Source organism: Pezoporus occidentalis, unplaced genomic scaffold, assembly GCF_034315485.1.
Source record: "Pezoporus occidentalis ecotype Australia unplaced genomic scaffold, CSIRO_AGI_Poc_V1 ctg121, whole genome shotgun sequence".
Lineage (NCBI taxonomy): Eukaryota > Metazoa > Chordata > Aves > Psittaciformes > Psittacidae > Pezoporus > Pezoporus occidentalis.
Genome location: NW_026913006.1, coordinates 2,713,773 through 2,857,951, shown reverse-complemented (window position 1 = coordinate 2,857,951; position 144,179 = coordinate 2,713,773). Strand labels below are relative to the sequence as shown.

General features: G+C 42.7%; 1 protein-coding gene and 1 long non-coding RNA gene across 6 annotated transcripts; one reads left to right on the top strand and one right to left on the bottom strand.

Annotated features, from left to right (window-relative positions):
- Positions 1 to 40,748: 40,748 nt before the first annotated feature.
- ANO1 (anoctamin 1) lies at positions 40,749 to 123,623 on the bottom strand. Of its 5 annotated transcripts, XM_062607271.1 has the most exons (28): positions 123,055 to 123,623; positions 90,759 to 90,937; positions 87,016 to 87,339; positions 84,328 to 84,426; positions 82,549 to 82,700; positions 80,927 to 80,981; positions 78,966 to 79,017; positions 76,080 to 76,145; positions 75,539 to 75,594; positions 74,051 to 74,092; positions 70,513 to 70,577; positions 69,813 to 69,947; positions 68,437 to 68,597; positions 64,676 to 64,758; positions 62,678 to 62,689; positions 61,822 to 61,893; positions 59,858 to 59,935; positions 58,514 to 58,588; positions 56,560 to 56,761; positions 53,759 to 53,870; positions 52,602 to 52,659; positions 52,392 to 52,492; positions 52,018 to 52,163; positions 49,605 to 49,757; positions 47,470 to 47,522; positions 45,984 to 46,168; positions 44,096 to 44,201; positions 40,749 to 43,321 (listed from the first exon to the last, which is right to left on the bottom strand). In XM_062607271.1, exons 1-28 carry the CDS (start codon positions 123,095 to 123,097, stop codon positions 43,061 to 43,063), a joined length of 3,126 nt encoding a protein of 1,041 aa, XP_062463255.1. In that variant the 5' UTR covers positions 123,098 to 123,623; the 3' UTR covers positions 40,749 to 43,060. The 5 variants fall into 5 exon arrangements, with proteins under 5 accessions (XP_062463255.1, XP_062463250.1, XP_062463252.1 ...); XM_062607266.1 differs by lacking the exon at positions 59,858 to 59,935 and having other exon boundaries at positions 123,055 to 123,621; XM_062607268.1 differs by lacking the exons at positions 59,858 to 59,935; positions 76,080 to 76,145 and having other exon boundaries at positions 123,055 to 123,621.
- Positions 123,624 to 123,705: 82 nt separating this feature from the next.
- LOC134157839 (uncharacterized) lies at positions 123,706 to 131,450 on the top strand. The gene is made up of 3 exons (XR_009962487.1): positions 123,706 to 123,860; positions 129,865 to 129,976; positions 131,157 to 131,450. It is a non-coding gene; the product is annotated as an uncharacterized LOC134157839 (long non-coding RNA).
- The last annotated feature ends 12,729 nt before the right edge of the window (positions 131,451 to 144,179 follow it).

Genomic DNA, 144,179 nt, shown 5'->3' with positions numbered 1-144,179 from the left:
CTTGTCCACGCACCAGTCAGAGGGGCTGCCCTTTCTTGGGGTGGGAGGAGCAGAGAGAAAAAGGCAGGCAGCCTTGCCAGGGAGAATCAGTGCATGCCTGAAAACAGTAGTTAGATGCTTATAACCACGCTAGATATTTTTCATGTATGCCAGGAAAAGGCTGTACATCTCTGAATGTTTGTATGTGTTCACTGTAGCCCCTAGTGATATCTGTAGACCTTTTCCTGGAAGACACTAAGAAATTTTTAAGGTGGATGCAGGATAATTTCTATATTCCTTCATTCGTATGACCTAAGATCTATTAGTGACTCTACAGAGTGAGAAACTGAATTAGAATTGGAATTCAGGATCAGTTGCTCCTCTGGCATAAACCAACAAGTGGACTCAATTTCAGACACTTATTTTTCCACTGGCCCACAGAAACCTTCCAGGTTTGGTACCTGAGGATTAAACCACTCTTACAGTGTGAAATTTTCATTATGCGTGGCTTCTCCTTCTGTCATGGTCATGATGGAGTCTTTGACTGCCCCTGACTGTGGCTTTGTCTGAAGTCTGTCTTCCACCAAAGACCAGGGCAGTTGTGGGTCAAGAATAGTAATTTATTCTTTTTTTCTCCTCTGAGGAAAAAAAAGCAATTTTAATTGACTCTACAAGTAAATTATTTTTCCGCAGGACAACCTTCTGAACATTGTGCAGAGATCTGGAATGATTAGTGGGCAATGTGCAGGAATGGAAGTCAGATGTATAAAGATAACACCTGGTTATCAAATGAGTTTGTAATTTACCAAGGGGTTATCTCCACATGCATTAGTGTGAGGAGATTAAGAAAAAAAGAGAGGAAAAGCATGACTGATGGCCAAATTGTATTTCATGAAAAGAGAAGACTTGCACTGCAGAGTCTGAAAAAACTGCGTGGAGGCACCATCCCTGGAAGCGTTCACACGCTGTGTAGACGAGGCCCTTAGTGCCATGGTTTAGTGGCGGCCTTGGCAGTGCTGGAGGAACTCACAACTTAATTATAAGAAAATACACAATGGTATGATAGTATTTATAATCCCAACCCACCCATTAATCTCCCTGTAGTGTGACCAAAGTCCAACCTTCTTTTCCCTTCACTCTCCAGTACCTCAAGTGCCTGTTCTGCTTCACCACAGAGTGCCAGTCTTTCTCAGAAGGCATGCAGCCCCTCTCACACCCGTTTTAATCCATGCTTACTTCTTCTCGGGTTTTTTTGCCTTTTTTCTCCACAGCACACAGACGCACACACACAATAATGTATAAAAGCTACATATTTACCTGATAGTGTTTACTATAGAACGTAATCACAGTCTAATAGAGTGCTGTTGAGGAAACAAGCAGGAGGAGGAGATAAGAGGCACCTCCATCTATGTAAACACTCCGGGGGGATTAAAAAGCAATTAAATGGAAGGTTTGTCTTTCCTCCTTTCTGGCCACAGAAATGTAAAAGCTTGCCATGGCAGTGCTAATAAAAAGAACTATAAAGAGTTTCAAATCTGCATTCAGATGCGATGCTGCCTGGAAGATGTTAAAGGGCAAGGGATTGACATCTGTTAGTATCAACCAGTCTGCTTGAGGGTGCTGTCCCTTCCTAGAAAATGCAAAGTTCAGGTAACGTAACTCTTCTGATACATTAAAAATACTTTTTCTCTCATGTTACATTGTGTTGCCACTACCGAGATTAACCAGTGTATTCTTTTAATAAGATTACTTTGGATAAATGGTCACAAGCACAGCACGGGCCAGGCCATGGTTAGTGTTCTCCTGGATCTGACCACAGCAGCATCTTCCTCTTCCCACCCTGCCGGCAGATCTTCTTTTAAATGTGGCATCACAGATATTAACTAGTTGCTAGCTAGAGTAAGACTTTGTTCTTCAGGGTTGTTGGAGGAAGGTGAAGTCTGTTACGGTTTGGTAACTGCCTGTAGCCCCTTTGGGGTTTTATCCCTTAAGGCAAGAATGGAAGGTTGATCTTCACAGCTAAAGGAGATTCTTACCTGTAGATCCTGGTGAGATCTGCCAGACTTTTTTACTGTTACTGAATTACATATATATATATTAAAAAAAAAAAGATGATATCATATATTAACAATATAAAAAGTTATGGCTAGTTTAAACTCAGTTTTTAATTGCATTACATGTTTATTTTACTGAATGGCTACCTGAGAAAGCAGCAGATACTTTTTTGTTCATAATATATGTAAGTAGGAAAGTAGCTTTGCATATATCTAGCAGTAGATTTTAAACTAGATACTACTGTGCAAGGTCATTTGGAAAGTTCTTCAGGAGAACAAACAATAAGGTGGGTGGTTGGATATTGGTTTTGGGGGTTCTTTTAGAGTTTGTTTTTGTTTGTTTTTTTTTTTCTAATGCAAGTCCATTCACTTTGCTTGTATAATTATGCCCTAGTGAAACAAAGCACCCTTGCAGACAGTCCATCAAAACCATCAACAAAAAAAATTGACCTAAAATGTTGAAAACTATGGGGAGAGATGCAGAATAGAACAGATGATATTACTGTGCAGGTGTATAAACATGTAGTCCATCATATTTATTTTGACATCATTTTGACAGTTGTGGGTACCTTTTATAAGGCAGGAATTTTAGATAACTCCAGCATAGTTAAGAAATGCAGCCTTTGACAGGGTAGCAGATGTGTAATGGCCTCCAAGGGCAAGTATAGAATGATGATTCCTGATACACCTTCCCAACTTTGCCTTTCTCCAGCTTGTGGGCTTCCAGAGCCAGAGATAGTGTCTTTGTAATTAATGTATCTTGCTAGATTGTTCTTCAGCAAACTGTTCTGATGCTCTTTTGTTAAACTGATTATATTTCTGGCATATGAATATTCTGTGGCAAAATGTTCCATTACTTCATTAACCTTTGTGAAGAAGTTACTTTCTTTGAACTTGTCATTTTGTGATCTTATTTATGTCTCCAATTTCTGCATTCTGAGAAGCCATGAGTAGTTGGTTCTTATTCATCAGTTTTATCCCACTTATTACTTTATTATATCTTAACAACTTCATGAACACGATCTCTCATTACAAAAACTCATAGTCACCCTGCCTCAAAAAAAGAAATCCTTTGAAAATGGTGAGAAGAGCAAGGGGACTAACAGAAGTATGATGTTAAGAGGAGTAATTTAAAAGACTGGAAGTACTGAACTTGGAAAAGAGTGTTTCAGTTTAGAAAGGGGCTCAGTCTACCCAAGGTAGATGAGTCAGGTGTGATTAGTCTACCTCATGAGTGGAATAAAGGTGAGAACTTGAAAAAAAAATCTATTAGGAAACAGACTTAAAGAGTATGACAAACTTTTCTCCATAACACGTGGTGAAACTTGTTACTGGACATTATAGAGTCTGAATTGGTTCAAGAATTAATCGAGAAAGATTAATGGTGAATTGAGAGTTATTAATAAGGGTCTGGACACTGTCTCTGGCTTAGGGTATTCCCATGTTACACACTGGGAGGAAACATGGAAAACTGAAGGATCACACTGCTTCTGCAGTTGCCTGCTTTTTTCTTGAGCATTCAACAGTGCTGGGTGCAGTGTAAAACAAACTCCTGCCTGAACTTACTTTGCCTAAGTAATAGGAGTAGTTACCATGCAGTAATACACATTCATAAAACACAAGCTGCTCTATTTCATTGCTACATGACTGCTTTTTTAATATGTATTGAGTAATTTGTTCCACAGAAAAGTTGTTCTTAATGTGCAGTCTGAGAACCTGTGACTATAATAATGTGTATTTTACCTTTAGTTTGTGAATCAGCTGAAAATTAATCAGGTTTGGTATTTTGGTGTTTTGTTTTGTTTTTTTTTTTTCCTTCCAGATTAATGTCTCAGTCCAGTTCAGAATCTGGCAACATGGAGACCTATCAGGAAGGTGTAGGGAGTGTTTAAGGAGCACTGGTGTTGCACAATGACTCTAAGAGCAGCACCATAGAGTTCTGGAGGACTGGGCAAGCAAGGCAGGGGGTGGCCCCCACAGGTGGCCGGAGACCGGACCTGAGAGGAGAATGTGGAGGAAGCTGTGGGGGCTAACCAATACTGTTATGCCAAGAAGGAGTGGCTGAATACCACTCCCATATATGTGTGAACTGCGTCACAAATAAACTAGAAGTTGCCTATCACCCATATTGGGTTGGCCTGTCTGCTTCTCCTCCCCGCTTACAAATGGCGCCCAAACAGGGACGCGGACTACAGGGCCCTGGTCGCTGGGGACCCGGATTACAGGGCCCCGACTAGCGGGGACCCGGATTACAGGGCCCCAACTAGCAGGGACCCGGGATACAGGGCCCCGGGCGACGGGGACCCGGATACAGGGCCCCGACTAGCGGGGACCCGGATTACAGGGCACCGACTAGCGGGGACCCGGATACAGGGCCCCAGCCGACGGGGACCCGGGATACAGGGCCCCGGCTGACGGGGACCCCGGATACAGGGCCCCAGCCGACGGAGACCCGGGATACAGGGCCCCGGCTGACGGGGACCCGGGATACAGGGCCCCAACTAGCGGGGACCCAGAATACAGGGCCCCGGTTTAACGGGGACCCGGATACAGGGCCCCGGTCAACGGGGACCCGGGATACAGGGCCCCGGTTAGCGGGGACCCGGATACAGGGCCCCGACTAGCGGGAACGCAGAATACAGGGCCCTGACTAGCGGGGACCTGGGATACAGGGCCCTGGTCAACGGGGACCCAGAACGGCGAGTGAGCGGCGCCGGCGGCAGAGGCCGGGAAGCGCGGGCAATGCTGCTGCGGTGGCGTGACAGACCCGGGTGCTTGGACTAACCGAAAGAATCTGCCGCTGGGGCGAACCAGACACTGCTGCGTCGGGAGGCCGATCCGGAGACCGAGGTTACAGGACGACCCAGAAGAAGACGATCCGGAAAAGGCTGGCCATGAAAATGGACCGAGAGGTAGCCCTGGACTTATCACAGTGCTTTTTATAAAAGCAGGGAATTGAGCCTGAGACTCTAAAGCAGCTAGCAGGTCTAGTGGCTGTAGGGAAGGCTAAGAGATTTTTTTTGCAGATCCTAATACAATATTTGAGGAGAGTGAGTGGCGAAAGTTTGGTGATGAACTATTTGACTCAGTGCTTAATGATTATAAAAAGGCAAAGAAACTCGGTAAACCACGGAGGCAAGTAATGAACTGTATAAAAAGATACAAGGCAGAAAAGAAAACTGCCGCGGTAGCAACGGAGAAACTAGGAACAGACGTCCCCGGTCGGTTGAAACCGGGGGAAGATTACAACTCGTTCCCCCCCCCCCCCCAGCTCGTGGGAGCACAGGGTTTCCCACCCCCCCCTTCCTTTTCTCCCCCTCCATCAGAAGGTGCCGCGGAGGAGGTGTAACCCCCTGCTCCCTCACGACCCCAGTTCCGAAAGTAGGGACTTTGAAAATCACAGAGAAAGTATATTAGAAGGCATACGCATGATAAAAGTCGAGGAATCCGAAAGAAAGAGGGCGGTGCCTCGGCGCCGGATCGATTGCGGCGCCACTGTGAAGCACGCAGTAGAAAATAGGGATCATGCACTAGCGGGAGATTTAAAGGAACCGCGAGCCTCTCCAACCCACTATGCCCTAGAGTGAAAAAAAAAAATTTTTAACTCAGTCACGGAGGAGCCAGGTCTGCAGATGGCCACATACCGAACGAGATACATCTGATAAGAAAGACACAGCTGCAAGCAACGGAGACCCCGAGTTCGGCGCAGGATCAGCCCCCGAATCCCCTGAATCCGAGCCAGATTTATATCCTCTGCTTCCAGACCCTGACTCTTCGTCTCCCGGGTCGGTCTGCTCAGACTTACTGGCCCTGGAGACACTCAGTTGTAACAATGGGTAACCAAATATGTGATCATTACTGGGGAATTTTCTGCAATGGGCATCTTTGCATATCCTGTGTTTACTACACAGCAGGGGACTAAAGAGTGGGAAGCTCTTGATCTCAAAATAGTTAAGGAGGCCTGACAAACAGTGACCACGTATGCGTTAAAATCCTCTTACACTCAAGCTGTATATGTTATGATTTTTTCTTGCAATTGACAGGGGGAGCCCATACAGTTTCTCTGTGATACTCATGTACTAGAAGTTGGTAAATATAAGTATGTCCAGGTTTCTATCAACCCTTGGAGACCTCTGTAGATACTGCTGGCCGCTTCTTCCAGCACAGGCTGGCCACCTGTTCGGAATGAGTGTGCATTTTGGTCAGTATAAAAGCTCAAGCCTCATGCGATGTGGGGGAGGCAGAGCCTCTGCGGGGACGCCCGCTAAGGTTGAGCCTGCCACCTCGCATTGCAATGATGCTTCTCGGAGCTGGTTTGCTGTTAGTCTCCACAGGGTCCTTGTGCCACGTTCTGTACGTGGGACTGTAGTGAGAGTAATGATGGCCATGGCGACTGTCTGCAAAGTTTGTGAAGCCCTGCCATGAGCTGGACAGACGAATGGATAAACCTGATGCCTCAGCTACAGGAGCTGACCTTGATTACCCCAAGCAGAATGAGATGGAGGAAGAGAAAGAACAAATAACTGCAAAACACCATTTGGGGACAACTGAAAAGTAACATCCTGAATATGTGTGCTTGTAAAGTAGCTATTATTAGAGGTTGTGATTTTGTGTATAAAACCACCTGTATTTAGTAGCTAGTTGCTAATAAGAAACTGCGCCTTGTATTGTATAGATTTGTCACTTGTAAAAGAGATGTTAGAGTATGGAAATTTGCAGTAGCTGCTAGAAAATGCTAAGGCAAAAGCTAGAAAAATTTTAATACAATGGTAGTGTTATAAAGCAGGTGATGGAACAAATTAAGAGGGGGGGAGAATTCCACTGGTAAGAAATTTCTTTGGCGAGTCCTTCACTGCCATCAGCATCTTCAACATGCTGCTGCAGTCTGTAATAGTTACTCTGCTAATGTAAATGTGTGTGTGCCTTGCTGTAGTAGCGACTTGTTACTGGATAAAACAAAAGGGGGGAGATGTGGAGACAGTGTTCTCACAGGAGAATGCATAATTGGCACATAAACTTTGAATAGTCCTGAAAGATACAGCAAGGCCATGAGAGGCCCGAAGAAGCTTAAGCAAGCAAGATAAGAGGCTGGAATTCACCAAGTTAATGAGAACTGTGGACTGTTGGCAAGCTTTCAAGGTTGAGTTCTCACACCTGTGTGTAACCAATTATATCTTAGTCACTAAGGGTCTTCAAAACATGTATCCAATCATAATATGCCAAATCACTGTAAGTGCTTCAGCTGGGGCCTTGGCTCAACTAAGCAGACTGGGTTGCTGAGTTGCTAAGCAGACAATTCTACATCGAAGGCAATTCCTGATTTGTTTTAATGTTGACTCTGTAAGACATGCAACACTGCAGAAGCTTTTGTTGTTGGAACAGGGACATGTATGTGAAGAGTTTGATGGAATGTCTTGTATGAGTCTCTCTGATTATGCTAATTCGATGCACGCACAGCTGAGAACCCTGGCTCAGCTTACCCAGCAATAGTAAATGAGCAATATCCTAAGAATAACTAGATGGTTGTCTTCACGGGGCATTACAGGTTGAGTCAAACACTGTTGTTTGAAGTATTGCACTTATGTATCATTGTTAGGTTAATCATCGTAGCTATTAGACTTGCTTATAGTTGTGTGATAAAACAGGTGAACAGAATAACCCATAATGCCTTGCTTGCACAAAGAAAAAGGGGGGAATTGTTGCAGAATGACTCTAAGAGCAGAACCATAGAGTTCTGGAGGACTGTGCAAGCAAGGCAGGGGTTGGCCCCCACAGGTGGACAGAGACCGGACCTGGGAGGAGAATGTGGAGGAAGCTGTGGGGGCTAACCAATACTGTTATGCCAAGAAGGAGTGGCTGAATACCACTCCCATATATGTGTGAACTGCGTCACAAATAAACTAGAAGTTGCTTATCACCCATATTGGGTTGGCCTGTCTGCTTCTCCTCGCCGCTTACACATTGGTACTTGTCATGGTTTAAACCCTAGCCAGACAGCTTGTTCACTCACTCGCAGTGAGTGGTGCCGGGCTGAGAGCAATCGAGCCCCCCCCGGGGCTCTCCCCTTCCCCATGTGCAACTCCCACGGGTTGAGACAAGAACAGTCCAGCAACCAATGTACAACACAAATCACCACTGCTACTACCAACGACAACACCATAAGGGAAAAGAACAAGGGAAGAGAATACAATACCACCGGCCAAGAAACGAGTCCCACCCGGAAGCCCGTGTCCTTCCAGGTAACTCCCAGTTACCCCCCACCCTGGGCATGATGTGCTGTAGTATGGAATACCTCTTTGGCTAGCCTGGGTCAGGCGCCCTGTCTCTGCTTCCTCCGGGCTTCCCCTCCTCCCTGGCAGAGCATGAGCCTCACAAAGTCCTTGGTCAGGGTAAACATCACTTAGCAACAACCGAAAACATCAGTTTCACCACTGTTCCCAGGCTGGAAGTCAAAACACAGCCCTGCACCAGCTACCACAAAGGAGAAAAATGACTGCTACTGCTGAACCCAGGACAGTACTGAATATTAAAATACAGCTTCTTTAGAGAGAATTAATGCAGTGTGCTGCAAACACACCAAAGACTTCCATTTATTCTGAAGTTTCCATCCTGTAGGCACAAAGTCAGAAATGTCTGTGTGATTCTAGTTGGAGCACGTTCTGCTTCGACGTCATAACTGGAGCTTTTTTTTTCATTATTTAGTCTCTGTTGAACAGATCTTTTAAGAACTGCGTTTTATCTCAGATGATGTAGGTAGTTAGGGCCTGGCAGCCGGAAGATATCGCGCTGTATGGAAAGATAGGGCCCCCTGTTTAATAGCCAATAGTATGTAGCTTGTGATGTAAGCAGACGGAAGTGACGCTGTAAACCCAGAGTATATAACGCTGTGTTGCGAACTAATAAACGCCATTTGCCGTCCACCACACTGGTGTCTGTGAGCTGATGGCCCGAGCGGCCTGGGGTTGGTCGCCGTGCCATTCCTGAACCAGGTCGCCACGCCTTGCGAAGGCAACAAGTGGTGCCGAAACCCGGGAAACTCGCTTGGACGGGTGAACAGCGGCCGGAGCGGCAGGACCAGCCCGGCGGGGAGGACGCTCCCGGACCAACAAGGAGGATGGAAGCCCTTGTGAAGGTTGTATCACAATTACATAAACAGTGGGGTATTGATTGCAAGTCTAAAGATTTTTCTCTCGCTGTTGCGAGACTCTTGCAAATCGGGGTCATTGACCAGCCGGTGGATATACTCCACCCTGAAGTGTGGGATAAATGTACTAAAGCGCTAGCTGAGGAGACGAAGTCCTCGGGTTGTGGGAAAAACCTTAAGTCATGGGGAAAAGTCGAACGGGCCCTGCAGAAGGCAATACAAGCGCAGGAGACCTGGAAGGCGGCAAAGAACTGCTTATTGGCCACCCCGAAATTGGGAGTCGGGGCGGCCACACAGACTTTGCACTTCCCAGACGTCGATGATTCTGCTGAGCCCTGAACTTTTTACAGTGCTTTTTATAAAAGCGGGGAATTGAGCCTGAGACTCTAAAGCAGCTAGCAGGTCTAGTGGCTGTAGGGAAGGCTAAGGGATTTTTTGCAGATCCTAATACAATATTTGAGGAGAGTGAGTGGCGAAAGTTTGGTGATGAACTATTTGACTCAGTGCTTAATGATTATAAAACGGCAAAGAAACTCGGTAAACCACGGAGGGAAGTAATGAACTGTATAAAAAGATACAAGGCAGAAAAGAAAACTGCCGCGGTAGCAACGGAGAAACTAGGAACAGGCGTCCCCGGTCGGTTGAAACCGGGGGAAGATTACAACTCATTTCCCCCAACTCGCGGGAGCACAGGGTTCCCCCCCCCCTTCCTTTTCTCCCCCTCCATCAGAAGGTGCCGCGGAGTAGGTGTAACCCCCTGCTCCCCCACCACCCCAGTTCCGAAAGTAGGGACTTTGAAAAGGACAGAGAAAGTATATTAGAAGGGATACACATGATAAATGTCGAGGAATCCGAAAGAAAGAGGGCGGTGCCTCGGCGCCGGATCGATTGCGGCGCCACTGTGAAGCACGCAGTAGAAAATAGGGATCATGCGCTAGCGGGAGATTTAAAGGAACCGCGAGCCTCTCCAACCCACTATGCCCTAGAGTGAAAAAATTTTTAACTCAGTCACGGAGGAGCCAGGTCTGCAGATGGCTACATACCGAACGAGATACATCTGATCAGAAAGACACAGCTGCGAGCAACGGAGACCCCGAGTTCGGCGCAGGATCAGCCCCCGAATCCCCTGAATCCGATGCGATCATTACTGGGGAATTTTCTGCAATGGGCATCTCTGCATATCCTGTGTTTACTACACAGCAGGGGGCTAAAGAGTGGGAAGCTCTTGATCTCAAAATAGTTAAGGAGGCCTGACAAACAGTGACCACGTATGCGTTAAAATCCTCTTATACTCAAGCTGTATATGTTATGATTTTTTCTTGCAGTTGACAGTGGGAGCCCATACAGTTTCTCTGTGATACTCATGTACTAGAAGTTGGTATATATAAGTATGTCCAGGTTTCTGTCAACCCTTGGAGACCTCTGTAGATGCTGCTGGCCACTTCTTCCAGCACAGGCTGGCCACCTGTGTCGGAATGAGTGTGCATTTTGGTCAGTATAAAAGCCCAAGCCTCATACGATGTGGGGGAGGCAGAGCCTCTGCGGGGACGCCCGCTAAGGTTGAGCCTGCCACCTCACACTGCAATGATGCTTCTCGGAGCTGGTTTCCTGTTAGTCTCCACAGGGTCCTTGTGCCACGTTCTGTACGTGGGACTGTGTAGTGGGAATAATAATTGTCTTTTTGTGTTTCAAATATTGAACTTGTGTGGAGGTTGCTTGTGGGATCCCACACGTGTGTGTGTGTGTGTGTTGAGGGCAATCGGTGTTTTGTGTATGGTTGGGTTTATTGTAAAAGTTTTTAAGGGGTAGCTGTTTAACATTTTGGGCATGAAAGAGTTAATGTAAAAGTGTGGCTGCCGGCAGGTATTTATGGTTGCTGCTGAAGCGGGCAGGCGGCTGTAGCTGCTGCCCAGCAGGCCGATGCAGCAAACTCCACGACAGTTCACAATGTGCAGTTTAACCTGTCTGCTTCTCAAGAACTGATAACGTGGGGGAGGGGGTACATTTGTGTCCTCCTGCCTACAGGTCCATGGCGACTGCCTGCAAAGTTTGTCAAGCCTTGCCAAGAGCTGGACAGACGAATGGAGGAACCTGATGCCTCAGCTACAGGAGCTGACCGTGAATACCCCAAGCAGAATGAGATAGAGGAAGAGGACAACGAATGACTGCAAAGCATCACTTGGGGGCAACTGAAAAGTAACATCCTAAATATGTGTGCTTGTAAAGTAGCTATTATTAGAGGCTGTGATTTTGTGTATAAAACCACCTGTATTTACTAGCCAGTTGCTAATAAGAAACTACACCTTGTATTGTATAGATTTGTCACTTGTAAAAGAGATGTTAGCGTATGGGAATTTGCAGTAGCTGCTAGAAAATGCTAAGGCAAAAGCTAGAAAGATTTTAATGCAATGGTAGTGTTATAAAGCAGGTGATGGAACAAATTAAGAGGGTGGGAGAATTCCAGTGGTAAGAAATTTCTTTGGCTAGTCCTTCACTGCCATCAGCATCTTCAACATGCTGCTGCACCCTGTAATAGTTACTCTGCTAATGTAAATTTGTGTGTGCCTTGCTGTAGTAGCGACTTGTTACTGGATGAAGCAGGTGAAACTGTGCATTGACAACAAGGTGCAAGGACTGAGGCTGACCAAATGCCTGCTACCACAATCAAGGGCAAGACTGGGTTGGCTTCTGTGTTTGCCACCAAGAAGAACCTTTAGCTCCGCTGTTGGCTGCAACCCAGCAGGCGTGGAGCGGTGGGGACACATGCCATGCCAGACCTTGATGTGAAGGATCAGAGAGCTATACAGCCTGTTATCAGAGAGCCATACAGCAGAAAAAAGGGGCAGGCCCAGGCAGCCTCCAGTTGGCATATGTTGGGGATATAATCTAGCCCAGATCCCCTGCTCAAGTAGGGTCACCCAAACCATATATAAAACATAAAGGGGGAGTATGCGCAGCTCTGAAGGAAGAATGTTGTCTGTATGCCGATCACACTGGCATAGTGAGAGATACTATGGCCAAACTACGGGAGAGACTAGAAAAACAAAAAAGGGAACGGGAGGCGGAACAGAATTGGTTCACATCCTGGTTCACCAATTCACCGTGGCTTACCCCCTTAAAATCTACCCTGATAGGGCCGGTTATAACAATCCTGATAGCATTGATTTTTGGACCCTGTATATTGAATAAGCTGATGTCATTTGTCAAAAGCCGTTTGGGAAAGGTTAACATCATGTTAATAGAACGCCAACAGTTGCTTTAGGAATGCTCTTGTTCAGAATTTTTGGTCTATCCCCAGTTATACCCTGTCATTCTCTGCTATCACTTGTTTCACGTGCCTTGCCCGATGCGCTCGGCATCCCTATTTCAAGCATATATTGCGTTTGCAGAAACTGTTTTCAATGTTGTGTGAAAGCATCAACCATATCCTGTTGTTATACCCAGCTAGTTTTATTAAGCATAGGGAGGGGGGAAATGTAGGTAGTTAGGGCCTGGCGGCTGGAAGATATCGCGCTGTACGGAAAGATAGAGCCCCCTGTTTAATAGCCAATAGTATGTAGCTTGTGATGTAAGCAGACGGAAGTGATGCTGTAAACCCAGAGTATATAACGCTGTGTTGCGAACTAATAAACGTCATTTGCCGTCCACCACACTGGTGTCTGTGAGCTGATGGGCCATTCCTGAACCAGGTCGCCACGCCTTGCGAAGGCAACAGGTGAGAGCCACCAAGGGAGCCTCAAGTCCTACCCAGGCCTTGCCCAGGAGCCGGCAGCTCAGCTGATGCGAGCAGGGGGCGGAGCCAGCTCTGACTGGTTAAAAACCTGCCTTAGTGCGAGAGGATGGGAGTGCGAAGACCAGGGCGGATCGGGGCAGTTTGCGCTGCAGCTCGCGCGGGCAGGCGAGCCGGGTGTTGAGCACTCGCCTTATTGACAGGGCCTGGCCTGGGAGCTCTGCTCTGGCTGCCCCGGTGGTGGCCAGCATAGGCACCCAGACAGAGCCGATGAGAGGGGAGGCTGCAATGCAGAGCTTGGAGCGTAGAGAGTGCCTGCACTTGCCTCCTGAGGCGAGGTTGCACAGTGGGCAGGGCTGTACTCAGTGCTCCTGGTGGAAGTCCTCTTGCAGCAGGGGCTGAGCTGCAGGACGCTGCCTGCTTGCTCCAGGCCCAAACTGTGCAGGGGCCTCAAGCGTCCACTGTAGCTCATGCAGGAAAGAAGGAGGCCGCTAACCCAGGAAGCTGGGAAATAGTAACAAAAAAAAAACACAACAAAAAAAGGAGGAAGAGGACAATTAAAAGCAAGAAGCTTCTTCCTAAATCTGTTGTCCCCACCCACAACCCCTTTGCAGTTCTGCAGGGGTCTAACGAGGAAACATACACCTCACCACATGAACCATTGGCTGGTGTACCAGTGAAGAAGATCACTACTAGTGCTGCCAGGAAAAAGTGGCGGGTCATAGTGTTAGGGGACTTTAATTTAAAAGGCACAGAGGCACCCATCTGTTGGCCTGACCCATTCTCAAGGGAGAGGTGTGTTGCCTAGCAGGGGCACGGTTCAGGGATGTTGCAGGGAGGCTGCCTGCTCTAGTAAGTCCCACTGACTATTACCAACTTCTAGTGGTCCATGTGGGTGCTAGTGATATAGACAGCAGTAGCCCAGAGAACATAAAAGAAGGACTACAGAGCCCTGGGAGAGGTGGTTAGGGGCTCTGGAGCTCAGGCTGTCTTTTCATCAGTTCTCCAGGATAAAGGGGAGTACCTTAAAAAGGGTAGGAGTATTGCCCAGGTTAATAAATGGTTAGAGCAGTGGTGCCATAGTCAGGGGTTTGGGTATCTAGAACATGGGACTCAGTAGGCTGTGGAGACAGTGTTCTCATGGGAGAATGCATAAGTAGTACATAAACTCTGAATAATCCTGAAAGATACAGCAAGGCCATGAGAGGCCCAAAGAAGCTTAAGCAAGCAAGAAGAAGCTGGAATTCACTGAGTTAATGAGAACTGTGGACTGTTGGCAAGCTTTCGAGGTCAAGTTCTCACACCTGTGCTTAACCAATTATATGTTAGTCACTAAGGGTCTTCAAGACATGTATCCAATCATAATATGCCAAATCACTGTAAGTGCATGTAAGAAATAGTATATAAGGAGTTAAGGTTTTGTAATAAATTTGGCAGTCGCTTGATCACATTGATCGTCTCTGCGTTGTCTGTGACTCCCGCGTCAACAAGTGGCGCCCGAACAGGGACCCTCCGATCAGTAACTCAACAAAGATGAGTTTGAAGGTCCGATGAAAAGGAGGGGGCAGAGAGCCGGCCGAAATTCAGCACTGCCCCGGCGCTGGGAAGTCAGACGTCTGCAAAACTTTGGGAATCTCGCCCTGATCAGGTGAGTGGCCGGGGAGGAGATGGGGCACTTGCTGTCCAAAGAGGAACAGGCGGTGGTGAAGCTCCTCCAACACATTCTCTCTAAGAGAGGACTGCAATACGATAGTGCTGCCTTACAGAGGCTGTTAAAGTGGTCCCGTGATCGCAAGGTTAGTAAAGGGACCAAAGGTGCACAGAAACACTCTACACAAAGGAGACTGGTGTTTGAGACTTTGAAAGAGATGAAATTGGAAAGGGCGGCGGTAGCATCTGTATTTGCCACCACAGCTCCAGAAGGGGCTGTCTCCCCTAACCCACATCATAGTGCTGTGGCTATGACTTTTGCACCTCCTGTGGTACCTGGAATGGCGCCGAAAAAATCAACGCCCCGAGCCGATGAAAGCAAGAGCCAGGTCTGCAGATGGCCACATACCAAACGAGAGACACCTGACAAGAAAGACATAGCTGCAAACAACAGAGACCCTGAGTTCAAACCAGGATCAGACTCCGAGTCCCCTGAATCCGAGCCAGATTTATATCCTCTGCTTCCAGACTCTGACTCTTCGTCTCCCAGGTTGATCTGCTCAGCTCATCAGCAACTGCTCACTTTCCTTGGAGACGCACAGCTGCAACAATTGCTGAAAAAGCTTGAAGCCCTGGGGACTCGGATTGACACATCTCCATCGGCGCCTCTACCTTATCCTCCTCAAAACCCCTTCCTTAAAGAAGGCAAACAGGGGGAGGGGGTGGGAGAGGTATCGGGGGGCCCAAATCCTGCGCACCGTTGGCATGGGTTAATCAAAGATGCAATTATTACAGGTGAATTTTCTGCAATGGGCCTCTCTGCATATCCTGTGTTTACTACACAGCAGGGGGTAAAGAGTGGGAAGCTTTTGATCTCAAAATAGTTAAGGAGGCCCAACAAGCGGTGACCACAAATGGGTTAAAATCCTCTTATACTCAAGCTGTATATGTTATGATTTTTTTTGCGATTAACAGGAACTAAAACTCTTGGGTATTCTGGTCCAGTACAAGGATTTGGAAACTGGCATTTGGAAAGGTCCTGCGGAAGTAAAACTAACTGGTTGAGGTTATATGTATGTAAATTACAGATTCCGGTTTGCAGTGGGTGCCAGCTCGATGGGTGAAACCCTGGAAAGAGTCAGCACCGCTCCAGGACACCCCCCTTGTCAGTGATTGAATGAATTCAAATTTGAGCTCAGGGCATCCGTTTTATGGATGTTTTCAGTCCCTCTTAAGGTGAAGGGCGCAACCTTTTTTACGTTAAAAAAAAAACACACAAAAAAAACCAAAAAAAAACAAAAAAAAACACACAAAAAACCCAAACAACAAAACCACCACACACACAACCCCCCACGCCCCCCCCCCCAAACCTCCAGGGAAGCGAGATCAGCGCGGGATACAGATGTATTGTGTGCTTTTCTGGTGGTGGGAAGGTCTCTCTTATGCTCTTATCAGGGGTATTGGGCATACTGTGATGGACCGTGGACTTGGGACCCCATATACAACTCATTTGATACAGTTTCTCTGCTATACTCATGTACTAGAAGTTGGTAAATATAAGTATGTCCAGGTTTCTGTCGACCTTTGGAGACCTTTATAAATATTGCTGGCCACTTCTTCCAACATAGGCAGGTCACCTGTGTCGGAATGAGTGTGCATTTTGGTCAGTATAAAAGCCCAAGCCTCATGCGATGTGGGGGAGGCAGAGCCTCTGTGGGGACGCCCGCTAAGGATGAGCCTGCCACCTCGCACTGCAATGATGCTTCTCGGAGCTGGTTTGCTATTAGTCTCCACAGGGTCCTTGTGCCACGTTCTGTACACGGGACTGTAGTGGGAGTAATGATCGTCTGGATTTTGTGCTTCAAATATTGTAGTTGTGTGGCATGTGCTTGTGGGATCCCATATGTGTATGTGTGTGTGTGTGTGTGTAGGGCAGACGGTGTTCTGTGTATTTTTTGTTGTTGGGTTCATGTAAAAGTTTTTAACCGGTAGCAGTTTAACATTTCGGGCAAGAAAGGGTTAATGCAAAAGTGCGGTTGCCAGCAGGTATTTATGGTTGCTGCTGAAGCAGGCAGGCAGCTGTATTTGCTGCGGAGCAGGCAGGCTTTTATAGCTGCTGCCGAGCAGGCAGGCATTTGTAGCTGTGCAAAGCAGGGTGAGCAACTTTTTGAAAACAAACAAACAAACAAACAAAAAAAAAAAAACAACAAAAAAACCTGACCTCCAATTCAGCTCCTGGTGCTCCACTGGCGGAACGGCCAGGATGGACGCCAGAGCCAAGGAGTGAAGAAAAAAAAACCCAGACCCAACAAAACAAACAAACCAACAAAAAACAAAACCAAACCCAACCTCTCAATCTATTGAGGTATTGAGGCAGTTTGTAGAGACACCACAGACAAAGGTTAAAGAGCACCTGCAACACAGTGGGTGCATGGTAGGAGCCTTGCTTAGTATGGTTAAGGTAACCTGGGGGGGAATCCAAGACTTGGAGGAATAAATAGATCAGTTGAAATAAGAACTGCTAACTAAAAAAGCGGGAGGGGTAGTGCAACCACAAGCTTTATGAGCCGTCACATCAGCAGCATCAGGGTGGCAGAAAAAAAAAAAAAAAAAGAGGCAATGATGCAGCAAACTCCGTCACTGTTAACAATGTGCAGTTTAACCAGTCTGCTTCTCAAGAACTGATAACCTGGAGGAGGGGCTATATTTGTGTCCTCCTGCCTACAGGTCCATGGCGACTGCCTGCAAAGTTTGTCAAGCCTTGCCATGAGCTGGACAGACAAATGGAAAAACCTGATGCCTCAGCTACAGGAGCTGACCGTGAATACCCCAAGCAGAATGAGATGGAGGAAGAGAAAGAATGATTAACTGCAAAACATCACTTGGGGACAACTGAAAAGTAACATCCTGAATATGTGTGCTTGTAAAGTAGCTATTATTAGAGGTTGTGATTTTGTGTATAAAACCACCTGTATTTACTAGCCAGTTGCTAATGAGGAACTACACCTTGTATTGTATAGATTTGTCACTTGTAAAAGAGATGTTAGAGTATGGAAATTTGCAGTAGCTGCTAGAAAATGCTAAGGCGAAAGCTAGAAAGATTTTAATACAATGGTAGTGTTATAAAGCTGGTGATGGAACAAATTAAGAGGGTGGGAGAATTCCACTGGTAAGAAATTTCTTTGGCTAGTCCCTCGCTGCCATCAGCATCTTCAACATGCTGCTGCACCCTGTAATAGTTACTCTGCTAATGTAAATGTGTGTGTGCCTTGCTGTAGTAGCCACTTTGAAGAGGCACTTGGAGCAACCTGGTCTAGTGGAAGGTGTCCCTGCCTGTGGCAGGGGATTGGAACTGTATGAGTTTTAAGGTCCTTTCCAACCCAAACCACTCTGTGATTCTATGGTTCTATACTGCCACATTTGCAGAAAGCTCACTAATTATCCTAATCTAAACTGAAAATCTTTCTTTTAAATTTACAGGTTTTTTTCATTCAAGTTCTCTGAAAGCACAGGTAGAGAAAGGGGAAGGGGGGCGGGGGGGGGCAACATAAACTCTTCCAGTTATGGACTGCAGCAAATTCCCTTCTGAAAACAGGTTATTTCACAGTATCACAGTATGCTAGAGATTGGAAGGGACCTCAAAAGATCATCTAGTCCAATCCCCCTGCCGGAGCAGGAACACCTAGATAATGTTACACAGGAATGTGTCCAGGCGGGTTTTGAATGTCTCCAGGGAAGGAGACTCCACAACCTCCCTGGGCAGCCTGTTCCAGTGTTCCGTCACCCTCACTGAGAAGAAGTTTCTTCTCAAGTTTAAGTGGAACCTCTTGTGTTCCAGTTTGTACCCATTACCCCTTGTCCTATCATTGTTTGCCACTGAGTAGAGCCTGGCTCCATCCTCGTGACACTCCCCCTTTATATATTTATAGACACTAATAAGGTCACCCCTCAGTCTCCTCTTCTCCAAACTATAGAGACCCAGCTCCCTCAGTCTTTCCTCATAAGGGAGATGCTCCACTCCCTTAATCATCTTAGTTGCCCTGCGCTGGACTCTCTCCAGCAGCTCCCTGTCCTTCTTGAACTGAGGGGCCCAGAACTGGACACAATATTCCAGATGGGGTCTCACCAGGGCAGAGTAGAGGGGAAGGAGGACCTCTCTCGACCTACTAACCACCCCCCTTCTAATACACCCCAGGATGCCATTGGCCTTCTTAGCCACAAGGGCACAGTGTTGGCTCATGGTCATCGTGTCGTCCACTAGGACCCCCAGGTCCCTCTCCCCTACACTGCTCTCTAACAGGTCGTTTCCCAACCTATACTGGAACCTGGGGTTGTTCCTGCCCAGATGCAGGACTCTACACTTTCCCTTGTTATATTTCATCCAGTTATTCCCTGCCCAACTCTCCAGCCTGTCCAGGTCTCGCTGGATGGCAGCACAGCCTTCTGGCGTGTCAGCCACTCCTCCCAGCTTAGTGTCATCAGCAAACTTGCTGATAGTACACTCAATTCCCTCATCTAAATCATTGATGAATATATTAAATAATACCGGTCCCAGTACTGATCCTTGAGGCACTCCACTAGTTACAGGCCTCCAACTAGACTCCGCCCCATAGACTACAACTCTCTGGCTTCTCTCCTTCAGCCAGTTCGCAGGCCACCTCACTACCTGATCATCCAGACCACACTTCCTCAATTTAGCTGTGAGGATGCTGTGGGAGACTGTGTCAAATGCTTTGCTGAAGTCAAGGTAGACCACATCCACCGCTCTGCCATCATCCATCCACCGTGTTATTTCCTCATAAAAGGCTAAGAGATTGGTCAAACATGATTTCCCCCTGGTGAAACCATGTTGACTGCCCCTCATAACCCTCTTATCCTTGAGGTGCCTTAAGATGGCACCAAGGACAAGGTGTTCCATCACTTTCCCAGGGATGGAGGTGAGGCTGACCGGTCTATAGTTACCCGGGTCCTCCTTCTTGCCCTTTTTGAAGACTGGAGTGACATTTGCTTTCCTCCAGTCCTCAGGCACCTCTCCCGTTTCCCAAGACTTGGTAAAGATGATGGAGGGTGGTCTAGCAATGACTTCTGCCACTTCCCTCAGCACCTGCGGGTGCATCCCATCTGGACCCATGGATTTATGGATGTCCAGATTGCTCAACTGATCTCTAACCCATTCCTCATCGACTAAGGCAAGTCACTCCGTCGACCTGACTTCATCTAAGGTCTCAGGGGTACAGAGCTCTTCAGGACTGCCTGCAGCAGAGTAGACAAAGAAGGCATTCAGTAACTCTGCCATCTCTGTATCTTCTGTCACCCGGGCACCCATCCCGTTCATCAGTGAGCCTACATTGCCTCTGGTGTTAGTTTTGTCTGCCATATATTTGAAAAAGCTCTTTTTGCTGTCCTTGACCCTTCTTGCCAGGTTTAATTCTAAGGAGGCCTTAGTCCTCCTAGCTGCCTTCCTACATCCCCTAGCAGCAGCCTTATATTCCTCCCAAGTGGCCAGCCCCTCCTTCCATGACCTGTAAACTCTCCTCTTCCAGTTGAGCATACCCAGCAATTCCCTATTTAGCCACGCAGGTCTCTTGGCCCTCTTCCTTGACTTCCTACGTGTCGGGATACTCCGATCTTGAGCATGGAAAAAGCAGTCCTTGAATATCAACCAACTATCTTGGGCCCCTTTACCTTCAAGCAGCCTTGCCCATGGGATTTCCCCTAGCAATTGCTTGAAAAGGCCAAAGTTTGCCCTGCTAAAGTCCAGGGTTGCAATTCTACTTGGTATTCTACTTGTCCTACCACACAAGATCCTGAACTTCACCATCTCGTGGTCGCTGCAACCAAGGCAGCCCTCAACCCTTACTGCTTCAACCAGATCCTCCTTGTTAGTGAGGATGAGATCCAGCAGCGCTCCTCTCCTGGTTGGCTCATCCACCATTTGCAGGAGGAAGTTATCATCCATACACTGGAGGAACCTCCTGGACTGTGGCTGGATTGCTGAGTGGTCCTTCCAGCAAACATCAGGGAAGTTAAAATCCCCCACGACGACCACGGCCTGTGACTGTGAGGCCCTCTCAGCTGCCTGTAGAAGGCCTCGTCAACTTCCTCACCCTGATCTGGTGGTCTGTAGCAGACACCTACAACAGTATCACCCCTGCCAGCCTGCCCCTTAATTCTCACCCACAGACTCTCAACTCGCTCGTCATCTGTCCCCGGACAGAACTCGGTGCATTGTAGTTCCCCCCGCACATAAAGAGCAACCCCACCACCCTTCCTGGCTGGCCTGTCTTTCCTGAAAAGGACATAGCCCTCCATGACTATATTCCAGTCATGTGAGCTGTCCCACCACGTCTCTGTAATAGCCACCATATCATAGTCTCCTGACTTAACATAGGCTTCCAACTCCTCCTGTTTATTTCCCATGCTGCGCGCATTGGTGTACAGACATTTCAGGGAGCGAGCTGAGCACGCCGATGTCACCCTAGGATTATAGGAGGCCTCCCTGTCTTCATTAATTCTGGAGCGCTGCCCCACTGGGGCAAGCCCAGCTACACCCCCATCCCCCTTCGAATCTAGTTTAAAGCTCTCCAAATGAGCCCTGCTAATTCGTGCCCCAGCATCCTTTTGCCTCTGTGAGACAAACCTTTCCCACTTGTCGTTGTCCAGACTGGTGCCCTATAAAACCAGCTGTTATCAAAGAATCCAAAGCCCTGCCTGTAGCACCAGTCTCGAAGCCAATTGTTCATGAACTGAATCTTCCCATTCCTTCCCACATCATCAGTGGAAGATGGAAGTAGGGAGGAGAAGATCACTTGAGCCCCAGACTCTTTCACCATCCGCCCCAAGGCCCTGTAGTCTTTCTTCATCCCCCTCAGACTGCGGGAAGCAGCTTCCTCCCCACCTGTCTGGAAGACCAGCAGCGGGTAGTAGTCTGTCGGGTGCACCAGGTTGGGGAGCGCCCTGGTGATATCCCTGATCCGGGCTCCAGGCAGACTGCACACTTCCCTATGATGAGGGTCAACTCTGCATATCGGGCCCTCTGTTCCTCTCAGAAGGGAATCCCCTACTACAATGACCCTTCTTTCTTTCTTAACAGAGGCAGTCTTGAGGTGCAATGTTGACCCCCTTTTCCTATGTGGCCTTGTGGGCTGGCCTTGCCCCACATCCTCACCTACCTCTCCTTCAAGATCCAGGGCCTCGAACCTATTACGGAGGGACACCTGGGGAAGCAGGGCAGGAAGGGGGGAGGGTTTCCCACGACGTCGAACCGGAACTCGCTTCCAACCCTCATCGTCTTTTTGGTCCCCTACCTCTGCGCAACAGCTACAGGGCAGAGGCTGTCTCGGGCCATCCCCCTCTGCCTGAGAAGGCAGGGGGTCCTTCCCCTTTTGGGGGGTATCTCCCTGGAACCGTTCCGACTGGCACGCCAGGGAGTTACTCCACCAGTCGATCTCCCTTTCGCACTCCCTGATAGTCCTCAGCGTTTCAACCTCCTCCTTAAGTCTTGCCACCAGGCTAAGCAGATCTTCTACCTGCTCACACCTCACACAGGTGGAATGCTGTCCTCTCTCCCTCGGCAGCAGCAGGCTCTGGCACTCCCTGCACCCAGAGACCTGAACAGCCACGGTTTGGGACGGGGTCTCTGTCTGAGTTGCTGTAGTCACCTTACTGCAAGCTCTCTTTCTGGAGGCAACCATATTGGTCCGCAGTCTGGGACACCAGCAACACGACCCGCTTGTTCCTCCCTGCGCCTGGTGGACAACAACGTCGCTGCCCTCTCAAAGGCTTTTTCAAGGCAAGCAGCAGGGGAGTGGTCACCGTCACCGCGGGAACGCCCCCCGCCACGTCAGCCTCTCTCTCGCAAGGGCTGCTGGGGCTTCGGGGATCGGGAGATGTTGGGAATCGCGATGTCTCTGCGCTATCTCCTCTGATTTTCCTAATCTCCGTTGACCCTCGTGGTCGCTGAAGCGTGCCGGCTGTGGCTCTAGCTAGGCTAGCTCCGATCAGCTGACTGTTAATCCAGGTACTCAGGAACTTTAAAAATCCTGAAAGCATTTTCGTCCATACAGTGCATTTTTGGTACAAAATAAATTCAGAATTTAAATAAAATATGTATTTTTTTTCATCTCAGTAACTTATAGAGTGCTAAATATTACATGGTTAAATTTGTATTAGAAATGCCTGATTAAGCCTCCAGGCTTTTCAGCAGAGTTTTGGGTTTTTTTGAGATTTACACATTTCTCTGTTTAGTTCAAGAGGAAAATTGTGCCTTCCACCTAGAAATACTGTAGATTACTGAAGAATTTCAAAAGAAATAATTATTTCAGCTTTATTTAGTAAAGATCAGCTTGTTTATTCAGCTTAAAATTATGAAATATATTGAATAATAACTTCTCTTCAAGTTTTGATCCCTATCAAGTTTTCAGTGTTAAAGTTTTGGCAGGGAGGCCAATGACAAATAGCTTTTTGTTTTGCTTCCTGCTTTCGCATTGTTCCTTTCTGCTTTCTCAGTCTAGTAGTCATTAAAAATACAAGTTGTTTATAATTAAATGCTGAGGATAAAATCCTTCTTGTATGATACCAGCAATCTTTCTGTTTTCCTGCTCTTATGTTTGCGTTTCAAAGGTATACACATCAGGTTTTTTTTCTCTCTTCAAATGATTCTGCTGAATTCAGTTTGTTGAACAATACTTTGCTCATGGTATTTACGATGGACGCTAAAGGTAATGGAAAAATTTTGCTATAAATGTCTCTTAACAATACTTCCCGGTCTCTAGTAGGATGACAAAATGACTCATTTTTTTATCTTGTCCATACAATGCAAAAGTAAGACACACACTCATAGTTCCATTTTTACAAATGATAATTTTTTCAGTAATTTTGGATCAAAATTATTCATCCCAATAAAGAAATGTGGATTTTTATATCAAGCTACATAAAAATTTTGATTTTTTTTTTTTTTTTAGAATTTAGTATAACAAGTTTTTTAAAACGTTTCATGGAGTCTTACAGGAGGAAGCTTCTTTCTTCTGCATTGAAGGTTCAGCTCTTTTAAAATAATTCTAAAATAATTTGCATTACCTGATTTATTTTCCACTGGGAAGCTTATTCTATCAAATTCTTTGGGGAGAGGGTATTGTAGTGAGCAAGCCATAAGGTTCCTCTCCACAAAACAGAAAACCCTGCCTGAGGAGGTAATGACAAAGGAAGTCGAAGAATTCATTTTGAGTAAATCAAAGAAGGTGAGTGTCTTATTTCAGTACAAACTTCAAACCGTGCCTTATCACTGGTGCTGCTTTAGAGGTCTGTTTGTTTAAACCACATGTAGAGTTAAGCACCATACAGACATGGTCTTCTAGTTACCCTAATTCTGTTCCAGTCCAAACTTTACAGCATTTTTTCTGTAGGAACACTAAAATAATGTTACGCTCTATTCATTTTGTAAGAGCAACTTTTATTAGAATCATAGAATCATTCACATTGAAAAGGGACTTTGGGAGATTGATCACCTCAGTGAATCATGCTCAGCTGAGTTCAGATCAGATTTCTTGGTGCTTTGTCCAGTTGGGTTTTGGAAACCTCTAAGGATGGAAATTTCCCATACTGTCTGGGCAATGAGCTCCAATGTTTAGTTGTCCTCAACGTGATTTTTCTTTATCCAGTTGAACATCCTATTTCAGTTTTATATCATTGTCTCATTTCCACCCTGTCCGCTTCAGTAAAGAACCTGGCTCTTACTCTTGGTGACTTACTCTTCACTGTTGGAAAATTAGTGTTGGGTTGCCTCACCCCCTTAAAGACTTTTTTTCCTTTAGGCTGACAAACCCATTTCCTTAGGTTCTCCTCACAGGTCATGTCCTCTAGACACTGATCACCTTTTTGGCTGGGCTTACAGCTTACCAACAACTTCCTCATACAAGAGGGCCTGACGGTGCAGTACTACAGATTTGGTCTAGTGAGGGCATAGCAAAGAACAGTCCTCAACCTCTCAGTCTTCTGGTGTGCTGTTGTCACAGCCCAGGGCATCATTCATCACCCAAGGAGTGTTGCTGACTTATGTTTATCCTGCTGGCCCACAGAACCCTCAGGGTCTTCTCAGAAGAACAGTTCCCCAGCCACTTAGTCCCCAGCATGTGCTAATGCAGGGAATTTAATTCATCCCAGGTGTGAGACTTCGCAGTTTTCTTTGCTGAATTTCATGAGCTGAATTTCCCTAAGCTAAAAAAGATACAATAAGTATTAATAATGAGCAGGTACTCTTTTAACCTTTATTCTGCCTGAAGCACATGATTTTGTGTCGTGGTTTAAACCCAGTCAGGTAATTCGTTCACTCACTTCCCCCCCTTTCTTGCCCTCCCCCTGCTCTCGGAGGGACGGAGAGGAGAATCGAAAAGAATGCAACTCCCACAGGTTGAGATAAGAACAGTTTAGTAACTAAGGTATAACACAGATCACTACTGCTACCACCAATGATAATAATGATAAAGGGAATAACAAGGGAAGAGAATACATCATCTCACCACCAGCCGACCGATAACTCGCCCCCCAGGCCCAACCAAGCTCCTACTGATACCTCCTCCAACCCTGCAGTCCCCCAGCCCTTCCGGCTAACTCCCAGTTACCTCCTGGGCATGACGTGCTGTGGTATGGAATACCTCTTTGGTCAGTTTGGGTCAGGTGTCCTGTCTCTGCTTCCTCCTGGCCTCCCCTCCTCCCTGGCAGAGCATGAGGCTCACAAAGTCCTTGGCCAAACCTAAACATCACTATCAGCTCTGTTCCCAAGCTGAAAGTCAAAACACTGCACTGCACCAGCTACCAAGAAGGGGAAAAATGAGTGCTACTGCTGAACCCAGGACATTTTGTTAGATAGGAAATTTGTTCTTAAGGTTGGAGTCCAAGAAAAATAACGTTTCCTATGCACAGCTTGGTGGTAGTTACTTTGATTTGGAGGTGCCTACACTTACACTGCATGTTTTCATGTATTCCTTTAAACTTATGTCTTTAAATAACTAGAAGCTAAATTTAAATGCTAAATATTTACATACTTTACCTTTTCAAATCAACTTGGAGGTTTGCAAATTCCTGCCATAGAAATATGTTTTCTGGTGTTCTGTTAAGGTGCTTGAAGATGCAACGGTTGAGGAATTTGTTCTCTTTATGAAAATATTGTCTGGGTTAAAAAACTTACAGAAAATAAGTGGGAGGCAGTGGAGCTGATAGCTGAACAAGCTGGCCTGGGGCAAATGTGCAATCCATCTGATCCAGATTGTGTGGACAGACTTTTACAGTGTACTCAGCAGGCAGTGCCACCCTTCTCAGAGTTTATTTGCTTTGCAGGAGGAATACTGTGGAAAGTTACTGGCTGTAGCTTCTCTTCAGTGGTTTTCATTATGTTAGAATGACACCATACAAGTACTTCTCCACATTCATCATCTAATGTATTAAAATGTTAGAAAATATCCTTAAATCCTCTGAATGCAAGGATCTTTTGTGTTATTCTCTGCTCTTTGACATGTTCTTTCAAATTTAAGGTGTTACAGTGAATGGATGGCAAAATTCTCGCACTGGGTTCATGAATGTGTGAGTTTGATTATTTCAAGTCTGGTGCCAGGCACATGCAACATTTAAAGGCCTATTCTTGACTTACAGGCAATCTTTTCAGCCCCTGTTGCAGACAGCCTCTGAGTTTAAACTACCTAGAAGGGTCTCTGTGTTTTAGGAGTTAGAGGGAACTAGCAAAGCTTTAAGGTAGCTGTGTGGTAGGCATTTATTTATGAAGGTGGCAGAGTGATGGGGGAAAACATTCAACTCCTTCAAACTCAAAGAGTACCCTGAATCACATGTTTTCTTCTGCAGAAAAATGTTCATTCCACAAAATTTGTTAATTACTCCTGTGAGCAGGTTCTGCCAAACCTTAGCTCTTTGGCTACTCCAATAGAGGGTCTTGATATCCAATTAGAGCTAAGCCAGAGCTAAAATGTCTTTGAAATTGTAAAAAAAAGAAAAGCACCTCAAGTGAAAACAGCTATTTTAAAAATTGCAAGCTCCTTTCTGAAGAGTTTTTCAGTTCTTGGCTTGGAGGCAAAAGATGCTTGCTGCATTGAGGTATGACTGAACATTGCCTTTTAAAGCATGTGTCATTTGTCCCAAGCTTTTGAGGCAAGGGTGGAATAAATAAATGGGTGTAATAATTTTTATATTACTGTCAATTTATTTTTTTTTAAGCATATAGCATTTACTGAAATGATTGTTGCATGGCTTGTGCTAATTTAGCCTCCTAAGGGAGTGCCTTAATGCCTGTAATTTTGCCTATGTTAATCAGTGCTGCAGGTTCAGTTAAATGTCTGAATCTCACTTTGAAAGTGGGCTGTGATGCAGACATGGGAGGTGAAGTTTTGTCTACCATTAACAAATGATGCTTGTTGGGATTAGACACACAAACCTGTATTTCTGTTTGAGGACATGAAAAACAGACTAGGTATGCTCATTTTTGCAATCTATCCTGATATTTGGGAGGGGTTTAATTGTAGTAGCTGACCAGCCGCCTGTGCCAGCCAGAAGACTCTTCATCAGGGATTGAAGCAATAGAGCAAGGAGTGATGGGTTCAAACTCAAACAGTGGAGATTTAGGTTAGATATAAATAAGAAGTTCTTTACTGTGAGGGTGGTGAGGCCCTGGCACAGGTTGCCCAGAGAAGCTGTGTCTGCCCCATACCTGGCAGTGTTCAAGGCCATATTGGACAGGGCCTTGGGCAACATGGTCCAGTGGAAGGTGTCCCTGCCCGTGGCAGGGGGGTGGAACTTAAGATGATCTTAAGTTCCTTTTTAGCCCAAACCATCCTGTGATTCTATGATTCTGTGGTGGGTTAATCACTTTTAGGTTTAAAGTTAAGCCTTCGTCCTTTTCAGTTAACACTTTTCAGTTAAACCTGGCTATCCTTACACATCGGTTTTGAAGCTTCTTGCTGAAATGAGTTCATGGAAAAGCTTGAATCAAATTTGAAGAAGCTGTTGGATAAATTACTAGTAGCACTCATTCAACTTTTACTTATGTAAAGCACTTTCATCGTAAGTTTCGATGAAAACTTATTTTAGTTTTGATAATTAATGGTTCTTAAGAAAAAATTAATAATGGTTTTATCCATTAATTATTTATTCTTTTTCTTATGTGGCTATATCAAAGATAGCTCTGTCTGCAGTAGAAAATCAAACATCATTTTGCAATTCAAAGCCTTTATAGGCTAGAGAGCTGCTACTATATAATGCTTTTAATCCAGTAAACCCCTGTGGTTTTGTTCTCGTTTTAATTTTACAGTCATGAGAGTCTCATGTTGACCTCATTAAAGGCTATACCTGCACTAACAATTCTAAGCACTAAGTTCTGTTACAGAAGCACTGGCAGTACATTGTTGTTCTCTGTGGTAGCAGTGCTACCCTAATGTCTCCTCTGAGTCAGAGGTGTCAAGGAAGTGTAGGCAAACCATCTGCACCAGGTCTTCATGCAGCAGTTCATCATGTTAGTATAGGCATGAGGGATACTTCTTAAATTGTGCTAAAGAAGCACAAATCAGATAGGTAGTAAAATTTATTAACAGATTGCTTTTACATTTTTTAGGTTCCAGTATATTGCTTGAGGGTTGCAGGTGTATATTTGACAGCTTTGTCTAGCACTGCAAGGCAAAACAGCAGGAAAACTCCTCTTTTCCTCTCCTTGAAAGCAGAAGAGGTAAGTATTGTTCAGGAATTCTGATTTTTCTACTTGAATCTACCAAAATAATCATTGACATAGATGAATGGGCTGCAGTCTGTTGTAAGTATGCAAACAGATTAAGGGAATAACACTGCTAATACTGCAAATGGATCTTATCTGATGCTGCATTTTGCCATCTAAGATCCTACAATCCCAGACTGGTTTGGGTTGAAAGGGACCTTAAAGCTCATCCAGTCCCAAACACCTGCCATGGGCAGGGATACCTCACACTAGACCAGGTTACTCCAAGCCCCATCCGAACTGGCCTTAAACACATCTTTTATTTTCTGCTGTTAGCTCCTCACTGCATCCCCATATATTTGGCTTTTAACTGGGCTCTGTTTTTGTTATGAGGGGAAATTTTCATATACTGGGGAGAGGAGGTTTAGTGGGAAGTACATTGGAACATTAAAAGCAACTACTGTAAAACTGCCAGAAGCCTAAAAATAGTTGTAATGAAAACTCAGAAGTGTACACACCTTTCACTATTGTTGTAGTGATTTACTGGGAAAAGCAGTCAGTTTAATTTTACAACTTAACAAATGTAGTTGGCATAATTTAAAGCTACTGGAATAGTTGTTCAGTGGTGTTTCTTTTTTTACAGAACAAGATCGAAGTGGCTGCATCGAAAATAACTGATAACACTAATGCTCTAATTAAGGCAAGTCCTCACATTGGGTAGGAGTAAAATAACACAGTAGAGCAACCTATGCAGAAGAAAGGAACAGATTAATAGATTTTAACAAGGTTGTGCTGTGGTATTAAGTTAGTCGGGGGTAGCCAGCTCAGAGTTGCTGCTGCTTTCCTGTTTCTGAAGAGACATGGATCTCCTGTTCATGAAAGCAGCTTAGCTTTTGCTGCTGCAGCTCTTGGGAGGGTGTCACTGCCTTGTTTTGCAGTATTAGTTGAATGTCTCCAGAGAAGGACACTCCACAACCCTCAAGGCAGCCTGTTCCAGTGCCACCCTCAATGTAAAAAGTTCTTCGTCATGTTGAGGTGAAACTTCTTGTGTTTTAGTTTATGGCCACTTCTCCTCATCCTGTTGCTGGGCACCACTGAAAAGAGTCTGGCATCATCCTCCGGCCACCTGCGTTTGAGATACTGATCTGCACTGATTAGATCCCCTCTCAGCTCCTTCAGTCTCTCCTCAAAAGAGAGATAGATGCTCCAGACCCCTGATCATCCCTGTGGCCCTCACTGGAACCTCTCCAGTAGCTCCTTGTCTGTCTCGTACTGAGAAGCCGGCAGAGGTGGCCTCACCAGGGTCGAGCAGAGGGGGAGGAATCACCTCCTTCTGACTACTGCCACACTCCTTCCAATGCACGCCAGGACGTTCTTGTCCCTCCTGGCAGCAAGGGCACACAAAGGCCATATCAAAGCCATGCTCCCAAAAAGGCAGGATTCCTGTGATGTCCCTCACTGGCAGCCGTTCATGAAAACAGCTTCTCCCCTCCCTGTGCGGCTTCTGCTTCCTCTGGAAACAAGGGCTTGCAGCTTGGTCTTTGTTCCTTTTGGTCATTACATGAAATAACTCCTGACCTTTAAAAGGGAATGAATGGAGAAAAAATTCAGTCCCTGTGTTCTAAAGGCACTTTTTATGCAAGGTGAAAGCTTGTGAGCTTTATCTTAAATGGGACAGTTTGAATTCATCCCATTGTTCTGTAGGTCCCCAAGGTCAGAAAAAACTTTTTCCTCACAGCAGGTGTAGGTAGATCAGTGATTTCCTTGTTCCTCTGTGGCCACTGGCATGTTAATTCCCCAAGCTACCCCATCTCTAAATTGTTTCCAGTACAGCCTTTAGTTTATTATTATTGCAACACACAAATACACCTATGGTCCTGATCATTAAATATTGCCATGTCAGATACGTGAGCTTAAGTGTTACCTCCTGCATCTCCTTCTCCAGGCTCTCATTCCAACATGAAGAGAAACTCCTACTTCCAAAACATCTGTAAAAGTCCCACAGGCACAAGCATTAGCAGTATTTTCTTAGATTTTTAACCAGATAATCCCAAAATTGACAATAAATTCCACCAGCCTCCTTTCTCCTCTTTATGTTGCTCATCCAGGAAAGATGACAGAGCGCCTTACCATGCCAACCTGAAAAAGCAGCCAGCATGCATATTAACTTGCAGTCTCTTAGGTAAAGTATTAAACCTGTTTAAAAGAGAGAGTGTTGTTTAGTCTATAAATGCTGTAAATTGGAGGGAATTCACCTATTGCAGGGTAAAATGTGAGAGGAGTTGGCACTAAACTTGAGCTGGGGTGAGATGTGCCTGAGTTGAGAGCTGTGTTTTCTTTCTGAATATACTTTAAAGTGAAGTGTTAAGCACATTAATAAAAAGGGTAGTATGATGCCAAGGAGAAATATATTTGCAGTGTGTAGATTAATTTAGAAAGCAGATCTAAGCTTTAGTAACAACGTAAGAAGTACAAATGAATCCAGTTAAATAAAATCTAATTTTAATTTGGCCAAGGAAGGTGACTCTACAAAACAGGAGGAGCCAAATCACTTAGCACATAGCTTGTGACTGGGGCTGGCAGCCAAATTCAGAGACAAATCTACATGAAGGAAGTATAAATCAGTGTAATTTATAGCTTTATTCTCCACCCCTTGACATGCAATTGAAAGCAACATCAGATGAGATTTTAATAGGTCCATACAACTTCAGTGGTCAGATGCAGCACTGATGTATGAGGAAGGGTGAAAGAAATTCCATACATCGGTGTAATTCTAATGGTGTCAGAATTAGTAACAAGCGTGGAGATAAAATATGCAAATCATCATTTAAATAAGATATAAATCATCACTTAAATGCTTTTAAAGTCACTCTTAATGCCTGGCATCATGATTTAGTAGTCCCTTTTATTATGTCTGAATTGGACCTGTTAACTCTGACACATTGACAGCTGAAAATATCCAAGCAACTTGCTTTCCTCCAGTTATTTCCTTTGAAAGCAGCTTGAGAGGCTTTAACAAAGCAAGTATTTGCAAAGGTCAATAGATCATAACTTCTGCACGTCAGAATCAAACTATATAGAAATGATTTATTAGACCAGCTCAGATTTCAGTGGAGATTTCCCAGAAATTTAAGTACTGTGAGTGATCTAGTTCCTAACCAAAGAATTGGTTTCTTGATGCAAGACTATTTCCAGCAAAATACTGCAGAGGGAGCTCGAAGCCTAGGAGTGTTCATACCGAGCCTTTTGCCTTCGTGTTCTCCTGTGAAAGAAGCAGGGGAAAGAGGGCAAACAACAGCTTCATTTCTGCAGAGCTCTCGGTGAGGTCACCAGGACATTCAGGCCACAAACACCTATTTGGAGACTGTGGACAGGAAACAGTGAAACTGCCCATAGCAGGGCCTGTGCATTGCCAGGGGGCATAAATATATCTGGGGTGGCTGAAAGGTTGCTTGGGAGGGTTCAAGACTGCTTTAAAAAGCTGTATATTAATTCATGTGCCTTGAATAGTCGATGATTTGGTAAAATGTTCATGGCTGTATTAAACCACAGGTGACCACGATAACAGCTGACAACAGGCTGAGAGAGCTGTATTTGTTCAGTCTTGAGAAGAGAAGGCTCTAGGGAGACCTGAGAGCAGCTTCCAGTGCCTAAAGGGGCTACAAGAAACCTGGAGAGGGGCTTTGGACAAGGGTTTGTAGGGATAGGACAAGGGGGAATGGCTTTAACCTGACCGAGGGGAGATTGAGATGAGCTCTTAGGCAGAAGTTCTTCCCTGTGAGGGTGCTGAGGTGCTGGCACTAGTTGCCCAGAGTGGCTGTGGCTGCCCCGTCCCTGGCAGTGTTCAAGGCCAGGTTGGACAGGGCTTGGAGCAACCTGGTCTAGTGGAAGGTGTCCCTGCCCATAGCAGGGAGTTGAAACCGAGGGAGCTTTAAGGTCCCTTCCAACCCAAACCAGTCTGGGATTCTATGATTCTGTGATAAGTTTGCATGGAAACTTCAGCAGGTGCTTTGTGTTTTCCAGCCAAGGCAGCCTGCATTTCTGGTTGGCCCTTCTTCGCTCTAGCATCAAACTCTGTTCTGCTGTGGGGCTGTGGAGATGTCTCAGTTTCTGCAACTGCTGCAATCCCTTTGATGTAGTTTGATTTGCTATTAGGGCACATTAACAAGTATATGAGTTGCTAAATCTACCTTTGATGACTGTTTTTCTCTGTTTCTCTCAACTTAATATTTTTCTGTAAATATTAGTAGCTTGCTTGCTTTTTTCAGCCAGCCCCTCTTCTCCAACATGGGTTATGCTTGCAGCCCGCTGTTCACACACCACAGCTAGTTTTAATCCAGCAATTTCAGACGCTGATTGCAACAGAGCTACTTCAGCACAGTACATGGTGTGCTCAAATCAGAGATGGTAACACAGATACTCAAAGTAATCTCTTTTCTGAGGCCCACAGCAAGGTTAGAGTAAGTTTCCAGTGTTAATACCTGTATTTTTCTTGTTTGCTTTTGTTCTGAGCTATGTACCTACTTCTTCATGCCTACTTTGCTTACCTTTGATATGTTTAAAGCTTAAGTTTGTTATGTTTGTAAATTTGATATGTTTAAAGCTTAAATTGAACCACTGTTAATTCACTCCAGTTGCATGAGGTTAAAGCTCTGCTCTGGGTTTGTCAAGTGCAAAGGATGTGCTTCTGTAGGGTCTCCTGTCTAGTTTCACATAGCAGAGAGAGGTGAAAGACTCGATGGATATTCAGGTATTATATCAGGTTGGACAGAGCCTTGGGTGACATGGTCTAGTGGACGGCGTCCCTGTCCGTGGCCAGGGGTTGGAACTACATGATTTTAAGTTCCTTTCCAACCCAAACCATTCTGCGATTGCCTCTTGACAGTCTTGACGGTGTAATTTCTTTAAATAATATGTCGGATGAAGAGGTAAGTCAATAGGTATCTTCAGAGGTGGAAGCTGGAATCAAGTCAAGGAGAGCTTGCCGATCTACTGCTCTTTCTTTACAAGCTGCTTAGTGATACTTAACAGATCAGCTGGGCTGATTAAGGGGGAAGTCAAATTGTCAAAGGGGGACTTGCTGATTCTTTTAGTAAGTGGAAGGAAAGGGGGAAACATCCATACAGTGGACATGGCATCAAAATTGAAGGCATTTCATTATAATAAGAACAATCTGATGCAAGCCCTGTGGATGGACAGCATGTTGGTTTCCAAAGCCCTGCAGCTAGAGAGGGGGGTACTCTTGCCCTTTTGAGTAATAAAAAACATGATGGGGTGCAGTTTCTAGTCACCCAAGTCCATAGAAACTAGAGTATTTGAAGCTAAGTGTTTTTTAATGAAGCCACCTGGATAACATTTCTAACTTCATCAGACAAATCTATACTAAAGAACCCAGGGAGGATTTAAAACTCCCATCCCTGGCAGTTCTGAGACACAGGTTGGACAAGCTCCTTGACATAGACTAGACCTCTTTTATCCTGTCTCAGTGCTAAGAAATTGTTTCTCTTTTGAGGTCCAATCAATTGTACACTTCTTTGATTATAACTGATGTTTTCTTCTCAAGGAAATTAGGAATCTTGCTTTCTTTTTCACTCCTCCAGTGAATAAACTGATTTTCTTAAAATTGGTTAATGCACTTACCCAGTGTCTCTCATCGATTGTTTGCAAACTCCTAAAATGCATGTTTTCAGCAAAGACAGCTTTTTTTGTTGTGAATTAACTGATCTATCCATGTTTCTTTTATCAGATATTACCTCTCTGTTGCTACAGCACAGAAGGAACTGCTCTAGCAAAGAAGTTAAAGTTGTGAAGAGACTTAGTATTCTAGGAGAAAACTGTGACAAAAGAGCCTATAAGAAATGTCAAATTCTTGTGGGTTGAAAGGGAGGAAATTAGAAGCAGAGTGTGGGAAAAGTAAATAAGTATTGAAAAGAAAGTGAACTTCTGCATGAATAGGTTGTATACAGAGAAAAGATCTAGCCAAGTAATAATAACAAGCAATAAGTTGTTAACAGATGCTTGAACTTAATATTGAAACAGAAGAAGTGTTGATATAATTCTATTGATACAGGTCTGTTGTATTATTGTTGGCAGAAGAAATCAGTTTAACCTTAGGGGAAGGGTGAAAATTGTGGACTTTTTTTATTTTTTCCAGTTAAAACTTCTGACTTGACTTTCTACCTATTTTCGTAGCGAATTTTCATCATACCATGTAAGTATGAAATCGTTCAGAAAAACATTTCACATGCCAGTAAAGCTGTGTGTATACATTAGACCAGCACATTTCATTCTTCTAAACCATATTTATTACTGAAGCTCTGCAACATCAATATAGCACTTGGAAAACCAGAAGAACAGAGAAAACAGAAAACAACGGTTGTCTGCACAGGAATGTTGTTGTGAAATAAGCCTCCCCAAACAGCAGTGAATGGTCATTAGATCTCTTTTGAGTCATAGAATCATAAAACAGTTTGGATTGGAAGGAATGAATCAATTCTATCCAGTTGCAACGCCCTGCCACAGGCAGGGACACCTGCCACTAGACCAGGTTGCTTCAAGCCCTGTCCAACCTGACCTTGAACACTGCCAGGGATGGGGCAGCCACAGCTTCTCTGGGCAACCTGTGCCAGTGCCTCACTACCCTCACAGGGAAGAACTTTTTCTGGCCCTTTCTATCTCTATTCTATTCAGTCCCTGCTGAAACTAGTCTAAGCTGACATGGGAAGAGCATTGGAAGTGTCCATTCTCTGAGGGTTACCTTAGAATCACTGTGTGAGGCAGGTGTTCTGAGCAATTTCCTCCTGAAGATAAACCTATGGCAGGGTATGACCCAGCGATATGAAGTCTTGTGTTAACTTATGCCGAGGAATCTCCGCATGCCTGTCTTCTGCTGTGCCATAACAGAGCCCCACAGAGATACTAGCATGGGTCTGAAGGCAAAATACCTCACTTAGAATGAGGAAGAGCCACTGGACTTAGGTCATTTGTGCGTCCAACACTCCCTCTGGCCCATTGACTCTCAAACCCATTGTTGGGATCGTGCCCCATGGTGCAGTGGTGGGCTCTCTGACTGGCTGAGAATGAAGTCAACAAAAATAGAGGAAGTTTCTATTCACCCAGGCAAAGAATCCAGTGGTTCTTATTCCAGGCTTGAAAGGTTCCTTATTTGTTCTTTATTTTCCTGAGCTGCTGTATTGCTAGTTCCCAAGCCCAGTAAAAACAGAAAAGGTAAATACTTACCATGTTAAGTTTTATTTTATTGGTTAGAAAATAAATGGAGGTGTCCTTCTTCAGTCTTCTTTGCATTGGAAAATACAATATTCAGAGCAGCTATAAAAAAGATTAGAATAACTTAATATTAATTACATGACATGGTCTAGTGTGAGATGTCCCTGCCCATGGCAGAGGGGTTGGATTTAGATGATCTTAATGTCCTTTCCAACCCAAACCAGTCTGGGATTCTATGATTTTGCAGAACGTGGGTCGTTTTTGCACTAGCTTGCACCATTTGGAAGTGTTTCTTCCAAGCATGAAAATATTCCTATACCACAGGACTCGATCCTCCCAAACAAGGCAAGGGGTTTTTCACCTTTCCTCACCAACTACAGCAGCACTTTCAGTTAGAAAAGGAAAGGCAGGGATTTATTTTTTATATCTGTGAATATTCCAGCATTAATCTCTTCTGTATTAACAGACTCTGCTTTGGACCTGGTCATTGTCATGAAAGTGATATGAAAAATGTAATCTTTTCCCAGCTATGTCTCTGCAGCCAGACTTTTTTCAGACCAGAGAATATCCTGGTCTCTAAATGTCTTCCACGGTTACTAAATTTTTGCTTTAATAAACATAAAGGAATAAACGTGGTCATACTTGCTTGATTTCATGAATCATGGAATGGTTTGGGTTGGAAGGGACCTTAAGGCTCATTCAGTTCCAATCCCCTGCTACTCGACCAGGTCGCTCCAAGTCCTGTCCAACTTGGCTTTGAAGAGTGCCAGAGATGGCATTTCTGAGTTAAACTTAGCTCATTACAGTGACTAGAGATAATGACAAACCAAGAGGGTAAGGGATACATTTCCTTAAAACAAGTATTACCCTAGATATCTGTGATTGTCAGTGAAATCACCCATTTGAGGAAAGATCAGTGGTTATCTGTTCTTCCCCTCAGGCATGTGCCAATACAGTATTTTCCATATGTCATTATCTCTCTATCATTGAAGTTGGAAGGTGTAAGGGTTTCTTTCCAATTCAATTAGGTAGGGAGTGCCTTGTCTGTTTGAACACAGTACCGTTATTATCCAGAGCCCTCATTTCCTTTTGAAATATAAATAGTTTTCTGCAAGCAGTCAGTGACACAGGATATGAGTAGGTTAGTTACTCATGAGGGATTTAGGTATAATAAATAAAAAAGCAAATCTGATTTCGTCATCCCTTTTCCTTGATTCTTCAGGGGGAAATATTGTTTTCCGCTCTCTAGAGAAACACTTTCATCTGAGCTAGTGTTGTAGTCAGAACCAGATGTGAGTTAGTCTTAAGCCACCACTTGGAATTCGTTTTCATACACAAACATAAGGGAAACTTGTTCCCAGAGATGAAAAGTCTCTTACTGAGAGAAGATTGGATTAATATAATATGACATATAGCATTTATGTATTTTCCTTCCGGTCTGCGTACTTGACAAGTAAGGAAGGCCAGATTGGATGGGGCCTTGAGCAACCTGGTCTAGTGTGAGATGTCCTTGCCTGTGGCAGAGGTTTGGAACTAGATGAGCTTTAAGGTCCTTTCCAACCCAAACCATTCTGTGATTATATGATTCTTTAAGTTACAAACACAACAGCTTTATTAGCTTTATGTTAGCAAGAGCTAACATCATAACTGTATATGGTGAGGGGAGTATGGGTGTATGTATTGTAAAACTCTACCCAAGCAGAACCTAAGTTTAAGATAACCAAAAAGGGCATACCAGAAGCATCCTGGTGAAGATAAGAGAATGCTAATGTCCACAAGACGATTGGGACCTAGCCAAATAGAGAAAAGGTGAAGAGGACAACCTGAGGAAGACTTCTTACTTCATCTGAGGAAGACTCCTTCATCAGGGCGACCACCAGAGGGGGCTGCGCAAACGCAAAAGAGGCTGATGTCTAATAGACTGATGTAGCAATCCTTGATGCATATGTATTAGTCAATGATGTAATCTGTGTTGAATATGTATTAGTTACGAAATTTTTAGTGTATAAATTGTGAACGCAATGTGACGGGAGTCGGAACCGGATTTGGGTGCATACCCCTGGTTCCCAGCACCTCAATAAAAGCACCTCATACAACCATCCCGGTGGTTATGTGTTTGTCTCGACGCTAACAAACTGAATCTCAGTTTTACTTCTTTTCCTCTTCAAAGACATGAAGATGACGTAACTGACCACATTTACTCTCAGGACTTCCACTGTTCCTTCCCTGCTCCCAACTCCCTCCCACTCCCAAGGGTGCCCGAGTGGAGTAAAATTCTTCAATAGATCTAGGAGTGTGGCCCAGAACCCACCAGACTGCAGAGCTGCTGACCTGGGAGGCCATGCAGGAGACTTGGAATAGTCTTAGCCTGCTAAGATTCAGTACTCTCCCACTTGATGGCGACTACTTGCAATTACCTACCTTCTTTACGTACAGATGTCTTTTGAAGAGTAACAGTAAGAAGTGCAAGCTGCTCATCCAATTACATGCTTCTACCAGGACAGATGGGAATTCCATGCTTGTGAGCACTGTGCCACAATGATGGTTCAAAGCAGACAGCACAGGCAGATCAACCACATGCCTGCACATCACCTTTGGGGCTTAAGAACCAAAAGCCTTGTGCCAACTGGGAACCAACTTCAATGTTGGAAGCTGTGTGAGAGCTTATAAGTTGTTCTGATCAATGTTTAAAAGAAGTGTATCCTAGAGGAACCATTTAGTTTTGATTCCCTAGGATCTTATTATTTGCAGTTTAGTACATCACTGGGGAAGGCGCAGTCACCAAGCCCTTACTGATGTCAGAGTCTTCTCACTTTTACTCTTCATTTGTTTCCTTCCAATGGAAGTGTTCAAGGCCAGACTGGAGAGGGCTTGAAGCAACCTGGTCTAGAGGAAGGTTTCCCTGCCCAGGACAGTTCCAACCCTTCCTGGCACTGGACGAGCTTTAAGGTCTCTTCCCACCCAAACCATTCTATGATTCTATGACCAAAGCCTTCCATCTTCCACCTGAACACAGTATCAACAAAAACCTCAGCAAAAGCCATCTAATGACCTGATGATATTCCTTTCTCTATCTGCACCTTTTCCATAGCCTCCATTCTTATATTTGAAGTAGAGAAGATGAACACTCTTTTTTTCATTTAGAAGTAAAACCAAGGAATAACCTTTCCTTTTGCTCTAAGGAAGGTGTCTTAATACCCACACTTAACTCTTGCTCTGAAAAATGAATTTGTTACACTGTTAAGCTTGTTCAGCACAAGAATTCCTCTAAATATTTTGATTCTTTTTCTCATGAGCATCCATATGGATACATTTCCCATTTGGGCATGACTTTTTTCCCCACAGAAAAATGAAAGCTGTAACCTCAAAACTTTCAAATTTGTGGAATGAAGTTCAAATGACTGTATCATGCCTTTGATTTTCTGAGTCGTTTACCTCATGGGAAGTAGCACAACTTCCTTGCTGCTTGCACAACTCAGGCGAATGAATGTATTTTGGCTTTACCTGACACTTTCACTTATAAAAGTAACCAAGCTTCGCAAATTCTTATTGTAACTTATCAAGAAGCAGTGCTTAGTCTCACGTAAGGTGCACTGCAGTCAAGGGGAATCAAAAGAAATACTTTCTTTGGCTTCAGGTGGCCTTGACTCAGGTGGCATGCATGGTATTATTAAGGAAGGAGCTTAAAATTACAAAGCCACATTAGTAGCTTCTTCTTCACAAAAGGCCTGCTGGGCTTAAAAAAAGAAGGAGGTTAAAGAAAGAACGTTGGTTTTTCTGTGCTGTACTAAAAATGGCATATTGTGTTTGGTCATGGAATAAATAGTACTCAAATGTGCAAAGAATTGAAGAAGAGTTTGAATGGAATCCATATAAATTTTAAGACAGTTTCTTCAGTGGCAAAAAAGGGGAAAAAAATGTTGCTTGCTCTGAAAACTTCATAGGAAAATATAAATGCACTCGAGTGATCTACGGGACTTCAGGAGAGTTCAGATTCCTGAGGTGCTAAGATGAAAAGTATCTAATTTTATTATTGCTTATTGGAAATCACAGCAGCCAAAAAGATCATTAACAGCTCAGGACCAGAGAGCATGGAGGATTTAAAAATAGAATAGTGTCTGTGCCTTGACGTGAGACTTATTCACCCTTAAGCTATTTAAGACTGCAAAATATTTGTAAGACAGTATCTTAGAAACACAATGACATGGAAATCCAGAAGATTCAGACTCATACCCACCCTATTGTGCTGACAGGATGATTTCCTAATACCTAATGAACCCCTAGCTACTATTTTGTCTTCAAGAACTGACAAAACAAAACCAGTTACCAACTAGGCAGAGATTTACCTGCTTCTGGTTTTCATATCCACTACCTCGAAACAGAATTCTCACTTCTAACTAAATTTTGTTAGTTAGAGAATTAATATTTTTCTGGTTAAAAGGGGAGAATTGGCATGAAGCCACATTAAATGGGAGAAGGAGAGAAAATTGGAAAGGACAGGCCAGGTTCTGAGCGCAGCTTTACTTGTGCAGGTCCCACAAGGCAATAAAGGTGTGACATACATAGTGGAGCCCTTCTGCTTCCTCAGTCACTTCCCTTCAGAGCTGAATTCAGCAAGACGCAGCAGAAGGAATCCCCAAGTTTAATTCCTTCAGTTTTACCATTTCATTCGTAAGAGTGAATGCATTTTTCAGTTTAAATGAGCAAACCAAACAGCATCCCTCCTTGTTGCAAGCCCATTTCAAATGCCTTACTGAAAGTTCTTACATGTTAGATCCTGCTTAGTGCCTAAGACTAAAATCAGAAGCAAGTTAAAGCTCCCAGGGTAAAATCAATCAGCTAATATTCAGTGTTTAGGTCAGTGCTGGCAGCTCTCCCATTTTAGGTGGGATTCACTTCATCCCAAAGTGAGAATCTAAAGCAGCCCAAACACAAGATCTACCTTGGATGTTGTGGGGAAGATGTCTGGAAATGAAGTAGTTGGTACCTGCAAATCTCAGTTATGGCCTCTGCCTTCCAAGTACACAAACGGCATCATAGATGCAGTCTGGAGCAAACTGCAGCATGAATTCCTGCATTTCTCAAACAGTACTCAGTTGTGTGTTCAGATCCCAAGGAGGACTGGGAACAGAACCTGTCCCACAGAAGAAACTCTTGCATATTTATTTCAAATAAGCATTCAAAGGAAAAAACAAAACAAACCCACAAAAAAAAAAAAACACCACAAAGCAAACAAACAACAAAAACCCCCAAACAAACTAAACCAGAATTTATATATATTTGCTTTTCTTAAAAAATGATTCCATGAAAGTTTTATAGTTCTCCAAGTAGTAATACAGGGGTTTTATATATACAAAATTCCATTTCAAACAATTTACTGTACAAAAGAAAGTATAAGCAACTGTTAATATTTCATGATTTCAGCAAATAAGGAACAATTATGATAAGTATGTGTTCAGGATATAGTTCCACCATTTACAGGAATGTCAGTATTAAGTCGGGAATACTTTTGGATAAGTATTTACAGATAAAATCCCCTTTGAGGCGGTTCCCCAAAGATTTCTCTTCTGAATAGGTAGTTCACATTTGGCTTTCTTCTGGATCGTTTGGGTTCCAAGGAATGAGAGGAAGAACATGGATGTACAGACAGAATTCTGCTTGATCTATTCCCACTCACAGTCCTGTTGCAGTCAGTGGGCCTGATCTAGTAAATACTACCAGGAGTAATGCTTGTGTGAATAGACCAGGCAAGATTTGTCCCGACAGTTGTAAGCTATCAAATTTACAAATCAAAGTTACAAATTTTTAAAATAGTGGCATTCCTGCAGTCAAAGTATAACAGAAACAAGAGTTAACAAAATATAAGCCCTTTATTAATAAAAATCTTTGGTTGGATCAATATCTTAAATAAGCTTCAAGAATATTTGGTTAATACCATTTTCTTTCTTCCACATAATTACTTTTCTGGTACCTTCTTTGGACAGACTATAGAAATATATCAAGTTTATCACATACTTTAAAACAAATAAATAGATCAAAAGCTAAATATGGCATTTTTCTTTTTTGAAGTTCTAGCATTTATCTTTAAATTAGTTTGGCAAAGAAAAAAAGGAAAGGAAAAGGGAAACAACTAACTTCTCTTGAAAACAGCCTTTTGATGTTTGGTTTTGTAACAAACCATACAGTAGTTAGACTTTAAAGGAATCTTTCATTTTTGTTTTATTTTTCAGTTTGATATTTGTAATGTAAGCGCCATGGACAAAACAAAGCAATAAAAGAGAGGAGGTTAATTGCACCAATATTATTTGGAAGTGCAGTTTTGTCATTTGACAAAGCAAAACTGAAATGTCCTATGCTTCAAGAGGTGTATTGCTGGGATTTAGCTAGGCATTTTAAGTAAGGACTTTAGACTTCTACTTTAAGGAAGCTCCTTGTACAAAAGACAGAGTATTTTAAGACAAAAGAAAAGTCCTGTGACTAACTGACGGTCTGGTCCTATAGCCATAGTGCAGGCAAAACTTCCATTGAGGACAGTAAATGGGACGTGGTTTGGATTTACCCCTCTGGCACAGCCTCCTTGAAGTGCCATTCAACAGCAGAACGTCTGCAGGAACAACTGGCTGTGAAAACCTCTTCTGCAGAGGATAGAGGGCTACAGACAAAAGCCTGGCTGAGAAAGGGATGTGCTAAACTAATGGGAAAAGGGAATTTCCTCAGCAACACCAGTGTCTGAGTACTAGGCAGGGCTCTCTACATGTGCTAATTAATTCAGGGCATTTAACCAAATGCTCTGTGATCATCTACCTTCTGGGAGGATCTCCAGGGTTGTGCTACTGCTGCCTGGCCGTAAGCAAGGAGCTGCTGGGGTTCTGCACACACACAGCTGAGGCAACTTCAGACCCACATCAGCCCTGCACTGGTAAGAAAGAACTTTTCCAGGTTCATTTTTCTGATGTTTCTGAAAAGAGCAGTACCCTGGTGCTTGTTTCACACCTCCAGGATCACACTCAGATGTCTGCCAGCAGAGCTACAGCCTGACAGGGAAAGCGTGTCAGTCTGATAGGCTTTACATGGTGTCTGTCCTGCCAAAAGGAATACTAGGGCACACTCTAAAGCTGATTTTGCATACACTTTATGGAGTTATCCCATAGACCTTCAAGCCTGGGGTTTCAAAAATCTTTTAAATATTTTAAATTACTAGTATTATCACTTAAATTACTAGTATTATGACTTAAAAGTTACCTTTAATTAGTTAATTAATAGGCTAAGGTCAGATTCTCAGAGATTATCAAGACATACTAAGTACCTGCATTTCTTAACACACACCACCATCAATAGTGTTATTAAAAATTCCCTGCATTGCTGCTTGTGCAAAAGAAAAAAAACACATTATCAGAAATAGACTGTGGTCCTCCATGTTTGTAAGAAGAGCTTTTCTCACAAAGATGGGAGTAAAATGGCAGCACATCCTTCAACATGCACCAGGTTGTCCATTAATCAAGTCCTGCTTCAAATGCAATGGCTTGTGTATCAGTGGAATACCCTGACATACTCAATTCCCTCCTCTTCTAGACATCAAGAGGGTATGAATGGCAGGAGGACAAGCTTCCACTGTGGCTCCTGGAGAGTCTGGGGCTGTGATTGTTACAGTTTTCACCTTTTTTCTTGTCCTTGTCTTTCCAGGTTTCTAGCAACTGCAGCTTCCCTTGCTCTTCTCTCATGAAGACCTCCACCATGAGAACTTTCTCCTTATGGATCTGCTGACTAATGTCCTTGGGAATGTCTGGGATAATCCAGTCAACAAATTCACTCATAAACATGACCAAGTTCTGAAAATGAAATTGTGAGAACATGTCAGCAAGATCAAAAGAAAGGATGACTGTAGGGGAAGGGGCCATTCTCAGTGTACTTATGAAGGCAAAATAAGGAAAGAACAGTGTTTGAGTTGGGTTCAACTGCATGTCACAAGCCTGATACCAAGCCAAATTCATCTCTACTCCTTGCTAGAAGTAGAGAAAAATGGCAGACACAGATCTCTTGTTTTATGTACAAATACTGTCACAATCACCTAGAAATCCAGTAGAATACTGCCATATGATACATGCCCTAAAAGTTTCACATCAGAAGGACAGAAGCAAACAGCAAGAAGTAAAATGATGCAAGTTGGTAAAATACATTCCAATGAAATGTTCCTTATTTAAAAACTCTAACTTCGCAAATTTTGGACATTTAATTTCTTGGCCAGGTTTAGAAATTATTTGGGATGAAACTGATGCTGCTTCAGTGAATTTGTTGTTGTTCCCCTGGAGAAATTGGTGGGATCTAATCAATATTAGCCTTGTGCTTTGCTGCTTACTAAGGTTATTCTGTTGCTTCTGCATCAAACTGGTTCAGGGATTCTCTGGTGGTTACTTTTTCCACTGAGGATATAACTGGCTCTGCATGGGTGAAGAGGGTGAATAAGGATGGGCAGCTGAGAAAGAAGATCATTTTTTTTTTTTGACCTAATAGCTTATTTCCAAAGGTGGCTTGCCTTATACAGCTAAAGAAATAGTATAACTCTTTTTCTTTCTCAGATAGAAAGTACCTGCAGTACAACCTACCTGGAAAACTATCACAAATGCTAATCTTGCTGCTAGGACAGCCCAGAAATCCTTTGAAATGTCATACTTGTTTTCAGACCAGGGGGGTTCTCGATAATCTTTGTATCTGCAAAACAAGACTCAGTAAATCAGTGATGTCATTCAGAAATTTTAGCACCATAAGGAATTAATACCAAAGGGTTGAACAGGAAATCAAGCCTTCTAAAAAAAAGTTCACTACTACAGTATGAGACATTATTAACCTCTTAACAACTGAAAGCCTCCCACAAGCTTTACTCCAAATTAAAGGTCTTCCATCTTACTACCTTCTGATTAGTACACATAATACCAATTCTGCATAAAGACGAAGTAAATTACACAGTTAGATAATTTATTTTAAGATAGGTAAAACCCAAGCCAACCTATATTTATAAGACTAATTTTAAAGACACAAATACTGATCTCAGATCCATGGGGTGTGTTATACTATGTAGTGTTCTCCTTGCTCATGATCAGCTCATGTTTGCCATATAGACAGAAGATGAGTATTTTGCCTTAGCTGTTGCTCACAGAAAATCTATGAGCTCATCAACAGTAACTTGTTAGAAACGGGACCAAGAAAAACCACACTAAACTTGAATCACAGCATGATTCCTATGTTGAAGCAATTAGGGTTCTATGATTTCAAATTATTTAAAAGTCCATAGAATATAAAGGAAATGATGAGATGGGAAAGAGTCTAGGAGTAGAAAGCAAATAAATCTGGCATTTTTGTACTGGACTTCTATTCCATAAGTTCTGTGCTAAAAATATGTTTGCAACCTTATTTATCCTGTGGCTGAGATAACCAGGACAAAATAAAAGGAAGCAAAGCTAGTCAGCTTTCTCTTTTTTCCTCCTTGAAATGTCTCTTCCCTCCTTGTTTTCCTCTTCTTCACCTCCTTTATCCCCCTTTCAGTTTTGCTGGCCTAAGTGCTTTCACTGTTATATTACAAGGGCCTGTAGGGACAGGAAAAGGAGGAATGGCTTTAAGCTGAAAATGGGAAGATTGAGATGAGCTCTTAGGCAGAAGTTCTTCCCTGTGAGGGTGTTGAGGCGCTGGCACAGGTTGCCCAGAGAAGCTGTGGCTGCCCCATCCCTGGCAGTGTTCAAGGCCAGGTTGGACGGGGCTTGGAGCAACCTGGTCTAGTGGAAGGTGTCCCTGCCCGTGGCAGGGGGTTGGAACTGGATGAGCTTTAAGGTCCCTTCCAACACAAACCAGTCTGGGATTCTATTATTTGGCTTTGGTCCCCAATTCTAAATGTTAAAATATTTGTTTTGAAGGTGATGCATATGCAAGGAAGCTTAGACAAAGTGTGTGTTTCAGCACTGACCTAGACTGCTTCCTAAGCCAAACTATGTGACAATAATTTCCTTTAAAAATGAAAAGAATATGTAGATATTGTTACAGGCATGCAGATTTCCTGTACAACAACAATTTAAATAGGTCTTAAGTTCCAGTGGAGAAAAGGATGCTATTAATCTCATCAGGAATTGTTACAGAAACATCATATCAACAGCATGTGGTATGACAACATGACATCAGAGTAACATCGTTTTCTTCCCTTAAAGCATCACTGTACTCTTTATCATAATTCATCTCTTTTCTTGAAAAAAGGAATACATAAGAAAAATCATTGCATGGACAAACACTGACTTGAACAACGCTAAGCCCTGTTTCCCAAAATAAGCAGGTTTTGTGGTTGCTTAATATGTAAGTGAAAATGTTCAAGGCAATGGATCCATCTGATAGAAAAGGCTACCAAGGTGCTAAAAAGGTCTTGAAAATACAAGGGACCTGCCCAAGAATGTAGAAATTTGTCCCATTCTTAGTCAATTACTTAAAATTAGTTATCATTCAAGAGAGTACCTGCATATCTGAACCTCGTAGCCAAGATCCATGGGGTCATTGGGAGCTGTTCCTGCTTGAAAATCGCTGACATTAAAAGAAGACAGTGTATGGTTCACGAAGCCATGCATGGTGCCATTCTCACTGTACATATACAGGTACACGAGGCGTGGAATGAAGTCGGATGTGAATGAGATCACAAATGCCTAAGCCATAAGAGTAAAGAGTGAGCGCAACATTCAGGCAGTGGTTAAGTTCATAATATCCTCAAGTATGTCTTGTCCAAACAAACTCATGCAACTCAGGGACTGCTTTAGTTAACAAAGGGGGAGATTCCGGCCAACGGGGTCCTAAAAATGGAGTATTCACTGATGCAACAAGGTAGGATCTATTGCTTACTTTTTTTAGTTGCAGAATATTAGGTGGAATAGCTCCATGTTGACTGAGATTCCTACCTGGATAACAACTTGGACTCTGCAGAGAATGAAGCGGCCATACTCCCAAGCACCAGAGGAGAGCAAAATATGGCACTACATAAGCCACAGCTTGTCCCTGATGCATTGTATAAGGTCCAACTGATTGATTTCCAAGTAATTTTGTGTTCCGCAAACAACCAGCAGTGAAGTGACTCTTTAAATTCTCACCGCATTGTAAAATCAGGTATGTATTTCAACTCCATCAAAAGGATGAGCAGGCTGAGCCCAGTTTTATATTTATAGTCCCCAAAACTGCATTGTATTTTGTGATTTAAAAAGGCTTTCTAAATATGTGCTACAGAAAATGCAAGAGAACCAGTTCAGCTGAGCTCTTCAGGACTTTAGCCCTTCTTGTCATTCTTATGAAACATTCTCACTGGTATTAATCTCATGTACATGTGGAACAAACACAGTACAAAACGTTTTACTTCTTTTACAATAAAGAGGCATAGTACATAGATCAAAGAGGGGAAAAATAACACTGGATAATGACAAAGAGAGACTACAAGGAGGAAAAGAAAAAAAAAACAAAAAAAAAGGAGACATTATTTCCAAAAGAAAAGAGAGGAAATGGTAAAGACAAATTAGGGCAGTCTGCCAAATAACCAAAAGAATGGTTTGGTCATTGCACAACAGACACCTGTGAGCAAAATGAAGGGATTTCTAGTCTGGGTAATGGTGGAAAAGCCATGAGGGCACATGGAGACGTGGCTATAAGGCCCTACACGGCCCCTGTTTTTCTGCGTCTCAAATATGTTTTCAGCTTGTCATTCAGCTTTTCTTGTTTCAATTAATGAAACTGATGATGATCATCGTGGATGTCTATTCATATAGAATATTAGGTAAGTACATACATTAATATATTAAAGTGAGCTAAAATTTTCTAAGGGCTGGGATGTTCTAATATTTCAGAAAATATTTAAATCTACTTTCTCTTGATTTTAAGGGATTTACACTGAAATAAAACTACTAGAGCAGAATGGAAAAGCAGGCCTATTGAGTTAAAATGTTATTCATGCCAAATTACTTACATTTATGATGACGGCAAGCTTTCCAATACCTCTGAGGATATTATACCAGATTCCTGAGGAAGGAGACAAACGTGTAAATGCTATTCCAGTCACTAAATTGTGATAAATTACTTTTTTAGTTAACAGTGTTAGGAGCACTTAAGACTGTGCCAAACTAGCATTATATTTTAAATTAAAAGAAGAACAAATTATAAGAGATTAATTTGACAACCTGTAGGCAAAGGGAGCCCAAATCTGTCAATGTTTAGGCACCTATTTTTTGAGGTCTTAAGTTAAAAACTTCTTTGTGGAAGAGGGAGGCAAGTGTAAGACAGAGGAATGCCTGCATAGGTAGAAAAGAAAAACATCAGGAAATTTCATTCACACTTTTCAAATGCCTGAGGAGAAGAAAGCTACAGACAGGGAGCTGGAACTTTCATACACATGGTGCAGAACATACTGATTTACCAGCTTTAAAGATCTACCTCAATCTGTGTCTACACCTTCTCATCACTCTTGATCCTAGCTCAGTTTTGAGAAAGCAAAGCTCCAGTGGAGCCACTTGATGGGATTTTTCCAGTTGCATCTGGAAACCACACAGGTACGGGTTTCCTGAGCATGGGCTCTGTGCAGACAAAATGTAATACCAACCAACCCTATGCTGAATCAGGTTCAACCCCTCCAGATTTAGCCTGAGAATGATGCATGAAGTACCCCAGCTCTGACCCATCCCCCTCTGGAGATCCCACTCCTCACAGAAAAGCTTCTTGATGAAGAAATACAGGGCTGCTACAAGATCCCTGTGGTTACAGCGCTGACGAGCCACTCTCCTATTCTGGGTCTGAAGAGGAAGAAAGATGTAGGAGGCTTTACACAGGGAGATATCCCTGGAAGACTCCTCCAGCCTGGCCAAATCATTTGCTTGAAAACTAACTGGTCTCCTGGCACAGCAGACAAGCCAGCCTGGACAGAACTGAAGGTCAGAAGTACAGAACTGAACTTCAGGAAAAGATATTACAGTAGCAGTGGAAACAGAGATAGATCTGTGTTTGCTGCCAGTGGTTGCCCACTGCGTTGAGCCGGTGGGACTTTCTCCCTTTCCTAATTTTTCCTGATTCTGCTGATGCCTGCCCTAAAAGCTTGTCTGGTATGTCTGTGACCATCTCACAGTCTCCGACTTCAGATTGTCTCTGAAAGAAGTGGGGTTCTTTCACCCACAAGGTCAGGATTGAATTGCACCCTCTCAAAACCAAAAGAAAAACCTCAAAACCCCTACCACAACCATAAAACCAACAACACCCTGCCTAAAACGTCTCACCAGCAACCTTCACATGCATCATCAAGCTGAGCCAGCCACAAAACACCCCCAAAAAAATGTGGTAAAGGCAACAGCATGCTAAAATGCAGTGTGTTCTTCAGCTCTAGGATGATCTGAAGGCACAAGGATGAGCCCAGGGAAAATCTCTGCTTCCACAACCGGAATAAACACTGAGTTTGGTAACAGATCATGAACTCCACTGCTCTGGCTGAGTGGTTCTGTAACATGAACAATTACTTCAATGACCTTTTTAATGATAAGTAACCAATGCTTGGGAGAAATAGGTTCCTCATTACACACACCCATAGCTGTTACCCCCCATAGTAGGGGGAGGATTGGCCTGGTGTCGCCATACTGCTGCAGAGCCCAGTCCCACCTAAATTCACTGCAGCTTTCAGCTTAACCCTTCCAACGTTAATGCTGTGTAGGTTTGAAGGGATACATTTACCCACAGACTTCTGAGTCTTCTCTCATTCCCAAGGGTATTTCTCCAGGCTAACTCCAGAATTATTAAATGCAGGAATTTTTACTTCTGCAAGAAAACTGCATTGCCAGGAAGGATTGTTGATGTGCAGAGCCAAGTGAGATATTTAACTATTGCATTGATCATTTTGATTTGAAAAATGATATTGTTTACTTAATAAAATATTCGAGCTCTGGTGTTTCTATTTTAAAAGTAAATCCTTGATAAGTTATGACAGTTCACAGTTAAAGTGCAGTCTAATGTTTTGAATTTTCCTATAAATATCTTCCTGTTAATGAAACTAACTCAGTGTAATAATATCCTGCCATCCATCCAGGAATAAACAAAGGGATAACAATAGCAATGTGTGCTTACCTATATCCTTTGCTCTGACTGCTACCGGTCTCCTCAGCTCAGTAACAAACTTTTTTGCATCTAGACGGATTTCAATTATGTTGTTCAACAAAGCAAACAAAGGTGCCAATGGGAAGGATGCAACAAACAAAGTCACAAACCCAAACTGAATAACTAGAAAGAAAAAGAAACCATTTCATCAGCTGTGTTCAGTATTTATCAAATTGCATCATCCCATCAGTGCCATCCCATTAAATTCTAACAAGATGACATGTGCTGTGAAACTAAATCCCATTTTTGGCATCAGGCAGGGTTTGCCTGACTGCTGTTTCATTTGGGCACCAAAGGGCCAGTTGCCCCTCTTACAAAAGGCAAGATAAATTAATCAGAATTATAGAATCACTTAATCACAGAATCAACTAGGAAAAGACCTTTAAGATCAAGTCCAACCATTCCCCAGCACTGCCAAGGCCACCATGAAACCATGGCACTAATGGTCTCATTGCACAGTTTGTGAACACCTCCAGGGACAGTGACTCCACCACTGCCCTGGGCAGCCTGTTCCAATGCCTGAACACTCTCTCAGGGAAGAAATTGTTCCTAATCTCCAGTCTAAACCTCCCCTGGCACAGCTTGAGGCCATTTCCTCTTGTCCTGTCACTTGTTATTTGGGAGCAGAGACCAGCCCCCTCCTGGCTCTATCCTCCTTTCAGGTAGCTGTAGAGAGTGATAAGGTCCCTCATGAGCCTTCTCTTCTCCAGACTAAACCCCCCAGGGCCCTCAGCCATTCCTCATCACACTTGGGCTTCAGGCCCTTCACCAGCTCCATTGCCCTTCTCTAGCTCCATTTCTCTTCTCTGGACCTGCTCCAGCACCTCAATATCATGGATAAAGAAACTCCTAAACTAAATTTGCCATCAGTGAGACTGGCACAGGAGTGATCTGAAGGAGTGGGAATATGGCAGCAACTGTGTGAGCTCTATAGAAATGTGCCATACTCCACCCAGCAGGTTTTTAGCACTCATTCCCACTGGAAGCTTCATCTTCTGAAGTATAGAAACTTGCAGGCTTCAAAAGGGACGTGACTGATTCTCTGCCTTTATTGGGAATAATTTGCTTCCTACAACCTGGGGTCATACTTGCTTTTGTCTGATGAGGACATGACAATGATATCATACTCACTCTGATACCGTCAGTGCTCCACCTTTCTCTTCCTCTGTTACTTCTAAATGCTGATCTCAGTAACTGCATCTTTTCATATTTTTAGGAACTGACAGCATGACCTTGTAGCTTGTACTGTTAAATTTCAGTCTGTTTCCCCTACTCTGAACATCAAGGTCATCAGCTATTCTAATTTGCCTCTGCATTTACTGGAAATGCGAATTTTTGGTGTTATTTTACTTCATTACCCTTCACCACTGTTTTGCTTAGTCATTTCTTAAAATACTAAATAAAGTTGCTCTTTTAAGAAAGATCCTTCAGGAATGCTGGATACTGTAGCAAACAGCATTATAGAATCATGAAATCACAGAATCAACTAGGTTGGAAATGATCTTTAAGATCATCAAGTCCACTGTCAAGACCACCACTAAACCATGTCACTAAGGGCATTATGTTGAGCGGTTCTCAGCCTTTCCAAGATTAAAAGTAGGAAAAGAAATAGAGTTATGCAGCAACGCAGAGCTGATATCCAGTGCTTAAATTTCGTATCACTCACTAAACATAACATGTTATTTTAAAAATCCCAATTGTATGTGATGTGTTAAGTACAACCTCGCCTACAGGCACTTATCCCTAAGAAGATTTAGTCCAGATTTCATTAAAAAGAAACAATCCTGTGTGACAATATGCAGTGGAAATTATCAAATCTGAATTAAGTAACTTATTTCCAATGCAGGGTGCAACTGATGAGAAAGTGACAATCTCAAGTTTATGCCATTTAATCATTTGCATTTGAAACTTGACAGTGATATATCACATGGCTTGAGAGAAAGTATCTAAACAGGGGAAGTTCAGCTTAGATCTTAGGCAGAAGTTCTTCCCTGTGAGGGTGGTGAGGCCCTGCACAGGTTGCCCAGAGAAGCTGTGGCTGCCCCATCCCTGGCAGTGTTCAAGGCGAGGTTGGACGGGCTTGGAGCAACCTGGTCTAGCGGAAGGTGTCCCTGCCCATGGCAGGGGGTTGAAATTAGATGAGATTTGAGGTCCCTTCCAACCCAAACCAGTCTGTGATTCTGTGACAATATGCTGCCCAATTCATCCATGAAGCAGCCAGTGGTTGGCTTAAACATGCTACAGTCCGAGACTATATACTTCAATAATTAAGTTATGCCTCATATCTAATGTCCACTTTATCTACAATTCAAAAACCTCAGCTCTCCATCACGGTTTGTCAGAATAATTGTGGTTTAAAATGCCTTCTTCTCATCCCACTCACTCATTTCCATATACTCAGGGGTAAGTCCAGCAAAAGGCTCCAGGTTATAGTCCACTTCATAGCGCTGCTTTTTTTTAATGTGCTCTTCATGGTCTAAAGAATGCTGACGCTTTAACTTCATGTAGCGTATAAATTTCTTCATTTTTCTGGGGGAAAAGGGAAGGATTTCATTAGCATGCCCTTGGGGGCACAGTGCCTATTTTGCAGCTATTTTACATTAGCAGACATAATGAGCTTCATACCTATTTTCATAAACACTGTGCAAGAGCAGAGTACAAGTCAAGGGGCAGTGGACACACCGTGTATTTCACATGTCCTAAAAACCATGCGTTTAATAAAACCCCAACAAGAAACAAGCAAAAATTGCTACTTACGGGATGCCAATCTCAAATAAATTGTTCTGGATCAGCTGCTTGCCCAACATGATAATACTGAGCTGGATACACAACTCCATTAGGCAACCTCCTGGAGCACACTAGGGTGGACAGAGGAAACAACAGTCAGAACATCTGCTGCATCCCTGTGGCAGAAGCAGATGGTCCTCACACCCAACAAGATCACAGACAGAGGGAAAGTGAAATTACCTCTTCCATTCGGAAAGAGTGGAAAATGTAGACATAGTCTCCTGGACGTCCAACAAATCTAGGGTACAATGGTTAGAATTATAAACTTGCTATGGATTTTATACTTTTGATATGTGATTCCTAAAGTCAAACTCTATGCCTTTGAATGGGACCACTTAGTGCTTAGTCCTGAAAAAATGAATGACATTATCTTTGGTTTTGTTTTAAAGAGCAAGTCCTGTTTACCGAGTAAATGACTTGGTAAAACTGCAAGTGTTGTGCCCTACAATATTCCAGGCAGAAATCCTCTGAGGTAATCCTCATTACTGTTGCACTAGCTGGAATGTGCCACATGGATACTTTGTTTTAGCTTTATGTTTTCCTGCTGATTGCAAGAAGAGAGATGATACTTGCTATGATATTAAATTAGGAGCGGTAAATAGAAAACAGTTAATAATCTGGTGGGAGATTGTAGCTGAATGCATAGATTTATTAGTACAGGAAAAATATGGTCCTGTTGGAGAGGGACCAGAGATGGGCCAAAAAGTGATCAGAGGGCTAGAGCACCTCTGCTATGAGGAAAGGCTGAGACAGATTGGCTTGAAGAAGGGAAGACTCCAGGGACACCTTATTGTGGCGTTTCAGTTCTTAAAAGGAGCCTATAAGAAAGATGGGGAGAAATTTTTTAGCAGGATTGTTGTGACAGGATGAGAGGTGGTTTTAAACTAAAAGAGGGGAGATTCAGGCTGGATGTGAGGAAGAAATTTTTCACAGTAAGGGTGGTAAAACACTGGCACAGGTTGCCCAGCGAGGTGGTGGATGCACCATCCCTGGAGACACTCAAGGCCAAGCTGGATGTTTTTCTGGGCAACCTGATCTAGTTGAAGATGTCTCTGCTTATTGCATGGGGGTTGGAGTAGATGAGCTTTGAAGGTCCCTTCCAACCCAAACTATTCTATGAATCTTTTCTATGGTTACCTTAATAAATGGCTTTAACAAATTTGAAACTGCAGAGTACAAAGTCTGTGCATTATCCCATGAGACTGAAGAGGTTTGGGGTCAATACTGAGGCATGCTTAAGCCAGATTTACTTTACTGTCTGATTATGGTCTTAGCTCAGCAGCAGCTGTCTCATAAGCAACGAGTAGAAACAAGGAACAGCATTTAGCATAACTCACCGGCCTTTGAAGAAAGCAACATAGAAGATGGGTGTGTAGGCATTGACGAACTTCAGGAGGAAAGCCTTAAAAATCAGCCGCTCTTCAAAATTCTTGTCAGTTTTTGGCACCTCTGGAACAAGGTGAAATACGTAAGAAATGTTAAGGAACTAATCCTACCTGGAACATTTAAAGATCTTATAAAGGTGGGCTTTGGAAAACATGAGTCATCTTTTCATAGAATCATAGAATAGTTAGGGCTGGAAAGGACCTTAAGTCCTAGTTCCAACACCCCTGCCATGGGCAGGGACACCTCACACTAAACCATATCACCCAAAGCCTCTTCCAACCTAGTCTTGAACACTGCCAGGGATGGAGCATTCACAACCTCCCTGGGCAACCCATTCCAGTGCCTCACCACCCTCACAGTAAAAAACTTCTTCCTTATATCCAACCTAAACTTCTCCTGTTTAAGTTTGAAACCATTACCTCTTGTCCCATCACTACAGTCCCTAATGAAGAGTCCCTGTCCAGCATCCCTAAAGGCCCCCTTCAGACACTGGAAGGCTGCTATGAGGTCTCCACGCAGCCTTCTCTTCTCCAGGCTGAACAGCCCCAACTTCCTCAGCCTGTCGTCATACGGGAGGTGCTCCAGTCCCCTGATCATCCTTGTGGCCCTCCTCTGGACTTGTTCCAACAGCTCCATGTCCTTTTTATGTTGAAGACACCAGAACTGCACACAATACTCCAGGTGAGGTCTCACAAAAGCAGAGCAGAGGGGCAGGATCACCTCCTTCGACTTGCTGGTCACACTCCTTTTGATGCAGCCCAGGATACGGTTGGCTTTCTGGGCTGCAAGCACATGCTGCCTGCTCATGTTCATTTTCTCATCAGCCAACACCCCCAAGTCCTTCTCCACAGGGCTGCTCTAAATCTCTTCTCTGCCCAACCTGTAGCTGTGCCTGGGATTGCTCCGACCCAGGTGCAGGACCTTGCACTTGGCATGGTTAAACTTCATGAGGTTGGCATCTGACCACCACACAAGCGTGTCAAGGTCCCTCTGGATGGCATTCCTTCCCTCCAGCGTATCAACCGAACCACACAGCTTGGTGTCATTGGCAAACTTGCTGAGGGCACACTCAATCCCACTGTCCATGTCACCAACGAAGATATTGAACAAGACTGGTCGCAACACCGATCCCTGAGGGACACCACTCGTTACTGGTCTCCAGCTGGACATTGAGCCATTGATCACAACTCTTTGTGTGCAGCCATCCAGCCAGTTCTTTATCCACTGAGTGGTCCACCTATCAAATTGATGTCTCTCCAATTTAGAGACAAGGATGTCGTGTGGGACAGTCTCAAAGGCTTTACACAAGTCCAGGTAGATGACGTCAACTGCTCTACCCCTGTCCATCAGTTCTGTAGCCCCATCATAGAAGACCACCAAATTGGTCAGGCAGGATTTCCCCTTAGTGAAGCCATGCTGGCTGTCACCAAGCACCTTGTTGTTTTTCATGTGCCTTAGCATGCCTTCCAGGAGAATCTGCTCCAAGATTTTGCCAGGCACAGAGGTGAGACTGACTGGTCTGTAATTCCCTGGGTCATCCATTTTCCCCTTCTTGAAAATGGGGGTTATATTTCCCTTTTTCCAGTCGTCGGGAACTTCACCTCTCTGCCATGATTTCTCAAATATGATGGACAGTGGTTTAGCAACTTCATGCACCAGCTAAAAAAAAGCTGTTTAGCTTTAGCTTTTAAACAAAGGGGTATATATTTGATAGAATCAGAAAACAGTTTGAGTTGGAATGGACCTTAAAGCTCATTGAGTTCCAACCTCCTGCCACAGGCAGGGACACCTTCCGCTAGACGAGGTTGCTCCAAGCCCTGTCCAATCTGCCCTTGAACACTGCCAGGGATGGGGCAGCCACAGCTTCTCTGGGCAACCTGTGCCAGTGCCTCAGCACCCTCACAGGGAAGAACTTCTGCCTTGTATCTATGTATGAAGAGTCCCTCTTCAGCATCCTTGTAGACCCCCTTCAGATATTGGAAGGCTTCTCTTCTCCATGTCCTGATGTTGAGGACACCAGAACTGCACACAGGGCTGCAAGTGGGTTCTCACGAGAGCAGAGTAGAGGGGCAGGATCACCTCCTTCGATCTGCTGGTCACACTAAATAATTCGTGGCAATATATATACACACACACATAAATGCAATATGGCCACACTGAGTGGTCAATCATGGAATCATAGAATGGTTTGGGTTAGAAAGGACCTTAAGATCATCTAGTTCCAACCTCCTGACTTCTGAAGATATCACCATTCAGATGCATTACAACAGTAATCCCAATTTCATTCCACACCTGGCTGACCTCCATGACAAACGTTTGCAGATGGACAAGAACTTACCTGAAAAAACTTCTGACCCTTTTGTCACTGATGCTTGCTGGAAATTATTCAGAATTTTTTTTCCTACTGTGTGTGGGTTTTTTGCACCATACAATTTTGCCTCTCACAACATGTTTTATGCCAATTAAAAAATGGCAGAAGATTTAAAGAACAGTTGTGTGATAGAGAAGAGGGAAGCTCAATATTAGATACAGGAATTTCTGCTGCTACCTGTAACTGGATTAGCATTACCACTGCTGAAAAACACCCTTGACAAATGAAGTCAAATCTATGTGCCTTTTGCTATTTGTAAGTAGCTGGTTAGAATTTAGCCCCACATTTGAATTTCCTGAGTTTGCTCACCACTTTGAGGTGCATCATTTGTCATTTGGGTCCTCTCGCTCGAGCAAACATCAGTTGAGGATTTAAACCTACCAATCTGAGTGAGCCACCTCGCAATGCAGCCATATACTTCATCCAGGATGATGATGACAACCAAGTTGATAATGACAGCAGTGGCAGTGACAGTGACCCGAACACTGGAGCGGCCCGAGGGAGTTGAACTGATTGCCAGCGCTGCTGCAGTCGAGATCCTATATATGATGACTCCAAACACGATAGCGAATGTCAGCCCTACCTACAAGTAAGAACAGCATAGCCTCTTATGAAAGATTTAACTATAAATACTTTGTTTGGGACTTAGTGGTGACCTTAAAAATGGGGTCTCTGGGCCAAGTCCCCCAGTTCTGCATGAAGGCTCCCAGCCACTTTGATGAACTGTGGGAAAATACACTCTTTTGCTAGAAATTTGATCATCACATGGAAAAAATGATACAAGGATGGCATAATCACATGCAAAGGGATATTTTATTTTTTTTTTTCCCCAAAAAAGCCCTAAAGGTAAACTGCTTTGAATCATAGAATCACAGAGTGGTTTGGGTTGGAAGGGACCTTAAAGCTCATTCAGTTCCAACCCCCTGCCATGGGCAGGGACACCTTCCACTAGACCAGGGACCAGGCTGCTTCAAGCCCTGTCAAACCTGACCTTGAACACTCCCAGGGATGCAGCATTCACAACTTCCTTGGGCAACCTATACTTGCTGATATTAAAAGTATTAGTGGGCTTCCTTTCAGCCCTAACAGCAACAGCATAGATCCATTGGATTTGCTGAATTATAAAATCAAGCCAGCGTTGAAGCAGAGAGGAGTATTTCAGCTTAAATCTGCACATAAGCCATCAAATACCCTACTCAAGCTCGCTATGCTGTCATAATCCCAAACTGAAATTCAGTCTGATAAATCAACACACATCTTGGGAATGTAAAGGTATACAAAATCTTACTCAACTCTTCTTTGCTTAAATAGATGAATAATTTTAAAATGTGATTCTTATAAAGTCCAAATTCTTCAACTGGGGTTACCAGATTTACTGCAGTTCCATTCTCTGAAAATACAATTACAAAAAAATAACCCAATCTCAAAAAAATTAAATTAACTGAGTTGGTCTGGAATAGTCTACCTTTAGAAAGGGCTTAAGCTTTTCTATGCATCTGCCAATGTGTTCTATGTCTTTAATTATTATTTCTTCAAAATTTGTTTTAAATGCTGATGCTTTATCAGCAAATGGAAGAAGGCTCTTCTCATCCTTCTTGCACCTTTTTCCTCAGTGCTGTCTTTGCAATCCTGTTGTTTGTGATATGCTATAACCACAAATTTGACTGATTTATTAAAGATCCTTGCAATCAGGATTGCAATTGGCAACATCAATTTTTGCTTCTGTGACCCCATTTTTCATAGAATCCCAGACTGGTTTGCATTGGAAGAGACCTTAAAGCTCATCCAGTCCCAACCCTCTGCCACAGGCAGGGACACCTTCCACTAGACCAGGCTGATCCAAGCCCCGTCCAACCTGGCCTTGAACACTGCCAGGGATGGGGCAGCCACAGCTTCTCTGGGCAACCTGTGCCAGTGCCTCAGCACCCTCACAGGGAAGAGCTTCTGCCTAAGATCTCATTTGAATCTCCCCTATCAGGATAAACCCATTCCCCCTTGTCCTGTCCCTACAGGCTCTTGTCGAAAGCTCCTCTCCAGCATTCTTGTAGACTCCTTTTAGCTACTGGAAAACTGCTATAAATGTCTCCCTGGAGACATTTGTCCCCTACCCTATTTAGGTATTCTTATTTATTACTGGAAAGAGATGGAAAAGTATAAATTCCAACTCTTGAAAAGATTTTTAGTTTATAAAGCAATAAAACGGTTGAATTTTTTTTCTCTGAGGAAAAGCCATTGAGAACCACATTAGTCTCAAAGTCTGTCACGGTTTCCATCTCTTCTGTTCTATACAATGAGTCAGTAACAAAAATTACAGATTTTACTGAGTGGTGCTTACCATGAAGATAATGCCAACAAAATTGGTTAAATAGGCTGGAAAACGATCCTTCCATGTCAGCTTTTCTTTATCTGTCTAAAATGGGGGGGGGGGGGGGGGGGGGGAGAAAGGGTACGTTTAATAAAGACAAATAAAGACAAAATGTGATTTTGCACACATGACAAAAACAGAGAGGGCGAAGAACAGGCTGCAAATACTCAATCAGTTAGAAAATGCAGACACAGTGTTTACAGTTACAATTCCAGCCAGGCAAATTGTTTACCCTGTATCTAGGTTCAAATTGGCCAAAAGCCTGCCCCAGGAGTATAAATAAACTAGATTTTCTGTATACTTTTTGAGGGAAACATGAAAATAGGCTGTCAGAAACCATGAAGTAAGGTTTCTCTTACTGTTAAATATTTTCTTTTCCCTTCCCTAGAAAAATCCTCCTACTTCCTCTTTCACTCCCCAGTTAATATTTGCAGCTTTGCAGTTGCACAACTGGTTCCGCTGAAATATGGAATCATGGAATCCCAGACTGGTTTGGGTTGGAAGGGATCTTCAAGCTCATCCAGTTCCAACCCCCTGCCACATGCAGGGACACCTTCCACTAGACCAGGTTGCTCCAAGCCCCATCCAGCCTGGCCTGGAACACTGCCAGGGATAGGGCAGCCACAGTTTCTCTGGGCAAAGACTAGCTGCTGCTGCATAACTCCAAGGTGAAGACACAGTTGGCAGGGAAGACCTTGTTGTGGTGTGAGGTAGTTCCCTCAAGAAGAGTGATTTTTGACTACCTGACTACCCACATGGTATTCAATGGACAATGCCAATAGCATTAAGATGCATGCATATTAATAACTCTTTATAGGATACCCTAAATCTGGTCAACCAGCCACTGCCTGATTTGGCTATGAAAATGTCATTTACAACAGTACTCATCTAGAGTCTTTCATAAACTTTGATGCCAGGAATTGCTTCTAAACACCAGAAAATAAGCAGTGAAAGGAACATCAGGAAGCCGATGCACACATTACAACAAACATCAAAATATGACTCCAATCCTACTTTTATTACATGCACATTGTCTCAGGAAAGTGCAAGCAACTCTTCCAACACACAGCCCATGCTCCACTGCAAAATGTAATGTCAGTCCAGGATGTAAATCTAATATTAGCCATGCAGTGCCATTCCCAGTGCATAGAAACAGTGTCCCAAAGAGTGCTGAAGAAACAAGGGGAGGGAGGGGAAGAAACCAAGAACTGAATGTGAATATTAAACAAGGTTTAACAGCCAAAACCAAATTGATATGTGTCTTCCATAATTACTCATAATTTGAGTTTCTTCATAAGTTTGAATAAAAAGAACCAATTTCACCCCAGCCATGACTGTCTTAACTCTTTGTCTCCATTTGTTTGCTGTCTCTTCTGGAAAATATCGGTGCTTCTGATGGCAGCCAAAGGAAACAAAAACAGGGTTGGGCAATATAGCATTACAAAGCACTGTTAAATTGATCTCCATAGTCTCTACTGACTCAGCATATGTAGCAGTTTAGCCACAAGTGAATGGTCTATTAGTTTGTTTAAGGCTCTGTGTTTCAGCTTTCAGTTAATAAAACAACACCACCAAAAGACAAACTTGTGCCCCAACTCCTAGGGTAGATCAAGCGATCCTGCAAAGAATATTCCCTTTTTAATTTTGGATTCTGCCCTTCTTTTACCCTGATGATGTATAAAGAATGTCCAAAGAGTTTTTCTTTTTCTTTTTTTTTTTGTTCTTTAATTGGACTTCTCTTGAAAAATATAAGCAGTTTCTTCTTTAGCTTTAGATATTTCTCTTTAAGATTTCCACACTGTCTTACAGCCATTGGATTTGAACTTTAACAGTCTAGATCCCAATGCAAGATAATTACCAAGTCTTTCAGAAAAACCTCCCTTTCTCACGTTTCCCAAATTAGTAACATCCACATCGAACACAGCCCAAAAAGCTATAAATAGTCTGGTTAAAGGAAAAAAAAAAAGGAGACAATCCTCTTTTAATTGCTCAGCTTTCATACTCCACTATGTGGAGGCCACCATTTTGTCTGATTATCCTACAGCCGTCCACATCTAAGTTCTGAATTCTTAATATACCAAAAAGTACAGTGAGTCGCAGGTTTTTAGCGGACATATCTGTATTTAAATATGGCTTAGCCAGCAGATAAGAGGGCAGCAACCCAAATTCCTTCCCTTCTGCAAGAGATTTTAAAGTACTGGTGCAAGTAAGGCATCCTATAGATCAACGGGAGCATTCCACCAACAGCTTTGTAGAATTTCTTAAGAGGCACAACTGTACTCAAGTACCATGACAAAGAACCATGCACATTTAGTTTAATGCCAGTTCAATCTATATATTCTGTCTTTTAAAGCATGTTTCATGTTAATGTGGTTATTGCAGTTGTATTTTCATAGGTTTTTCATAAAAATCCCAGTTTAGTGCATGATTCCATGGTGCTATGTCACTGCCAACAGATACAAAAGAGTAATTTCTGCCAGCAGGTTTTCTTTATTGCTGGAGCTTTTACTTCTCTTCTTCAAAATGTAGTCATACAAATGGCTGAATTCATGCAGTGAAGGGGGAATAACCTCTGGTAAGGTGGAAACCAGGATGTAGGGAGAAAAGGAGCTTTTCCACATGGGTGAGCTGCTGACAGACAGTAAGAGGGAAGAAATTACAGCCTCAGTGAAAGCTGCTTATAGGGACTATGCTGTCTGTTGGTGAGATGCAAGCGCTCCTGAGGTGAGCAGCAGCACCTTTTCCACAGTAAAGAACAAGTTAAAAACATAAAGTGAGCGCTACCTTATTCAGTGGGACAAAATGGAAGTAACGTTTTGTAAAAGGAAGAAAGTTATTATCATCAAAGCTGGAATTTGGCAAAGAAATTGTTGTTAATACTCTTTATAAATGCTCTAGTAATGTTTTATATACAACCAAAGTCTAGCAAGACAGAGAACTTTCCCTCAGAGGCTTTAGCTACTGAGACCAACACAGAATGATGTGTTTTGTTACAGGTTTCTCAAACTTGATTCATCAGTCAGGCTCAGTTAGTTTCCCTAAGCCACAGTCTTGTAAAGTATTGAAGCCATTCTAGACTTGTCAGGTCTAATCAGGTTTTGTCCACTGGTGTACATCAAGTATCCCATGTATGCTGGGACCAAAGACATCTGGAACTTAAAAACAATACACAGTGACTCTGGTTGTTACCTATTTCTTAGACTTGGGTCAGTGCCTATAAAGGAACTGCTTCTTTTTCAGTCTTTTCTAAGTGAAACAGATGAATGTTTTTACCATACCTCTTTATGTTTGTGTTCTTTTCTCAGTGATTTTTCTAAAACTTTAGCTTCATACTCCGCTCTTGGATGATCCTGTGAAATAAATCATATTTAATAAAAAGCAAAACTTATTTACTTTTTATAGCAGATAGATATGAACTGTTTGGCAAGTCATTTTCTTGGTGATTTCCAAATTTTCTAACTTAATTCCAGTTCCCTCGGTATGCCATTCACAGCTCTAGAGCGGCAACTACAGAATGATTTGGACTCACTACCACACACCTAGTTGCAATGCTATGGAGATTAAATTTAATACCTGAGAGTATAGAGCACAACCTGCAGATATCATGGTTCATATCGAGTAACATTATGATTGGATTTTAATTCTCTTTTTGATATAAATTAGAGTTTGCATATCATTGACTGTAATTTCAGTGAGGGGAACAGTTATCTGCTGTAAGTATATAAATACTGGGCTTTGGGATCTCAGAAAATTGTCCATTTGGGGTCTTTGCCTAATCCGGTTTGGGACAGCATCCACAGATTACCCAGGGTGTTGAAGTAGAGGATGTAGGAAGCACTCAGAAGTAAGAGTCAGCCAAAAGATTCAGACAGATTCACAGATTCAGAATTCACGATAATTTTGCATTTACAAAAGACTCAGAATTCACAAGTATGCATTGGATGGGAAACAGAATGGAGTTGAAAAAAGTCTGAACAAGTGGAGAAGGGGAGGGTATAAAGACAAAGAAATCAGTGGGAGGTCTAAAGAAAATCTGATGCTCGAAAAAGAAGAGGTGAAGATCAAAAGTTGCATTCATCAGTGGACATGTAATAAAAAAGGCAAGAGCAATTAAAAACAAAATGTTTTCCAAACCTTGACTGCCTCCTTCAGGAAACCAGAAAAAAACATGAAAAACAAGGGAAAAAAAAATAAAAACAAAAAACAAAAAACAAGAAACAAAAATTTGATTACAGAATGTTGCAGATCATATTGGACTTACATTTTAAAAATCACATGAAACAAGCATATTTACAGTGGATGGCTAGACACTACCAGAAAATACCAGTTTACTCCTTTTCTATATTATTTAATAATATTACTGTAAGTATTGTATAGAATCCCAGACTGGTTTGTGTTGGAAGGGACCTTAAAGCTCATCCAGTCCCAACCCCCTGCTATGGGCAGGGACACCTTCCACTAGACCAGGTTGCTCCAAGCCGTGTCCAGCCTGGCCTTGAACACTGCCAGGGATGAGGCAGCCACAGCTACTCTGGGCAACCTGTGCCAGCGCCTCAGCACCCTCACAGGGAAGAACTTCTGCCTAAGAGCTCACCTCAGTCTCCCCTCTGTCAGGGTAAAGCCATTCCCCCTTGTCCGGTCCCTACAGGCTCTTGTAAAGGTATAAACTAGTTGTCCCTAAAAACACCAGAAGATGAGACACTTTGGGATTTTGCCTATCCTTTGAAACCCTCATTCTTCAACATATTACTAGCTAAAGTATCACCCAAATCAGCATAGGAGGGGCTTAAATTAATTGCCTAATCAATGACTTTATTATCTAGCACTGACTACACAAAATAAAGCATAAAATATACTGTATTAACAGCTGCTGGTTTTGTGGTGTAGAGCTCTGAACTCAGACATGAACGGAACAGACATCAGAAAGATACAGTTAATCCTTTCTACTTTCATTCATGCTAACAGCAAGTTACCAAAAATAACAGAGCAGTATAGTATCCAAGAAATAAATCCCTATAGGCTCTCCCAGGAAAATAGGTATGATCTAGCTAAGCATGCCTAAATATATTATGAAGGAGATAAACATATGAAGAGGAAATAATTCAAGAAGAAAAATTCTGGGGGTGAGTGGAACAAGAACTGTGCCAGGCTTTTCAAGTTGCACAGTGTTAAACCCAGGGCTCATGAGGTTCCTAGTTTCACGTGAGCAATATTTGTTGTGTATCTATTTAGAACATCTAGAGATATGACAAGGGCAGTCATACTTCTTTTAATAATAACAACAGTAAGAAAAGAGCCAGCAGCCAGCCAACAACATATGACAGGAAAATGGATGGGCTTCTACCACCTCTTAAGTGCAGTAAGTCTAGGGCAAGACTATCCTATAGTCCAGGAAAGTATCTCCTTCTTTGTAAAGTGATAACGTTAAAGACGAAAAGGTGGGATACACCTTCTCAGCTGGCTAAGGATTTTCCCTCCTTTTCTTCTAAAACTTCATTGATTTTTAAGACTTTTTTTCCTTACAGATTCAGCCTTTTCCCCTTCATTCAATTCAGTACATGTAGTATAAACCTGGCTAGGGATATTATTGTTTTTGTTTTAGCCAACACAAAAAATCCATCACCTCTGCACTGTGTTCCTCCTGTTTCCCCAAGCCCACATGTCTGGAAATATTTTCTTAGGTATTTTCCAAGTCAGGGCTTGATCCTGCATTGTTAACAGGAATTTTTCAGTGGTGTTTTTCTTTTACAGTGCTGTAACTTTACCAGCTTCAGAATGTTCATTTCTGATTTACAGCAGTGTGAGCTGAATGAGGTCCTTAACTGTTAGCACCCTGACATCAGCACAGCAGTGAGGTCTGAGCTGTATATTCCATGCTAGGCGTTACCCAACTACACACTTTAGGGTTGGATTTTATGGCTATACAATTATATTTCTATGGCTACAAGATGTACTAATCATACGCTTGCTATAAAAACCTCAAATAGTTCATGTACAGAGAATTTCCTTTCTTCTAAATGACTCAACCGCCCCAAGAGCTGTTCCCCGTGAAGCAATGTCTATCAGCTCAGGGCAAGGAGCTATGGGTAACGCCACAGTGGAAGTCAAAGAGCCAGAACTGAAAGGACAAACCTCCTCCTCTTCAAACCCAGTCAGGTCCCACCTGTAGTTGAGACGCATCTGTTTTCTCTTCCAGTGTTCCATAAAGGTGGCAGCTGAAACAACAGTTTAATAATTAGTTTGACATTTTTACCACTGGGATTTGTCTTAGGAGGCATGCTAGCCACGCTCCAGATTGCCTCAGGTCTGAGGACGTGCAATATTGTGTCATATCCCACAGGTTATCTTAGTTTTTATTACTGTTTTATTCACCATTAATATCTTCTACCTAGGAAATACTGATGTGCTAGGAGCCAAACTTTGTATCTAGGTAAGCTAAAAGAAAGGGCATTTGTTACATCCACAGCTTTACGTAGAAAGATGCCTACGACTTTTCAGAGGTCTAAGAAACCCAAACTTACTGAAATATTTGTTGGTGTGACTAATGATATTGTTGGTCTTCATCTGCATATAACTCCATCTGTAAGTCCAAACAAACCTCTGTTTTATCTGTATGAAATATGAATTGTATAACTAGCCTTGTACTGGTGGTACAGTTATTCCCTCAAAGACATCAAGATAAAGCATTTTGATATTGTCATAATTATATCCATCTAGTGGTCTTCATAGCATGGCTATCTCTAATCATCACACCCAAACCCAAATACTCATGACAGTGTGAAAGCTGCATGTAAGCATGCTATTAAAGAGAAAGGCTTTAAGGGTTTTTATCATTAAAACACTAATTTTCTTTTTGATGGAGAAGACTGACAGACAAGAAACCTCATTCAAGCAATTCTCGAGTCCAAATGAATGACTGAGGTCTGTATCAGTCTATCTATCTGCCCCTGACGCTAATCAAATTTTCAGAGGACACATTTAGATGCTAGGAATACAAAACTGCTGTATAATAAGTGATTATGGAAGAGACAAGTCTACCAAGAAATGGTGTTCCCAGAGGAGTTTCCTGCGGTGAGTATTAACAGATGTGCTCAGAAACATTCATTTCCAGAAAAAACAGAGGCAGGGAGAGGGTAAGAAAGCTGAATAAAGAGGAAAGGACATCCTCATGACTGGAACCAGGCAAGGGTCATGACATTCATGTGCTTTCCGAGCAAAACTCTCTGCGCAAAACTTACAACTGAACCTCTTTATAAATGATTGGCTTCCTATAAACTGGGATGTCCCTAGCAGTGTTTTAAGAGGGTCTGTGTCATTGTCATGGACTCACCTTCCCTCTCCCCACCACTAGCAATTCTCACACTGGGGTCTGCAACTTCGACAGTGGAAAGAGGGAAAATGAAGATGTCGTTTCTTAGTGCTACTCAAAGTCCTTCTGTAGCACAGACTTATACCAATGCAAAATGAAAAGGCTGCATCTGAAACCCAGCCAGCCCATTCCAAAAGTTCCCAGTGAACATGCCAGGTAGTGATGCCACTTTGCCAAGTCCACCTGCATCATCACATTTCATCTGGGCCCATACGCATAAGTGGAACTTAAAAATTCCCCATGGTTACTGTCCAGATGATCTTATCCAGATTCTCTGACATTTTTAATGCTGTTCAATACCAAACAGCACTGGGCCACAGTCCATGTTTGATGTTGAACTTCTGACCAGGGCTCAGTTCACTGCTATAGCTGTTTTAATGCTCGTGTGAGTGAAGTTTTCCAGGGTGTTACAATACCACCAGGATACAAAGAAAGCCTGGACAAATGTTTGCTCACAATCATACCCCTGAACGTGGGCTCATTTTCTTGCTATGCGAAGGAGGAAACCCAAGAAACCTCCTCTTCCTCAACTCTTCGACTGCACATGAACCTAATAAAACTTCTCTTTATGGGCAGAGATGCTCACAAACAGCACCAGAGACTCCATGTGTGCCTATGTTTAGAGACAGATAGTTTTGATTGAGACTACTTCCTTAGAACATAAAGTGCTCATTTCATTTTTATTTTAAACCATTTAGACAGGAAATTTCCACTAACCCAATTCAAAACTATGTGGACAAAGTCCTGAATTCAAAATGACCTCTTTGAAACAACATTTGAGTTTATATGGTATTGTACCACAATAAAATTTTATGTTGACCCTGAAAAACTTGAGGGATTTCACATCCCACTCCTAAGCTCTCTCAAATATTAAGCCTGCTTCTGTATAGAGCACAGAAACTGGCTTCTGCCAATGTGCCTTACTTTGCCCAAGAATGTAAAAATAAGGATGGATGGACCCCTAGTTGTTTGCTAAGGAAAGGGAGGGAAACAGCGTTACTTTTTGAACAACAGTATTATATGCCAAGAGTCATGTGGAATTCACTTTAACGGTAAATAAGGGAGACCAAAACCAATACTTGACTCTCTATATGGGAGAATAAGACTATTTAAAGTCTCTGACACTGCATCCTGCTTTGGGGTGTATCGCATTTCTCCCTGTATGCTACACGGCAAGATGATGATCTGTAAGATAGTGATCCCTCCTCTCTTCTGTGAAGCTAGTTGAGTTCAACTTCCCAGACCCACTTCCCAGCTTTCCCTCCGAACCTGCCATGCTCCAACTCCAGAGTTCTCAAAATCCCTCTGCAGGACTCTCCTTGTTCTTTTCCTTATGGTACTTGATAATGCTGTTAGCACTTCATCATTATGTCATTATCTCAAATGGAGACCTTGATCAAAATTATGTTGAATGGTACTAAAATCAGTTCAGATGAATGGTAATGTAAGAATGGTTCCCTACATACTAGAACAAGTAAAAACTCAGGCTATAGTTTTCAGATTAAATATAAGCCAAAACCAGTTATTTGCTAACTCTGTACAGGAAGGGCAAACATCATCTTGTGCTGCTCTCCCTGTCTCTGGGAATATGTGGCCAAACTGCTAAACTGGTGGAAACAACACACATTTTCCTGTTCTCTGAAGCCTCTATAGGGCTGCCAGTTACAAATACAAGTTTTGAACCCCATCAGTTTCCATTTATCTTAACAGGCCATCTTGGTCCCCAGCGAAGATGACTGGAGGCTCCTCTCCTCCAGCACCCATGCTGGAGGAACCATGCACCCCATGGGGGTCTCCTTGGGGGAGGAGAAAAGCCCTCAATAACCATTACTGAAGACAAATATTTCATGAGAGGGTTAATATTTTTTAACCAAGCTTGACAGACATGCCAAAAAATGTTAAAGTGACATGCTCAAAGTGCAAGGGCAGACAGCATCCAGAAAAATACCTCTAATGCCACCATTCTTGCTTCATAGTCTACATGCATGATGTCTGCCTGCTTAATTGCATCTCAGAACAGACTCAGGAATCAATGTTGGTTTCTCCTGAGACTCCAAAGGCCATTACACTTCCCTGTGGAGCCCTCCCCTCAGCCCTGGAGTACATTAATGTATTTCTTCTGTAATGGTCTAAAGTGGAAGCTGGCTCTGCAAATAGGTTTGGGTTATTTATTTATATATTTGTGTTTTGGCAAGCTGTGCAATCCCGTTAATGAAATTTTGACATACCATACAGCAGTTTTATGACAGATTCCTAACAGTTTCATTTGACATTCATCTCAAGCAACTTTGTGAATTTTAGCTTTCAGTCCAGAACATACATTTGGGGGTGACAGTTTCATGGGGAAATAAAAAAAAAAATGGAAAGAAAAAAAAAATGGAAAGGAAAAAAAATTAGGAAAGACAAAAAAAAGATGTTATTCATATAATTAACTGCCTATAAATAAACTGCTTTATCTCTTCTGTTTCTTCCTGTTGTATTCTAAAAAATTAAAAACTTAACATGAAGGCATGTATCTTCTTACCCCAGAGAGCCATGAAGACTGAGAAGAAGACAGTTGCAGGGTTATCAAACAGATGACTTGCACGAGCAGTTGCACAAGCAGAACTCATCTTCCAGTAACTGCATGTTCTGTCACACAAGGGACACATGGTGATGTTGTTTCTCTGGTCACACATTTCCATACTGCAAAGAAGCAACAAGACAGAGAAAAAGCATGGTCATTTTGGCTCCATCTTCCATGTTCCACTGCTCTTTCTTCCTTTGCACAGCATCTGCTTCTGGTTTGTAGGCCCAGCAGATCCTACCCTCCCAGTGCTTCCCAGCTCTTGCTCCAGCAAGCAGCTCTGCTCACAACCTAGCCCATTGTAGAGGCTGAAATCCTCACACAAGGCTGCTGTCTTCCTCCATCCCCAGCCCTACTTGTTTTCCAGGGAATAGGAGAGATGCAGTATGAGATGCATAGGGCTCTATGCTCTTTACTATAGGATCTTACAGTAAAAAAAAAAATAAATCTTGAAATTAAACATCATTCTGGTTTTGAAATACTAACTACAGCAGTAGATAAAGGACAAGGAAAGTGCTGAGGATCAAGAGTCTGGAGTTCAACCAACTTCTCTTCTATGCACTCCATCTGTGAAACAGCAACAGCAACCCTCCCTTTGACTTTCTTCAGCTGCTGGAAGCAGTACAAAGCAATCTTAGTGAACAAAAAAAAACATCTATTTTTTGATATCCATTATCTGCTTTGTTACTCAGGGCTTATGGTTGCAGTACAAACTGTGTAATTTTCATCTTCAGATGATGATACAAGCAGGGCAAATAATGCTAAACCATAGGGCTTTAAGAACATTATAATACAAAACTTACTAAAATGAAAAATAGTACAATGTCAAGATTTTGTTTATCTGATCACAGTGGCTTATTTAAGGCATATATATTCTTGATTCATCTTTATGTCACACAATGCCTTCTGCAGCATTTTATGATGGCAAGCACTAAATCCTGTCATTAGCAGTATTTTGTGGTTTGTTTTAACATAATGAACTGAGTTAGGGGAAAAAAAAACACCAACCACCTGCGCAACCGGCCAAGAATTATTTTTAGCACATCAATGCAAATTGCACAAGTCAATTTAACAATAAATGCTAATGATTTAAAACCGTGCTGCAGCTCTGTTGCCTACTCTTAGCCCTTGAGAGTGCTCCATAGCTTGCTGCCAGCAGGAATCAGTGGACTGCAAACTCGCCATGGGCAGGGACACCTTCCACTAGACCAAGTTGCTCCAAGCCCCATCCAAGCTGGCCTTGAACACTTCAGTAACAAAACATTTCTAGAGAAAGGTACCTTTGAGATTCTAGTGTCCTCTGATAATAGAACTGGTTTATTTCTTTAGTTTACCTAGGTATATTCTCATCCACTGTTGCACAGCCATATAGGAAAACGATAATCCCAACAACTGAAGCTGGAATAAGCATCTGTGTATAAACTCCCAGCCAGGCAAAATATAGTCCAATCTTCTCTCCAAAGTACTTTCTGAAATACATTTTAAAAAGAGAATTGAGAGAGATAAATATTTTCTATTTCTTAAAATATAACATGGCTAAAATTATGAAATGCAGCTGGATTAAGCATGAACAAAGTAAGAGGCAGTGACCTGTGGGAATTTTTGTCTTCTCAGAGGACTTTCTTTCTCATGATGCTTGGAGTTAATCCAGCGATAGAGGCACCATGAAAGTAAATCAGTCAGACTAGTAATTTTTTCCCCTGTGTTTCTGCTGTGTAAATTGGTATCTTTGGATCTTCTGTGAGTAAATCCTCCTAAAAAAGCACTACATTTTCTTCAGAGAATCTCAGCTCTCACCATGAGCAGACAAAATTCATTAAAAATATATCCCCTGCAAGCTTCCACACTAGGTGGGATACATCAGTGTGCCTCTAAACTCACAGAAAACTCCTTTTCTCCCAGTGAATGTCTCATTCTCTGGAATCCCCCAGGGTGGCACTGAAGGCAGCATCCCTGTGGGGACAAACACAAGCATCACCATGCACAGGTTCAGTGTTCCCCATGGAAACATGACAGGAAGGGCTGAACTCTCACCTCACCAGGTCGATTGGCTGGTACTTGTAAAAGACACCGTAGCTTGCCCACTCCTCACACAGGAGCTGTGAAACAGAAAGGCAAAAGAGAAAGCTAAAGCAATTGGACATGAACATTTTCTCTTTTGGGCCCAGCAAACTGCAGAGCCCAGGCTGCGGATCTGGTTTTACCACTTTGTGGTTTCAACTCATCATCTGCCAATACACGCAGAGTGCATTAAGTATTAAAAACAAATTTGCTGATTGGGCATGCTGTAATACAGTGATGAATTCGAGTACATTAAAAGGCTCTTCAGCAACTGGATTGATGGATAACTATAGCAGGGACAGGGAGAGTAGTCCTGATTTTATGATCTGTAGAAGGTATCTAGCAGAATGGATGTGAAAGATAGACATGCTTTGACTTAGAAGACAAAAAATAAAATCTAGAATGAACTGTTTTGTTTTCACTATACAAGCTAGTATATTCATCATCCATCAAGAGGTGCTGTGCAGAGGCGCCTCAAAGGCTGCATTTAGGAGGTTTTCAGCTTTAAAACTAACAGAAGACAATGATTTCCACTTATCCTTTTGGTTAGGATAGAGGCCAAGGAAAACAATGATCCCCATTAGTGATTTATAAAATTGAGTCCCTCACAAAAATAGATTCCTCCGAGACCTTCAATTTAACTTTTACTTCATAAAATACATAAATAGTGCTTCTCAGATCTGATTTTTTCTTAATTCAGTTCAGCTAACAGAGTGAACAAGAAGTAAGCGTGCATACAAAAATACTAGAGAAGACAAACTGTGCTCGCTGGCCACCCAGCCATCACCTCCTCTGTGGAACAGGGGGAAAAAAAGCTTGACATCTGCTTGTGAAGTGAAGTCTCCCTTCGCTGCTTTTCTCCCTGCTTCAACACAGTGACATGAACTGGGTAGCAGGTAGTAGTTAGTTCCTAACTACTGATATTTCAGAGAGATGCTTTGATGGTCACTTCCATTTTCATTAATTTATCTAGCTACTTTTCTCAAGTGTAATAGCATAAACTGACTAGTGCTGAAGTATTCATTTTCATCAAGCATTGGGTAAAAAAAGCAAAAGAAAAAAAGGGCAGAAAAATTCAGAGCTTGGTTATACAAGCATCCAGCAGTGTGTGAGGGCTGCACACCCAGCCCAGATGTGGAAGATACTATAACAGGGAATCAAGACCTAAACCAGTTCATAGAATCCAACACCGCTTTGTGCTGGAAGGGACCTTAAAACTCATTCAGTTCCAACCCCCTGCCACATGCAGGGACACCTTCCACTAGACCAGGTTGCTCCAAGCCCCATCCAACCTGGCCTTGAACACTGCCAGGGATGGGGCAGCCGCAGCTTCTCTGTGTAACCTCTGCCAGTGCCTCACCACCTCATAGTGAAGAGTATATTAAGATTAATCTTGTTCATAGAAGAATAGACCAAACAGGATGTTTTTGTTTCAGTCGGTAGGCTATTTTATCATGAGAAGCTCGACAGATGTCAGCCTCCTACATCTCTCCAGTGAAAAGCCACGCTGCTGCCTGGGTCCATTCCTACTTCTTGCCTTTTATCACAGAGAGGTCATGCAGCCAACAGCATTTCTAGAGCAGTTCTGCAATCCTCCTGCCAAAGCACTCACACAAACTTTCCAAGCTGAACTGCTGTGCTTCTTGTGCAAATGAATTAAATCATTCAAAGTATTACACCTTCTTTACTTTTACAGAAATACCACATCAAAATCCAAGTGGAGCGTGGATTTTGCCTAGCAAATTTTGTTTTTATTCTGTTTTAAGTTTCTTTCAACCATATTTTCCAACAGTTTAAGGCCAGCTACCTATGCCTGGGAAACAGTTAATAATTTGGGACGCCTCAACATCCTTGTGCACTATTATTATTTATTTTTACTTCATTTTTACAAGCTAAGTTTGTGCTAGCTATGAGATTTTTTTTTTGTGACCTAAACTGGTCAGGCATATCAGAAAAATGCTAAACTAAGGAGATTTTGCATCAGTGCCATGTTTTAGATTTGTACAACATTCAAACTAAATTTGTGCCTAAAGTACAAATAAATTCTCTCATTTATCCTGATATTTATCAGCCTGATATTCAAAGCACAGCCTCAAAGATCAGTGAACAAGCCCTAAATATTTACTTCCTTTCTATGCCTCAAATCTTGAATTTTGTTTTTAAAAAAGGCACAAGCTTGGCCTAGCACTGGATTAGATTAAAGAAAGCTTCAAGAAACCAGAAGAGACGTGCCAAAACACACCAAAAGATTATTTGAGGCAACTGGAGTCAAAAGCCAAGGTGCACATTTCCAAACACAGAGCGAACTTGTGAAATGAGTGAACTTGTGAAGTTTGAAAAGTTAGTAATAGAGATGATAACTCAGATACTTTAATAAAACATGGACTTTCATCCTATTTTTGGCTGAGCAATGCGTTGCTTAATAATGAAATGACAGGTATGTGGTATTTTTATCACAAATCAATAGAGGTGGGGAGTGAAAATAAAAGTTGCTGTCTTTTGATGAGCCATTTGCACATTAAGAACCAGAAGACCTTCAATTTTGGGTACCTATTTTTATACGACCAACCTGAAGGGCTTTAGATGAGCTTTTCCTACAACCTGAATGTTCACAGCATTTCTTTGGAGATGTGACCATAAAACAAACTGTAAAGTTTCAAGTCTAAAAACCTGACATAAATGGCACCCAAATTTAGTGGCTCCTTCTGGGAGAACTGGTTATAATACCTCTACTTTAGACTGTGTGTGATGCACAGACAAAAAGCCTCTCTTCTTTACAGAAGTGCGACCGGGAGTATGTAGAAATTGTATTAAAGTATTGAATCAACATTTCTGGAAAGGGTGAAAGAATTGCTTTTTCTCACAGAAATATTACCTTCTAATAATTCCTACTCATTTTACCACAATAAATTTCTTTCAGTGTACAGACAATAAAAACACAATTTCAACCCCAGACTTAAGCCAAAAGTGACGCAATGCAGCAGTACACATCCATGGGGCAGTTCCTGGCTGAGCAGCCCACATTAAAGCTTTGCCGAGAATGTCTTATTTCTGATAAATATTCAACCTTTATCTCTCCCAATAACTTTTATGCTTATGTTTTCAACTGCCACCCTTATGTCCCCACCAGTTCTGAACCTCACACTCCAGATCACAGCACATTAATTCAGCAGAGGTTGCAGTGTTGAGCCCAGAGCTCGCCATGGAGCGCAGCAGGATTTATGTCAGATACAGATACCAGAATACAATTAAGCGTATTCTCATCAGAGCTGGTCCAAAATTACACCATCTGAACTTCAGGAGTTCTACGTCATTGCTGTCAGTACTCTTACCAACATGGCAAGAAATGTAACATTATAAAAGACCATATTTGGTCAAATTTAAACTTTGGAAAATACTGTATTTCTACTACTTGGCATTTAGTGGCTTTTCTTTTTGGTGGTATTCCAACAGGTGACTCCTCAGGCTGGGACCCCTGCAAATACATTAAACCCCCTTGATATCAACTTACTTTTCTATCATTAGGTTCAATATTTTCACCTTCATAGTCACCCTTGAAAAGAAAAAAACAACAGAAAATGTGCGTCAGTAGTGAGTCTCATCCAGAACTGCTTTGCATCTTGCATACCCATGTATCCCACTCACTTAATGCATCAAAACCAGAAAAAGCAATCTGTAAAATAATGCTGTATTTTAGGAGGTCATTTGTCATAGCACACTTTGTCTTCTGTTGGCAGGCACATTAAGAAAGAGTAATAACATCTGTCACTGGGGCAAAAGAAATGAATAAGTGATAAAGGTGGCCTAAAAATGTCAAGGGAAAGGATGTGGTATTGCCATAGTATTTGAGGTTCAGCTCAGTCCACTTAAAAAAGAAGAGACCAGCTGGGAGAGCTGATCCTTATCTAGACTCTCCAAACACTCAGGGCTGATTAGATTTCAGGTTTTAATTTGGAGCTATTTTTAAATATGATAAAGGAGTAAACCAAGACAATAACTTATATACAAGACTATCAGTAGCTGTCTAAAGACGTGAGACATGTACATGCAGAGAAGTTATTTAACCTTTCTCGATTTCTAAGCAGTAATGGTGTAGTTTAAGAATGTCTGACATTTATGATAAACATCAGGCAGATAAAAAGGCCGTTCTGATCTCAGCTACACCGAGATAAAACACTTGTGGAACCATGCAAAAACAGTGTGAATGTGGGGAGCAGACAACTAGGAAGACATACTTCATCTTCACATCCCATGCCAGAAAAATGGCTCTTCTATGCTCACACAGCCAGCACATTGTGACTGGCACGACTGCCACACCACCTTGAAATCTGCCAAGCCTCGCTGTAAGGGTCTAGTTAAGAGCAAGTGTGTTTGTCAGTTCCAGTTGAACCTGTGCATCTCTGGCAGGATCAAGTAGGAGTGCCACCAAAATTCCCTCCCTCTCTCTAACCCTCTCAATAAACACTACAGTTAAACACACTCTTGACATCTTACTCAACTGCTCAAAAGCAGACTTCAACAGGAAGAAGGTCTGCAGGCACATCCAGTCCCACGAAAGATGTCACTTCAAAGTCTTGCTTATGGTTCTTATTGTCTCCGTACTTGCAAGGAGGATGCCAGGGAGATGTGTATGAGGGAACTAGCCACTTGCTGCCCCAGGAATAAATATGTTTCCTAGCACTGATGCCAGGGATTGTGGGTGCAGAAGGTCAGCAAATAACAGAAGCATTTCATTTGCTAAGCCACCAAAACAACTCTTCTAATGTTACATTCAAATGTCAGTTATGATCATCAGAGGCAGAACAAAGGTGGGGGATTCATTAAAAGCAAGCAGAACGATGGAAACAACCTGCAGAGGTTACTGCAGTCATGATACAATCAAGCAGGAGGTCATGCCCAAAAACACTCATGTTTGAGATAATGCCATTAATACATAACACATTAAGGATTTCTTAGTGTCAGGTAGTAGACATGTAAAATATATTGCAAGATCACTTACATCATGCAAAGGATATGCAGCACTGTAAACTCCATTGGCAAGCAGGCTGGTGATCCCTTAAAAAATAAAGACATAATAGTTATTTATAATTTTGAGATGAGACAGTCTCACTTTATCATCCTTCCTAAAGATTTCCCTCAACAGTCAGATAATGATTTTCCTGCCATCTCATTCCTTTCCATGTAGTTTCATTTTTAATCATATAGGTTATTAAATACAACTCATTTTATGAAATGGGAAACTGCAGAGAGCAAGAGGAAGTCATATATATTTGAGAATCAAGAATTAGTAGCCAATGACTTGAAATGAGTCATTAAAATAAATTGCATTTTTTGAAAAGTCAGTTTGATTGAAGGGCAAGCCTGCAGATTTGAAAGTGTGTAGCAGAAGGCTGGATCACATGAAGAATATGGCTGGAATTGATGGCATATGGGAATACGCATACGCACGCATCATCCACACAAAGTGTTGAATTCAGATTTCAGATTGATTAGAGAAATTGTAGGGAAAGCCTTTGCAAAGACCTTGGCGTAATACTCACCATATTTACCACATTTTCGTCTTTTATTTAAAAGGGTAGCTTCCTTCTTTCTTCCCTCTCCTTTCCCTGTTTATACATCCGTTTATTAGTGACATGCATGAGGCTGAAAGCAATTAATGCTTCATCTATAAAATGTATGTGTCAGAAGGGACTTTGAGGAGTCCTGCTTTCCCAGGTGTGGTATTGCTCCCTAACTTGGGGCCAGAGTACAGGTGGATTGCGAGGACTTAACATGTAAGTTTGGAGGAGCACAACAGTGAGGGGCTCCCGAAGGTCACTTGGCTGGAATTGGACCTTTGAGGGCTGTAGCCCTCAAAGGGAGAGCATGAGAGAAGTAATGTGGTACACTACGACATTACTTCTTTGATGTTCTCGCTGCAGCTGCTAGCACTAATAGAGCTACTTCCAATTATGGTGTATTACCCGCATCTGAAGGTGCCGTGTTATCCGTGAAGATCTATTTGGGGATTTAACATATCAGTCTTGGGTGCTGAATCAGACTAAGTCAAGTACTTAATGAAACATTAGGCAGAAGTTCTTCCCTGTGAGGGTGGTGAGGCACTGGCACAGGCTGCCCAGAGAAGCTGTGGCTGCCCCATTCCTGGCAGTGTTTAAGGCCAGGTTGGACGGGCTTGGAGCAACCTGGTTCAGTGGAAGGTGTCCCTGCCTGTGGCTGGGGGTTGGAACTGGATGAGCTTTAAGGTCCCTTCCAGCCCAAACTATTCTATGATTCTATACTTATCTTTGTGCAAGGCTAAGTTCATTAATGCAAAATATATATGGCATCTTGGAGAATTTAAAAGGACTTAGAAAAACTAAAGAAAAACGATGTACTACAGTGTGCTCCATGTTGCCCATCAGTTCATTGATAAGAGCGTGGGATTAGATTTGGAGGACCAGTGACTATGAACCAGGAAACAGCTAACTGAACAGTGGGTTCCTGAGACTTTTTTGATTGTTCTTGAAATGAGAATTTTTCAAGTTCCTGACCATTTTTGAAATACTAATCACCTACTGGAGGAACTGCTCCAGGAGTGCTCAGTATCTTGCAGTACCATTGATTTTCAAAGTCCTATATAAGATTACAATAGCACTATGAATTGCCTGCAAATGTCTCCACATATCTGCAGAAACAACTAGTAGGGCTGTGAGACCAAGAGCTACATAGTACCCTTCTACATCTTAGCATTTAACAATAAAGGCACATTGATATTTTCACACATTTTCATACTAAACAACAAGGACTGCAGTGTTCACTAGGCAGCTGTCTTTTTCCTGCTGGGCAGAAACGTTGCAGCATTATCTGTGTTTGCTCAAATCTGTTTGCCACCTTTGCTGGGTTGTAACCCAGCATTCCAGTGCTGGAACGCAAAGGACCTGATTGAGTTAGGCTGAGTGTACCCATAGATGGGCTAGCCTAATAACATTTTATTAGGTATACTGTGTGGCCTTGCTAATCTCAGAATGATTCAGGAATCCTAACACCTTACCTTCCTTTAGCCTCTACCCTATTCAACTAATCTCTAATGTGTTTCCCATTTCTGGACACACACAAAAAAGAAAGATAAAAATAAATAAATCGAGTTAACCAATTACAAAGCAAGAATTCAAACTGAGCTGTATGACCTTCCCCTTTCAAGAGTGCAAATTTCCAATGAAAATGAGCCAGCACCAGGCTCAAAAAAGGTCCTGAAAGTCACAGATTAATTTGGATTTCACATGCTACAGGGAAGCAGTTCTGTTAATACTGGCTGAACACCAAAATTTAGTATATATAAGGACTCAACAATTGTACATTGTATTTTGTTACTTCAATAGAAAAGTCAAAGCATGGAAGTAATTTCTGGCATAATTATTCTTCTATTATTTGATGTATTTCTAAGCAGCTCATGGGTCAATATTGAACAGAACTACCTGTAATTCAAGTTCCCATTGTTTTACTTAAGCGCTTGTAGGCAAATAAGTACCATAACAGATTCCAACAGTTATCAAACATTTTCTCACATACATTTTTCTCTTACAAATTTGTTTCTATTCACTTACTGTTAAGAAGCTTGGATCTGAAGGAATTCATCCTTCTACATTCTATGATTTGGTTTATCATTAACTATTTATTAACTCTGGTCCGACAGTCAAGTATACACCTATCTATCATAATACACATAAAATCAAGTTTCTAAGTGCCAACAAATCTTTAAGGTGACTTGATTTGCAATTCATGCTTACCTGCATTATGAATTTAGTTTTTACAGTGAAGCCCTAAGGCTGAAATCCTAAAAGCGACTTGCCATGGCAGTACAAACTTCACACTCACTGACTTGCAACAACTGCTCTAAGGGCTAAGAGATATGCCAACTTTCAGTCCATGCCTTAGTCCTTGGCTGTTTAATCTGGGTCATCTCAGTTCCATTTAGGACAGTGTTTGGGGCAGTCATCAATTAAGACCATTCCATTTAAGTCACTGAAAGGCAATCCCATGATAAAAATGTAAGGTTCCTACTTAGAAGGAATGAACCAAGACACAGACCTTCACTGCAGTTATTGAAATTCATGGTAATACTCTCATCCACACCAGTATGTGCAAAATTGCACCAATGCAGAGCAGGTATCAGCCACAGGTTTATATCACTATCCAGTCCTGCTGCAAAGGACCCAACTAACATCTGCAGGGCCTATACGCTCACCATTTAATTTAGAGTTGAACCTATAAATTCACATTTGAAAAAAATCCAAATGGCTACATTAATTAAATTAAATTTCCAAATAAAACAATTATATCCACATACATCAAATTAGAGAGCAGGGAAAAACCTAAACTCCACAGCTTGCAATTATTTTCAATACCTGAAAACAGTATCGCTCTTAGAGCTAAATGAAGTTCCTTACCCATGCTGTATTTTGCTTTGGTACATGTCGTTCTTTTCAATATTTCATAAACCTATAGAATTAAAATAAAAGAAATGAAAGGGTTACTTCAGATACTGCCAGTGAAAAGCATGATCTTTTTGTATACAGCTCAAACATTGGCAAAAACACAATGCCGATGAAGTCATCATTCTTTAATAAAAGTCTTGGTATTCAGAAGAGCAGGGCTTAAAGATTTCCATGCAAGAGAGAAATGCTTAACAAAATAAGCAGCTACCAACATAACTGATTGTAGGAAACAGAGAAACATATAACCTGTCACATATCAGAAATGCTGGTTTTGCTCATGGTAGACATCGATCACTGATCAAAAGCCCTCTTATACCAGGACCACGTGGTGTGCTGGACCAGTTCTTCCCTCACCTCTGATGGCACAAGCTGGCTTCAACCCAAGGAACTCAGCAGAGCTTCAGGCTCCTAACATATCCACAGCATGCAGCTGTTCATCAGAAACTGGACTAACACAGGCTGACCTTAAAACTTCTGAGTTTGCACAACCTCAGTGGCAAAAGGGATGTATTTATTTTAGGATTTATTGCATTTATTGTTAAATAGCCTTTGCACATCTCACCATCCTGCCCAAGCAGCGAAGCTTTCAGCCACTCTTGTGCTTTTAGGCAAGCACTATATCGGTGTGAGGCTGGCTGGGGAGAGGGCACTAGGGCACTCAAAGGCACCTGCTGCCCATTGCCTGGCCTGCCAGAGGAATCAGGGACCAGTTTCCTTTGGGATGACCACTAATCCATGCACTAACTTGATTGCCACCCAATTTCCAGAGGAAAGAAAACGAGTGAGGGCATGCAGAGCAAGCCCCACAGCTCATCTGTCTGTCATCATCTTGGAGCTCCATGAGTTCAAGGGCTGTCACAGAGATTTCCAGTTATATAATGTATATTTTTATTTTAAATAAGTGAAAGGTCCTTGGCTTAGCTTCTATTCATCAAAGACCCACAGGCAGTGATTAGATTCCTGTTCATTTTGGAGTGGGTGAAAGGGTCAATATTTGCACTGTGGTTTAAAAATACCTATGAGAAAGGCAGAACAGAACTTTAAAGAAAGAAGAACACAAAGGATAAAATGATGCTTGGGAAACATTCAACATGTCTTCTATTACTGGGTGACTTACAGGGGTTTCACACAAAGCAACATACTACCAGCATTTTTGTTATCTGCCCAGTGTTCCTTGACCAGTTTACAAAACCCCCATCTTTCCTCTTCCTCCCAGCCTCTGCTACGAGCTCCTTTTGTTTCAGTTAGTTTTGCTCACCCTCTTGTTCTACAGTGCCATTTTGTCTTGCCGTCATTCCCAGCTTGTTGCCATGAAATTTAACTCTTCATGTGCTCCCTTAAGTTTCTTGTACTTACAACGGTTTTTAACATACAATTGGACATATAAAAGAAAGTCTACAAACAAAAGCTGTTTTTTTTTGGTTTTTTTTTTTTGTTGTTTTTGGATCTCAACTGAAATCCTTTATCACAACTAAATCAATTCAATGTTTGTCTTTTTGTTTTTGATAAAAGCATGCTCACAGTCACATTCCAATGCACTGATTAGCAGCAGTGGAATGGGGCAAAGAGTCCACATTATACTTGAAATGTGTTGCAGCAAGTCTGCTTGTCATGGACCCTTCTGACTGCCCTGGATTTCATATGGGCTGGATTGCAATTCCCCCCTCAGTGGCTATAAAAGAGGCTGCTCCTTCTTCCCCACTCCATTTTATGTTCTGTAAGTCACAAGAAAGCACTGAAATGTAGTTTGTGGTATCATATTCCTGTCCTAGCCTTGATTTCTTGTTTAATTACAAAAGGAGAAGTCCTGAACTAGCACTGAAGAAGTAGAAAGACCCTAGAGCTGGCAAAGGGGTTATTAACTCCACGACTAAGGCAATACGCCCCATACATTATTTATATATGGTACTTACTATAGTGCTCCTTGTTTTGCTGTCAAAGAAGGAATCTCTGTCAGACAAATCAAATCTGTTAAAAGATTAGAAGAAAGCCCATTAGGTTAAAAAAGAAAAAAAAAAAAGACAGTAATTTTCTGCTTTTGTTGTTCACTTCGATATTTCTATTGTTCCTGTGGATCTCCCATAGCTAATATTGAAGAACAGCTTGTAGAAACCTCTTTAAAAAGAAAGTACATCTCAACTGTCATATTTTAAAGAGTTCGCCAGTTATATATTTCTAGGTTTTTCCATACAAAAGAGACTGTTGATGCTCATTGAAGAATTCCCAACCACTGCTGGCCTTGAATTTTCCTAACAATCTTTACATCTTGTCTGTACATCAAACCCTGTGAGGCCGCTCTTGCCTCCCTTATTCAGCACAGACACACGTAGGATCACTTTAAAAAGCCACCACTGCAAAAAGCATAAGGTACATCCACACCTAACCTAAGGAGCACCTTTGGGGCCATCTCCTTAGCTGCAGGAACATCCTACATGCAAGTCCAAGAACTTGTCAAATGCCACAAACATTTCCTGGCCCAACTAACACACACAACTACATCAGTGTTCTGCATCTCTTGATTAAAAACTAAAACCCCTTTATGTACCATGAAGAAATCCTGCCCTAGGACTGTTATTTGTTCCAGCTGGCACAAACATAAACACAACCTTCAAAGCTTCTCCTTTGGGATGCTGGCCAAGGAAGAGGAGCCGTAAAGCAATCCAGGGCAGTCAAAACTTTGGCTAGGCCTCACCTTATGATTTTTTCTTACACCCACATTCACAGCTTAATCTTTCTGATTAGAAATCGAAGGCAAAGCTACCACCAACTTCATCACGTTTCCAAAGACAAGGCCTGGTTGACAGAACATGTCTGAGCTCCCCATACCGGATGACTGAAATGATTCTGGAATTTATCAACCCACATCTTTGGCTACAGGTTTCACCAAGCATTTTGTTTTACATGGAAAAGAGACTACTGCAAATCACATTACAAATCATGTTTGGCAAGTCAAAGAGTTGATATGTAGAATTACACAGATATGCATTATATATCACAATAGTAGCTAAACCACACAGATTTCACAAGAGGGGCTCTACAAGCCTCATTCCTCAACAGTGAGTAAAAAGAAAAAAGTATATTTACTGCAAAACGGAAATATTCTTTATAATAATCACAGAATCCCAGACTGGTTTGGGCGGGAAGGGACCTTAAAGCTCATCCAGTTTCAATCTGCTGCCATGGGCAGGAACACCTTCCACTAGACCAGGTCCCTCCAAGCCCCGTCCAACCTGGCCTTGAACACTGCCAAGGATGGGCAGCCACAGCTTCTCTGGACACCCTGTGCCAGCGTCTCAGCACCCTCACAGGGAAGAACTTCTGCCTAAGAGCTCATCTCAATCTCCCCTCTGTCAGGTTAAAGCCATTCCCCCTCGTCCTCTCTTTACAGGCCCTTGTCCAAATCTCCTGTCCAGATTTCTTCTAATCCCTAAGAAAGTGCTGGCATTCATTTTCCCTGTCACCTTTTGGTGCCTTAGCTACTAGCAGAAAGGCTGGAACCTCTTGACATAGACATTTACAGAAAGCTTTCACTTACAAGTGCTGCTTCTCCCTGGAGAAGGGGTAGGAGAGGCGCTTCACTGTCTGAGGTTTGTGTTCTGCTACTTTTGGCTGGATGGGTTCTGTTATTTTTTGAACGACAGAATTAATCTTTTTCAGAAGACCGTGGGTCTGATTGATCTGATACATCTGAGTGGGCAAAGAGAAAAACAGTAAAACTTGCTTTTTGCTTACCCTTAAATGATAGTGAACTGTAAGGAATAAACCGTCAATTACATGAATACATCACAATAAATTATCAAGAAGTATAGCTTACCTTCTTGAAAGCATTCAGAAAGACAGAGATGGATGGGAAAACCAAACCAAACATCACAATAAATTATCAAGAAGTATAGCTTACCTTCTTGAAAAGATTCAGAAAGACAGAGATGGATGGGAAAACCAAACCAAAGCAAGCAGAGGAAGGCTACTGCTCTTCTTCTGAGCCAAAACATGGCCTGTGTTTGATTCCAAATAATCAGACTGAGATGTGCAATGGACATACAATCAGCACTGGCTCCTGAGACACCAGCTCCTTTGGCATTTACTATTTTCATTGTGCAATGGGACAAAGAAATGAAGGAGTCACTGAGTCCCTGTGCAAAACAGCGGAAGTTGGTCTCCTCTCTCAGGGGGCTTTCCTGGGGATATTGTGCAGGTTTCAGGAGTTTCCCCTTTTCCATATAAAGGAACCACAACATCTTGAATTGCAACTGCAATTCTGTAGCACTAAATGCAGAAATTGTGTGCAGGTCACAGAAGAGGATTTTACAGGCTTCTCTCTCTGAGCCACAAAAACTACTTGCAGAGTCAGGGCCAGACTCCCACTGCAGGAAGATGCTTGTGTGGAAATAAGGCTTTAGGGGTCTGAAGGTGTTCTCAGGCACATCACTTCTCCTGGGCAATGCCTGCAGGGCTCGGTGACCTCTTTCACACTCAGTAAAAAGCCCCACAGAATGCCCATATAACTTCTCTTTTGTGGCAAAGCAGCTTTAACCACAGGATCACAACAGACATTTTTTTATCTTATTGTGCTTTTGATTAAAATCAGTGGCGAATGAGGCAATAACGGGGATTAATCTGAAATCCAAACCAAAAGTATGGCTTTAGTGTTGTAACAACTGACGCTGGGCTTTATGACTGTCTCTTGCTCCATTATAGACTTCCCTCTGTAGTCTGGAACGTGCACTTAGTAAGTGTTTAAATATTAATCCATCTCTAAGCTATGCTCAGTGAACAGGTAGCAATCTATCACAGATGAATTAGAACTGATGAAAATACACTGTCATTTCTTTAATGATACTTCAAATCTTCTGAAAGGTAATTTATTTTGCGGTACAGTAGTCCCGACTCCTGTAAACATGACTAATGATGTATACGACTATTCACTAAACCCCGCAAGACTGCAAATTGTTACCCTCATAATCATTTTTAGCAGTCCAGTGTTTCGGGTGAGGAAAAAGCCTCTGAAACACACACAGAAATGTCATCATCAGTTGCAACCTCTTCTTTTAAAACACACTGTGAGGATGAGGCATCATATGAGATAACTCCCACTGTGTACAGGTACCTGCCAGGAATTCTGGATTTCCATTTCTCCTTCCATTTATTCTTTCTGTGTTCCTGAGTAAGCAAGCCTGTGGCACTTACTTTCTGTACAGATTAGTTAACTATTTTAAAAACACTTATGAGAAGAAAAGTCCATGTTTATAAGTTGCTCAGAGATATGTTTAAACTATACCTTCCAGAGGAGCAAAAAAAGAAAATCAGGACTTACCTTTTTTGTAGGCATCTTAAGCTTAAGAAATTCAGCCTCTCGACACAACACATTCCACGGTGCATGTATTTTTATGAATCCAATCCCATGGATTTTAGTCTTTAAAGAAAAAAGCAAGAGGTTACTGAAGAAAAGAAACTAGATATTTTTCCCCTTGTGTTTCACAAGTATTTCAGGAACAAACTATTGTTACTATTACCACCAACACAATAAATCTCCTTCGTTTGGGACAGCTAGTTTCTAACAACAGAACAATCACTGAACTACACTGAGCTGCTATAAAATTTGACTCAAAAATGCTATTGTCTTCCAGAACAATTACCACAAGGTTAAACAGATCAAAATGGTTTGGGAAATAAAAGCTAAATGACTATGGACACAAATACAGACTAAGGCAGTTAAATCTGAAGTACAGGCATCCAGCCAAATGGTATGATTTCTTGAGTGTGTTGAGCTGAAAGAATCCCTGCTGCCTCCTAAGAGCTGCTCAGTGTCGCAGAGGATCAGAACTGCAGGAAGAAAGCAGTCTCAAGTACAGAAGCGAACATCTCCATTAAAACACAAAAGATTTTAATTAGGAAAACTAATTAGAATTAAACAAAAAAAAAATTAAAAAAGGAGCAAAGTTAATGATAATGTTCACCTGCATCCCACAAGTTCTCTAAGCTGAATTTTGTTCCCGACACTCTCACATGCACCTGTATTGACTCCTAAGGAGTCAATAATTTCAAAGGAGTCATAATTTCAAAGCCACTGGAGAAATTACATTAAACTAGCAGGCACTCAGCAAACAGAAGATCAAGAAGCTTGAATGAATCTTTCTAATCTCACTGCTCTGTCAATTCAGGCAGTAATTATAATAACTAGCTTTCATGCAGCAACATTCCACACTGGCTTTCTAGAAATCAGTTACTCAGAGGTCATAAATAACTGCCAGGCTTCTCATAGGGCACGGCTTCCAAATCACCTTCGGATTTATTTCACGGAAGGGAGTTTCAGTGACTTAGCAAACATAATCTGTTTAAGAAACCTTTGCTCTCTTTGCAATTAGTATGGCCTCCAGTGCAACTTTGGGGTGTGCTTTTCAAGCCCAAGGGATTGCAGGTTTTTCACCCTACACTGAATGAAGGATATAGAAGCTGGGGGAATTCCCTGTGGCTTCCTTTCATCTCTATACATTCCTGATCTGGTTTGGTATCTTGTACTGAAAGAGCAGAGTTCTCTCTCTTTCATGGTGTTCTGGCTTGAAATCTGAGCCCTCATCTGTCATTTCAAACAATATTACATGTCATAGGTGGGGACCTCCCACTTTGCTAGGGATTTAACTATCTATGGCTGGCACAGCAAGCTTCCAGTTCACTACAACAAATTGCAAGTTTTAGAGAAAGTAAGTCTTATATCCATCTGGGGGACAGAGAAGTGAAAGTGTTTTTTTGCATTATAACATGCAAAATATGTGTTTTATTTCATAGATCATATGAATCAAAATTCCCAGACTGGTTTGTATTGGAAGGGACCTTAAAGCTCATCCAGTTCCAACCCCCTACCATGGGCAGGAACACCTTCCACTAGATCAGGTTGCTCCAAGCCCTGTCCAACCTGGCCTTGAACACTGCCAGGGATGGGGCAGCCACAGCTTCTCTGGGCAACCTGTGCCAGGGCCTCACCACCCTCACAGGGAAGAACTTCTGCCTAAGAGCTCATCTAGATCTACCCTATGTCAGGTTAAAGCCATTCCCCCTTGTCCTACAGGTCCTTATTAAAAGCCCATCTACAGATTTCCTGTAGGCTCCCTTTAAGTATTGGAAGACTGTTACAAGGTCTCTCCCTAAGATAAACATATGATATATATATTTTATATATCTTTCATTATGTATCTGCATGTAATTTGTGGGTAATAGGTGGCAGATTTAGTTTTTTTAACACTCTGATCACAGGTCTGATCTCAGCTTTTAGATCCAGTAAAGAAACCCAGCATAAATGTTTACCCTCCTTCACAGGAATTTCAGGTTGGATCAGTTAATTATAATAGTTTTCTTTGAAGTCAGTATAGTCCTGCTTATTCCTACTAATCACACACTGGCAGTACTTCATACACATCATTTTTCACAGAGTCTAATGGTCTTTTAATAGAATATGCTGTTTTCAGGGTACAGGTGAAAGTGTTACAAGCTGTACTGTTCATATCTAAGAATGGAAAGAGTAAACTATAACACAGACCCACGTGCTCCAGCTAAAGCATGTACTGGAACCTCCTGAGCAAATTGCATTCCCCTGAAGTCTCTACTGAGGTAGAGAAATGTCACTGTCAGTATCAGATATTTTTCATCAGAACTGGATTTACCAGTGGCTCCAAACCACAGCATACTGTAAACCCACCAAACTGGGATTAGTACTTGGAGCAAAGTTGAGAGCAGTCTAAGTCTCACATCTAGACGTGGCAACACATCAACAAGCTGTGCAACAGTGCATGTGCCATGAATCCTGGCCAAGAAAAGTAAGGAACTTCACCTCACTGCAGCATTAACACCACCATGGCCCATTGCTGTGAAGTGAATTAAATCACTGGGCAAGGATGGAGCTGCCAGAACTGGAATCAAATTCTGGAAGAGTTGAGCTTTTATAACATCTCCCAGGATTCAATCACTAGTTATCCTCCTTATCTTTGTCTTTGAAATAGCTCCTTACATCCTCATCGTGTTCCAGTTCCAGGCCAGCCTCCACAAGGTTCCCTTCGTACTCCTCCCTGCGAAATCTCTTGTCATCTTCATGGTAATCCATGTGAGGCTCGCTTTCCCCCATCTCCAGCTGCACTCCTTTCCCAGGAAGGGGCTGCTCCTGCTTGGTGCTCCGGGCGGTTGAATCATTGTGAGCTCTCCTGGTGACTGTCCTCCCCGCTGAGGGCTTCTTGTATTGATAAACTAGGATGTAGTCTACTTTTCTCTTGCCATCTCTGAAGTAGAGTCCATATCTGCAGTCAGCATCTGGATTTTTGGATAGGGAATTTAATAACTGGAAACAGGGAATGAGGGTGTGGAGAAGGAGAGAGGGGAAGAAGGATGAGTACACATGCCAACATGGACACCAGACAGACCATATCCTTGTATCAAGGACTCCTTGCCTGGAGCACACACTGACCTATCTTCACACAGCAAGCAGAGGGGAGGAGCCCCCCCAGTAATACTCAAAACAATTTTGCAAGTAAACACCTGCAATTTTACAGCTAGCCAGCTGGATTTCATTGGCCAGAAATAAATAGATAAAATGACGGGGATTTAATCTAACTACCAGCACACTAGTTCATAAGTCATCTACTTGGTGGATTTGATTTTCTCCTTTGGGGGTTAATCACCACTAAGATCATCTGTCTTTTTCCACTCAAAACATATCTGGGTTTCAATTCTGACAAATAGATTAATATCATGTGGAAACATTTCTCACTTCTCTTATCTATCATTGCAAGTTTGTATCATCTGAGAAAGAGATCATCTTAGATACAGACTGAAGGGAGCCAGCTGGTCAAGAATCCAGGCCAAAACTACAGATGGCTCATAGCCAGGAAAGTTCACTGCTTACTGAGTCCATCACCTTTTTTTTCCCCACTTATAAAACCCTTGTGGCTTTGCAGTCTAATGGTGCCAAAGGGTTTATCCCCATCTTGAATTGACACTGTGTAAGTGCTGCAAGATGCGAGAGATGTAAGACTTAAAACACAATTCCATTTCCAAGCATTTATCTGAAAAATTGCCCAGGGCAACTGTAGAAACATAAAAAAGTACTAATTATTAATTTCTCCTTCCCATGCCTAATTCACAATTCTACCCTTGGAGATACACAGACCATTTAAAAAGCATGAAAATTCACTGGTAACTTGCATTTGTTTTTACAAAAAATGCTGCGTGGATTTTTTTACAAAAAATGAGTGGATAATTTCAGGAACATTTTCTGGCCTTTAATTTTACATAAGTATGTTAAGCCTCCATGTAGGGAAAAGGACTTCTGCTCAATATGATACCAATTGGCTATGAGTTAGAAATTCTATCAGTCAAAATCCATTTGGGATATGTATACCTTCTGCTTTCACACATAAGACCATGAATCTAAGTTACCTAGAATGAGCTCTTTAAAAAACAGATTAAAAGAGCAACCTCTGAGTTTACTGCACAGTATATCACAGCCAATATGGCCAAAACATCATCAAAACCCACCCAATGTTACACAGATTTGCATCTTTCTTTGAACATCCTTTTGGGGAGGGCAGGTCCCAGCTACCTTAACTATAAATCATTGCATCTAAGAGACAGACTGATCTCCCTTTTTTGCCTTGGCAAAATTTTTACTCAGACAACAAATTCAAGCGGGAAACCCCAACTTCCTGAGTTTGGAAGGAGGAGGAAGTGTAAGTAATTAGACACGTGTAATAAGATGAGCGCAGAGCGATACCAAGCAACAAGGAGGACTGCAGAGAGCAAGAGCCCGAGATGCCAGGCAGTCTGAAGTGGGAATGAGGAACATTTGTTACCTTCCAAAGCCTGACTTGATTATGTCTGCCCAGGGCCAGCTTGGCCACAGATCTGCATCTCCTCAGTCCCTCACAGTTTCACTCCATGCCTGCCTTTGGTATGTTTCTCTCTCCTTTTCATGGAATCCCAGACTGGCTTGGGTTGGAAGGGACCTTAAAGCTCATCCAGTTCCAACCCCCTGCCATGGGCACGGACACCTTCCACTAGACCAGGTTGCTCCAAGCCCTGTTCAACCTGGCCTTGAACACTCCCAGAGATGGGGCAGCCACAGCTTCTCTGGGCAACCTGTGCCAGGGCCTCACCACCCTCACAGGGAAGAACTTCTGCCTAAGAGCTCATCTCAGTCTCCCCTCTGTCAGGTTAAAGCCATTCCCCCTTGTCCTGTCCCTACAGACCCTTGTCCAAAGCCTCTTTAGGGCACTGGAAGCTGCTCTAAGTTCTCCCCTTAAGAAGCCTTCTCTTCTCCAGGCTGAGCAAGCCCAGCTCTCTCAGCCTGTCTCCAGAGCAGAGCTGCTCCAGCCCTCGCAGCATCTCTGTGGCCTCCTCTGGACTCACTCCAACAGCTCCACATCCTTCCTGTGTTGTTGCCCCAGAGATGGACACAGGACTGCAGCGGTGGGTTCTCCCTAGAGCACAGTAGAGGGGCAAAATCCGCTCCCTTGACCTGCTTCTCACACTCTGGGGATGCAGCCCAGCACATGGGGGGGTTCTGGGCTGAAGCACACACAGCTGCTTGCAGTGGGATCCTCCAGCATCACACCTCTTTTCCATTGAACTTAAACCCTTTGCTCCAAATACATAAACACAGAGTAAAACAATTTAGCATTTGCTGCCACCATGTCATTCACTCTCTGTCCTATTCCCGCTTTCCCTTGCTCCACATCTGTCTTATTTAGCCATAACAATAACATATTCTTCAGGGCATAGGCTGCTACCTGTTTGTGCCCTGTCTAGATATTCCTATTTAGCTCTTAAGCATAACTACAATATAGAAGTCCATTATTAAGTATTCCTTTCTGACTGCTTCATAATTAATGGCATGCACATGTGAATCCAGAATATGTTTCTAAGCGAGCTGACAGTCTTGCTAGATTATTTTACAGATGGGATATTAATGCTGAAAGGTACTCAGGCCACATCCTTTCTTGAAGTGCTGCTACAATGAGAGTTACACTGACCTGGACCATGTAAAGCTCATGTCAATTCAGCTGTAAATGAGACAGAGAAACAACATTTCAGTTTACCACAGCAGGAAGGATGCTTACACTCTGACAGAATTATTCCTCCATGCTCCATCCCAATTAAGCACAAGCACAATGAATTCAACATTGCTTTGTCTGGTACAGCTTCCCCCAGGGAGAACTGTTACATAGCTCACTCTACCTCAGTTCCTTCACCTGAATAAATTCCTTTTTATGTGTTTATGACATAACCAACTCCTAATCCTTTTGGGTACTCAGATTATTTTTAAATTTGTCTTAAAGAATCCACCAACGCACAATTAATGACACTGGAAATTGAACCTCTATTGCGTGCTACAGAATATTAGTTATACCTACATTAACAATAGCTGTTGCATGAAATTTTGGACATTTTTTCTGTTCTGCTGTTTATGGGCCAAGAGATTTAAAGGCTGTCACAGCCTCATTGCCAGATTCTTTACTTGGAGAACAGCCAGATCCTTTTTACACTACAGGTTAAATAAGGATCCCTTGCTTTCCTTCTTCACATCAAAGAACAAACCCCACTAAATTAGCGTGTACTATGGCTGGTGGCAATCCTCAGCACCTCTGAAAAAAAGGAGGGAGAAGATTCCAGAGAATCCTGGGAATGGAAAGAATGAGAAATAAGCTCAGGAGTAAAGTGCAGGACACCAGTTATGACATGTCTAGCAAGTCATTTACTCACTGTACTCTCATGCTGGTCATATCCTATATCCTCTAGAGCTCGGATGTTGATGATATGGATCCCCTTCTCCTCAGCAGGTAGACAAGAATATGTCTTGTTCACCCTCATTTCTCTCTCCTCCGGAGCCTCGTTGAGATCTTCTGGTAGAAAATCCACCCCACAGAACTCCCTGTCTGCATCTGAAAAGAAAAGGCACAGTTTCATCATGACACTTTTAATCCCAACCCTTGCTCCTCCCAGAGCCACCCAAAAGGTGAAACGTATCCTGTTCCTGCCTTCTTCTGCCAATGAGCCCTTGTGCAGGGCTCCCACCCCTTCTCCCTGCCTCCTCCACAGTCCTCTTTAGCCCTGCATAGGTTTCCTCCTCTGGAGGAGGAGTGCTCAGTTAACTTTTAAGCACTGCTGTCTCGGGATGTGTTTACTCTGTGGTCTCATAAAGTAGTTTTATTTATCAGTAAAAGGAAAAAAGGGGGAAAAAAGTCTGAGAATGAGCTGGTGACAATAGGTGGCATGGAGTTTTCCCCTTTTCAGTAGGCATTTTCTCCTTCAACAAGCACTTGTTCATGCTGAAAAACTAAGCAGTGGGTTTCCTCTCAAGTCCCTATGTACTGTATCTGATTTATGGAACCATTCTTATTTAAGTAAATCTTGAAAGTCTGAGGTTTGCCCCCTCTCACCCTGCCAGACATCCATATGTTTCTGCTTCTTACTGAAGTCTATAGATGGGCTAAAGGATTTCATGTGAAAATTTCCCTACCAACTAAGCAACCAGACAAAATGCAAACTAGTGGTTGCATATGTGCATTTATGCCAGCAATAGAAGGCATAGAAGGCAAAGTTTTCCAAGATTTTATTCATTTTGACATTAAAATAAAACACTGCAGCATTATGGCCTTTTTATTAACCACACAGGAGCTGGATTTACTTGTCTAACGAGTGAAGATAACGCAAGAATTTTAGAATGGATCCCAAATTAACTCTCCCCCAGAAACGAACCACAAAACCAAGCAGAGGAGCATGCTCTAATAGCAGCTATATTACAACAGGCTGTTGTTGCTGCAGTCAACACTGTCCCTGGAGCAGATAGCAGCAGATGTCTTACACAATTAGCTCATTGGGAAAAATACTTCCCTCCTACCTAGAGCTGCCCCTAAGCTTATGAGGAGAAGATAGATATCACCTGTTCATTAGCTATATCTTAGCCTAAGAGCATGTTACTCCTCTTCACCAAACTACTGGTCTGGATTTGATTGAACTTCAGGGATGCTGTGGAAGGAAGATACCAGGAAAATTTCATTCCCAAACAAGTTTGCAGATGAAGTAAAACTGAGGAGCACGGCTGATAAGCTGGAGGGATCTCCAAAGCCTGGAAGAATTGCCTGAGAACAGCCTCATGGAACTCAACAAAGTCAGATATGAAGTCCTGCACTTGGACAGACTAGTCTCAAGCACAAACTGGGCATGAAGTAGATAAAATGTAGTTCCACAGAAAAGGACTTGAGGATCCAAGTGGACAGGTTCAAAGTGAGTGACTGTCTTCAGTGGTGAAGGGTAGCTGCATATAAGACTCCATTAGTAAAAAAGCCAAGACAGTAGATCTAAGGAAGCAATCTTCTCCTTTATTTGACACTTGCCAGAACATAGCTGCTGTGCCCAGTTTTGGCTCCCCAGCACAAGAAGGACATTGACAAACTTGAACAAGTTTGTGTAAGAATGGTCAGAGGCCTTAAAGTGTACAAGTAGAGGCTGAGCTACCTGTATTTATGAAGCACAAAGAAGACAAGGCAAATGATGGGACCCAAGAGCTGGAGTACCTCTATTACGGAGACAGGCTGACAGAGGTGAGCTTGTTCAGCCTGGAGAAGAGAAGGCTCTGGGGGGAGAGACTGTAGGGGCAAGACAAGGGGGAATGGCTTTAACCTGACAGAGGGAAGATTCAGACGAGCTCTTAGGCAGAAGTTCTTCCCTGTGAGGGTGGTGAGGCCCTGGCACAGGTTGCCCAGAGAAGCTGTGGCTGCCCCATCCCTGGCAGTGTTCAAGGCCAGGTTGGACAGGGCTTGGAGCAACCTGATCTAGTGGAAGGTGTCCCTGCCCATGGCAGGGGGATGGAACTGGATGAGCTTTAAGGTCCCTTCCAACAAAAACCACTCTGTGATTCTATGATAAACATACGCTCCTGGAACACATGGGAATTGAAACAAATGTGATAAGCTGCAGAATCCGATGTACACATTTTATTCTATAGCTGTAAAATACTCATTTAGTAATACAACAACTTTTGGAACTTTGTCAGCATAACAACCTAGGGTTTTATTTAGAAGAATGCCTGAAGCAACTTTCTAGAAACCATAAGTGCTATAAAAATCCTGTCTCCTTTTCCTCCTTTCACATTTTGTTGGGCTTGTTTAGCCTGGAGAAGTCTCTGGGGAGACCTGAGAGAAGCATTCCAATACCTAAAGGGGGCTGCAAGAAACCTGGAGAGGGGCTTTAGACAAGGGCTTGTAGGGACAGGACAAGGGGGAATGGCTTTAACCTGACAGAGGGCAGACTGAGATGAACTCTTAGGCAGAAGTTCTTCCCTGTGAGGGTGCTGAGGCACTGGCACAGGTTGCCCAGAGAAGCTGCGGCTGCCCCATCCCTGGCAGTGTTCAAGGCCAGGCTGGATGGGGCTTGGAGCAGCGTGGTCTAGTGGAAGGTGTCCCGGCCCATGGCAGGGGATTAGAACTGGATGAGCTTTAAGGTCCCTTCCAACCCAAACCAGTCTGGGATTCTATTGAGTATGGATCTGACTACACTGAGTATTTCACAATGAACCTGTGAACTGAAAAGTGCTAGTTTAGAAACTGCAATTGGGATGGATTAGGTTTGGAGCAGAAAATCACACGCTTCATTGAGTATGAACAAGCTAACTGTGCTCTGGAGCTGCACACTGAGCAGCATTTGTTAAGTCCACAGTAGAGAGCAAGGAGACCTGCTCAAATGATTCAGTGCTATTGTGCAAGCCCAAACAATCACCTAGCTGCGAGCATATATTTACACTGCTGTTTACCCATCTGTAACTTGGCAATATACTGGAAAGAACAAATACCTCAGGTAGACAATGAATCATACCAGTTTGGTTCATTATATCTACTGGAAAAGATGTGAAATGGGAGAACTTTAATGATACAATCTTAATTACAGCAAGTTGTATTTCTCTACTTCAAGATGATGTCAGGATTTAATACTAAGTAAAGCCATCCAAGCCACTTGGGTAATTACAAACGCACAGGGATTATACCTACTGCACTTATGCTGATTTGGCAGAGGTCAAACCAGTCTCTTGTGGAACACAAGAGACTTTTTATATGGAATAGTTTTTTAAAGACTTAAAAACATCAACCTCTATTTTGAGTTAATTGTATTAAACAAGGACAATAATTTCTTCTCAAATTCATGTTCAGAATTATTTATGGCAGGATAGTAGATGCAATATGAAGAGTATAAAGCACATGTGTGTCTTAATTCCTCTAGAGTCACATATTAATCTCTCTGTTGGGAGCTGAAAAAGGAGAGTATTGTGAAAATTGCTAGCTTTGCTGCCTTCTAACATTGACTAATCCACTCTCTTCTATTTACTAAGCAGAAAACACTACAACAATGGTTTGAAGACGCATTCAACTTATTTCAACATAGACATATTAACCAACTAGCCCTTTCTCCTCCATATCCACAGCTGCAGTTGTTAGGAAACCCATGGATTTCAAGACAGCAGAAGTTCCTAATATTCCTGGAACATAGACCCACGTGATGCTTCTTTTAGTTTATTATGTATTGCTTTGTCATTTACCTGCATTTGTTACGAACTGTAGAGCACCCTGCCAAGAACACAATATATAATGATACACTTTAAGGTATTCCTTGCCTTGAATCATCCACATTCTGTAAGAGTGCGGAATGCTGAAAAGCATTTGATACCAATTTCTATCCCACCCGTGAACCAGGTTTGAGGAAGTATTTGGTGAACATCAGTGTATAGAACTTCTACCTTCCTTAGCACCAGTGCTGCTGGGTTATTCCCATATTTCCTGTTAATAATGTTCTATTTTTCATAGCTGATATAAAAGAACAGGCTTTTAGGTAGCATTTCTATTTACAAAGAGCTCCATAGGGTATGTGACCATACAGCTGTCTTAACAGCTTTTTGGTAAGGGGTGAGGTAAAATGAGACAGCAAGAAAATAACCATAGATATTTGCAGCAGCTCTCCAACTGCCTTGATGCTCTCTGGGGGGATTTTCCCAGAAATCTGGGGATGTCATGGATTACCCTAAGCCACCAGCTGCAATTCAGAGCATGGAGATACTACAAGGACCTTGAGAACTGCAACAAAGTTAGATATGTTTTAGCCATTCTGAAAAGATTTCTATGTAAGATGCACCAGGTACAAGGGGCTCTGTGCCATTTCCAGCACTAAATACACATGCACTATATTCATCTGAAGTAGATCAACTTATATGAATGACAATATAGGAAAAAATTAATAAACCCCCCTCAAACTTGCAAACATCTGCTCCTTTGTTCAAACTTCATCTGTAAAAGTCCTCAAACTCTTCTTGCAAGAATTAACACTATTTAATTGATAGATTTTCCACTGCAGAAATTTGACATGTTATGCTTTAACTTTTACTTATTTGGATAATGCTCCTTCCTTGGGTTTTGATGACCAGGTGAACTAGAACTGAAAATCTGCTCTAGAAATGGGTATATTTTCTGCATTACTAGCCTCAGATTTGATCATCTACTTTTTACTTTAGTCATAATCGCATCTAAACGCTGAATATTGGCAGGAAAAAAACCCAAACAAAAAACGCAACCAAACAAAAAACCAACACCAGATTTCTTCATTAAAATAAATGGAAAATTGCATTCACACAACACAGTTTTAACAGAAGTATCCTGTACTAGTTCTAAAATGGAATTATCAAATCAGCATGATGATATATATACATATATATATATATATAAATGAACAACTATTTCATTTGTCAGTCTAAAACCAGTGACTTTGCTGAAGCTGGCTTCTTTGAAAGTGGCTAGAACAAAAAAAGTCAAAGAAATCTATGTAAGTTTGCTGTACTAGTTTTTCTCAACAAAGAAGAGGCATAAGTGTTGCAAGACAAAATTATTCAAGACTTTTAAATGTTCACATAGATATCTTTCTGACTCAAGGGAGAACTTAGAGCAGCTTCCGGTGCCTAAAGGGGCCAACAAGGAATGTGCAGAGGGGCTTTGAACAAGAGCCTGCAGGGACAGGACAAGGGGCAATGGGTTTAAACTGGCAGAGGGGAGACTGAGATGAGATCTTAGGCAGAAGCTCTTCCCTGTGAGGGTGGTGAGTCACTGGCACAGGTTGCCCAGAGAAGCTGTGGCTGCCCCATCCCTGGCAGTGTTCAAGGTCAGGTTGGACAGGGCTTGGAGCAACCTGACCTAGTGGAAGGTGTCCCTGCCCATGGCAGGGGGTTAGAACTGGATGAGCTTTAAGGTCCCTTCCAACACAAAACAGTCTGGGATCCTGTGATTATATAAATAGGGATAAAATTCAGAACATAAAATTAAGGATCACAGAGGATGAGTTCCCTGAGTGAATTGATATTATAATGACCTAACATCAGTTCTTCCCCAAAGTATTCTGAAATACTATCTCTATGGAGATTAGATTCCTTAAACTGAAGACATTTGTTTCTTATGAATTAACCAAAAGTGGTGTGTGTAGCTCTCAGAATTGGTAATGACCTAGCAATAGTGAAGAAGCATACTGAGGAAGCTGGGCAAACACAGAGAGATATACATGGAAAAAAACAAAACACAGAGAGATATATATGGAAAAAACAAATTATACACACACATATATAAAGAAAGGCTGTATATTTTCTTTATACTATGCTTTCTGCAGAAGAATTGCTAGTATATGCAATATCATAGAATCACAGAATGATCTGGGTTGGAATGATTGGGTTCCAACCCCCTGTCATGGGCAGGGGCACCTCACACTAGACCAGTATGTCAGATATTTTCTGGATTTGGGTTCTTTTTTAAAATCTTTGCTAGATACTGAGTGATTTTGCTTACTATACATTGCCCCCTAGCAGTAGAATCCTCCTCCAGCACATTTGAAACCATTTCTCTACCTCTTGTACCTTCCCAGTTTCAAAGCTACAGGTTAATCCTTGGGCTAAGAAAAAAAAAAAAAAAAAAAAAACACCATAATTCTTACAAGCAACTCACCTATCACTTCTTTTCCCTTTTTGGTGCTTTTATTGTTTGTTTTTATTTTTTCCTCCCTTCCTGATCTCCTTCCTGATCTATTAGAAGGTTGTTAGACTTGGAGCCTGAAATCCCTGCTTTGTCCCCAGGAAAGGCAAGGCAAATGTCAAGGCAGCTGCAGTGTGCCACCCCAGCAGTGCCTCTCATTCCTGACCTATGGGTCATTCCTGCTGGCCAGCAGAGCTGTGCAACGGGAATGCCAGAGAGGATCCCCGCCGCTGGCAGTGAGGGCAATGCTTTTTTAGGTTGCTGACACCTGTTGACGAGGCACTGGCAAAGGACCAAGAGCCCAGCCAGGAACCACTGTGCTCTCCAAGAAGCGCTCATACACATCCTGAACATTTGTTCTGTTGAAAGTCCAAAAGTTAAGCACTGATTAGATCCACATCTGTGACCATTTAAGTTTTCCCTTGCCTCTCCAGTTGGGAACAGCCAGATGTTGCCTCTAGCTGCACTGCTTCAGGAGGTGTACTAATACCATTAAATAACGTGGCAGGCAAAAGGGCTGCTGGAAAAGGCAACCAACCTACCCGTAGGCAAGATGAATGCTGTCAGGGATGTTGCCACCTCCTGTTCTGTGAGGCGACACTGAGGTGACTCCTTGCCACTTCCATCTGCTGTAGGAGGACACCCTGGAAATCACCTATCTCCTTGCTTTCGCATTTCTTTTCAAACGCGGCTGCAGCCTAGGCCTGTACATGTTATTACCTTAATGAAGCAAACAGGAGGTTATGATCCAATCCATCAAAAGAAAAAGGATAAATGGCGAAACGAAATTTGGATTTCAAGGCCAGTTTCCTTTACAGAACAGAAACACTTTTAAAGCTGGACAATCTTAATATAGCACTGACAACTTTATTCTCACTTCATCGTCCACTGAACAGCAGAGCCCTTTCAGACATACTGTGATCAGGATTTGGGAGTCTGAAAATCAACTCGTATCACACAAGTGGAGAAAATTCAGCTCCTGGCATGACTATTTGAAATGTCATTTTGCTTCCTCTATTTCTCCAAACTGCCTTACCAACACTGGGTCTCCAGAGTGGGACTGTAGCTTTATTGGAAGGCCCTTCACACCTTTAAAGTTATTGATCTATTACTACCAGCAGCATGTTAAAAGGAGGTTAGAAGAACACACAGCTATATGAAATCTTTTATATTCCTGCCTTTCTATTTTTGTTTTTAAAAAGTCATTTCCTGTTTGCAGTAGGTAGCCATAGGCTTTAACATGTCTGAGCTGACACAAGAATTATGACGTAAAATGTAAAAAAGGTGGAGCAAAATCACCTAAAAATTGTAGTGATAGTAAAATGAAATAGCATTTTGAACAACATATAAAGGACCAGAAAATATAAATTCTATGTATCAAGACTCATGCTGCCTGTTTATTTAGACCCTGGAAAATCCCACATTTCATATAAACACACAAAGCCTCTCCCACCCCCATCAAGACAAATTTGCACTTCCCCCCCGCCCCCGCTACTTAATGTCTATTAAGTAAGTCTGTTTTCAGACTTATTCCTCAATTACTTAAATTAAACATCAGCTACCAGACACTGGAAAAAATATTTTAGCTTTGCTTCTGTTGCTATTCAACAGTAAGCAGCACTGAAGCCTTGCTCAAGTCCACTGCAGATTGTGCTTTGCAAACTGTAACTATAGCTTTACACATTGATAGTACTTCAGAGAAAATAGAGATCCACTAAATCTACACCCTATGAATCATATTAGTTCTGTTTTGAAGGGTTATGATGCTCGTCATTTTTGTTTGTAAGTTCCAAAGGAAGGCAAATGTTACTAATGGGAGCACTAAAATCAAAGGAAAAAATACTAAAAAAAAGGTATGATGGGGAGAGAATTAGTATCTACTGGGACAATGTACACCTAAACTCTCACAGCAGCTTTTAGAAGTATCTGAATACATTAAAAATATTAATTAGCACAGAATCCCAGACTGGTTTGGGCTGGAAGGGACCTTAAAGCTCATCCACTTCCAACCCCCTGCCATGAGCAAGGACACCTTCCACTAGACCAGGTTGCTCCAAGTCTTGTCCAGCCTGGCCTTGAACACTGCCAGGGATGGGGCAGACACAGCTTCTCTGGGCAACCTATGCCAGCACCTCAGCACCCTCACAGGGAAAAACTTCTTCCTAATGTCTAGTGGACTTCTTCCTCGTCTAGAGGAAGGTGTCCCTGCCTGTGGCAGGGGGCTGGAACTGGATGAGCTTTAAGGTCCCTCCTAACCCAAACCAGTCTGGGATTCTATGAAGATAGTCTGGGTAAGAAAGGAAAGAGCAACTCCTGCCAAGAGCAACCCTTTGACATCAGTGCAAGGAGACAGAAATCATGATTTGTTTTCATACTTTCTGAGAAAGACATGGAAGATGTTGTAACCTTGTTATTTATACAGGGCCAAGGTTTCATCCTAGAATTTAGGAGAGGGATTTATTTTCCTCTAAAGTGTGATTGAGTTTATAAGCTTAAGACAAGGGCTTATTGTATTTTTCTGTTTTGGTTAGCAGAATAATGTTTCATTCGTTGTCTTTTTTTAAAAAAAAAAAAAGGAAAATGTTCTGTTCACTTATTTAGCAAATGTTTATCAGTTTGGTGAAAAAAAAACTCAACAATGGAATAAAATGGTATTCAACTTTAATATATTGCTTATCTTCAAGCATTGAAGAGTTTAGAAAAAATAATACTCTGCATGAAAAAAAAAGGTTTTGCCAAAATATTTAGAAAAGTAACTTATTTGAATACTGTCCTTTAGTGTATCTATTATTGCATAAACTTTTTCCATATAGATTGTAAACTGCTATTTGCAAACTTTAAGTTTGTTAGTAACAGATACTCTATATTGGTTGCTTCAACCAGTTTACAAAACATATGAGGCATTTTTGCCAGAAAGGTGTAAAGTCCCATGAATAGTCTCTCTATTTTTTATTTGATTTTAATATATTTAGTCTCTTCAGAAATTACCTTGAAGTGATTACTTTTAAACATGCAATACATTTCTTGCTGATTAAGAGAAAGGAATTTTTCTTTCCCTGACCACAGTAGTGATGTCAATACTAAAACTTTAGAGCAGCTCCCAGTGCCTAAAGGGGCTGCAAGAAATCTGGAGAGGAGCTTTGGACAAGGACCTGTAGGGACAGGACAAAGGGGGAATGGCTTTAACCTGACAGAGGGGAGACTGAGATGAGCTCTCAGGCAGAAGTTCTTCCCTGTGAGGGTGGTGAGGCACTGGCACAGGGTGCCTGGAGAAGCTGTGGCTGCCCCACCCCTGGCAACCCAAGCCAGTCTGCTATTCTGTGATTTTATTATTAATGTCCCACAATAACACATCACAAAAATGGTATTTAAATTGTATTTTGTGGAAGGCTGGATGCTTTAATGGTACTGAAAAAGTATACATGTAACTACGACTTGACCCAACCCGAAGCTTTTGAAGTGACAGTTCTCATGGGAGAAAATATCTACAAACCAGCAATGTCATCCCTGAAAGTGATGTTCCAGCAGAAAAAGAAAAAAAAAAAAATGCCTCATGGCACCTACTCCAGCCTGGGTCACAGTTCTCACATTGTCCTACTGGGATCTCCCTGTACAAGAACATAGAATTATAGAATCAGACAGGTTGGAAAAGACCTTTAAGATCACCAAGTCCAACCATGCACCAGCACTGCCAAGGCCACCACTAAACCATCTCACTGAGGGACTCGTCTGCATGGTTTGTGAGCACTTCCAGGGACAGTGACTCCACCACTGCCCTGGGCAGCCTGTTCCAATGCCTGAACACCCTCTGGGGAAGAAACTGTTCCTAATCTCCAGTCTAAACCTCCCCTGGCACAGCTTGAGGCCATTTCCTCTTCTCCTGTCACTTGTGACTTGAAACAAGAACATATCAAGCTTTCTCTGCTAATCTTTTATCTTACTAATTAGCCCTCTGGCTCTTAGAAAGGACTCAGCCTGTCACCTTTCAAATGTGATTTAAGAAGCCAAGCACCAAACCCAGCCAATTGTAGAAAATTCTGAACTACTATTTTTCATAGCAAAACAATGACTTGCTGGTTTGACAGAAAGGGGCACATTTTGCTGACCTTGAGGCCTTTTTAGCACTTGTATCCTGTTTGGCTTCTGTCCTTCTGCCTATTTATTGGGGAAATTAATGGTACAATTCCCAGAGGTTTGGATGACTTCATATAAGCCACTTCAATAAACAATCTGGAGTACTGTTTACATATGGAAATGCTTAGTAGCAGCACAAAGTGACTGGTGGTGCTGCTACTGTACCCTAGGAAAATGATGCCTTAGGTAAAAAGAGGGAAGGGGAACGGGATCATCTTGTACAGAAGGACATTTAGCTTTCATTAACCCACCAGCATCACCAGGGCACACCAGGGCTCTAAGATTTACAAATTGCAAAATATTGATTCAGTTCAGCAGATAAAAACTTTCCACTCAGCAATGACCTTTTGAAACTGTGCCCTTCTGAACAAAGCCTTGTTGCTTCATCATCAGGAGCCACATGAGGTTGTATCTTCATGGGTTACAGTCCTCATGGGTGCAATGGCTGGCAGTTCAAGCTGGGACACCAAGCTTCTGCAATTCTCAAATCCATCAATATCCCCACCACCAGCATGATGGCCATTCTGCCCTTAAGCTGGACTCTTTCTGCTGGTTTAGGGGTGGATACTTACTGGTTTTATTATTTACCGACAGTTCTGCTTTCTCCGTACTTTGTATCTATCATAATGAGGCCTTTAGTGATATGGGTTAGTGGTGGACTTAGCAGTCTTGGCAAAACAGGTGGACTTGATAATCTTATAGGTCTTTTCTACCCTCTATGAAAGACAAGGCTGCTTCTGCTCAAGTCCTGGTGTCAATCATAGAATCAGAATAGTTAGGGCTGGAAAGGACCTTAAGATCATATAGTACCAAACCCCCTGCCATGGGCAGGGACACCTCACACTAAACCATGTCACTCAAGGCTCTGTCCAACCTGGCTTTGAACACCACCAGGGACAGAGCATTCACAACTTCCTTGAGCAACCCATTCCAGTGCCTCACCACCCTCACAGTAAAGAACTTCCTCCTTATATCCAATCTAAACTTCCCCTGTGTCGTGGTTTAAACCCAGTCAGGTAACTTGTTCACTCACTCCCCCCCTTCTTTCCCTCCCCCTACTCCCGGAGGGACAGAGAGGAGAATCGAAAAGAATGCAACTCCCACAGGTTGAGAAAAGAACAGTTTAGTAACTAAGGTATAACACAAATCACTGCTGCTACCACCAATAATAACAATGATAAAGGAAATAACAAGGGAAGAGAATACAACACCTCATCACCAGCCAACCGATAACTCTCCCCCCAAGCCCGACCAAGCTCTGACCCGTATCTCCTCCAGCCCTGCAGTCGCCCAGCCCTCCCGGCTAACTCCCAGTTACATCCTGGGCATGACGTGCTGTGGTATGGAATACCTCTTTGGTCAGTTTGGGTCAGGTGTCCTGTCTCTGCTTCCTCCCAGCTTCCCCTCCTCCCTGGCAGAGCATGAGGCTCACAAAGTCCTTGGCCAAACCAAAACATCCTTGTTATCAGCTCTGTTCCTGAGCCGAAAGTCAAAACACTGCACTGCACCAGCTACCAAGAAGGAGAAACATGACTGCTACTGCTGAACCCAGGACACCCTGTTTACGTTTTAACCCATTACCCCTTGTCCTACCCCTACTGTCTGCAAAGAAGAGTTCCTCCCCAGCATCCTCATAGCACAATAATGAATACCTTGAACTTCTCAGAGTATGTAAAATATAGCCACATACAATATGATGTGGTTATCTTTCTGATCTCTTGCCTCAGCTGCTGTAAGAAATAGCTCCTCTCAGAAACTAGACTTGCTGTCCACAATGAGAATGTGTGATTCCCTCTACTGAAAGAGGTGAGGGTGATTAATCTTCTGAGTCTTTATACACTGCCTAAAAACCTTCACCTCCAAAAATCAGCTGAAGTTGTTGCTCAATCTCTAGAAAACTTCACCTGGTACATCAGTTCCTCTCAAACATATGTTTTAAGGGGTATCTTTGTAAGGGCCCTTCCAACCCTAACCAAACCTCCTTTTGCTATCAGTAACAACTTCAAGTTGCTGTGTTGCTCGAGTTCCCGTATGATGGTGTTAAGAGATGGCTAACACCCCTCTACTCCAACAGCCACCTAGGTCTTCTCTGTGGGAGACACATATCCTGTTGAGAATGCCTAGTTACCACTGGTAGCAGAGGTGCTCTCAGAGCAGAACAGCAGAAAACAGTGTCAAACCAACCTTTTGACTTACACTTTATGATCAAACTGCAGCTAACACCTTATGATTGAACTGCACACCTACTGCCTGTCAGCCCTGTGCCCAAAAGCAACAGGGCTTCTTGATTCCAAGGAACACCCACAAAAATACCTTTTCTACGACTGTAATTCCTTTACAACCCCATCAGGGCTCTCAGTACGGTGGAATGTGATTTCTGATTAAACACAGGCTGTTCTTAACTGTCTGCAGAGGTAATACTTGGTGGCTCTGTCTAGCATTGCAGGATACTTCAGGACTCCTTTATGTATCAGTTGATCTAAGTACAACTATCCATCTGTGAGACACAGCTCAGGAAAAAGGCAAAGGACAATTTAGGGTATATCAAGCAAGAGACTTCCAGTAAAGATGAAAAAACATCATTTCTCTAGGATATGGCCTGCAGTATTCATCACCCCCTATTTCAGCAACATGAACTCAAACTTAAACAGATGGAGAATGACTCGGGGGGGGGGGGGGGTGGAGGTGGTGGTGATGGAAGGAGAAGCTTGTCTTTCTAGAAGACAATAAAAGAACTACCCCTTCATTACTCTCTTTTCCCCCTGAGTCAAGAAACCAAAGGGCAATGAAGAACAAATAAAGCACATATGTGACTACATTAACATTTAGATCATTAGAGATAAGCCTCCAAATCAAAGACATGAGGTTTCTATCAGAGGAATGGAAGCAAAGAAAATAGAAAATAAAAATAAATAAATACATCAAATCAAACTATTTTTATAATGGTACTTGAGAAATTCATGAATGGGATTCTGTAATGTGGTTCCCCGAAATAGCAAAGATTTAGACATGATGACCCAAGAGTTCCTGAAAGCAGCTGGCACAGAGGCCATGCATACACAGAGGGTTTCCCACTAGTTCCTTTCCTGTCATGTAAAATGGATTTTTCCCTCCAGGTTACAAATAAATTCCAGCATTAACATAGGGCACCTCAGAACAGGACAAGGATAATGAATGTTCCCCACAAACAACAATTCTACCTGGAAACCCTGTTGGCCAAATGCCTCTCTCCCATTGCTTTCTTCTAAGACATATTTTCTTAGATTTTTCTTCATTTTTGTTGTTCTCTCAGCATTAGCCTGTATAATACACGCTTTTCTTGCAAAAACCTGCTTGAAACTGGGTAAGATACTCCAGGTCAGGCTTTTCCAGCCCTGAGCCGAATTACTACATGTTCCCTACGACATAAGATATTGTGGATTTATGCCTAGTTTATGACTTATAGACCTTCTTCTGAGGAACTGCTATTTAACCAGCTAACTATTTCTACTCAGGTGGAGTGTTTTGTATTTGTCTGGTTCTCATCCCAAGTCATGAGAGCACATCCTTTTCCAGGAAGGTATGCACAACCAAGTCTGGTTTAACAATGTAAGATGTAAGGCTGCTGGTACCACATCCAACAGTTCACAGTCCCATAACACAACATGCTAAATGGTAAATATAATCACTTTACTGCTTCAAGTTCCAAGAAATTTCTGGTAGGGTAATTTGTCATGAGCACACTTAATTTTAGATCCTGTCCTGCCACAGCCACCATAAAGCTGGCATAGTATAGAGCTACCATTAACTCATTTGGGTGACTTTCTTAAGGAATCTGATAGAAATGCAAACCATAGTGACCACAGTGAAATAAAACCAGCACTTTGGAGTAACCCAGTAGTACACAGATGCAGTGTCTAAAATTGTGGAATCAGGGTAAAGGTTTGGTTTTGATATAGTAAAACTTCAGTTCATAGATACAGGAAGAGATTCTTCTCTGTAAACACATCTGATGCAAGATCACAAAGAGAACTTATGGTAACACATACACTAATTACACTAAAAAACAATCAGGGCTCCAGAACAGATAATAATGAGAAATGAACACTGAAGGAAACTTTGATGTACTTCTTAGATAACTATGGTACTTTAAAACTGGATTCAGTTCAAACATCTGAAATATCTCAGTCTGAGATCTACATTTCAGATTGAGAATATGTTGATGCACAACTAGATTTTAAAATAAATACCCAGAGCAGAATACAAACATGGATTTAAAAACACAAGAACAGACACCACTAAGGACAAAGCTTGTCAGTCCTGATGGAGGGAAACACAGACCTGTGCATATTTAAGCAGGCTATTTGTCTTGCTGATGCTAAGCAAAGATTTCTCAGAGTAGATAGGTCTGGTTCATTAGTAACCTGTAGGACCAAGTTGAAAAGGTAATTCCAAAAGCACTGGCATTCCAATAGTGACAAGGATGAGGGATAACAACACAAAGCAAAAGGACAGAAAACTGCAGTCATTCAAGCTTTTCTAAACATGCCTTCTTTACCCATATTCCCATATAGCAGTATGGGAATAACTTTTATAATAATTTCTATAACACCCCTCACCAGAAAGTCTTCCAGCTTTTCAAATTAAACAAAGTAAGCAGTAGCTCTCATTAATATAGCCACTCTTAAGTATATTTGAAACTAAGGCATGGAATGGGACATTCAAGGGGAGACAGGGCGCTCCCAGTTGCAAGTATGCATGGGCTTACTGCCACCAAAATGTCCCATCACGTTTCCATCATGTTATTCTCAAAACAGCTGCTGTGCACGAGTTCTGATGGAGTGTTTAATTACATTCAGTAAGCGTGGCAAGCCTGCTGCCACTCCTGCCTGATGGCCATCAGCATGGCCACCAGGACGGGTAACAGGACACAGACCATGGCTGTCACCTCCAAAATGGGTTCTGGCACCAACACAACTAAGTTACTGCTAGAGCCTAGCCCTTGACCTCAAGGCCAGTTTGCACAGGGCTCGGAACAACCTGGTCTAGTGGAACGTGTCCTTGCAGGGGGTTGGAACTGGATGAGCTTTAAGGTCCCTTCCAGCCCAAACCAGTCCGGGATTCTATGAACTCAGGGAAGCTTTGGTGCCTATCTTCCAACACAACATTTCCGAAGCCACCTAAACAAGCAGCATATGAAATCTGAATCACTACAAACATTGTGTTAACTCACCCTTTCTTTAAGAGGCCAAGAAATCAGCTCTTGTAATATTTTCAGCATGTTAATAGCTGCTACTACCAATGAAAACACAGGTGGAAATACTTTTCTAAAGCCCTTTCAAAAATGTTTGCATCTCCACAACGGATGATCTACCATGCTCACACACTATGTGATGCTGAGAGCAGACCAGGGATTTCAGAACCAGTCAGGAGTCAAACATTTTCTAGTGAAGGGCAGCATGTCTTTCTTTCAATCTTTCAATGCCTACTGGAGCTGAGTTACAACCAGTGGAAAACACTATTAGAAACCCTACAGTCCATAACTCTCATGGTTCAAATTCATTACTGGAATACATCAATATGGTAAGACAACGTGCAGCTTCTTCTCAAGCCTAAAAAAGGGTTCTGGATCCCATGCTACCATCTCCCAGTCAGAAAGTCCTGCTCACAGGGCAGTTTTAAAGAAAAGAACCAACATCAGAGTGCCTCCTGTTTATAATTAAGAGCTTTAATAACACTCCACCTCCTTTCTAATTTGTCTTTCAGTCTGCCTTTTTGGCCTGTTCTCAGTGACAGCCTCTCACAGATGTTGACCGTACTGTAACGCATACTTTGGTGACTATCAGCTTTACTTACTCCAGACAGATTTTTACTTAATGGCTGCTCCCCTCCCCACCCTGAGAATTAAAAGCCACAAGTTATTCCCTCATAAAGCCTTATAAAGAGAGCTTAAAGGGTAAGCTTTAGTGCTTTCAAAAAGCAGAAGGTTTCAGACATCCATCAGTTTACTTCTATATGGACATTTTGACTGGGTTTAAGTTTTGCACACAGTAGGTAAGGAATGACAGGATGTTCATTTTAAACTATGAGATTATTGTGTAAATTAGGATGGAAAGAAATCATAGAATCCCAGACTGGTATCGGTTGGAAGGAGCCTTAAAGCTTATCCAGTTCTAACCCCCTGCCACAGGCAGGGAGATCTTCCACTAGACCAGGTTGTTCCAAGCCCCATCCAACCAAATAGCAGTAGCAAGTCCAAGGAAGGGTTAAGGCTCAGACTCTGTAGCAGACTCATAATTGACTGATTGAGGTTTTAAGCAATAGAATGGTGAGAATGGAGCAAAAGCTGATGAGCTAAAGCTGGTATTGCTGTAAGATCCCTGCTTCTAAAACAGAACACCCTACTGGTGCACGGGGGGAGGCTGTGAAAGGCTCCAGTTACAACCCTCATAGTCCAAATTCATCATTTTATTGTACAAATTTAGTGAGGTGAGATGGATATTTTCCTCTTTAACAGACTTCCTTGATCCTATGCTGCTGTAATGCATCACTAATACAGAAAACACAAAGTGAAGCACTCATTCACACAGACTTTGGTGTACTCTCACTGTAAGGCACCAGTTGATGCAAAGAGCTGATAGGATTCAAGAAGGGCTTTGACATGTGTCTTACAAAAGCAGCCTCTCAAACAGCACTTTACCAACCAACCCAGAATTCATGTTTTGAACCTGAAAGAAAATTCTTCAGGGGCAAACTATCCTCTCTCTGTTTTCTGTTTCAGGTAAGACATTTTGCATCCTTCTTGAAGAAGGCTGCAGGACATGCCTGGAAGCAAACTGGGGCCTGAGGGAGCTCCAGCCTACAGGAACACACCAGGTTCCCACAGCAAATTTCTGTGCCCTTCAAATGGGGTGGTGCCTCATTTATCGATGGTGCCACAGATGTATAACAGATCAGCCTAAAATGGGAGCCAGAAAAGGCAGAGCATCACCCATATTTACGTACTTCCAAGAGCTTTAAAATTAATCCACTTCCTCCCAGGTGCAGCCTCTCCAGACTGCCCTTAAGAATTCCCAAAAGAATTCTTACCTTTCATCCTATTTCCTCTGGATGTATTTGGTGCTGTGAGAGCATAGATGGATGCAGAGACAGCAAAGCTGCCTGCATCAAGCATGCTCAAGCACTGGTGAACAAACTGTTTCTTTTTTGAAGACCCTGATGTTTAAATCTTCTTTTGGTCACAAGTATTGATCAGATAATGTACTGGTTTAGACATCTAACCCTCCATTGAACAACCACATGGTTTGGAAGTCTGCTCAGTTATGCTTGGGGCTGACCTCCACCAGCACTACTCTGCTCAGTGGTACTTACCACCAACCTCAAGTGCACACCTGATAAAAGAACAAAAGGCATAGAGAAGAATGAAAAAATAGGAAAAAGAAAAAAACAGGAAAAAATCTGGATTCTTCTGCATGAACCCTGGGGACAGCTCAGGAGTATTATCTCTTACCTGCAGACAGAGACCCAGAAATTCCCCCAGCAGAAGGGGGGGGGGCATGTTCCCCACAGCCAAAGACTTGACATTCCAACAACATCCATCTGCTCTTTGCATCCATTGCTTCCTGCCCAAATCTAAGCAGTTATTTACCCTAAAACCCCAAACTTAAAGAGCTGGGGCATTAACTTTTTGGTGTGAAAAAGAAAAGAGAGAGGAAAAGAAGGGAGAGACAGAGAAGACGTACAAAATTAAACAATCTACCTTAAAATAAACTCTGCCGCATTATCTGTCTCTTGTCAAAAGTTATTAGGGAATGAAAGGGACAGACTGTCTCCAAAGATACATCCCATGTGCAAGTGACATTAAAACTTGTCAGAGATTTCCCTCTGTTGATGTGTCTACTTATCCTTAGTGCCCACACATGTGGGCAGAATACGCTGCTGTGTATTCCTGTACGGTGGAAGCACTTGATTTGTTGAAGAGAAAGAACACTCTTTTTCCCCCACTTAATTTTACTCCTCTGATGCAACAGGTCTTTGTCTGTTCCTCACATAAAACAGAAAAGTCATCGACTAAAACCAGACTCCATGTACTTATTTTTCCTTAAAATTAAAGTAAATAAAACAGGCAAATGTGAACAAAAAAATGGAACTGATCTATCAAAGAACTGTAAACTGATTTTCCTTCACTGTACATTCTTCACATTAAGAAATTACTGCTGATCAACATTAAAACCAGGCAAATTAGGTGGTATTTAGTGAATAAGAGGCTAAAATGACTCATGCGGACAAGTTACAGGAAGGGATAAATGAGATGCTGCTTCAGTCCAGACAGCAATTACCTTTTGGGAACTTGGTGTCTGCTCTCCAGCCTTCACTGAACATTGCAAGTACGGTTTCTAGAGAACATATCAAATCAAAACTGAACCACCAGACCTGATCAATGCTGGGGGTTGTTTAGAAACCACAGCTTTCATGTGGTTGTGGACGGGCTACATTCCCATAAAGTTTTAGTTTGTATTAAAGCTACACAAGGGGAGTGCAAGGACACTAGAAGAGTTCACAAGAAAAGTTCTGCCCTGGGGATAATGTGAAAAGGGTTTGTTATGTGGTGAAAAGAGGCAATATAACCAGAAACAGTCAAAGAGATTTTTAAAAAAATATATATATATCTGCAGTTAAATATCTGTATTTTTTTCTTAGAAGAAATTTCAAATGAAAATTAAACCAAGCAAAGCGAACTACAGCTATTTCTGTCTATTGAGACAGAAAGCATATGGATAAAGGGAAGGAGAAAAGAGCAAGAGAAACACTTCTCCCTGAAAGGTGAACCCCGGGGGTGCAATTACACGAGAGTTTAAGTGAGCCAGGATTTAAGTTGTGTGTCAGAAAACTGTCTACACATCAGCTTGACAGATGGAGAAAGAGATCTTACCTGTTTAACCTTGGTCAGAGCAGATTAAGCGCAACATTTCATTTTGTTTCTTCATTCATTTGTTGTTGGGGAACATTTTGAAACTCTTTCCTCCATAATGCAAGTATCTACTTTTATTCTCATTTAACTTGAGCATCACAGAATGGTTTGGGTTGGAAGGGACCTTAAAGCTCATCCAGTTCCCAACCCTCTGCAATGGCCAGCGACCTCACGCCAGACCATGTTGTCCAAGCCTCCAACCAACCTAGCCTTGAACACTGCAAGGGATGAGGCAAGCACAGCTTCTCTGGGCAACCTGTGCCAGCACCTCAGCACCCTCACAGGGAAGACCCTCTTCCTTACATCTAAGCTGAACAACAGCAAAGCATTTCTTGCCCCAGACTGTGAGGAATCCATAGCCTGGGGGGCTGCAACACTGTGGTGCCTTCCTAGACTGCTCCTCAGGGTATCCCAACACTGACAAAACACTGGCTCACAGGACCACATCACCAGTTTTAGAGTTGGTACCAAGTCAACCAGAAGAGAGAAAAGTGCCTTGACATCACAAAAATAATCTTTGGCCACCCCAAAGTTAGTGCAGGCTCATGGCTGAACCCAGAGAAACCCCACGGTCACAGAAGGTTCCAACTTTTGATACGGTTTAGATTAAAATCCTATCTGTCTGCACAGCTTCAATGAAGTTAGTTTTCTATGTCAAGGCCCAAAGCAATGAACTAAACCCAAAGAACATAACATGGACAGTCTCCAATATACAAACAACTCTTTGTCTCCATGAAAAACTAGAGAACCAAGAAACTGAAGTAACTCTACAAAAATGAATTTCTAATTTTATAATAAAGGCCACATGGTCCACCCAAGCAAACACAGCACTGGAGAGGCCTAACTGATGAGTTTTAATCAACCACCACTGATTGCATTTATGACTTCCATGGATTTTAACCATCTCAGGACACATCCCTATGCCTCAGTCACTAGGACCTGCAGGACTCGCCTTCCTCCTTAGCAGAGCATTGGCAGAATTAATTATCGAGCACTTAAATCAAACAGAGAGTGAACTTACTCCAAAGCAGGTGTTCATGAAAAACACAAAGCACAAACAACACCACCATCCTCATTTTTGTGGTTGAGTTTGAATCTCTTATCTCACTGGAAAAATTCTGGTCTGGGTTGCACACAAACTTAGTTTGTACACCAAAGTTAAACAGAGTTCAAAACAGCAGAAAATTAATGGAAATGTCATTTGGAGGTTAAATATTACAAACACCTTTTGCAAGATTTTTTCACATCAGACTCCAGATTCTGCCCTAATTTGAAAATAAACCAATATTCTGAACCCCATTTTCCAAATACCACAAACCCAAACTCCACCTCTCTTCCACTGGCCATCATTATTAGCAAAAAGTCACTGAACAATAAGGCTGGCATTGTATGCTCATGCAAGGAATAGCACTTTTCGATGCAAGCTGAAAACCCATTCAGTTAAGAATACTTTATTGTGGAAAAGGACGTGGAAACAGAAAACAAGTTAAAATGATAAAGAGACCTGAATAGAAAACCCGTGGTTATAAATGGAACAGTTGCTGTAAGCAGATAGTTCTGTACATCCACATCTGTTCCAGTTCAAAGCAGTTCATGTGAACCAGGGAAAAGAACTATTTTTTCCCTTAGCTTCACTGCTGCAAATCTATCTGCACTCAGGCCAGGGCAGAGAGGAGGAAGAGGGATAAACCACCATTCCTGAACTGGCTCAACCCAAATTTCAATGTGACAGGGCTGCCACTGACATCTCTTTTTGCCTTTCTTCATTCTCCCCACCCCCCAACATTAAAACACTTTTAGAAGAGAGCAGCAACATTTGCAGATACTTAGGGCAATTAGAGTTTGGTTTTGCTAAACCGGAGGCATCTTTAGCTTAACAAAAAGCTCTGGTTTTGTTCCCCTACTCAGATAGTTTCTGTTTCACAACTGTCCCTTCTGGAGCCACTTTGATGATAACGTGGGAAAAGCAAGTAGAATAGCCAAACAGGGAAATAAATATATAAAGAAAGAACAAGACTGTGCCAGGACTCATTCAGGTTCCAAAGGAGCTCAGATTTCGTGCCTGGGGGTAGCGGAAACACTTTGCCTGTTGGGTCTTTGTGTCTGTAATAGCCTCTTTTCTCCTTTTAAATCTTAAAAATATAGTCTGAAAGAGAGTAAAACAAGACAGCAGCTGCAAAAAGAGGTATCAAACCTTGTAAAAGCTGAATTAGCTCCCTGGTTTGGTCTGGTAGCAGTACCAGACTCCAGAGGAGGCACATTCCCTTGGAGTCACCTCGTTATAAGAACTCTCTTTTCCTACTCATGTTATTAAATGACACCACATATACACCCTTCACTCAGTAAATGACATTAAATGTCTTTTGGGGAGTTTTCAGCATCAGGTTGTTCATGTTGAGGTTGAAGTATGTTTGCAAAGGTCTCTGGTTTTATTGGCCATCTGCAAAACAGGAAAACTGCGCAACTGAGTCTATGTCGGCAACTCTTGCTCCTGATGGACAATGTGTCCAAGTCAGTCAACACAGAGTACTTGCTGGACTGAAATCAATTGCAGGCTCCCAGGAACTGCTTTGACTGGGTTTTCCTTTAAAGATCTAGTGCCATGGTTGATGAGATGCTGAACTCTGCTACCATTAGACATGTGCTTGGCTGCACAAATTAAAATGAATGGCACAATCTTTGCTGGATTCCAGAGCAGAGTTCACATGAAACACAAAGATCCTCTACTTCAACTGAATAGTTCTAAAAACTGCTTCCGCAGATGCATAAATGAAGTATCAGGGCTGTATTGTGAAATACTGTTTGTGTTTGGTGGAGAAAACGCTATGCAGAAGCATGCTGCAGGCTTCCCTTGGAAACACAGGCATGGAAGATGTTGGGATACAACCCCAATGAGCTATTTTGTGAAAATATACTTAAAAGAAAAAGGGAAATCTTTCATTAATTTATGTTATGAAGACAACAAATACCTTGCTGTGGAAACTGGCTCTTTTAACTGAAGGCTTGTCAGCAAGATGTTACAATGAAAAAGTTTAATAAAACTTAAAACAAAATAATTCATCTGCCATTTAGAAATAACTTGCTTTAAAAAGTTCAGACTTAATTTTTATGCCTCTGGTATGTAACAATGTTTAAAACCTAATCCAAAACCTGGTTTTGCTCTTCCACTGGTAATCAGTATGTGGGTTTTGTTTTTTATTATCCAAAGACTCAGTTATATTGTCAGATGGACTTAAATGGTTAAGATTAATTAACAATAATGTATGGCAGCACAAAAAAGTCATGAGGGCAGGATAAGAACAGTGCAGGCAAGCACAGTTTCTCTTGGGTTGATGACTTGTCATTATTCTTAGCCTGTTGCGGAGACCAAATTCATTCTCAAATGAAAATGATTAGCTGTGATTTTAAAAAAGAGCTATTTCATTCAGTCAGATTTTCCTGTAGGATGACTCTCAACAGTCCCCTGCAAAGTAAAGAGAAGAGTGAATCAACATAGCCTGACAGTCTAATCTCCACTTCTGAACCAAGGAGTACCCAGAACAACTTGACCCTATTGAATTTGGGGCAGACGCATGCCACTTTGCTCTTTCCGTTCTCACCTACACAATGCCCATAGTAGTTTTCTGAATCTTCTCTCAGATGAATCTGAAATGAAAAGTGAACTAAAGTGACAATTCTCATTTCTCTTACTTGTCAAACCCATAAATTCAACATATTCATTCCTGCCATATAACAGAAGTTGTGCAACAGCAAAGAATGCAAAAGGAGTTGATCGACTCTTCTGGCAGCTCACTAAAGTTTATGAATCCTCTAAGATCTGTGGGTAAAGAAATACATTGCACTTCTAAAGCATGTCCAAAAGGGCTAGGACATGATTTCTGTGTTCAGCCTTTGCCTCTCAACCTGGCTCCCTACCATGGGAGCTAAAGGAGGATCTTCTGTATACCCTCAAGTGCAACTGTTCAGAAACAGGATCTGTTCTATTCGGAGAGCCCAGACATCATCTTAAATCTCAGGGCACATGGAGTATAATATTTCTACAAGATGACTGAATTTGAAACACAGACCTGTAGAATAGAAATAGCTGTTTCTCTTAGCTGGAGTATATCCTCTCAACGTACCATAGGCTGTTCTCTTGTGCTTTTTAGCCAGTCTCAGCTGTCAAATAGATTATTGACAGAGATTGTAAAGATGAAATAGCATTTCAAATCTATGCCCCTGTTGATATCAACACTAAACCCTACAGATAAACCGATGGAGCCTGCAGACACAAGCCTACTAGTACACTGCTGCTACTGATAACCCCAGAATAATCCCTTGAAATGAAAGTTTTGGTCATGATGATAAAAAATTGGAATATGTTGACACTCACTCTTCATTGTTCTGCTTGTTAGGATGTCTGCTTCTCCCATGAGACAAAGAGTGAGTTCTATTATCTCCCAACACACAGCTATGTGTATACACAGAGGTCCTGAGAGCATTAATTCATATTGTCCAGTCCACCTTGTAATGGGTCTTTCCTATTTAACGTATGTTGTAACGGACAGATGTGCTCCTTCGCAACAAAGAGAGGACTTCCCAAAACATGTTCTGGGAATGAAAATGACGCTTAGAATGTTTTAGGTCAGATTACTTCACATTTCTAGTAAGTAAACAAAATTCTAGCATGTTCTGCTACTGTTGTACAGATCAGGCTTAGATTTTAGTAGGCAATCACCAGAGAAAAGAGACCCACTTCCTAAAGATCCCAACAACATGATTTCTGAAATGTGTTTGATTCAAGTTTATGACTGGTTTTGGGCCACACTGTTAGCTGCATGATGAATTGACTATTTACCCTAGGAGGATAAATTTGTTAATGTTTGTTTCTAGAACAGATTAGATGAAAGTAACCATTGCCTTAGATGTTGGTCTGATCAACCCTTGGGTATGCAAGAGGAATAATTAAAGGGACTCTCACATGGGTTACATTATTTGAATGATAAACTAACCTTGAAAATACACTCTGCTTATTTTCAGCTCTTTGCACAGAGCTGCAAGGTCTTACCAACTTGGAAGAAGATGCAGAAAGCACCTCTGTGCTGCCTTGTTTCATATGCAAGACTCCTGAAGCATGACCCCAGAGCCAGCCCTTTCCCTTCACAAGCCCCAGGCTCCAACTCCTACACCTGGCTAAAATCCTGGAAAAAGCCTGGCTCAACATCCTTACTTTGTGACTCGGGCTCATTTTTGTTTATACTCTTGTGAGCTAAAGAATGATGATGACTAGTAGCCATATAGATAAATAAAGTATATTAAGTCACAGGAAGTAAGAAAGGGAAAACCATTAATTTATTTTTAGAAACCTGTTCTTGCCATTCATCAGAAAAAGAACATTCAAAAGTATGCAGCAAGCTACAAGCATCTGGACAAGGTTTGCTGACCACATACCAACATTCATACAACATGCAGAGAACCATTTTCCTTCTTTAGACCACTCTCAGACTCTGTGCCAGGAATACAGGATACAGACAATAAAGTAGTAGCTTTCACGAGTGAGCCTTGGGAAAGGGTGCTCTCACTGCATACAGAATCACAGAGTGGTTTGTGTTGGAAGGAACCTTAAAGCTCTCCCAGCTTCAACCCCTGCCATGGGCAGGGACACCTTCCATTAGACCATCCAACCTGGCCTTGAGCATTGCCAGGGATGGGGCAGACACAACTTCTCTGGGCAACCTGTGCCAGCACCTCAGCACCCTCACAGGGAAGAACTTCTGCCTAAGAGCTCATCTCAGTCTCCCCTCTGTCAGTTTAAAGCCATTCCCCCTTGTCTTGTCCCTACAGGCCCTTGTCCAAAGCCCCTCTCCGGCTTTCCTGTAGCCCCTTTAGGCACTGGGAGCTGCTCTAAGGTCTCCCTGGAGCCACCTTCTTCTCAGGCTGAGCAAGCCCAGCTCTCAGCCTGTCTCCAGATCAGAGCTGCTCCAGCCCTCACAGCATCTCTTTGGCCTCCTCAGGACTCACTCGAGCAGGTCCCTTTTGTGTTGGGGGCCCCAAAGCTGAACACAGTACCAGGTCCAGCTGCTTTGACATGGTCTGCTTAGTCTTATCCTTGCAGTGGTTCTGCCTCTGATACCTCCCTTCAGATATACTGTAGCACCAAACATTACATCCCAAACTGTTACATGCATCCCTTCCATCAGTAGTATCTATACCTGATCAAACACAAAAGATTGGCTTCTCTATAAAAATACACCATAGCAATGCTAACCCAAACTAAAGGGATGATTTAATATGGAGCTGAATGCTCTACTCACAGAAACACAGCAGCAAATGCAGCATGCCCACACAATCCTTTCTCCTCCTCTTGCTGGGTTGCCAAAATTGCCTGCATCCATCAGCAGAAAACCTTTTCAGGACAATAGTGCCGCAGATTGCTGTGATGAATTTAATGGTATTTGCATAAAAGCTGTCATCTTTTGCAGTCTGCAGTAGATTTCTTCTGGGCAATCATAGCACAAGCATAAAGTCATACCATATTTTGAATCCCTGCCTGCCAAAATCCAGGAAGAATCGCAAAGCACATTCACTGACATGTCTTGTGGTACATCGTCAGCCAAAATGCTATAGCACTAATGATGTGACATAAATACAGAATAGATTTTGCTTTGACTATTAACACAGCACTAGACACATTTCTGACACTTTCCTTACTTCAAAGCAGTTGAAAAACTAAAACTTTGAGTGATGTGTAGCCCTGAAACCTCCCCTTGGCTCTTGGTCCTCTTCTTAAGAACCATTACAAAACTCCCACAATATCATGCTAAAAAGTAGTTTAAAATGCATTCCGAGGACTCTGCATTGATTACTTTTACCTGTGTGATGTTGCTGAAGTCAGTATCTGCTCACTTTTCCTACTTTTTTTTTTAAATGTGTTCTGAACCTCCACTGGAAATGTCATTTGGTTGCCAACCTTTTCCCTTTCTCACTAGTGCTGTGAAATGTGTTCTTCTCTCTCTAGACATTTTTTTTCCTAGTGAACCTTACTTCTAAACACACCGATCCCTACTGCACATCCCAAGTTTGTTCTGCAAGCAGGACTCCAGCTGACATTAATGAAAAGTACAAGAGGCAACAAATATTTGCAATGCGTTTAGAAAGCAAAGGGGTTTTTTTTCTCATTTTAGTACATAGTCAGCAAGTTTCTCTCTACACAAGATACAAATAGTGGGAGAGGTAAGCCAGCAGGACTAGGAGCCAGGAATACTTAACTTGTAATCACTGATGTCATGATGCAAGTTAAATAATTTATAAGATAGAAAAAGAGCAGTTAATGCCTGCAAACCACTTAGCCTTTTCATAACAGATTTCAGGTTTTAAATCTTCTTCAGAGCACTTCTAGTCATGTGCAAAGAGCCATAGGTGTTTGTATCAGCTTAGAAAACTAAAAAAGTTCTATTTTTCAGAGCTGCAGCCTGAAAGGACATTTTGACAATTCTATAGATTATTAATGCACAATTCTTAGGAAAAATCCAGGTTCTCGCACAGATACAGAGCTGCCAAGAGTCAATCAGATATGCAGATAAGGTAAGCAGGCAAAGCTACTAAAGAGGAATGGCATTGGATCAAGTGTTACTAGTGCATTTTTATCAGATCAAATCTGGAAATAGTTCCCATAATGGCTGGAAGGACACACTGCCAGCAGAAGATTCAAAGACATAAACTGTGGAAGTCTGAAGGAGAGAAAAGGAGAGAAAAAAAACCCTGGCATGTGGGCCAGCCACAGAGGAGTGGCAGGAACAAGACACTGGAGACAGCAAAGGAAGCTGTAGCAGCACAACATGGGGTGCAGCACAAAGAAACACAACAAACGAGGAGTGAGGACAGACACAGGACACGGGGCAGTTGCCTGCAGATAATGGTGAAAGGATACAGGGAGACTAGGAGGCAGGGAGAAGGGACAACCCTCCCACCAGAAGGTAGTATGACTTTGAGAAATAAAGGGATGAGGGATCCAAATCAAAGGCTAAACCAAATAAATAAAACTCCATTTCCCTTGAGGGCCTGTGGGTCAGCCACTGAAGTGGCAGTAGGGACAAATGTAGTCCAGCACTAGGAGCTTTGCTTCTTGTGCATTCCAAGCCTCCCCAGCAAGGCAGCCACTGTGTTTTTTTCTAAAAGGCCTGTATTTACCATAAATTACCTCACACTGATAACAGAGACATCACTATCCTTTTGTGCTCTTCAGAGTACCGGAAAGAAATTGTGCCCTCTTAGTCACATTAGTCCATGACATCTAACAGTTGACACAAGATGACTTAGCACCACTGAAAATAACCCTGGGATGGGGCTGCAGCAAGGCACATAGGCTGCCAACACCCGAAAACATGGCATTTGTAAACCCCACAATGGGGTTTATACCTACAACACAACTGCAAGTCCTGCCATCATTTCAAGTCTGTCAGTGAGCACTGGGTGAGGTCAGGAAGGTGAATATTCCCATAATAGCACAGATCATCCCCAGTTAAACTCCTTTTGTAGTCTGAAAGTAAGCAGAACTATTTCATGCCAGTATTGTTGTCTTGGCTTGTAGAATGAAATATGAGGATGTCACAGAAGTACTTCAGAATGCCTGAAAACACTCACAAGAAATAAGAAAGGAAGAAAGAAGTGGTGACTTGTTCATGGAGCTGATCAGTCTAATGCTTTACCTTCCAAGCGACCCAAGAACTCTACATGAACTTTATATGAAATGAGTGTTTGATAGCTCAGGTACTTTCAATTCCCCATCATCTTACCAAAGGAAAATGCTAAGGACTTCAGGCAGGCTATCCTGTGGAGCCAGCTCTTTGGATTACGCAGGTCTCTTCCCTGTGCAGACTGCAGCAAATGAAGATGTAACAGAGGATTCAGCCTTTCAATGCTACAGTTCAAAGATTTAGGAGTACCTTGATAACACACAGCAGGATATAGAGCTCTGTGTGGAGGCAAACAAAATCACATTCCCAGGAAGCCAAAACCCTTGCTGTATGGTGGCTTACAGCTATGTATCTAAGGCTGGCTTTCAGTGAGAGCAGCTTCTCCCTCCTTCGCCTCCTGGAGAAGTCTCTGGTCAGGAGTGTATCAGAGGGTGGCTTACTGAGGACCCAGTGGCATAAGACTGTGAAGTATCCCCATGAAAAAGGAGGGGAGATGAGCAAACTTAGCATTCACCAGCCTTTCACACAGTAAACTCAGGAAGTTTGTCGTATCTGTCGCAGTCCCTTCCTTTCTTCCCTCTTCCCAAAGCGAGTCTAATTTAAAGCAAGCCTTTTTTTTTTCCCAACCACAGCACGTCCCCAAGAATTTCCTTTCCTCAAAATCACCAGAATCCAAAGGGTGTAATTCAAGTCAAAAGGGGCATTTTTCCCTTCCTGATGCCAATAAATTCTGCTTCCCAGGGTTAGTCTTCTGCCTTAGTCTGCTTTGGCCAGCTACTTTTACCCTGGATTTCACATCCCACCCATCCAAACACAGCGTGCAGCCATCGGGCTACATGCACATCACTAGCACACCCACCAATCTGGCACTCCAGTGCCCCACTTCCCACCATCTCAATCACAGAATCCCAGACTGGTTTGGGTTGAAAGGGACCTTAAAGCTCATCCAGTTCCAATCCCCTGCCACAGGCAGGAACACCTTCCACTAGACCAGGCTGCACTAGACCTTGAACCTGGCCTTGAACACTGCCAGGGATGTGGCAGCCACAGCTTCTCTGGGCAATCTATGCCACCTCCTCACCTCCCTCACCTCCACTTGCAGCAAGAGACCTATGGTTATGTTTCCATGCATATTACAGTCTCCAGAAGAGGTCCGAGTGACTGACACACTGCCCTGCTTCCTGCCAGCCTTGCACAGGACAAGGGAGCACAGCTATTCAGCATTCCCAAGGCATATGCCTGCAGCCCAGCACCAAGCCAAAGCAGCTGCTTCAGCTGTGTATGTGCTCATCCCCTAGAAATTAATAAGTTATTGCTACAAATTAAAATACTAAGTTAATGATGTGCATGACTGTGAGTTACAGGGCTGGAAAAGGAGTCCTAAATAAATCAATACTGTTATTAGTCCCTTGTCATCTCTGATTATTTATCAGCTTAATATGCTTCATCGTTTTCACTGCTAATGAAAATAGCTGCAGTGCCACCATGGGAAGCAAGGCTAAGACATATGAAAAACCTATGAGGCTGTGCTGAAGTCCCACCTCCAGACAGAACTATGTCTTCCAGAGGAAAAAGAGAAAGCATTTCATTTTCTGGGCTGGTAGTCTGATGACACTGAAGTTGGTGACAAAAACTCATGGTTTTTAAATGGGTGTTCCCTCACGGAATTTTTGATTGTTGAAATGCAGTGGTTAAAGACTTGACTTCTAATCCCTGGCTTAGTCCTGAGCAGTTGTCCCAGTGCCTCTGAAGCGATAGGATATCACCATGGTCCTGTCAGAGGCCAACATGCCAGTACATTTCCCCAGAGCCCACCCCAATTGACCTTCATTAGGTACTTCATTACCCCAGAACATGAGGAAGAAACTGGCATCAAGTAAGCTGGCAGGCACTAACTGTGGTGTCTAGGTCCTCAGGGCACAGATGTAGCTAAGGACAAGTGGCATCCTTTTGGCCTTTGGTGGCATCCTTTCATGCCACCAAAGGCCAAAAATAAGGTACTGAGGTCACTTTTTTCCTGGTTAACAAAAAGTAAAATAGCACTTTGGATACAGGCAATTGATAGGATTTACCCAGAGCTAAGTGGAGTTTGGGCTCCACTTGCTCTCCTGTCTCCTATTATCCTCTCATTTACTCCATCTTTTTCCTAACTCTTTTTACCAAGCAAGTTTCCATCACTGACTGCAGGAGGCTTATTGAGTATAAGGACCATGTAAAAACCTCAAGAACAGGTTGCCACATCTCTCCAATAGATGCAAAAAAATCGCCAAACAATTGGTAAGATTTGTACCACAATACATGGATCCATTATGGAATTAGGCAGGACTTTCATCTGACAAACAGCTTTTACAAGCAAGCTCTTTTGGGTGGGTGATCAACAGAGATACAAACACATGACTCCAAGAAGAAAAGTGCTCCTTGAACTCACTGATGAGGCTGGTGTGCAGTGTTCACACTGCTAATGGGTGATCTGGTACATTAAATGACACTGTAAAATACCATGTGAAGTTTCTCAAAGCTGAAGAGCACTTAAACAATTTCTCAGGGCTCTCTCCCTCACACTGTGATGATAAATTGCCACCTGCTCCATGACTAATGATAGAGCTTTGTTAGTGCCATTTTATCATTTAGTCCTCTTACCAACAGCTCTATTATAGAGTCATAGAATCCCAGACTGGTTTGCGTTGAAAGGGACCATAAAGCTCATCCAGTTCCAACCCCCTGCCATGGGCAAGGACACCTTCCATTATACCAGGTTGCTCCAAGCCCCGTCCAACCTGGCCTTGAACACTGCCAACTTCTCTGGGCACCCTGTGCCAGCGCCTCACCACCCTCACAGGGAAGAACTTCTGCCTAAGAGCTCATCTCAACCTCCCCTCTGTCAGGTTAAAGCCATTCCCCCTTGTCCTGCCCCTACAGGCCCTTGACAGAACTCCCTCTCAAGATTCCTTGTCAACATGCTTTGAGAACACTTCAGCTTCCCATGCTTTTCTTCTTCCCATTGCAGTTTTGAGAATTTCAAGCTCCTTTATTTTGATAAAGAAGTTAATGGGGGACAGCCAGTGGCCCACAGAAACCCTATACCCCAGTATTTGGATATCAAGCCCAGCTGGTTTATGTCAGACACTAAAGAAACAATTTTCTTTCCAAGCTGAGCACTTGGGCTAGCCTACAGTTTGATGAGCATACGGCAGTTCCTTTAGAAATGGGCTGATCTCCAGTGAAATATTTGGCCATTTAATGAGTAGGCTCCAGGATAACAGTTTTCGTGGGAATCCAAAAAGAAGTAGTAAAGACTAGGGCTCCCCATGCTATTCTTAGCTGCAAACAGTTAAGATTTGGAATTTTGATTGGAAAGCATGGAATTTAGAAATGGTGCCATTCTAAATTTACTGCATTTGTATACAGTTCAGCTGGATAATCAAATGTGTTCCAGTATGTTCCTGGTTAGCATCTCAGTTTGAGTTTTATTGTCTCTAAACTGGTAGAAAAATGCAGTCAGTAAATAGTGCTTTGCAGAATTTGTGTTCTAGTGAGTGTGTGCACAAAGGTTTTACACACACAATGTGGATGCAGATTTTATATAAACACCTCTGTGGGTGCACATGCATGCACACAGACACCGAGCTGTGAATTATTTCCAGAGGAAAGCCAACGAAATTCCCACCCCCTACCATTTAAACGATCGCTCTTTGGCTCTAAACATTCTCTAAATTCCCAGCCAAGGAATGTATTTTCCCCTTCCAATACATATAATTTATTTTGTTGCACACATTAGTTAATGATACAGAGCTACATGATTTTACAGACCCAGCACATTTTCTAAGACCTTTTTTGCTTTGCTGCTCTTTGGTGGCCCAGTGCAAATTCACAGCAGTCATCAGCCCAAGGATTTGTCATATCTGCTTTGTACTCCAGCAGTTTTTCATAATTAGATTGGCTTTCCGGGGTTAGACAGGCTTTTAATTATTGTATTAATGGAGGTAAAAGGGACTTTACACTGGTTCATCGTTTGGGGCGGGGTGGAGGGAGGGGGAGTCATTACGGGACACAGCTATTTTATTTCTTTGTTACTTTGCAGAGATTATTCCTGAATTTTTAAATATAGTCGGTAAAACGCTAATAATAAATCCCTTATCGGGGCACTGGGAGCGGAGGCCCGAGGCGAGCGACCGCCCGCAGAGCCGAGAAAAAGCTCACCCCATACCACCCCATTCCCGTACCCCACATTCCCGCAGACTTACGCGGTGCCGGCAGCCTGTCCAGGTGGATCTCATCCTTATCCATCTCCGAGCCGATCCCCGCAGCCCACTCGCTACTTGGTATCAAACTGAACTTCCCAGGATCCCTCCTCCTCTTCCCCCTTCCTCCTCCCCCTCCTTGCTTTCGGGGAGGGCCCCGCGCATCCAACTAGCAGCACCACTCGGCGTCCCGGCCACACTTTAAATAAGGGCGCGGGGAGCGCGTCCCTCCGCGGTAGCCGCCTCCCATACGCACCGCGCCGGTCCCTCCCCGCGCACCCTGCGCGCAGCTCCGCGCCTACCTGCGGCGGCAGTTAGCTGCCCTGACCTTGGAGCTGCGCCGGAGCGACGGCGGCAGCTGCCTGGCGGGGACAGCGCGGCCGCGAAAGGTCAGCACGTCCTGCGCGCCGGCGGAGACACCGGGGGCACCCCCGCGGGGCAGAACCCTCTGGGACCCCGGCGCGGCAGCGGTTTAATCGCTTCCCCGCTGCGTTTCCTACCGGCGATGGTTGTTCTAAGAGTTCCCGCGCCTCACAGCTTAACAAAAAGGGTTCAAAAAGGACCATCCCGTGCCGATACGCTTCCGGAGCGGAGCTACTGGCGGGGTCACACGCCTGCCCCCTCAGCCGGGGTACGGCTGGACCGCTCCCGGCTCCCCGCTGCCCGTGCTTCCCGCTTCTCCAGCCGCGCCGACCGGGCAGGAAGGGCCCCATTGCGAAGGGAGGCTCTGCCCTGCCTGCCACGGTCGGACCCAAGAAGGACGAGCCGAACATCACCAGCAGACTCAGGTCCTCGCAGGATAACACCAGGTTACCTTCTGACCACTGGGTTTTTAGAAATCACAGTCACAGGCTGGTTTGCTTTGAAAGGGACCATAAGGCTCATCCAGTTCCAACCCCCTGCCATGGGCACGGACACCTTCCACTAGACCAGGTTGCTCCAAGCCCCATCCAACCTGGCCTTGAACACTGCCAGCGATGGGGCAGCCACAGTTCTCTGGGCACCCTGTGCCAGCACCTCAGCACCCTCACAGGGAAGAACTCCTGCCTAAGAGCTCATCTCAGTCTGCCCTCTGTCAGGTTAAAGCCGTTCCCCCTTGCCCTGTCCTTACAGTCCTTGTCCAAAGCCCCTCTCCAGCTTTCTTGTAGCCCCTTTAGGCACTGGGAGCTGCTCTAAGGTCTCCCTGGAGCCTCCTCCGGGCTGAACAAGCCCAGCTCTCTCATCCTGTCTCCAGATCAGAGCTGCTCCAGCCCTTGCAGCTTATCCGTGGCAACCTCTGGACAAATGTGAGGTGTGAAATAGTTGCCACTCACTTTTTGCACCTCCAGCTGTGTGGCTACTGTATTTGCCAAGATTTTTGAACAGGTTTCCAGGCTTATCCACCTCCACAGAGGTGCCCACACAGATTCTCTGGTATTCTCCAAATCTGCTGCTGGATCCCATGCCACGCTGTAGAAGCCCACTCAAGCAAAACCAAAGCAGCACCATTCTCTGATTGCTTTCTCTTTGTATTGTTTTTGTTGTGTTTTTTTTTTTTCTTACCTCAGACAAGTACTTAACCCTCAAAACTGCAAAGACAGAAGTGCACAAGGGACCTGCCAGAAGCAAACAGGCTCAGCAGTATTCCCAACATCTGGCAGGCACTCCTGATTGGGTCAAGCTCCTGGCACTCCTGTCCCCAGCACCCATAGAAGGGACACTGCTGAGTAGCATCTAATCCTACTCTCAACTCTCCTTTGTCACCAAAAAAAAAGAGCAGGTTATGGCTTAGAGAAATCTATGGGACTGTAGTTTAAAATCAGAAAAGCATCTTCGTCTTTGTGGTTGGAGGTTCGACAGCAGGGACAGAAAACACGTCAAGATAAAGTTATATTTCTATATATTTATGCATATGGACTCTTCCTTCTTGGAATATAATCCCTAGATGTTTTGAAGCTGAGTCAGTATGCTTTGAGGCTATGTTTTGTATCTTTTTAGTCGTTTTTTTTCAGATGGCGTTTCAACTTGCATTTATTTAGTGTATTCTTTGCTGAAAACAAGCAAGTAGCTTGTGTTGAACTTGAAGCCTCACTTACCAGCTTGCTTCACCAGAGATGCAAGGCACTTGCAGAAAGATCCTGCTCTTTTTCTTTCCCTCAAAATTAACATTTTGGATGGAGATTTACAACAGAACCAAATGTGACCACAAGACCAACATGGATACTTGTTTTATGACTGGAAATAGCACTGGATTCCAATGTCCTAATCTCATCACGACTGCAAGCTGACCAGCTTGAGGCAGGCCAGCTAATCAAGGACATCATTTTGTAATATAGCAATAAAGCCAACATTACTGGCTCATTCCAGGTGTCTACATGTTAATGAGCAATCAGGCCACAAAGATGCTGCAAGGAGCGCCTCTGTTCTGGATCTGGAGGGATCTTCAAGGTTCCTTCCAATCCAAACCAGTCTGTGATTCTATGATTTATTTGTAGTGTCCTGAAAATTAAAATACATTAATTTTCTAGTATTATTTTAGGAGGTCTGGAGCTGACATGGCCCAGATTGAAATGGAAAAAAATCTTGGTGTGATGTGGTACCTGTGCTTCACCTGGGAATACCAAGAGGCAGGACAAGGTTCCTTCCCATTCCCCTGTAAGAGCTATAGCAGATCCCTTAGCTGCTTTGGAGAAGCCCCTTGTTGGAAACTGCTGTCAAAAGCATGGGAAAATCCTGCATCTGGAGAGTTTGCCTGGCCTCCATCACTCCATGCTGCTTCCCACACTACTTCATTTTCCTGTCAATATTTCCTGGGCTCTTCCCTGTGTGGGTGTACAGACTTTGTAGTTAGAGTAACAAAAGCTGGACCACTCTTTCACCTGAAGTGACAGGACAGAGCAGTGGGACTGCTCTGACTCTAAAAGCAGAGGAAACATCATTTGTCTTTTCAAGAGTCCTATGAGCTAAAATAGGCTGTTGGGCTGATAGGAAGCAGAGCCTCCAGCTACAGCTTTCTTCCTTAGCATGAGATAAACCCTGTATGCCATCTCAACGCCTTCTTGGGAGAAGACTGGTAAAGGGATGGAGGAGCTACTGTCTATATAATAAAACTGCTTTCTTAACAATGAGGAAGGAGACAGTGCTGCTTGGCATCCACATCTATAATAAGTGCACTCACTGGAAATATTTAGAGTCTGCTCCTGCACAATGCGCTGTGTACCTTTGTAACAGCAATAACGATGCAGTTCTTGGCTTCTGGAATTTGGAGCTGAGCAAAGGAAGACTCTGGGTCTTTCAGTACTCATAATCTGGGGAAATGCCAGGGCTTAAGGCCCACCATCCCAAATGGCAGAACAAGCCCACCAGCCACCTCTGTGCCTTGCACTTGCCTCTGGACTATTTTTATGAAGTCCTTTCCCCTTTGGAGGGGCAGGCAGTGAAGGCAGGAATACACTTCAGCTCTCTTTTCGGCTGGGGCATCCGGAGATAAGAGCCCATATCCCTGGCAGCCACCCGAAACAGCATGAACACAATCACATGATGGTGAAACAAACCCTGGCCGTGGCTGGGACAGCCTTTAGCATGGCATGCGGCACTCTCATTGGTGCACTCAACAAATAAAAATTCAAGGGATACGTTGTATATGAAATAGAGAATCAGGTTCCAGGGAGCCCTAAAATCACAGGCAATGAGGGAAAGACTAATGGAATAATAAGTCACAATATCAAAACTGAAGCATACTCTGAGAAATTAGCAAGTGGCAAGATTAAGATGAGCAGAAAGCTTTTTTTGCCATGTAATATACCAAAACCATAAGATTATGATGTAAATTGTAATACAGCACTAAAAACTCTGGCTGTTGCTACATTTTCATGGGATACAAGCCAAGTCAGAAGCACAGCTTTTTTTAAAGAGTACTGAGAAACATTTATGAAAAATAGCTCCATGGTGTCTACCATACAAAGTAGCCTGGCTATAATTTTGAGCTCAGTAAGCTCTTAAGCCTCTGGTTGTTGGAAAGGCATTTGCGGGGAAAGACATTCTGTTTCTTATCTCCTTCCTTTCTGCTTCCCACTGACAGGCCCTGAGTCCTGGGCTAGATGGCAAGTCTTTGGGCTCTGTAACACTGCATTGATGCAGAGCTCATGTACTTAAAGCACATAATATTTTGTTTGTTTCAAATTTATTTAGGTCAAGCGTAGATGTATGGGAATTATTAAACAGATACTGCTAAAAACATTATTTCATCAATGCCCCAATCTTGCGAGTGCTACTGTGCATATTTATATGAAATATTACTTCTGTAAACAGTCTCGGCTTTCTTGAGTGTGTGATTTAACGTTTTGCCAAAGTGGAGTGAGAAAACCATTACTGTTTGTAAATAGTAATGCCTAGTACAGCAAATAGATGCTTAACCTGAAGGCAGTTTAAGGACTGAATCAAACAATGTCTACAGTAAAAAAACATTTGCTACTTTACAGGTCTTTGTGCCAGTGGCAAAAGCAGGTTGGGGGTCACCACACATTCCCTAAATTCAGAATAAATATTCAGGATGACTGATTTTCACAAGGTTAGCCAATGTAACAGGAGTGAAAAATGAAGTTCTGCATAGCAAAATTTGCAAGACAGAGCCCTCCCTGCTTCTGCATATGTAAAGAATATTTCCTTATGAAATGCTTTCACCAGTTACCATTATGGATGCAGGCAGGGTTTTCCCATTAATGATGCTGAAGTTTCCAAGTGTCATTTGACAGAAGTTAGAGAAACCTCCCCCTTTCTCCCCCTGCAATTTACAGTTGGAAGTGACAAAGCCCGAGAGGCCAGCCAGGACAGGAAGAGAGAAGATTTGACTCAGATGATGTGAGTCATGGTTGGTTTCCAATTCTCTCCTTGCTGCTCCTGCAAGGAAACTCTTACAGCCATGGCAAGCTGACTGGAGGGGTGGGAAGCAAAACTGAGCCCACTCCAGCTTCTTTTAACCCTCTGTCTTTGGATCCATTCCCTCCTCATCCCAAAGCAGATTAGCTGGACCCAAGCTACTGCTGATCTGAGTTTTCCTGATTTGTTTCTATGAGGTCATCAGTTTCAAGCTTCTGAAGGAAGTTGGTGCTATACTCAAGAATATCCTTGCATGGAAAACAAGCAGGGGGAATTAGAGGGTTGTACAAGCCTGAAGGGCTACAACCTCATTGGCATTACAGAGATGTGGTGGGACACTGACTAGAGTGTTGGAATGGAAGGATACAGGCCTGTGGCAGTGGGATTGGAACCAGATGATCTTTAAGGTCCCTTCCCACCCAAACCATTCTATGATTCTATGATTTAGAGAAGTTTTTCCTAATCTCAATCCCTTCTTGCTATATGGCAAGTCCTATTAGTCCACAGCCATTTCCATTACACATATATGTTCCCTTCTCTTTGATCTCCATGGCTAAACTTACTGATTACTTTCTTGAACTGAACCTTCAAGTAACTAGGATAGAAAAAGTACAAATTTGCTCCATAGAGAGCAAAACAGGGTAAAGTATTTTCTTGCCACTCTTTGCAATCCTTGGAGCCAGCATCCTCCTCAGCACACGTTTAGGGCACTAACAATGGTTCAAATTAATGCACTGTCAGCAGCTTGGACACTGGAAGACCATACCCTATGTGCTACAGTCATCTACAAGACATCTACAGGGCAGAGAGACAGCAGAAACAGCATCCTGCACAGACTGGCACAGACTTACCAGTTATCAGCAGATATGACTAAAACAGCTCAAGATTTGATACCCACTGCAGGTTAGACTCCGAAAAGCCTGGAGGTTAGATAGTGCTTCCAGAAGGTTCTACTGGTGCTTCTAGCCCCTCAGTGTGACCACCTGCTTGCCATCAGAGATCACACCATGATGCTGGGCTCCCTATCCAGCCCACCTCCTGGGCAGCTAGAAGCCCAGCCTGACCTCTGTTTCCTGCATCCAGCCAAAAAGCCCCAGGTGAAGAAGTCCAAAGTCTTTTTATTTCCTGGGGAGTGCTGAGGGATCCCTCCCTTCCCACAGGGGCCATCTTCTTGCATGGCCCCAGCTGGGAGGAAGCCGAGGCCTCTATTAACTCTGTGCAGGCTGTAGGCATCTCTGGTGCATGTGGTCCTCTCACAAGTGCCTTTTAAGCACTGGGAGCTGAGGATTTAAGAGTCTTATTTTACAGTAACTTCACAAAATAGATTGAGGACTTGTGTAAATGAGTGAATATCTGAAGTTAAAGCAGTACCAGATTGTAATAGAGCAGCAAAGAAGCTGTTGCACTAATATTTGGATAATATTACACATGGATCTGCTTTTTTGCACCATTACTATAGTGCAAGTCTCAGTGATCTCCATACAGTAATTATTTCCCAGGTAACATATAAATATTATAATGTCTTTCATGGGCGTGAGACATCAGCAGGGAAATTACACATATGACTGTCACTGAATTGTAGGTTTAAATTGTGTTATTTCATCTTTTCAATTATCATTGCTGGTAACAGGTGTCTGGTAGTTTTTCAGTGTGTTTGGTTGTGTTTGGGGTATTTTTTAACTGGTTACAGTATCTATGTTAATATCCACAGTTTATCACCAAGGTGTTTGTGGTTTAAACACATGAATCATGAATTCAATCAGGATCTCTGTGAGGACTCCCTGAAAACAGGAGAACAATGACCTGAGAATCCAGCTTGGGGCTGTGACTCAGTAGCAAGTTCAGAGTGATTCCCCAGTGTTTTCCCAAATATCCAAGGACCTGCATGAGAAGCTGGTTAAAGAAACAGTTGTGTTTACTTTTCCAGCCTCAAACCTCTGTGTTTCTGTGGCACAGGTATGGAAAGAAAGAAGTACAGAACCTTTTGAAGAAGAATTAATATTCAGTGATCCATCTGGGACAAGCCAGAGCATCACCTGCAATAGAGGGGTGCTGGCCTTGTAGTCAGGTATGGTTGTATCTTCATGTCTTTGAATATCAAAATGATCCAAGGAAGAATATAGACATTTTGGTGTTCTGCTTTGAATCTATTGAAATCAAATAATGCAGCAGGAATTGTTTCCTTTTCAGATTGAACAGCATGTACTTTCCAGCAAGGTATCTGTAAATATAACTAACTTGTCTATATCCAGCTGAGTAATTATTAGTAACAAAGCCATGTCAGTTGTTACTGGGTATAAATGCACCAGCACATAGCACATATGGATGTTTTAAAAGCTGTGGCTTTTAAACATGTAGCTGATGCTGGATCCAGTGTGTTCCCACAGCCCAGGTCTCTGCTTTCTTCAAAGCACCACCGTCTAGGCCATTTCTTCCCCTTTAATGTCCCACTCTCCACCTAATCTTAATAAACCTCTTTAATTGCACCACATGGGAGTTAATCTGTCATTTTGTAGCTCACCCTTAAGACTATCAAGCAGACATCTATCTGCAAGAAAAGGAAAAAGGGTGTTTGCAATCCCATTTTTGTCAGCACTGTGAGCCAAGAGGTACCAGGTCCTGGAGTCTGCTTTCAGAGGCGAGCTGCCTTTCAGGAAAACACAAATTAGAGCAGCCTCTTGCTGACCACAGATGAAAAGGGAATTCAAGGGAGTTTAGGCAGTTCTGTGTTTATCATTCATGTATATCAAAGTGGGAAATAGATACCGCCACACAAATTTCTGGTGCTTCATATTCTTCTCCAAATCATCTTTTGAATATTCCCTTTCAAAATATAGGACCTTGAACAGCTTTTAAGATTTGCTGGACTCTTGTGTTGTGCTGGGGTAGTTGTCACCAATACAGCCTTTAGCTGGTCACTGCTCTTTTCATAACTGAGTCCAGCAGTTCTTTCCCATCTGCTGGGTTGCTGACATGCTTTGTCCTATGCTCCCAAGTCACAACTGATGGGATGGATGCAATTTTCTGCCATTAACCAGGACCACAGCACAATATGCTTGGCAATATGGCCACTGACCCCAAATTATGAATTTTTTTCCCCATTCTGTGTTGCTGGACAGAGCACAAATGGGGAGATCTGGTCCTTCGTTACCACATCTATAACTTTTTCTTCTTTCACCTATTTTATCAGTTGCTTCAACAATAATTTAAACCCAGGAGACTTATACTCAGTTCTTTTATCTTAACAGGTTGAGTTCCTGAGGGAATATGCCAACACCTGTACTGAAGATGGGGATATCAACACCTATGAAGTGATGTACTTGGCACAAGGTGTGAAAGGGTACCAGTGACAGAGTAAGAGACCTTCCAGTGTCTGATTCTGCTCCAAGTCCTTTTTCACAGGCACAACTTGCACAGCCAACAACCCCCACATGTATAGTACCCCAAAAGAAGTCCTCAAATGTCTTTCACCATGAGATAATAAAGAGTATTATTTCATTATTGATTATATGGATGGGAACAATAAACCTGAACTGAATAAAGATAAGAAATGTCAATGTTCTTTATGAATATTTGTTTAAATACTTTAGAAAAATACACTTGCTATAAACCTATACATATCTAATTTATCAGTGGGTTTGGTATCATCTGGAAGATGTAAAAACAATTCTGAAAAACTACAAGTTAAAAGTCTGGTTTCAATCCTTTATTTTTCCCCCCTCTGCTCTGATTTTCACACCTCTATCAGGTTTAGTTATTTAAGTTTTTTTCTCTGAATCTTGTGTTGTAAGAGACTTGCAGACTCCATCAATCTTTATCATGCTCTGTTAAACACAAGAGGGCACCAACAAGCCAGTGGAGCTAGGTAGAAGCTGTTCTGTCATAGAATAAAGCAGAAAATCAGTTACAACTCTTGAGAGTGAGGTGGATTTTGAAAATAAAGGAAGGAAAGCAGTGCAGTGCTTTATCATTCCTTTATCTGAAATGACTGGAAAAGAAATCCCTGGCATATGCATATTATGGTGCCTCATTTCTTTCACTAGCTACAATTTGGACTATTTCCGATGGCAGATGGTTCACTAGGAAGGTGGAATCCTGTTTCCTTGGTTTTATAAAGAGGGAATATAGCTTCTATGTTAAAATAAAAATACCAAATAACCTCCAGAATGCAAAGTTGAGCCAAAGGAGCATTAGCCTGTTCTTTAACATAGAAATGTCAGCAATATTTCACTGTGAAACACCAGTGAAGTGATTAGTGAATGCCAAGTGCAAGGTCCTGCACCTGAGTCAGGGCAATCCCAAGCACAAACACAGACCGAGTGGAAACTGGGTGGAGCAGCCCTGAGGAGAAGAATCTGGGGTTGTTGGGTGATGAGAAGCTCAGCATGACCAGGCTTCAGTGTGTGCTAGAGCCAAGAACCTCACCATGTTGGGCTGCATCCGCAGAACACGCATGAGCAGCTGGTCAAGGGAGGGGATTCTGCACCTCTACTGCACTCTGGGGAGACAACCCCCCCCCCCCCCCGCAGTCCTGTGTCCAGCCCTGAGGCAGCAACACAAGAGGGACATGGAGCTGTTAGAGCGAGTCCAGAGGTGACCACAGAGATGCTATGAGGGCTGGAGCAGCTCTTCTCTGTAGGCTGAGAGAGCTGGGCTTGTTCAGCCTGGAGAAGAGAAGGCTCCAGGGAGACCTTAGAGCAGCTCTCAGTGCCTAAAGGGGCTACAAGAAACCTGGAGAGGGGCTTTGGACAAGGGCCTGTAGGGACAGGACAAGGGGGAATGGCTTTAACCTGACAGAGGGGAGACTGAGATGAGCTCTTAGGCAGAAGTTCTTCCCTGTGAGGGTGCTGAGGCACTGGCACAGGTTGCCCAGAGAAGCTGTGGCTGCCCCATCCCTGGCAGTGTTCAAGGCCAGGTTGGATGGGGCTTGGAGCAACCTGGTCTAGTGGGAGGTGTCCCTGCCTGTGGCAGGGGGTTGGAACTGGATGAGCTTTAAGGTCGCTTCCAACACAAACCAGTCTGGGATTCTATGAGTCTATGTTTGTATTACTCAGATTTCCAGTCCGTCTTTGGTTTCTTTGTATTTTCATAAACCATCTGACTAAAAAAGAAGTCTTGAAATATAAACTCAGATATGAAAGTTCTTAACGTAGTTCTTAACATCTCTTGAAATATGGCCATCTGCACATGCAGACAAGTAGAATCTGCCCTGGTGCAGAGGGTGCGTATGAGACCAGATACCACATAAATCATAAAAACATAGTTATGCTCTGATGGAAGGGCAATGTGAGCTGTGCTTCACTCGCCTGTCTAACTGCTGCATTTCTGCTGTGCTTTCTAGTCCCATTGCAAGATCCTAGGTCAGATTGAAAGATCACACATGTGAAAGATAAGTTGCTATTCATTTTCCCACTGTTGCTCATAAAAGCCTAATTCAAAGGATCATGATGGTTTAGTGCAACGTATGAGAGCAAGTTGGTTTTGGGGCTCCAGTGAATGGTTTTGACAATGGTTCTAACTTTTCCATCTGTCTCTTCTTTGACTTCAGACACTGAACGTTCCCTCCCTAGGTATTTCCTGCTGTCTTAGGTGCACTCTCATTCTTCCTGGGTTTTGATGTTCTAGTTCTCAAGGTAATTATCTGTCTAGCCCTTCCCTCTTCCCAGCCTAAACAAACATTGCTAGAACTTGTTTCCAAAGGAATTAACACTTTACAGGTGAACGTGAGGTCTCAAAGGAGACTCCCCTGACTGAGAGCTCATTGAAGTGGGACCCTCTAAGTCAGCAGGTAGCAATCACAAGGACAAAATACGTTGTTTTACAAGTGCTAAACTATTTTTGCTCATATAAAAGCACATCTGAGGCCTGCACAACCCTGTAGAGCGTTAAAATGATTTAGCAATGTAGTCATACCATTAACAGGACGATTCCTAGGATGATGATCCAAGCATGAAAGTTTCAAGCTCTGTTCTGCTTGGGAAAATGGTTCTACAATGACACAGATCTCACCATTAAGATTTTCATGATAATTCCTCATGTTTGGACCTGCACAGAATTGCTTTTACCATTCTCTGTGTTCATATAGGTAATGAACTCTCTGTTCACTGCTCTGTTCACCAGTCTGCCATGCCCAGGATGGATTTATTGGTGCATTCCACATCATGAAACCTGTAGATGGGATAACCTCTACTATCAATTTAGCTGTCCTGGAACAAAGATAGAGGTGGTTGTGCAGAACCAAAGGCAGAAGGTCTTTGGGGAGTTTGGGGAAGGCAGGAGCAGGGCACTGGTGTAATCATGGCTGTTAAGTTTCTTTGTTCAGATACCCTCTAATTGATAGACATGCAATTACAAATGCTTGTAGCCTTATTTTTCACCTAGGTAAAAGTGCTAATTCACGGTTTCTGGATTTAGAAAACTCTCTTGGTTTTGTAAATATATATGTGTTGAAGATGTAATATGTATTAAATTCACCATAAACTCAGAAGTACCCTGTGACTTCAAGATGGTTTTGTGGATAAAACACAGAAGAGGGAGTAAAGAGATGTGAATCCTTCTCACACCATTAACTACCTTGCTTGTGAATATGAGTCAACTAAATTGTCTGTGCTTTATTTCTCATGTGTAAGTGCTGACATTTCCCTGGTTTACTAGGGAAAGAAAGACCACCACTCCTTCAAACTTGAGACCAAAACCTGGCTTTTCCAACCTTTGCAACAGTGGCTTCCAACTGCACTTACCAACCCTTGAAATCAGGAGAGTCTCTGGCTTAATAAAGTTTGTACGTGTGTGAGAGGGGCTTTTTCTTCAGTCACTTCATCTTAAGTAGTTGGTGGGATTGAGTAGAGAAGAGGAGCAGTTGGAGAGGAGTGTCCAATCAATGCCCAAGCCAAATGTTTCTCCATTTTACTTAATTCCAACAATACTAGTGGTTTTTCCTGAACTGTGTTTAAGATGCAGGCATTTTTGTGCATGTGCGCTGGTAGCAGTGTTGATTCCTGCACTTGCAAAAGTTAGAGTTTTGCTTGTGCTGAACTGCACAACATCACTTCAAGCAGAATTGTTCCTGTCTTGTGCTGCTGGGACATTTGAAAGTCAGCTTGTTCACTACACCTAACCAAACACTGTCCTCTGAGGCTTTTGGTCAGGGCTTCAGTAATGGATGTTTGCTGACATCCTTGTGTCTTGCTTCCTTTCCATGAGTCATCATTCCTATTTTCATGTTTACCTCCTCTTTTATTTTACCTCTATTTTATTCTTTTTGCCTTCCTTTAATTTCTGTTCTTTTTATCTACAGAGATTTTACATATGTGCCCTAGACTTCTGCCATGCCTTCGGTAGATCCCTTGTATTGAACACGACTGCAGCGTCTATCTCTGCAGTGTATCCAAACAGTATACAGTTCAAGTGACAACCCCAGGGAAGGTAGCCAAGAACACAAAAGCAATCTCTATCCCTGCAAAAACTGTCCTGAATTTTCTACTATTCATATCAAACATCTGTTTCTCATCCATGCATGGTACTTAACAGATCTTCCTCAGACATACAAATCAACTCTTTGGGGATTTGGATACATTGCTTTAGGGAAGCAAGGTACTCCATATGTGATAATGAAAGTATACAGTGATTGTGGTTCCACACAAATAACTTTCTGTGGTAACACTGACTTAATCCATCTCTCCTCGTTTACCTGCTGGGACTTTTATTGTTGCACTCACTCCTTCCCCTCACTCTGGCTCTGCAAGCATAGGAGAAACTACTGAGGTAATTTAATGTTTTATTTTCAGTTGAATCAGTTCCTCAAACAATCTCACAATATCATAGAATAATAGAATCCCAGACTGGTTTGGGTTGGAAGGGACCTTAAAGCTCATCCAGGTCCAACCCCCTGCCACAGGCAGGGACACCTTCCACTAGACCAGGTTGCTCCAAGCCTCGTCCAACCTGGCCTTGAACACTGCCAGGGATGGGGCAGTCACAGCTTCTCTGGGCAACCTGTGCCAGCACCTCAGCACCCTCACAGGGAAGAACTTCTGCCTTATATCTAACCTGAACTTCCCCTGGTTTAGTTTAAACCCATTGCCCCTTGTTTTATTGCTACTGTCCCCGATGAAGAGTGCCTGTCTGGACAGCACACATGCTAGTGATGATCCAGAGCAGGAGGCAGCTCGGAAGAGGGGCAAGAGTTAAGGGCTACTCATAGCATCCTCAATAACTGTGCTGCTGAATGTGGCACTAGAGCCTGAATTGAAATCAGTTATAGAAAAGTTAGAAAATGTCCCATTGTGAATACTGAAACTTCTAACATCAGGGATGCCAAGTCTGATGAAATTTCCTTTCAGGAACTAATGCAAACTTCCTGAGCTTTATGTCATTCACAATGTCAGCTATGGCATGAAATGTTTCAATCAACCTGAAATAAAGTGTTCTTCCAAAGCATGGACGTTTCCTGCAGACAGGAAATTCTACTAACCAAGCAAGTAGGAATAAATTCAAATGCTGAATCCAACCTGGTTTTCTTGTTGTTACATTTAAATTTCCACTCAATAAAAAACAATAGAAAGAAGCTCTTGACATGATAAAGATAAGGCTGCAAAAGCAAAGTACCTAACCTTTCCAAACCCAAAGCCTCAAACTCAAACTCAAAAGTAAAGCTTTCCGGCCATGGTGCTCTTTCTTATCTGTGCTGTGGAGGTTTGCTGCAGATTGCCCTTTGTTTTGCACAATGAATTTGCATTGATGACAAAAGGAACTTTGATCTGCAAAACTGAATTTCAATCATGAGCTCCAGAGCTGTACTTTAAAAGGAATTACTGTCTTCTGAATGTATTTGAGATATGAAGAACTCAAGAGCAGTTAGAAATCTCAGCTATACTAGATAATAAAATACACCAGGAAATGAGAAAAAGATAACTAACCTGAATATAGAAATGCACAGAACTCATGTAACTCATATGCATTCATACATTCATCCCTTCTCCCCAGTTTTTACCCTCTGCATTTGTCACCAGGGGCCTACAAGAAACCTGGAGAGGGGCTTTGGACAAGGGCCTGTAGGGACAGAACAAGGGGGAATAGCTTTAACCTGACAGAGAGGAGACTGAGATGAGATCTTACGCAGAAGTTCTTCCCTGTGAGGGTGCTGAGGTGCTGGCACAGGTTGCCCAGAGAAGCTGTGGCTGCCCCATCCCTGGCAGTGTTCAAGGCCAGGTTGGATGGGGCTTGGAGCAACCTGGTCTAGTGGGAGGTGTCCCTGCCTGTGGCAGGGGGCTGGAACTGGATGAGCTTTAAGGTCTCTTCCAATCCAAACTGTTCTATGGGTCTATGATTCTAAGTCTATTTCCAGTGACAGAAGCCATAGTTGCCATCTCTTCAAGTGTCTCTGTTTCAGTGGCACAACATGCTAGAAAGAAAATGAAGTAGTAGCAAACATGTGCTCCTTGCCTTAAAAGCATGTGGCTGTGAAAAAAAGGTGGTGGTGGAGGTAATTTCAGCCTTGCTGTTTTTGAATGTCGAACACTCAGTGATGAGAAAAACTTGATCTGGCAGAACTATTTCAGCACCTCCTTCAGCGCTGCAAAGCTTTAACAATTATAATAGCTCTTATGGGTTTTGTCAGAATTGAAGACAGTACCCTTTCCTCTGAAATGCACTTCATTGCTCTTGTTTCTGGGGAGTGAAACCCCAGTGAGTTTCATTTTCTGTTCAGAACATGAAGCAAACTAGTAGTAGGGAATAAAATCCAGAGGATGTCTTTCATCTGCTTTGGCCTGGATCTGATGCCAAGAAAACTTCCAGCAAGATGAAGGGGTAATCGGGCATCACAATGAGGAGAGTCCAAGGTAGCTCTGATAAACAGCTATTGGACTTGCAGGGGAAGGAAGGAGTAGGATAGAAAAATGTTTAATGAGGTCTACATGGTGAGAATCTGTTTTCTTTCACTGGTGTAATTCTGGTTAAGTCAATAAAGTTACAATAGTAAGTGGGAATAGTAACAAATATTTGGTCATTAAAGAACTTCAAGATGATTTCAGGCAATATGATGATTAAACTTTGATAAGAGGCTAAAGCATTTTAAGCATCATCTAGTGTAGGGCTGAAGTATTTATATACTTTATTAGCATTCATTTCATAGTGATCACAATATTATAGTGCCAGATGCCTATTTATAAACACCTCCAGATTCACAACAGCACCAACTTTATTTATGCGGTGAATATTGACATGTTTGTCTTAGGAAATGACCTCTTTTGCCTGAGTGTCTTTAATTAGTTCCGCTCGCTGTCAGCCTCTGGAACTAGTTTTTGGATGTTTACTCTTTCTGTTCTGTATGGCCAATCCTTGCGTAAGGCCAGAACTTGGGTGATATGTTGTTCATCTCTGAAGCCTTGTTTAAGTGTTTGGAAAAGGGAAAACTGGAGGTTTCTATAAATCTGCCAGAGAAACATAGCCAGTTGTGTTTGGGATTTTTTGGTTTAGGAGTTGAAGAAACTTGGGAATGGGCAGGAAAAGTTGAAATGTGTTTTTCTAACAGCTTGAAACATTGCATTTCATGTTGCTTTTATAAACAGTGAAATGCCCTGTTACCTTATTTGGTTAAAAAAAGCAGACAAGCTATATATATAGTGGGTATTCTGCCTGAAAGACCTCCTTTTACAACAATTAATTACAGTGTGTGATAGTTGGCATACCCTATTGGTGCTACTGAGCTGAGCAGCCAAATCTTGCAAGTTTCTGTTTGAAGGTTCAGTTCATAACCCCTCTGTTTGGATTAAGAACAGAATGTTTGTGCAAATTTTCTTGCAAAAAGCTGAGCTTCCAATGTTTAAGGGAAGTGGTATTATAAAACAGGCCGTGTCTCCAAAGCCATCTGAAAAGGAACAGCAAAACAGTTTGAAAGGCAAACATACCTTTCAGAAACTTTTGCCCCCCCTCCCTTTTTTTTTTGTTTTAATGAGATGAATTTTACAGCTGACAAAGGAGAAATTAGACAGTATTGTGTTCAACAAGCATTCCATCCTGAGGGTTTTTAAGCTTTATAACCAAGATTCCCACTTATCTTTGATTATACAATACTCAGTGACTGGAAGTGTAGCTCTGTCCCTGTCTACAGTGTTCTGACATGAATCACCACATAACTTCCCAATATGTTAATGGGATTTATTCAAGAGGAAGGAGTTGATCTCAGAAGACACATGTCAATGCTTGCCCATGACTTGGGTGTCAAGTCTGGTGTCTAGAGGTGTAAAATTGCGATGAAGTATAAGTATCTTTATAGGAATATGCTTTAAATGGAAAAGTGGAATAAAAGAAACACTTGTGGAATTTTGAGGAGAGAGAATTTACCCAAGAAGACTTTGCTGATGCAAGATTCATATAAAGCACAGTATTTGAGATGCTGTAAAAATACATCAGCAACCTTCAGACACCTGCACTAAGAGGTGCAGAATCCCTTCCCTTGACCAGATGCTCATGCTCTGGGGATGCAGCCCAGCACATGGGGGAATTCTGGGCTCAAGTACATACTGAATCTGAGTCATGTTGAGATTCTCATCACCCAACAGCAACCAAGTCCTTATCTTTGGGGCTTCTCCATCCAGTCTCCACCCAGCCTGTATTTGTGCATGGGATTGCCCCAACCCAGTTACAGAGCCTTGCTAACAAAGATGTTAAACAGTGCTGGTCCTAATACCAGTGCCTGAGGAACACCACCCATCACTGATCTCCAGTTGGAGCTCGTTCTTACTCAGTTCTCAAAGAAGACCTAAAGCTGTGCCTAACCCAGTTAGCCTCTTGCTTTGGAGAGTATTTTGCTCCATCAGAGAAAAGGCTTCTGAGCTGCTCTCTGTATGTCAGCAGTTCTAATAGCTGTTATTGTATGGCATGAAAGAGTCCGGTGGGAAATGTAACACCAGGAGTTCCCAAATTCTCACCCCTGTGTAAAAATTGGAAGACTAATAGGGCAAATACAGAAGAAAATATGAGATTGTGCTTCTGCTTTGAATGTCTGGGAAACTGGCATTTTCTTGCTGTGTGTTTGTGGAATCAGGCTTCATTTATTAACAGCAGGTTTTGCCATTCAACTGACAGTCAAAGCTGAACAACCAGTAAAACTAAATTATTGATCCAGAATCTGTCTGTATATTGTATATAATCGGCGGAATAGTCTATTATATGAGTGTGCTTCACATTAATATAGTTCCAGGGATTAATGAGATTAAGAAACATCACTGGAGGCAATGGGCAAACCTTCAAATCTGTTGTTTCTTGTGAGGGTGTGCAATTAGAAATGTATCTAGTCTCATTCTTAGATCTCAGACTTAGACTGCAAAAAAACCTATAACAATCACTCCCATGCAATATGAGCTGTTACAGTCACATAGCTGAGAAAAATGACAAGGGCCCTTGTTCTCATGGGGGACTTCAACCTCCCTGACATCTGTTGGAGCGACGGTACGACCCAGCACAAGCAATCCAGGAGGTTCCTCGATTGTGTGGAAAACAACTTCCTTCTGAAAGTAATAGAGGAGCCAACAAGGAGAGGTGCCATGCTTGACCTCGTGCTCACCAACATGGAAGAGCTCATTTCAAATGTGATGCTCCAGGGCAGCCTTGGTTGCAGTGATCATGAGATGGTCGAACTCGAGATCCTCAGGACAGTGAGAAGAGTGTGCAGCAAGCTCACTGCCCTGGACTTCAAGAGAGCAGATTTTGGCCTCTTCAGGAGCCTGCTTAGTAAGGTTCCATGGGATACAGCCCTAGAGGGCAGCGGGGCCCGAGACTCTGGGTTGCCTTGGTCTTCACTGGCAAAGGCTCTGACCCCACCACCCAAGTCTTGGAAGGCAGACAAAGGGACTGTGAGAATGAAGACCTTAGACCCACTGTAGGAGAGGATCTGGTTCGAGACCATCTTAAGAACCTGAACATACACAAGTCCATGGGACCTGATGAAATCCATCTGCGGGTCCTGAAGGAGCTGGTGAATGAGGTTGCTAAGCCACTGGCCATCCTATTTGAGAAATCATGGCAGTCAGGTGAAATTCCTGACGACTGGAAAAAGGGAAATATAACCCCCATTTTCAAGAAGGGGAAATGGCTGATCCAGGGAACTACAGACCAGTCAGTCTCACCTCTGTGCCTGGCAAAATCTTGGAGCAGATTCTCCTGGAAGGCATGCTAAGGCACATGAAAAACAACAAGGTGCTTGGTGACAGCCAGCATGGCTTCACTAAGGGGAAATCCTGCCTGACCAATCTGGTGGCCTTCTATAATGGGGCTACAGAACTGATGGACGGGGTAGAGCAGTTGACGTCATCTACCTGGACTTGTGTAAAGCCTTTGAGACTGTCGCACACGACATCCTTGTCTCTAAATTGGAGAGACATCAATTTGATAGGTGGACCACTCGGTGGATAAAGAACTGTCTGGATGGCTGCACACAGAGTTGTGGTCAATGGCTCAATGTCCAGCTGGAGACCAGTAATGAGTGGTGTCCCTCAGGGGTCAGTGTTGGGACCAGTCTTGTTCAATATCTTCGTTGGTGACATGGACAGTGGGATTGAGTGAGCCCTCAGCAAGTTTGCCGATGACACCAAGCTGTGTGGTTCGGTTGATAATGCTGGAAGGAAGGCATGCCATCCAGAGGGACCTTGACACGCTTGTGAGGTGGGCTGATGCCAACCTTATGAAGTTTAAACCTGACAAGTGCAAGGTCCTGCACCTGGGTCAGAGCAATCCCAGGCACAGCTACAGGTTGGGCAGAGAAGAGATTCAGAGCAGCCCTGTGGAGAAGGACTTGGGAGTGTTAGTTGATGAGAAACTTAACATGAGCCAGCTGCAGTGTGCTCTTGCAGCCCAGAAAGCCAACCCTATCCTGGGCTGCATCAAAAGGAGTGAGACCAGCAGGTCGAAGGAGGTGATCCTGCCCCTCTACTCTGCTCTCATGAGACCTCACTTGGAGTCCTGTGTCCAGTTCTGATGTCTTCAACATAAAAAGGACATGGAACTGTTGGAACAAGTCCATAGGAGGGCCACGAGGATGATCAGGGGACTGGAGCACCTCCCATATGAAGACAGGCTGAGAAAGTTGGGGCTGTTCAGCCTGGAGAAGAGAAGGCTGCGTGGAGACCTCATAGCAGCCTTCCAGTACCTGAAGGGGGGCTACAGGAATGCTGGGGATAGGCTATTCATTAGGGACTGTAGTGACAGTACCAGGGGTAACAGGTTAAAACTTAAACAGGGGAAGTTTAGATTGGATATAAGGAAGAAATTCTTTCCTGTTAGGGTGGTGAGGCACTGGAATGGGTTGCCCAGGGAAACTGTGAATGCTCCATCCCTGGCGGTGTTCAAGGCCAGGTTGGACGAAGCCTTGGGCGATATGGTTTAGTGTGAGGTGTCCCTGCCCATGGCAGGGGGGTCGGAACTAGATGATCTTAAAGTCCTTTCCAACCCTATTTTATGATTCTATGATTCTATGACAACTGAAACATAGTGTAGTAAATAAAACCTAAACAGAAAACTAAGCCATCCCCAAACTCACAACATACATTTACAGTTATATCCAGAAACTATGGATGGGGCTATTTTCCAAGAGAGTATTTATTCAGCACCAAGATAGTTTTTATTCCGTACCTGTCTCTAAGTCTCATTATGCAAAATCCGAACTTCATAAAGTAGAAATATGTAGAATGTTAAGCAGATAGCTCTTTCCTTTGCTTCTCTTGATTTGAGTTCTATACCTCCAGCAAGATGGTCTTAACAACACAGCTGTTCCAGGGATTAGTAAAGAAGGGAATAGCTGAATGGGAAGAAAATGCTGTCAAGCAAGTAGAGCTAAGGAAGGCAATTCTGAGTAAGATTTGTCAGAGGTTCTTCTGGCTTCTGAGAATCTGAGGGGTCTTGTTTCTGGGATGTCAAGTCACAGTAAGGGAGTTGCCAAAAATAAAACCTAATTAAGGAATAAATAGAAATCCTATCTAGTTTAGAAGAACTTGTCATAGGGTAACAGTTTCCCACAGGCTTGGATATAGCTAGGGAAATGGTCCTTCTAAGGATCTTTCCGCTCTGGAGGAATCCCCCTTCCTAACTTTAACATGTTATTACAGAATTGCTCTCTCCAGCTGCCAAAAAGAGTTCTTTGAGAAAATAAGTACCCTGACATTTTCTTCTGAGGTCTCTTCTTTCTCATTTTTTTTCTGGAAAGCTTTCCCTGAGAGCATGAGTCAGTGGCTGTAGTGGGATTCATCACATCATAGACTCTGATCTAGCATATAGAAGTACATCTTTTCCATAGACTCTTATCCCCCAGTCACTACCGCTTTATATGAATGCCCTTCATCAGTGCTCAAGCAACAAGATAACATCTGCCATATGCTTGTTCTCTCATCCTCTTCCCAGTGGGAGAAGAATCACAGTGAAGTACGTATTTATTTCTAAGGGCAATGCAAGCTATAGGCTTGATAGACCAATAGTAAGACCTTTAACCAAGGGCATTAAAATACTGCTTATTAGTTTTCACAAGTTCTATCAACATAAGATGTGCAGTACTTTGAAAACACACAGGTTGCAGCTAACAGTGAATATGAAGGAATTGCATCACAGTATAACTAGCTCTGAATTAAAGTAATTGAATTTATAGGAAGTAGTTCTAAAATATGATCAAGATTAAGACTGAAACTGTAAGAAACTTGGCCTTTTTTGGACACAGATTACTCAAGATTCCTATGATTGTCCCAAAGTGCTCATCCATGAGAGTTTACGCATCTTGATTCTCAAAGGAATCCTAAGAGCACATCATAAGTTGAAGGCAAAAGGAGAGTGGTGTAATACTCAGAGGACCCAGCCTCTTATTCACCTAATGTATGACCTTTAGTATCTCTCTGTGCCTATATATTTTTCTATTCTTGGTCTGCTTAGATTGTACCTTAGAAACACGAATCCTATTGGAGCATCTTTGTTACTATGGTTCAATCTAACTATTATTAATTAAAAAAGAAAAAAAATGTTGGGAGACCAATAGGTGCTTTGGACCAGGACTCAAGAAAACAGAGTTTCTCTCTTGGGTCCTGCACAGACTTCCTAGGTAATTTTATAGAATCATTGAATGGTTTGGGTTGGAAGGGATCTTCAAAGGTCACCTAATCCAACCCGTCTGTAATAAGCAGGGACATCTTCAACTAGATCAGGTTGCTCAGAACCACATCCAGCTGGCCTTGAATGTCTCTAGGGATGATGCATCTATTTTAAACAGGTCTTTCCCTGTGCTTCCATTC

What these genes read in the sequence shown, in the direction of transcription:
- ANO1 (XM_062607271.1), bottom strand. Translation starts at nt 123,097, where the DNA reads ATGGATAAGGATGAGATCCACCTGGACAGGCTGCCGGCACCGC. An exon ending in AGTCTTCATGGCTCTCTGGG is followed by an intron (nt 64,759 to 68,436) that starts GTAAGAAGATAC and finishes CTGTTGTTTCAG; the next exon opens with CTGCCACCTTTATGGAACAC. An exon ending in GTTGCTTTCTTCAAAGGCCG is followed by an intron (nt 52,660 to 53,758) that starts GTGAGTTATGCT and finishes ATTGTACCCTAG; the next exon opens with ATTTGTTGGACGTCCAGGAG.